This window comes from Balaenoptera musculus, chromosome 4 (genome assembly GCF_009873245.2).
Source record: "Balaenoptera musculus isolate JJ_BM4_2016_0621 chromosome 4, mBalMus1.pri.v3, whole genome shotgun sequence".
NCBI classification, from domain to species: Eukaryota; Metazoa; Chordata; class Mammalia; order Artiodactyla; family Balaenopteridae; genus Balaenoptera; species Balaenoptera musculus.
The window spans coordinates 129,427,717-129,571,895 of record NC_045788.1 but is presented as its reverse complement, the minus strand read 5'-3'; the positions used below and the strand labels follow the sequence as shown (position 1 = coordinate 129,571,895).

At 39.3% G+C, this 144,179-nt stretch overlaps 1 protein-coding gene, 1 long non-coding RNA gene, 1 other non-coding gene and 1 pseudogene across 8 annotated transcripts; 2 read left to right on the top strand and 2 right to left on the bottom strand.

Moving 5' to 3' along the window:
- The first annotated feature begins 29,383 nt into the window (after positions 1 to 29,383).
- LOC118894965 lies at positions 29,384 to 29,791 on the top strand (annotated as a pseudogene).
- Positions 29,792 to 38,042: 8,251 nt separating this feature from the next.
- Positions 38,043 to 38,149, bottom strand: LOC118895083. The gene has a single exon (XR_005019856.1). It is a non-coding gene; the product is annotated as a U6 spliceosomal RNA (small nuclear RNA).
- Positions 38,150 to 66,950: 28,801 nt separating this feature from the next.
- BACH1 (BTB domain and CNC homolog 1) lies at positions 66,951 to 112,994 on the bottom strand. Of its 6 annotated transcripts, none has more exons than XM_036850139.1 (6): positions 112,850 to 112,994; positions 92,240 to 92,300; positions 88,658 to 88,951; positions 84,017 to 85,354; positions 81,516 to 81,722; positions 66,951 to 70,810 (listed from the first exon to the last, which is right to left on the bottom strand). In XM_036850139.1, the coding sequence occupies exons 3-6, from the start codon at positions 88,889 to 88,891 to the stop codon at positions 70,355 to 70,357; spliced, it is 2,235 nt and encodes a 744-aa protein (XP_036706034.1). In that variant the 5' UTR covers positions 88,892 to 88,951; positions 92,240 to 92,300; positions 112,850 to 112,994; the 3' UTR covers positions 66,951 to 70,354. The 6 variants fall into 6 exon arrangements, with proteins under 6 accessions (XP_036706034.1, XP_036706033.1, XP_036706035.1 ...); XM_036850138.1 differs by having other exon boundaries at positions 92,244 to 92,300; XM_036850140.1 differs by lacking the exon at positions 92,240 to 92,300 and having other exon boundaries at positions 66,951 to 70,177; positions 70,603 to 70,810.
- LOC118894204 lies at positions 112,836 to 114,487 on the top strand. The gene is made up of 2 exons (XR_005019666.1): positions 112,836 to 112,921; positions 113,190 to 114,487. It is a non-coding gene; the product is annotated as an uncharacterized LOC118894204 (long non-coding RNA).
- The last annotated feature ends 29,692 nt before the right edge of the window (positions 114,488 to 144,179 follow it).

Below are 144,179 nucleotides of genomic sequence, written 5' to 3'. Positions count from 1 at the left end.
TATTCACTTTACTGCAGTGGTCCGGAACTAAACATGCAATATCTCCAAAGTATGATGGTACCACCAAGTCCAAGGGTTTAATAGCCAATCCCAGGAATATAGAGAACAGGAGCTCCAACAGCTTTCAGCCCAGTGTTTGTGAAACTTCCTTCTAAAGCATAGCCACAGGCAATGCAGTTCCCATCTTTTGCATTTATCGTGTCTTAGTTCAAACTATGAAATTCCAGGTATTCAGGACCAGGAAAGCACAGCCTCAGTCAGGGTTTCACCCTGTAGCCAGGCAGGATCACAGAGTAGGAACACTATCCTGAAAGCCTTTCATCCCTGGGTCACAACCTTCATGTGAGAGAAAGGAGAAAGGCTGTGAGCTGAGAGTCATCCTAAGCTACTCCTGCTACAAGCCGTCCTTAAGTTACCTTGATTCTCATTCTATATGGGCTACAGGTATAGTTAACCTCCCTCAGCATGACACCAGATTATAATACTCTGAGTCATCCTCTACAGCTCATTTCAAAGGTCCCCTCTAGGAAGCCCTCCATGGCCCCTTGAGTTGGAATTAGTGCTCATATCACTGGTCCTGAGTTCACATCAGCTCTTTTTCCTCCACACTCTGCCTCTGCCTCCAATCTCTTGCCATACCATTCCACTGGATGCTGTTTCGGAGTTTCTAACAGAGATAAATGCATTTAGAATATGGGGTTGAAGGTCAGGAAAAGGAGATTGTGTCAATATATTCCAATTGAAAGTTGAATATATCAGTAAACACAATAGGTAAAGGAATTATATAAGCTTCCACTCTCTGGACAAAATTGAAATGGGCAAAGTATTTGGAAAACAGTGTGAAGTTCAGCGTTGAATACATTTACCATTTTATTTGGATATTAAGTCCAATGTATATATGCTGGGATGTACTGTGAAGTATTAACTCATATTCTCCCTACCTCTATCACGCTGCACCCCTCTTATTCAGGCTGCTGAACAGGATGATTATAGGGACCATGTTCCATGTATGTGTGTCATTGCAGCTCCCTCAGAGAACTAAGTGGCCATATTTTACCTTTTGATTTTCAAAAAGTTCCTTTTCCATGTTACCATCACCCACACTCCACCATTTCCCATTTCCAGAGTCAGTAAAAACCTCTCTGTCTGGAAGGGAGGGAGAAAAGATGCAAAGCCATTTAAAACATCAGTAAACAAAATAATGTCTTTGTCATAGGAGACAATTTGGAGGGATGTAGACAATCTTAATCTACAGTTAAAAGACAAGGAAAGAGAGAAAGAGGAACAGAGAGGGGAAAGAAGAGGGAGAAGAGAAGGAAAAGGAGAAAAAGAACAGATCTTAACCCCCTCCCACGGGATACTAACAGGCCCAGCAACAGCAGATAAGCTTTCCAGCAACTCTCCCATCAACATGCAAGTTGCTTTTATGTCCAAACACTCTAGAACAACATGGAAAAGAAACATGGAAAATTGGAGAAACAAGGACCAAGTTGAGAAAATCTGTGAGAGTGAGTTGACCTCAGAATAATGACCTCGTGCTTGAGATTTTCTAACAGGATGACAAGAATTTGATTTCCCTCCTTGAATCAGTTATTTCTAGACACCCTCGGGCTGTCTGGAGATTCCAGGTTGCCCAGAACTCAGTTTTTTGACCCCATAAACGTGGTAACATTCTCTTTAAAATGAAGGATCAAACACCATGAGTGTTCATTCGATCTTTCTCTTCTTCCCTCCCCACTGCTCCTTTCTTATCTGGTTTCCATTCCTTTCTTCTCTTCTCACTTCAACTATTATCTTCCTCTTTTATTCATAGTTCTTTATTTCAGCCATATCTGGAATATTAGAACTGTCGAGACTCATCTCTTATTTGCGTAAGAAACAGTTTCACCTGTCACTCTTCTTTGTACCAATGTTTTAGAACCTGCTATTGAACAGATTTATTCCTATCTTTCCATGCCTTTAGAAAGAATGGGGGTTAGGACCTTTAGAATCAGAATTAGGACACCTATTTTCTAGCCCCATGCTTCCATCCCCTAAATAACTTGGAAAATCACTTAATTTTTAGCCATTAGTCTCCTCATTTGCAAAATGAAAGAGTTCGGCTAAATTTCCATCAAAGTTCCTTCCAGTTTTAAAATGCTACAATTTTCAGCGGAAAAAGACCCATATCTAAATTCAGGTTATTCAGGGGAAAGGAATTAATTTTGTTCCAGGCACCAGAAATATTATTCCATGTTATGAGAAGAAATAATATAAAATGCTCATACAACTATTCATTCAGAACCACTACATCTAAAAATAAATTCTTCTTTATTGTCTTCTGTTTCACTTTCTCACTCTAATGCATTAATTTCTCCACTGATGGGTTTTTTCCCATACTTTCTTTCCCCTTTCTGGCTTACAAAATGGGAAGCTGGTCCAGCTTATGTTCAAACCTTGTCTCCTTGACTACACTCCTAGGGGATCCTGTTCTCTTCTCTTAAACATCACCTGATGTCACTCACTGTTTTCAACTTCTACCTCACTTCTTCCTATCTTCCTGGCAGTGCCACTGTCCAGTGATCTGTCTCTCTGCCAGTTTCCATGTAAACTTCATATGACCACAGCTGTTTCTTATTTGTGCTTGTGTTTCTGGTCCCAGCTGGTACCAGACTCAAGTATGCATCTAATAACGAGTGGTCAAATTAATTAATCATAAAAATTGAGGTATCAAGCTACAAAAAGACACAGGGGAATATTATATGTGTTTTGCTAAATAAAAGAACCAGTCTGAAAAGGCTTTATATTATATGATTTCAACTATAGGATATTCTGGAAAAGGCAAAACTATGAAGATAGTAAAAAGTTCAGTAGTTGCCAGGGGATGGGAAGAAGGAGGGAAAAAGAAAGTAGGTGGAGCACCGGGAATTTTCAGGTCAATGAAAACAATTCTATATGCTATTGTATGATGGAGACATGTCATTATTCACTTGACCAAACCCTCAAAACTACACAACACAGAATGAACTCTAATGTACACTATAGGTCCTCAATTAATAATAATGCGTCGGGCTTCCCCAGTGGCGCAGTGGTTGAGAGTCCGCCTGCCAATGCAGGGGACACGGGTTCGAGCCCTGGTCTGGGAAGATCCCACATGCCGCAGAGCAACTAGGCCCGTGAGCCACAACTACTGAGCCTGCGCGTCTGGAGCCTGTGCTCCTCAACAAGAGAGGCCGCGATAGTGAGAGGCCCGCGCACCGCGATGAATAGTGGCCCCCGCTTGCCTCAACTAGAGAAAGTCCTCGCACAGAAACGAAGACCGAACACAGCCAAAAATAAATAATAAATAAATAATAAATAAATTTTAAAAAATAAAAAAAATAAAAAAATAATGTGTCAATGTTGATTCATCAGTTGTAACAAAGGTACCACATACTTACAAGATGTTAATAATAGGGAAAATTGAGACAGAGAGAGGAAGTATATGGGAACTCTGTACTATATGCTCAATTTTTAAATTTAAAACCGCTCTAAAAGATAAAGACTATTAATTGTTTAAAGGATGAACCAACTTCCAATTCTCGGCCCAGCACATAAGGGCCCTGGAAATCGTCCCTCTGTCCTAACAAGTAAAAAGCTGAACAAACTGAAAAATCAACAAGCCTTCTCAGATCTGTGGGAGAAGTGAGGTCACAGGGCAAACTATTGTCCCTACAACTGGAGAAAATAATAGATGAGTGCAGAAAATTGCTACTTACTGGAGCAGCAATCCATGAGCAGACACCTTCGCAGGAACCAGGGCCAGGGTAGGAAAACATAAACTGTATTGATGAATTGCTGGAAGCTCAGTGTGGACAAGTCTGAGTTAAAAACTCCAGGAGGACCCAGTCAGAGGGAGCTCCCACACTTTTATGAGTTTTACCTCCAGGAGCTCTGTGAGAATCTTCTGGTTCTCACAGAGAATATAGAATAAAAAGAGTGAACAGAGCGAATACAGGAGAATAATGAATATAGGAGAAAAATCTCCTCCTGCTTTCACTGGGGGGAGGAGAAAAGTAACAGTTTTGAAATATGCTAGAGCAACTCTGTTCTTCTTAATAAGACCTGCCATCAAGAGAAACTACCTGACCAGAACCTAAACTCCTGGGATATTTTGAAAACCTAATCAACCTGAGGAAGAGAAATACCCAACTGCATCCTGCTCCAGCCTTTCAGATGGGGGAGGAAGGAAAACACCCAACTGCAGCCATTTGATCCCACCTAAGTGGGAGACAGAGAACCCTTATGAAGTTCACAGTCCAGAAGCACAAGCTCATAAAAAGACTAGATCATAGCACAATAGAACATTTCCCAGCCCACACACACACCTTCCCACCGTATTACTAAAGGTCTATTTACACCAGTTTATTTAACTCGGACCGTGGTGTCTGGCTATCAAGAAAAAATTATAAGAATAAACACACAGTATGAAGAGAAAAAGCAAGCATCAGAACCAGACTCAGATATGACAGGGATATTGGAATTATCCAACCAGAAATGTAAAACAACTATGGTTAATATGCTAAGAGTTCTAAACTGACAGCCTACCAGAAGAGATGGGCAATGTAAGCAGAGAGATGGAAATTCTAAGAAAGAATTAAAAATAAATGCTAAAGGTCAAAAAACATTGTAACAGAAATCAAGAATGCCTTCGATGGGCCTATTAGTAGACTGTACACAGCTGAGGAAGGAATCTCTGAGCTTAAGGATACGTCAGTAGAAACTTTCAAAACAAAAAAGCAAAGAAGTAAAAGATGGGAAAAAAATGAAACAGAATATTTAAGAACTGTGGGACCACTACAAAATGTATATCATACCCTTAATGGGAATACTAGAAGGAGAAGAGAATGAGGAACAGAAGAAATATTTGAAGCAATGATGACTGAGAATTTCCCCAAATTAAGATCTGCTGTGGTCTGAATGTTTGTGGCCCCCAAATTCATATGTTGAAAACTAATCCCCAATGTGATGGTGTTTGGAGGTGCTTAGATCATGAGGGCAGAGCCCTTATGAATGATATCAGTGCCCTTATATGGGCCTGTGAAAGCTCCCTTACCCACTTCTGCCATGTGAAGTTTCAGCTAAAACATGGTCATCTGGGAAGCAGGCTCTCACCACACACTAACTCCACTGGCACCATGATTGCATTCCTTGGTATTTACCCCGATGAGTTGAAAACTTACGTTCACACAGAAACCTGCACGTAGATGTTTGGAGCAGGTTTATTCATAATTGCCAAAACCTGGACGCAACCAAGATGTACTTCAATAGGTGAATGGATAAACTGTGGTACATCCAGACAATGGAATATTATTCAACAGTAAATAGAGCCATGAATAGACACGCAGGAAAATTAAATGCATATTTCAAAGTGAAAAAGCTACATACTGTTTAACTGCATGACATTCTAGAAAGTGAAAACTATGGAGCCGGTAAAAGGATCATTGTTTACTAGGGGTTGGGGGAAAGGAGGGATGAAGAGGTGGAGCACAGAAGTTTTTCAGAGCAGTGAAACTAGTCTGTATATTAGAAAGGTGGATGTATATCAGTTATACTTTGTCAAAACCCATAGAATGTACTAAAACAAGAGTGAACCCTAATGTAAACCATGGACTTAGGATTGCAATGACATATCAATGTGGTTCATCCATTGTGAAAAATACACCATTCCGGTTTGGGATTTTGACAGTAGGGGAGGCTGTGCATATGTGGAGGCTGGGAATATATGGAAAATCTCTGTATCTCTCACTCAATTTTGCGGTGAGCACAGAACTGCTCTAAAAAATAAAGTCTACCTTAAAAAAAGAAGAATGAACCCACATCAGACTCTCCAGGTCACTTGGTTTTGTCCACGTAACAAACATGAAGAAGACAAAAACAGCTGGATAGGCTCTCACATTTCATGCTGACATTAGAACTAGTTGCTAGGCCTCCTATTTTCAAGCCTAAGGAGTTTTTCTATAGCTGGCTTGCTTTTCATTCAGGTCTTGTTTGCCTTTCAGTTGTTCTTTTATCCACCCAGCTTTTACCTTTTTTCATAGCTTTTTCTGCCACCTGGGCATTGCCTATATCATTTTCTTGTCTGTGTCACTAATTAGCAATTGATTTCTAAAAATTCAGCTCATCATCAATAAATGTTGTTACTAAGTAGTCAATTAGAGAAAAAACATCTCCCAGAGATTTATGGAGTTATTAAGTCTCAAATCTACCTTTGGTGAACTTATACATTAAGACCTCATGTCCCAGGAGGATTATCTGTGGCGACAGCAACAAGAGGTGAACCTGCTCAACTCAGCTGAAAAGTTCAGCATCAGGCTGGTGAATCCATCTTCCCTGGACCCCGTGCTGTCACAGCCGGCTGACTAATGCTCTAATTATGTGCTCCACTTTTGCAACCTGTATAGTTTAATGGGCATCACATTTGCTTCGGGTCTAATGTCCATTTTTAAATTGACTGCCATGCCATTAGCTTTTGGGTTTGGGGGACTTGCTTCTTCCTAGGAAGGGAGTTTGGCAATTATAGCCATCGACCTGCTCCTGCCTAATGCATTAAGGAGAACTCCTCAATCTTGTCTTCCCATGAATGCAGTGGCACTTTGTTCCCTTAGCAAAACGCTTTTTTTATGAAACTGCATTAATCACCTACGTAAACCTACCTCCTCATGTATCCCTGCCCTCGTATTCCTCCTCTCTGAAGCCCTCCCCAGTTGGCAATGAAAGGAAGTTCAGACAATGAGCTGTGGTCTCTGGAAGGGCAAAGGCGACTCCTCAGCCATGTTCTGATAAATGAATACAAGAATTAATTGTGCACGGCAGTGAAGAACGTTTATGTTGATCGGATAAGTGTGACTTAAAATGCCCCCAGATGATATACACCAGGCAAAAATCAACACAATTAAACACACAGCCAGGATCCGAGCAGCAGCCTCAGATGTATTCATTTCAAACCAGGATACACTCTGATTCTCTCATCTCTCTCTCTCTCTCTCTCTCTCTCTCTCTCTCTCTCTCTCCCTGAAAGCCTATGACAGAGTAGGTAACACAAAGGCAAAATATGAATACTTTATGTAAAGAAAGAGACAACCTGTAGATTATTTTCTCTGTCCAGGTAATAACTCAATAGTACAGAGAGAATAGAATTGTTGAGGGAAAATCGTTCAACAGGCAACAATGGTTATTGGTTACAACGGTACAGAAAAACATTTATCTCAAATATATGCTGGTGGAAGATAAACCCAACTATTAAAAATCATATTTTAAAAGAATGTTTATAAGATTTTAAAGAGATATCATTACCCCCTTATCAGAAGAGCTCAAATAAAAAATAGTGACATTACCAAATGCTTATGAGGATGTGGAAAAACTGTATCTCTAATACCTTGCTGGTGGAAGTACAAATTGGTACATCCACTCTTACACCAAATGATTTGGCAGTTTCTTAGACTCATCAGTTTCTTAAAAATAACCTGGTAGTTTCTTTAAAAATCAAAACTAAACTAAACGTATATTTATCATATGACCCAACAATCACACTCCTGAGAATTTATCCCAGAGAAATGAAAATTAGGACCACAGAAAAACCTAGACATGATTGTTTGTAGCAGCTTTATTTGTAATAGCAAACAGCCAGAAACTACTCAGATGTACGTCAACAGGTGAATGGTTAAACAAACAGTGATACATCCACACCATGGAATACCACTCAGCATTAAAAAGACTGAACTTGAAACATGCAACAATTTGAATGGATCTCAAGGGAATTCTGCCCAGTAGGAAAAAAAGCCAATCTCAAAAGGTCACATACTAGATGATTGCATTCATATAGCATTCTCAAAATGACAATATAATAGAGATGAAGAAAAACTAGTGTTTAGCAGGGGTAAGGAATGGTGAGGGACGGAGAGACAGGTGTAACTATAAAGGGGTAGCATGCATGAGATAGTTATTGTGATGGAATAGTTTTGTATCTTAATTGTGATGGTGGTTACACAAATCTGTAGCATGGGATAAAATGACATACACACATTGTACGGATGTCAATTTCCTGATATTGCCATTGCACTATAGTTATGGAAGATGTAACCATTGGCAGAAACTGGATGCAGTGTACATGGAATTCTCTTTTTCTCTGTGGATAAATAATTACTTCAAAATAAAATGTTTAAAATAATATTTAATAACAAGAAAATTCTCATTATAAACAGGATACCTAATACGTATACAGAAAATCCATGCATACTTATACCACCTCCAAAAAAGTGGTTTAAAAGAAAAACACCTCTACTGGTATAGTAGTGATTGTGCTTGGGTATCAGAATTTACGTTTGATGTTTCTTTTCTTTACATAGTTTCTCCTTGAACTCATATGAATTATATAATTTGTTCCCCAAATTCTATTTTCCTGTGCTCCACCAAAAGGGCAGACCTTTAAAAAACAATGTTATACATACACTACTAAAATGAATGAACCAGAAGCTGTTCCTGGAAGAAAATTGCAGAAATAAAAGTCCTCCCCCAAGAGGATCAAATAGTTCCTCCAAATAAAAATCAAGCAGAATCTCATAAGAACTCTATTTGTATGAGATATATTTTTTAAGCTAATACAGACCCAAAATTAATAAGACAGCCAGATATCATGCATACTTATAACACTTTAACCAAATACACTAATTTTATAACTACTAAAACAATGGTGATGATTTGATTGCAGTGTATTTCCCTACCTCAACAAGGTAACAATCAGAAAGGATGTGTTACTCATTATGCTTAATATAAATCATCCATTATGACCACTGGAAGAACACTGACCATGTGGTAACTGGTAAATCAATCTGAGATGCACATAAATACTAAAGTCTTTATTGAAGTGTCTGATATTTGGTAATTACTATATGCTGTACTCTATTTCATGCTTCCCTTGTGAGCTTCTTTGGTATTCATATAGAACAAATAAATTATTCAAGGTCTCTATATTTAATGCTTAATGTTTTCTCTTGGGTAATCTACATTTATGAACTTATTTTTGTAAGTATTTCTAAAGTAGACTCCACACATCTCCAGGATGAGTTTAATGACAGGAGATAACTGGGGTTTATGCTTTTCCCCAGCTATTTATGAAAACAAAGAACAGTCTATTTATTATTCAGATGTAAAACCTCTATTCATCAAAGAGCCATTGATTTCACATTTTCAGCTAAAAGAATCCTGAATTATTTTAAGTCATGAAACAAATGCCATCCAAATTGGAATTTCAAGATAGGCTCACAATCAAAAGGAACATAACCTGAAGTTGAAATTCAAATAAATGCTTAGTTTCATCTCATTTTTTTCAACTTGAATAACAGGAATGTGAAAGAGAAAAATACACACATAAGTACAAACAAAGAAAACTTATCTTAGAGCAATCAACATTCAAAAGAAAATCCTGCCCACTGTTGTGTCAGAAATAGAAACAGACATAAATGTGAGTATCTGAGTTGAAAGAATAAAACAAATATACACATAGATATAGGCAGTGTGGTGTAAAGATAAAGGACAGATGAGCACAGACTGGGGAGCCCTATTCCCAGGATGCTCAGAGCTGAACAATGACCAAGCTCAGGGCCAGACCAGAGAGCCTCTCAATTGCAGGTTACAGCCTCTGTTTGGAGTTGTCGTCCTCCAGTCAGCTCCGCCATACCCCAGTACAGAGATGCACAAGTTCTTGGTGCCGTTCACACAAGTGCTACACTCTTGCCTTCAGACTTCAACAGAATATTGTGGATTTTTCAAAACTCCTGACTCATATCTGTGCCTTCACCTGATACCTCCCTGCAACTGTGAAGTAAAGTAAGGGGCAGACCCTGGGGCTGGCGGTCATCCTAAGTGTCTTCTCTTTCCACTCCTTCCTTGAAACCTTTCTAATATCCTGGCTAAGAGAGATAACTTATCACCCAGCCTCTGCTAGGGGTCACCACATAGGAAATACTCCATCCTCAGGTGGGTCTATTCAGGCCAAGTACAAGTCCTGTCTCTGCCTTCTGGGACAACACAGAAAAAGCTACATTTCTTTGCTGCAGCAGTATCATCTCCGTTATTACTAATATTTCTTGGGCCATCATTCATGTTCTAGGCATCCTACTAACAACTTTAAATGTATTGCCTCATTTGGTCCATTTAACACCTTTAATCAGCAGGTGCTAATATTTTGTTCTATTTCACAGAAGAGGAAGTGGAAGTGGAAGGCAGTTAAGTAACCAGCCCACTAACACCAAACTAGTGGGTGGCAGGATCAGAATTTGAACGCTTTACTCTTAATCATCGACCACCCTCAACATATTAGCCAACAACTTTGTACTCTCCCTGAGATGGCTCTCATGCAGATGAAACAGTCTCATTTTCAAAGCAAAGAAATCATAAGGTTCTCTCCAATGCAGTGACCATTAAATGGACATTGCCTCAGAGATCCTAGCTGGAATGCAAATAGTTCATTAGACTAGCTGGTCAAATTCAGAATATGGTGAAAATAGCGTAAGGAATGCAACTGAAAGGTGTTACATGTTTGCAGTGTCAGAAGTGCCATGGAGATGGTTATGTCGAATTACCTACAATTCCGCTGCTAACAATACCCCATGGTGCCCTCGTCATTCTTCCTTCTTCCTAAGATTTCAAGAGTTATGGAAGCATCTCAAAGAACATTGCAGTATATCTGTGACAATAAACTTCTATGGATTATATAATCTTCTCAGTTTATAAAAGCTTTGAATGTAGTGGCAGCATCTTACTTAACTTTGTGTCATATACACATATGTTTTTTTGTTTTTTAATTTTTTTTGTTTTAATTTTATATGGGAGTATAGTTAATTAACAGTGTTGTGTTAGTTTCAGGTGTACAGCAAAGTGATTCAGTTATACATATACATGTATCTATTCTTTTTCAAATTCTTTTCCCTTTGATGAAGAGAAAAATCAATAAGCAACAGTCTACACAGAACCAGGAAAACCTCAGAAGTAGACACTAATTCAATCTCACAGCCCAAGGCACAACTTGTCATAATTTGGTCTCCCCAAGAAGCAAACCCTAAGACAAGGACTTGGTGCACAGTCAGGAGTTAATCCCCAAAAACAGAAGTGAGGGGAAAGTAGATGGCAATGGAGAAAAGTCAGTACATGGTGTGTTAATGAACTGGATAACATGGTGCGCAGCTATGGCTCAGTCTCTCTGGGAAACTGTGCAGAACATTCTTCAGAGTTGTCACACCAGGTAATGGGAAGCAGAGGTATTATTCACCTTGAAGGTAAAGACTGCCTCCATGGGTGCTTACTCTCCTGAAAGTCTGAATTGCCCCTGGCCAAGTTTAAGCAGTCTTCTGTAGCTTTGGAGAAAACAACTCAGAGAAAACCCTTAACACAATCTTGGTGAAGGACCCTAGCAGTGGTACATGGGGCAGCTACCCTGAAATCAGGTGGGCTGAGAGCATATGCAGAGTACATCACAGCATCTGTTCTACCATCTTCATCCAGACCTTCTAAAGTAAGCTTGGAGGAGAATGTCTCCTGTGGTCTCAGATCTTCAAGTGAAGGCCCAAAGTTTAAGACAAGAGGCATCTGTAGGAGATAACCAAGAAATGGCCTGACACATCCCAATTTATAGAAGTGGGGGACAAAATGAAAATGGTACCTATATCAGTGTGCTAGGATTGCCATAACAAATATCACAGACCGGGTGGCTCATACAACAGAAATTTATTTTCTCACATCATCAGTTCTCACAATCAAGGTGTCAGTAGGGTTGGTTCTTTCTGAGGCCTCTCTCCTTGGCCTTTTTCTCCATGTATCTTCACGTGGTCTTCCCTCTGTGTGTCTGTGTCCTAATCTTCCCTTCTTTCAAGAACACCAGTCATATTGGATTAGATCCCACCTCAATGACTTTGTTTTATCTTAATTACCTCATTAAAAATTCTATCTCTAAGTACAGTCACATTCTGAAGTATAGGGCTAAGACTTCAACATATGAATTCAGCCCATAACAATATCTCACTCCGCAGCTGGAGGTTTGCTAAGTTGCAGGAATTCTTACTTCCCTGGAGAAGAATACGGTGTAATTGTTCTCTGGAGTGTTTGACATGGATGCACTAGAGTTTAGGGGTATTTGTGAACATAGAGTCTGGTGCCTGCTTCCCACTGGAGAATATAAAAGATAGAGATGCTGACAGGAGAGAGGAAAAGAACATCAGAAGCAGCCTGAGTCTGGAATGGCAAGGACCCCTGCCTTTCCCATGGGTTCAGTGAACACTTGAAGGTAGCCAGGCTTGCACCATCTTGATGCGGAAGGATATGCAGTATAATGCAGGGCAGAAGATGGTAGAGGGAGGGTTGGAAGAAGACGACTGTAGAATGAATTTCTTGCCACACAATTCAGAGTCCACATGGAACACACAACAGACCACACAGCACCCCACAGATGAGCCAGAATTTGGAGGTCTGCCACACAAGTCATTAACAGCCAGAAGAAACCTCCAAATAACATGAAGTAGGTAAAAATCTCTTTCTCCCTTTCATTCTAACCCCTTCTTTCCCATGCTCTAATCCAGGAGGAGCCAGTAGCAGGAGGTAGGAAGAAGAGAAAAAAAGAAAGGAATAGAAAAAGGAAAGACTGCACCCCTACCTTAGATGATAGGTCAAACCTGAGCTGGGGGAAGGAGAGAAGCTCAGAACTGGATATGAAGCTGAAGTTTTTGTTAAGACTGGACTGAACTGTTTAAGACTGGACAGTAGAATGGGACTGTCCAATGAGGCAAAAGGACAAGAAAGCTGTGAGATCTTGCCCAAGGGTAAGGGGAGAGGATTGGGCAGAGCATGCTTAAATACAATAGATGAAGAAAAATAAAGTCTCTTATTTCTCTCCTTGTTGAGCTCATCCGACAAACCAATAGTATTTCATGTTCTCAGACACAGATTACTGAAAAAATATTCTGAACTAGCCTCTTTCCCAGATATCCTTCAAGTTATATTGTACTCAAATCCATATTTTTTAGACACCACTTCTATCCCATTATTCCTCTGTCCAAAATTCTCCATTGACAGGTGGTTTAAAAGATAAAGCCCAGTATTTTCTACTTGTCCATAAAAGTCTTCTCCACTAATCCCCATTCCCAGATGCCTGATGATTCTTCTTTCTACATTCCAAACTTAGAGGTTGGAAGGGCTATGTCATTAGTTTCTCAGGGATCCTCCCATCATGCCCTGCAGACATTTTGAAATGAAAATGGTATCTCAATGATTTGAGGTCAGGCAAACCAAAGCATCCATTCCTTCATTCAGTTATAAACAGCCAGTGTTGGCTGCCACATGTCAGAGTCTCTGGCTCTCCCTTATCCCAGGTTCCCTAAAGAGTTCACGTTAGCACTAAATGGAGTCCCATTGTCTTTATATCTGACATTTTCCATTTTGTGAGCTTGTACATCAGGACCCGATCATGAGTTCTCTTTTGTGTTTTTGAACCTTATGTAAGAACCTAAGGTCTGACTCTTTACATTTCTCCTCATCTTCTTTGGTACTAAGTAAGGCAGAAAAAGGGGGGAAGGATAACATAGGCCTTTTTAAATGACCCTGATTCTCTGAACTCATGGTCCCCTCCCGCAGAGGGGAAAGGAAAACTTACATGATTAAGCATGATCATCTTACCCCTTGAAGAGATGGGACCATATCAAATATGGACCGCCAAGGGTTCAATGTGCTTAGGAAATTTGGGGGCAGGTTTTGAGCCATAAGTAGCAAAGTCTCTATAGAATTTCCTTGGACCTTTTTTCTTGCAACCAATGACACATTTAAAGGGCAATGGCTCTTATTGTTCATCAGTCAAGAAAATATATTTGCAAAATCTAGAATCCAGTCACAGTTAAAATCCACATTTTTCTTTCTGGTCCTTTTATTTATTTCTTTAAAATTGTTTTATTGTTACCATGCAAGCTTGTGCCTGAGTTACAGCCTTTAATAAAGCAATGGTGGTTTTATTTCTTGGATGCCTCATGACCACATTAACCTCTTCTCAGTGGAGTTATTAATTGTGCATTCTGCCCACACTCTTTTGGTGTGGCTTCCAAGGAGAGAGTCAGAAGTCTTCGCGGGAAGGGAAAGACATGTTTATAGCCAGCCCCATGGGAGTGTTTGCATAATTACTGGAATGATTAAGGAGGTGTTTTTGGACACAGACAAGTGTACTAAGTTTTAATATGTTTCGTGACAATGCATAAGACGAGTGCATGATACAGGACACTGCAGGTCGCCAAAATAAATAAATATGTGCAGAGGCACTAGAATGAATTCAGGCCTGGGTATAAACAGAAACTTCAAGGGGAAATGAGCTTTGATTCTTGACAAGAGAATTGTTTGTGATCTGAATGAGGACAGCTGTACAGAAGAGGTAACAGAGAGCCCGGGGACGCGAAGTCTTAGATGGTTTTCTCTAATCCCATGTTGTAAAGACAGCTTAATGTGAGTGAGGGGGTGGCAGGGGGAGCTTTGATTAATTCTGAGATTGAAGTTAAACCTTTTCTAATTTGACTCGCCGATTAATCTTGTAACTATGCATCCTTAATCAAAACTCAGAAGGAATCTTTAATCTTGTGTATATAAAACACAAGACGATTAGAGGCCTTTGACCCGCCCATGCTTCCCAGCTGCTGCCTTCTTTTCTATTTTCTAGGTACTTCCTACTGTTCTTCATATCTCCCAGTAGCTGTAGTTATAGAATACAGGACTGGTATTCTGTAATGTTAGAAGAATGAATATGAAGAACATAACAGTTAAAGTCCCATAGTCAATCTGTCATCTATTCATTCATTCATTCTTCTCTTCTTTCAATGGGTAAAGAGCGTGTATTATGTGGCAGGCATTGTTTTATATATTAATAAAGAGTGTGAACAAGACTGTCACATCTACTTTTACAGACTGCACCTAACAAGGACTTTTTCATTCATTCTTTGCTAAGTAACCAAATGCACGTGATCTAGGAAAATAAATATGCTTCTAAGGATTAAATAATACTATAAGAAAGCTCTTCTCATTCAGATGCCTGCAAAGTACAGATTGTTTACTGGAGAAATCCAGTCATATGTCTGGCAAAATGTTTTTGGATGCTGTTAGAAGATGGATAACCAGGTGATAAAATTCACCATTCCAGCATCACAAGATTTTAATAACCGGACAAAGGCTTTAAATGGTGTCTAAGGCATCTTTTATGCACAATAAACAGGGTTCCAGAGGAAAGTCCTCCCACCCATGCCCATCCTAATCACAACTTTTATAGAGGAATATTCTTGCAGACAAGGAGAGTATTCAGATCACACCTGTCCCTTGAGCCAAATACTACCATATCCAGGCAATACTTCCCTCCTATTACCACTTTAGAAAGCCATGTACTTTAAGAATGTTATTAAAATCTTTCAATTCTTCAGCTCCAGATTCAATTTCAGTAGGGGGACCAAGTTTAAATGAACAGCAATTGACAAAACCAAACAAAAAAATCCCTACAACAATAAAAAATACTAAATTCTCTGGAAGACAATTCCCTGCCACTGTGACCAAAATAATGATTATTATGAAATATAAGTTTTCAGTGGAGAGAAAACATTGTTTTTGTTTTTCCAGTTTTTGAAAGAGTTTTCTAGGTTGGATCCTTCTGAATTCATGTAAACAAAGGGCTTGACTGACTGCATTTTATTCCTCCCCATTGGCCCTTTGCAAATAAGAAAGCACCCACGGTGCTGGTAAGGGAACAACATCACTGAAATAATACAAAAAGAGTAATACCTGCACTCAGATTTGTTCTACCCGTTATACTAAAATACTTGGGCAAAACTCACTGTGGCAAAGTGTTAAGTGACAACACCCACAACCAAAATGATATTTTCTGTTGACATTGCTGAATAGAAGAGCATAGGAAATGCCAAGACTGTTTATTAACGTGTGAAATACACCTCCCTCTTTTCAGCTTTTCCTCTTGGTTGAGACCAAATGGATTCCCAGAGATATGCTAGAAGGCCCTCCAGAGGCACCAGACACCAAGCTCTTCGATTCTTATTTATTGCTTGTCTAGAAGACACTTTGGTGGTGTGGAGGAGGAATATTAGCTGTACGTCAGTCACACTTTATTTGTGAGAGACTTTGCTCACTTAGAGCATGTTAATCAAAGGCACACTAGAAAATATTAAATCAAAAAGAGCTTGTCAAACACAAAAGACTAGAAACCACAGCGACTCTGCAAAAAAGAAGTACTCACTCCAAAAAGAATGCTCTTTACCCAAACAGTGCCCTATCCAACCAAGAGGAAGGGACCAAAATATGAAGAGCCTGGATCTCAGAAAGAAGAAAAAAGACATTTTCCCAGCATTTCTCTTTTCTGCCCATCATTCTGCAATAAGAGAGGAGGAGTGAGGGCGAGTCAGAGGAAGCAAAGGCTGTGGCCACTTCCTGCCTCTTCTGACTTGTAGCCCCAGCATTTGACATTCAGATGACTTGCTTGCTTCTTACAGCTCTCAATAGCTGCCAGATATTTCTTTTTAAAAAATTTATTTTTGCAATATTTAAGACATAGAAAAGGAAATAACAAATAAGTCCCTATGCACGCACCCCTACTTTAAGAGATAAAATAGTACTAATCCATTATATTTAATGCCCTTTGTTTGCTCATTACAAATATATCCTCTCCTTCATTCTAAAGGTAAACACTGTCCTGAATTTAAGGTTTGTCTTTTCCAATCTTTTTTTTGTGTGTGTATTTTTATTCTGTCTCTATGTAGCCCTTAACAGCTTTTGTATTGCACTGTATGTTTTTAACCTTTATATACACTTTTTTTAATTTGTTAACCTTTATATATTCTTTTTTATTTTTAACATTTATAAGTTTTGCTTATGCTTTTAACTTTTACACATTCTGCGATTTTCTTTTCTCAAGCATCATTATGTTTATAAAGTTCTCCTATAAATATATTTGGCTCTAGTTTATTAATTTTCAGTGCTGCATAGCAGTCCATTATATAAATACACCACCATGAGTTAATTCACTTTTCTGTTGACAACTTAGGTTGTTTCTAAGCATTTGCTATTACAAACCATTTTGCTGTGAACATGTCTCTGTCTCCTTGACTATATGGGCAAGTTGCCCTGGGGTATATTCCTGTGGACTGCTGAGTTATAAGGCAAGGGAATCTTCAACTTTACTAAATATTGTAAAACTGACCTCCAAAGTGGCTACACCAATCTACATTCCTCCTGCTGTGTATAGGAATTGCCATTGCTTTATATCCTTATCACAATATAGTGTTGGCAGGTTTTTTTAATTTCTGCAAATATGATAGATGTGAAATTATAATCATCTTTTCAAGTGATTATTAGTCATTTATGTTTCCTCATCTGTGAGGTTCCATGTTGCTGTGTGTGTTTTTTATGAACCACTTTTTTTATTGTGTTGTTTGTCCTTTTCTTATTGATGTGCACAATTTCTTATATGCATGGCATTTTAATCCTCTGATGATTATACGTGCTGCAAATACCTCTTTTTCACTCTTATTATGATGTCTTTTGATGAACAAAGTTTTTATTGTAGTATGTTCCATCCATATTTTGTATAATTTGTATTTTTCCTGTTTTATTTATTTCATGCTAGAAGCCTTAAAGACATTCTTTGTTTTCTTCTAAATTTTTTGGTTTTATTTGCACTGTCAAATTTTTAATATACCTTAACTCGATTTCTTTATGAAGAGTGAACTAGTATGGCATAGTGATTAAAAGCATGAAGTCTGAAGCCAGACTGCCTGAGTTCACATCTCACCTCCATCACATTTTAGCTTGTCACTTAACCTCTACATGCCCTAGTTTCTTAATCTGTAAAATGGGTATAAAACTAGTAGCGCTTATTGATAGATAAGTGTGAAGTTGCAACTAGGATATGCAAAAACCTCTTAGAACAGTACCTACTAAATGCATTTAAGTGATTACTATTACTATTATTATTGTTGTTGTTATTATATGAAGTAGGGATCTAATTTTATTTTTGTATATGGATAGCCAAATTTCCTACTCCTATATACTAACTAGCTGACCTCTTTCTCACTTTCTAACAATGCCATTTCTGTCATACATCAGCTTTCATGTAGGTGCGAACATTTTTCTAGCTTCCTTATTCTTCCATTGGACTGTCTATCCTCTAGAAAAATTTCTAGCCTACATTTAAAATTCCCTGAGTTCTAGAAGTCCCTGAAGTTGTCACTCTGGCCTCTTCTTCTTTTATCTATAATCCCACCTCAATAATATATTTTTAGTTGTTTGATAAATAACTGAAGGACAAGGGCAATGTTGGTTCCCTAGGGCTGCCAAAACAATGTACCACAAACTGGGAGACTGAAAACAAAAGAAACTTATTGTCGCTCATTTCTGGAGGCTGGAAATCCAAAATCAAGGTGTTGGCAGGGTCATGGTCCTTCTGAAACCTGTAGAGGAATCCATCCTTGACTTTCCCTAGCTTCTCGTGGTTTGCTGACAATCTTTGGTGTCCCTTGGCTTGTAGATGCAACATCTAATCCTTCATCTTCACATGGCATTTTTCCTGTGTCCCTGTCTTTACATGGAGTTCTTTTTGTAAGGATATCAATCAAATTGGATTAGGGATCCAACCTATCCCAGTAGGACCTCATCTTAACTAATTATATCTGCAACAACTATATTTTCAAACCAGGTAACATTCTGAGGTACTGGGAGTTGGGACTTTATTTTGGGGGGGGTGGGTACCATTCAACCCATAACAAGGGCACAACTAAAACTACTAACCTTTGGCTTCGATCAAATCTTCCAACCCTCACCTGAACATCTCAATCCACCTGCTGAGGATCCTTGCCATACTGCCTTCAATTACAGTGGTTCAATCCTCCTAGACCCAGTTGTCCTAACTCAGACAAATTTTAAAACAAATAATTGCAAACTTCAAATAGCCAACTACATCAGGAGTTTGTAAAGAATGAAGATTTCAGAATCCTACCCTTAGAGATCCTGATTCAGTGGTTTGAGTTGATCAGTGCTAATGCAGGTGGTCAAGGGAACAGACTTTGGGAAACATTAATCCAGACAACGTGTTAAAAGGCACATTTCTAAAGAAGGGGAAATCTGCAGAATAGCCCACCTCATTGCTCAACACTCAGGCAGCTGCTCATCAATCCAAAAGTCTTGGAAGAGGCTGTCTGCAGAGAAATGGAGTTTTCTTGATAAGCAGTCTAGAAAATTAGATTAATACTACTTCAGAGTTTAAAACCCACTCTTAGAGGATTACAGAATTGAACTAGTTCCATTTTTTAATTAGCAATTCAATTGTGTCTTCAATTTTCACAGGCTGCAGATTCCCTCAAAGTCCAAAGTAGGACACTGCAGTAATCTATTCTACATTAATAAAGCTTGGACCAGAGTTTGCTTTTTTATTTGGAAAAAAATGAAATTAAAAGACAACAGCTGGTATTTGTTGAAATCCTACTGTTTGCCAGCATTTTTCTGGGCAGTAATGAGACAGCATTAAACAAAACGGACATAATCCCTGTTATCACAGAGCTTTTATTCTTGTGGATGGGAGATGATTGAGAAGCAAGATAAATTAATAAAATATTTGAAAACTCCAGGATGGTAGAGATTTTTGACTGTTTCGTTTAACACTGCCTCTCAAGTGCCTAGAATAGTCATTGGCACATAGATGAGGGTCAACAAATGTATATTGACTACCAAATGGTGATAAGCGCAATGGCAAAAATAAGGTAGGAACAGGGACTAAGGGGTGGGATGGGTGCAATTTTAAATGGGAGAATCAAGGAAAGCCTCATAGAGAAAGGGTTTTTGGAGTAAAGATCTGAAGGAAGTGAAGATGTGAGTCATATATGTATCTGAGAAAGAAAGAGACCAGAAAACATCCTGTGCAAAGGCCCTGAGATGGGGGCAAACTTGGTGTATTCAAGGTAGCATTGAGAGAAGGAAAAGAGAGAAAGAGAAGTAGGAGCATGGAAAGTTAAGGGCGTTAGGAATGGACAGATCAGGAAGAGTCAAATGGGTCACTATAATACCCTTGGCATTTGCTCTGAGAAGGGAAGCCACCAAGGGTTTAAACAGTGGAGTGATAGAAACTGCTTATACTTAACAAGTGTATTTCAACCGCTGTGTTTTGAATACACTGAATGGCATAAGCAGGAAGCCATTGCAAAAACCCAGTGAGACTGTCTTCTACCAAAATGGTAGCAGTAGTAGTATGAGAAGGAATAGGATTCTAGGTGTATTTTGAAGATTTGGGCAACAGGATTTGCTAATAGATGGAATTTCAGATTGGATGTGAGAAAAAGAGAGCAGTTGAAGATGTAGCCAGGCAAGGATGTGGAGGAACTCACACTTTAATACACTGCTGGTGGGAATATGAAATGGCACAACTACCTTGGAACACTGTTTGACAGTTTCTTTAAAAGTTACCCAATACACCTACCATACTACCTGGACATTCTGTACCTAAGTGATTTACTCAAGAAAACTGAAATCAAATGTCTGAACAAAGACCTCTACTGAATGTACATAGCAGCTTTATTCAGAATAGCCAAAAACTGGACACAACCCAAATGTCCGTCACTTGGAGAAGGCATAAACAATTATCCATATAAGGGAATATTAATCACAACAAAAAGAAGTGAACTACTAACACACATGACAGGAATGGATCTCAAAATGTTTATTCTAAGTAAAAGGCACAGACACCAAAGAGTACACCCTGTAGAGTTCTATTTATATAAAATTCTAGAAAATGTAAAGTAACCCCACAGTGACAGAAAGCAGATCAGTGCTCTTTAGGGGACAAGGGAAAAGAGATGAATGGGTGACAAAGAGAGATAGAAATGTCCTGTATATTGATTGTGGCAGTGGTTTCCTGGTATATACATCAGTCAAAATTCATTGAATTGTATACTTGAAATAGACAAAGTTTACTGGGCATAAATTATGTTCAAAAAGTTGATTAAAAAAATTTGTAAAGAGGATAAAGCTAAGGTTTTTAGCCTGAGTGACTGAAAGAATGGAATTGCAGTTTACGTAAATGAGAAAGACTAGAAGAGAAGGCTATTTTGTTGATGGGGAATATCAGGAGCTCAAACTCATGGTGAGTTTGAGACACCAATTAGATATCAAAGTAGAGATGTTAAATGGACAGTCAGATATAAAAACCTGGAGTTCAGGAAATGGCCTAGGGTGGAAATATACATACTGAAGTCATAACATATAGATAAAGCTATAAGGCTATATAAGATTATTACAAGACAGAATGTAGACAGAAAATAGGAGAGATCTAAGGACTCATCCCTGAGATAAAGATGAACCGCAAAGAATCTGAGAAGAAGCAGCAGTGATTAAAGAGGAAAAGAAGTAGTGTCTAGTACCCAACAAGGCACATGAAGGAGGGTTTCAGGAAGAAAGGAATGATCCTGTGGCAAACGCTGCTGATAAATCAGACTAGATGAGGATTGAGAACTGCTCATTCATGTAAACAACCTGGAGTTCATTACCGATGGGGTGATAGTGAAGAAAGAATGGGAAAAGAGAAATTAGAGTTAGCCTAGATAGCTAATTCATTCATGGAGTTTTACTGCAAGAAATGGGGAATGAGCGGTAAGTGCAGGAGGAAGTGGGGTCGAGGGAGAGTTTTCTTAAGATGGGAAAAATCACAGCATGTTTGCTCACTGATGGGAATGATTCAATGGAGGAAGAAATGTTAGTGCTTTGAAGGAGCTAGGGGAGAATTGTTAGAGCAATGTTCCTGAGAGTAGGAGACAATGGAATTAAGTGCACAAGCAGAAGGGCTAGATTGTGTCAGGAGCCCAGAGAGACCCTTAGCTATAGGGACAAGGAGGAGAATTCAGGCACAATAAATAAGGCAAGGGGAACTGCTGCAACATCTTTTCTGATTGCTTCTATTTTCTCAATGAAAGAAGAAGCAATGTAATCATTGAGAGTGAGCATGAGTTAGAAGCTGCTGGAGACTTGAGAAGAGAGAATAAACTACATAATAGTCAGCTAGTGTAGGGGCTGGCAAACTCCAGCCCCTTGACCTACCTGTTTTGGTATGGCCTGTGAGCTAAGAATAGCTTTTACATTTTTCAAAGTGGTCAGATAACTATAGCCTTTTAGTGAGAACAGGTAGTTGAAGAGCTGAGGATATTTCCTCTTGGCTAACAAAGCCTGCAATATTTACTATTGGCCTTTTAGGAAGAAGTTAGCTGTCGCCTGATGTAGGAGAATGAGAAAGTGAGTGGGCTGAGACTGTACAGCACAATATGCCAGGCAACAGGAAGGTATTGGGTGGGAGCTTGATAGAACGTCAACTCACTGGATCCTCATACAAGCACTGCAAGTTAAATATTAATAACCCAATTTTAGAGATACACTAATTGGGTTTCCGGGAGGTTCGGTAACTTTCTCAAGGCCACACAAATAGTAAGTGGTGGAATACACGTATTTAGCAAATATACAACTATCTCAAATGTTTCCTTTCCACTCTGCCATGCTGCATTACAAAAGACTGCGGCCTCTTTGTCTTTACCTTGAATCCTCCATCTGCAATGGCAAGGTGATACATAAAGAAGCAGCACATGCAGCAAATGAGCCACCTCTGGAGCTGGACTGATGTAGGGGTAGACCTCACCCTGCTCTTGGCTTTGTGGCCTTGAACAAGATATATCACATGTCCAAGGCTCTGTTTTTCTCATCTATAAAATCAGATTAATAATAAATGCACCATTTGAAGTTGCTGATATTCAACAATTTTTAAACTATAAATATGACAATTTCATATGTTTCAAACTAGTACCTACCATCCAAGGATATTGTGTGGATTAAAGTTAGTATACATATAGCACAAGTACTATGCTGACATTTAAAGAACAGGTATTCTATGGACAATAATAATAGGAGCAGCCTTATGCCTAAAGAAGTAATTATTTAGAGAGAAAGGGCTGTAAAATGATCTCAACTATGTACACTTGGCCCAGCGGCACAGGGAATAATGAAGAGAGGAAGTCTGCAGGAATCCTGGTTGTGGCCAATCAGCCTCAAGTCACACTAAGTCCAAACCCAATTGATAACATTTGGCCTGGAGGAGCCCTGAGGGCAACTTGATGACCAACTTCTAATACCTGGAAGACTCATGGGGTGGACTGAGACATCTCACTCTGTTTGGCTGCAGGGGATGGGAACAGGAATAGTGAGTGGAAGTTACATGGAGACAGATTTATATGCCATTAAGCTAAAACTTTCTGGTAATTAGAATTATTAACCATGGAATGAGCTACAGTGGGAAGTAGAGAGTTCAAGGGGAGACTGGGAAAGCACTAGATCACATATTACTAGAGGAATCTCATAATGGGTACGTTCATTACATAATAAATGATCTGTGAGATTCTTTCCAATTCTAAAATGTTATGAGTTAGTAGTCCCTGGCTTTGGCCTAGCAGTGTCCTAAAGTCAGAACAGCTAGTTAAGTATCTAGTATAGTGCCTAATACAGAGAGAGCGTTTAAGGAATGTTTGCCCCTCTCCTTCATGATTCTTCTGCCCTTAAATGCAAGAAGTCTTAAGAGGCTGTCTTATCATTCAGTAACTGTACTATATCTTCCCTTTATTTCATTCTTTTTGATTTATCATCTATCTGCTAATTAAGAAACAGAAGAGGAAAGAGCTGATTTTAAAAGTAACAAGTCCAAATTCAAATTTGAATCCAAGTCTATTGTCATGCAACTGTTATCATATCACAGTCAGTATTTCATATTTAAATTGGCTTTTCCAAGAATAGATCACTGGGATTTATATCACTAATAGGGGAAGAAATTGTTTTCTGAGGAAAGATTAAAAATTGGCATTTGAGAGATATTCAGATCACTTCACTCACAGATGGATGGAATAGAAATTCTACCTACTTTAGTTAGACTGGCCAGAAAAGGCATCTGCAGAAAAGACAATATTTAAGCTGATTTCCAACAGACAAGAAGTCACACTAGGCAACAGTAGAGAGAAAAGAACAGAGGGAACAGCATGTATGAATATCCTGAGGTAGGAAAGATTTGGATGTGTTTGAAAAAGAGTGGCTTTGATGTAGTGATGTAGTAGTGCAGCCTGAGGATGGAGAGATCAGCAGAGACAAATGAGCTAGATCTATAGAGCCATCCAGCTCTTGTAAAGAGTTTGAATTTGTTACAAGTATAATGAAAAGCCACTTACAGTTTTTAAGGAATGTTTAATTTATGTTCTAGAAGATGATCACTCTTGCTTGTGATGTGGAAATGGATTGTAGAGGAGCAAATGTGGAACCAAAGAGACCAGCAAAGAGATGTCAACATAGTCTGTGAAGGATGGGCTATGACCAGGAGCCAAGAAGATGGAGAAAAGACAGAATCAAGATATTTTGGGGAGTAGAATCAAATGAAGTTACCAATGCTTTGGATAAGGGTTACGGGAAAAGAAAATCAGGACTGACTCAGGTTTCTAAATTGAGCAACTAAAGGATAATGGTGCCATTTATTGGGATAGAACAGATAGGGGAGGGATTCACTTGCAGAAGAGAAATGAGAAGTTTTATCTTAGATGTATATGATTTAAGTGTCTATAAGACATACAGGTTGAGCTATCAGGTAAGCAAAATTGTATATGGTGCTCAGAAAAAAAATTATCTAGGTTGGAGATATAAACTTTGGAGTCTTGCGTCATACTGATTTTTTAAAGACTGGGAATTAATAGGATCACTCAGGGAGAAAAAGCAAAAGAAGAGAAGAGGATCCACAACTTAAACCAGAGGACTGCCAATACTTCAGAGGAGGCGTAGGAGCCAGCTGGAAAAGGAAACTGATGGAATAAGCCAGTGCATTTGGAAAACTAGGAAACAATAGTGTAATGATAGCCAAGAGAAGAGAGTGTTTCAGGAAGTAAATGGCCAATCCCATCAAATGCTCAAAGGGTGGATAAGAGGACAGAGATATGTAGATTGCAAATAGCTGTGTGACGATTGTCAGTGATCCTGAGACAAGAAGTTTCAGTATAGTCGTGGGGCAATGTAGAAGCCATATTAGAATGGATTAAAGAAAAGTAAAGGAGGTGGAACCAATACATTTAACAACTCTTGAGAAGTTGGTTATGCAGGATAATGGAGAAATGAGTGAAACCAACCTTCAGGGAGCTATGGAACTAAGGTTTGATTGTTTGTTTTTGGTGTTGTTTCTAAGAGAAAGTTGGAAAATTAGAACATGGTTACAAAACTGATCTGATAAAGAATGGAAAATTTGATAAAAGGAGAGTGGATAACCAAAGTGAAGTGTTTTTAAAGGTCAAAGAGCACTGGATCCATAGGATAAGGGGAGGGCCTGGAATTGGCTAAGATGAAGAAAGGGCTCTCCATAATGACAGAAGGGAAAAAGTGAAGATAACTGCTGATGAGGGTAGTCTTTGTTAAGTTTGCATTAGGAATTTTAGAGTTATCATCTGAAGGCTTTTATTTCACTTAAGTATGAGGCAAGGTCAATAGCTGAGTGAGGGTAAAATAGGGAGGAGTTGTGGGTGGTTTGAGGAGAACATATAAAATCATTCTGGGAAATATAAGTGGGTTTCTGGGTCATAGTATGTGCAAGTTGTGATTTTAGATAATCAAATTAAGGAAACATCAATTCAGTTATATATTCTCCGGTAACATTCAGCTGCTCAGACACAAGTGCAGAGAAGATGGAGGGTTGAGGTTTTACTAGACATGTGTGATGAAGGTGAGAGTAGTAGAGGGGTTGAGACTACATGTGAGGGGGTGATTATAATGGCAGACCATGGAAGTTTAATGATGTACCTAAGAGAAAAAATATAGAAGGAAATTCAATAAAATGTTTAAAGGGTATTTCTGAGTGGGGAGAATACAGGTGATTTTCATTTTCATCTTTACATGAGTCTTTATTCTCTAAATTTTCTATAAGAAACATATTTTAGTTCTAAGGATATTATTTTAAAAATAACCAAAATGATATGAAAGCAGTTATATACTGAGCTTAAGAACAATCCTCTTAAAATTGAGATGGGAATCAGAAAACAAGTAGCAAAATGGCAATAAGTACATACCTACCAATAATTACTTTAAATGCTAGTGGACTAAATGATCCAATCAAAGGCATAGGCTGGCTAATTGGATAAAAACAAAAACAAAAACAAGACCTACCTATATGCTGTTTACATAAGACCCTCTCCAGAGCTAAAGACACATACAGACTGAAAATGAAGGGATGGAAAAAGATATTTCATGCAAATGGAAATGACAAGAAAGCCAGGGTCACAATACCATATCAGGCAAAACAGACTTTAAAATGAATTCTGTAACAAAAGACAAAGAAGGGCATTATATAATGATAAAGGGATCAATAAAGGAAGAGGATATAACACTCATTAACAAATATACACATAATACAGAAGTATGTAAATATATAAAGCAAATATTAACAGACATAAAGGGAGAAATTGACAATATTACAATATTAGTAGGGGACTTTAACACCTCACTTACATCAATGGACAAATCATCCAACAGAAAATCAACAAAGAAATAGTAGTTTTAAATGACACATTAGTTCAGTTGAACTTAATATATATCTATAGGACATTCCATCCAAAAAAAGCAGAATACACATTCTTTTCAAGTGCATGTGGGGTGTTCTCTAGGATAGATCACATGTTAGGTCACGAAACAAGTCTCAACAAATTTAAGAGGATAGAAATTATATCAAGCATTTTTTCCAATCACAGCAGTATGAAACTAGAAATCAATTACAAGAAGAAGAATGGGAAAAACACAAAATGAAGAGACTAAACAAGTTACTAAAAACCCCTCAATGAAGAAATCAAAGATAAAATCAGAAAATACCTTGAGGTAAATAAAAATGGAAACACAACTTTCCAAAACCTATGAAACATAGCAAAAGCATTCTAAGAGGGAAGTTTACAGGGATAGAGGCCTGCCCCTAAGAAACAAGAAAAATGTCAAACAACCTAACTTAGTATCTAAAGGAATTAGAAAAAGAAGAACAAATAAAGCACAAAGTAAGCATAAAGAAGGAAATAATAACAATCAGAGAGGAAATAAATTATAGACTAAAAAAAAAATCAAAAAGATAAAGCCAGGAGCTGTTTTTTTGAAAAGATAAACAAAATTAATAAATTTTTAGCTAAAGTCATCAAGAAAAAAAGAGAGGACACAGATAAACAAAATGAGAAATGAAAGAGGAGAAATAACAACTGGTATCACAGAGATACACCAAAAAAATCATAAAAGAATTCTACAAACAGTTATATGCCAACGAACTGGTCAACCTAGAAGAAATGGACAAATTTTTAGAAATATACAACCTTCCAAGAATGAATCAGGAAGAAATAGACAACTTGAACAAACCAAAAACTAGCAGTGAAATTGAATTTATAACAATAATAATAATAATAAAAACTCCCAGCAAACAAAAGTCCGGGAGTGGACAGATTCACAGGGGAATTCTAACAAACATGTAGAGAAGGGCTAATACCTATCCTTCTCAAAATATTGCAAAAAATTGAAGAAGAGGTAACACTCCCAAATTCATTCTACAAGGCCACCATTAGCATAATAACAAAATCAAACAAAGACACTACACAAAAAGAAAATTACTGGCCAATATCTCTGACAAATATAGATGCAAAAATCTTCAACAAAACATTAGCAAACCAAATTCAACAATATATAAAAAGAATTATACACCATGATCAAGTGGGATTCATTCTAGGGATACAAGAATGGATCAACAGTCACAAATCAATCAGTGTGACACACCACATTAACAAGAGGAAGGATAAAAATCACATGATCTTCTCAATAGATGCAGAAAAATTCAACATCCATTCATGATAAAAACTCTTATCAAAGTTGATATAGAGGGAACATATATCAAAATAATAAAGGCCATTTATGACAAATGCACAGCTAACATCATACTCAACAATGAAAAGCTGAAAGCTTTTTATCCAAAGTCAAGAACAAAACACACATGCCCACTCTCACCAGTTCTATTTAACATAGTATTGGAAGTCTTAGTCACAGCAATCAGACTAGAAAAAGAAGTAAAAGGTATCCAAATTGGAAGGGAAGAAGTAAAACTATCACTATTTACAGATGACATGATACTATATGTAGAAAACCCTAAAATTTACACCAAAGGACTATTAGAACTAATAAATGAATTCAGTAAAGTTTTAGGATACAAGATTAATGCATAGAAAGCTATTGCTTTTCTATACACTAATAATGAACAATCATAAAGAGAAAGCAAGAAACAATCCCATTTAAAATCACATCAAAAAGAATAAAATACCTGGGAATAAATGTACCAAGGAGATGGAAGACCTTAACTCTGAAAACTATAAAACATTGATGAAGGAAATTGAAGATGATCCAGAGAAATGGAAAAATAGCCCATGTTCATGGATTGGAATAATTGATATTGTTAGTGTCCACACTAACCAAAGCAATCTACAAAAATAACACAATACCTATCAAAATACCCATGACATTTTTCACAGAACTAGGACAAATAATCCTAAAATATATATGGAAACACAAAAGACCCTGAATTGCCAAAGCAATCTTGAGAAAAAAGAACACAACTGGAGGTATCATGATCCCTGACTTCAGACTATACTACAAAGCTACAGTAATCAAAACAGCATGTTACTGTCACAAAAACAGACACATAGATCAATGGAACAGCATAGAGATCCCAGAAATAAACGTATGCTCTTATTGTCAAATAATCTGCAGCAAAGGAGACAAGAATATAAAATAAAGACAGACTCTTTAAGGAATGGTGCGGAGAAAACCAGACAGATACATGTAAAAGAATGAAATTAGAACATTTCCTCACACCATATACAAAAATAGACTCAAAATGGTTTAAAGACCTAAATATAAGACCTGAAACCATAAAATTCCTAGAAGAGAACATAGGCAGAACACTTTTTGACATAAATCATAGCAATATTTTTTTGGATCTCTCTCCTAAGGCAAAGGAAACAAAAGTGAAAATAAATAAATTGGACCTAATTAAACTTAAAAGTTCTTTCACAGAAAAGGAAATCATCAACAAAGCGAAAAGACAGCCTACTAAATGGGAGAAAATACTTGCAAATGATATGACCAGTAAGAGGTTAATATCCAAAATATAAAAATAGCTCATACAACTCAATATCAAAAAAAACCAAACAACCTGATTTAAAAATGGACAGAACCTGGAGGCCACCACCGCCATTGCTGTGCAGTTGAAGCACCGGGCTGCACCATGACCTACTGCCAGCAGGAAGGGAAGGATTGAATCATATTTGTCACCAAAGAAGACCATGAAACTCCAAGCAAATTGGAGCTGGCGGTCAATGACCCCAATGATCTGTACGAGGAGAAGAGACTGATCCTGCCAAATGGAGACATCAACTGGAACTGCCCGTGCCTTGGGCGGATGGCCAGTGGTCAGTGTGGGAAACTTTTCAAGGTGGCCTTTTCTTGCTTCCGCTACAGCATGGAGGATGTCAAGGGGTCAGACTGTGTAGACCAGTTCCGGGCCATGCAGGGGTGCATGCAGAAGTATCCGGACCTCTATTTCCAGAAGGAGGAGGAGAAGCCAGGGGATCGTTTAGAGGAAACAGCTGCCTCTGAGGCCACTGCAACCATAGAAGAGGAGGGGTCCAGCTAATGATGGCTCTGGGGTGCTGGGCTCCAGCCTCCTTCAGAGCAATATGAACCTCTCTGAGAAAGTGTCTTTCCTTCTGTTTTTCTGTGCACTGTAATGTACAAAATAACTTATCATGCTGATCGGGGTCTTGGCCCCTTGACATATACCCTGAAAAATGGGGTTGTGTGTACGTGGGTCTCACATGGACATATCAGTGAATGTAGCTGCCACTTTTGAATTCTTTTCTCAGATTGTCCTGAATTTTGCCACTTTGAAATAATATGCTGAATAATCTCAGCAACCAAAAATCATTATCTGGGAGTGTCTCTTGTGAGTAAGCTGATTTATTTTGATTCATTGTATCCCTTTTAGTAGATTTTACACCCAGTTGGGAAGTGAAACAGAAACAAAACATCTTTCTTTAAAAATGTTGGAGTGGGACTATTTCTTGTAGAAGAGGTGGGATGATCAGACCTTGAGTATTTGAGGAAGCACTATGCTTCATTTCTGATACATTTTGGTTTCCAGTTCTGCATTGAGCTCCAGGTTTTCTAGTTTGGAAAGCAGAGCTTTGGACCCTCTGAGTGACTCCCTTTGTAAGTGAAGAGAAAGGCTGGTTTTTGCTCTTCTTGTTATTCCAAAAGCCCTGGTTGGGGGCCTGTGTTCACACTGGCTCTGTCTCAGCCTGTTCAGATGCAATGTTCTTGAGAGGTGGGGACCTAATCATTACCAAAGTAGCACTGAGAGAGGAAACTGTGTCAATTAAAAGGAAAACATAATTTTTACCTGAAAAAAAAAAATGGACAGAACCCTAAATAGACATTTTTCCCAGGAAGATATACAAATGGCCAACAAGCAAATGAAAAGATGCTCAACATCGTTAATCATCAGGGGAATAGAAATCAAAACCACAATGAGATATCACCTCACACTGTCAGAATGGCTATCATCAAAAAGAACACAAAAAACAAATGTTGGCAAGAATGTGGAAAAAAGGGAACTCTCATACATTGTTGGTGAGAATGTAAACTGGTGCAGCCACTGTGGAAAACAGTATGGAGGTTTCTCAAAAAAGTAGAAATAGAACTACCATATGCCCCAGCAATTCCACTCCTGGGTATATATCCAAAAAAACAAAAACAAACTGAAAACACTAATTCAAAGATACATGCACCCCAATGTTCATAGCAGCATTATTTACAATTGCCAAGATGTGGAAGTAACCTAAGTGTCCATCAACAGAGGAATGGATTAAGAAGATGTGGTACACATATACAGTGGAATACTACTCAGCCACAAAAAAGAATAAAATTTTGCCATGTGCAACAATATGGATGAGTTGGAAGGTATTATGCTAAATGAAATTAGTCAGATAAAGACAAATACTGTATGATATCACTTTAAGTTGAAACTAAAAAATAAACTAGTGATATAACAAAAAAGAAGCAGACTCACAGATATAGAGAACAAACTAGTGGTTACCAGTGAGGAGAAGGAAGGACTATATAAGAGTATGGGATTAAGAGGTACAAACTACTATGTATAAAATAAGCTACAAGGATATATTGTACAATACATGGACTATAGCCAATACTTTATAATAACTATAAATATGATATATTTATAATTTATAACTATAAATATAATAACTATATAAATGAAGTATAACCTTTAAAATTGTGAATTATTGTATTGTATACCTATAACTTATATAATATTTCACATCAACTATACTTCAATTAAATAAATAAAAATATATGTGTGTATATATATATACTGCTGGGCTCATTATTCTGAAATTAGATTAAGGTACAGAATCAAGCATTTACCTTGCCTCTCCTTTATAAACTGTTTTCCATATTAACCAGATAAAGAAGTCCAACTAATTCAGAAAGAACGACTGACTTAGAAAAATGTCATTTTGCAACCCCAGTAAAATAATGCATCTGTACAATAATCATCAACAGCTGCTAAGACCATTAGGAAAAGGTTGACACCTAAATCCCACTGATCAATCTTAACATCACTAAAAGTAGGACAAACAGGTATTACACCCCTCTTGATGTGATACAACAGCAAGTACCCACACTGCCTGTGAAATATTCTTGCCTCCCCCAGCATAATTAAGCCTAAATTTCATGTTTTAGACTCAGCTACCAGTTAACAAGAAACATAGGGCTGTAGAAACAAGTTAAACAATACCACAGAGATATAACCAAAACAGTCCAGGATGCAGGGAATCAACAGGAAAAATGACTCATCTCTTCAATAAATAAATGGCTTGGGGGAAAAAAAAAAAAGAAGGAGAGGAAACTGTTAAATGATAATAGAGACATAAGAGATAAATCAACCAAATTCTATAAAGGACCTTGTTTGGGTCCTGATTGAACTAATAGGACAATTAACAAATTTTGAGACAATTGAAGAAATTTGAACACGGATTGGAATAATATTTCAAATAATAATTTTGTTAGGTGTGATAATACTATTGTGGTTATATTGTTCTAAAGCCTTTATGTGTTAGAAATGAGGTATTTATAAGTAAAATTACTGTGGCCCAGGAGTGCAGACTGGTTAAACACAATTGGCAAAATATTGATAATTATTGGGGCTGGGTGATAGTACTATCAAGATATGCTTCCCTCTAATTCTGGACATGTTTGAAATTTTCCGTAATAAAATATTTTAAACAAAGTTGAAATGAAAAAGACAATGTGCCATTAAAATCTGAGTGTTGAGACCTGAGGCTTATAAAGTCCTTTCAGAACCTGAAATCACTTGCAATTTTATACTACACAAGAATGATCCAAATATCAATGTGTATTGTTATTCTGCTGAACTAACATTTGCCTGTTTGCCGTGTCTTTACAAGAATTCATAGTAACTGGAGCCATCCAGCAATCTGTGAAGAGCTTCTTGTCTTTACCATTTGGGAGAGAATAAACAGATTACTAGACTCGCTAAATCATCCATACACCCCCATCTTTAAGCAGGTGAATGACTATGATGATGGGATTAAGTTTCACAACCAATTATACCATCTGACTCAGATTTCTTGAGACAAAACAGAAGAATAAGGAAACACAAGTAGTGTCTGTGTGCAGTCAAGTGTACAAATATTTATCTAGCTACTCCACCACCGCACAGAGTTTTAATATGTAGTCTGAGGCAATAAACTGCAGATACCAATATTGTATGTGTGTCTGAGACATGACAATTTAGCAGGCCCTCTGGTGCTTAAACCATTTAGGAGTTTCATTCCAGTGAACTCCAAATGGGAGAAGCATCCAGCGGTCAAGAATACATCAGGCTTTCTCTTTCTCAATTCCCCTCTCATACCTTTGAGACCTGGGCTCATTCCAGAACACCCTGCAGCTTCCTCACAATGATCTACACCTGCAAGATTTCCTATGCCCATACTCTGCCCCGGTCAAACTGTACCCCTACTACCACCACCACCACCATTGCCACCACCTCCGACACACACACAGCGGAATTCTTACTTCTTGCACATGGTATAATAGCAGTAGATCTCAACGTGTGGTCCTGAGATGGGCAGCAGCAGCATGACCTGGGAACTAAACATGCAAGTTCTTGGGCCCCATCCCAGACCTATGGAATCAGAAGCTCTAGGGTGGGGACTGCACTCCAAGTTTTAATAAGTCCTCCAGGCGACCCCTATGCGCAGGAAAGTTTGTGAAAAGTAGAGGAGTGTCATGCCCACAAACGAAGGGTAAATTTGGGGGAACACTGCAGGTTCTTCTAATTCTTAAAAACCTAGGGCTGAGTGAGTACGAGACATTCTCATTTTACACAAGAAGGAAAGTGAATAATTAAGAAATCAAAAGACACACAGTCAATGTGAATTCATTACAGAAAACATGGAGGTGGGGTGAAACAGGCCAGATAATACAAAACAAGTGTTAACAAAACGAGTGTTAAATGACTGTTATTGTTTCAGCACATCTTCCAAATTGAGGTTAATTTAACGTTGGTTTGCGTTGAGTCAATTTGTCAACACATGCTAATTGAACACCTTTGATGTCCTTTTCTTCAAAGCACACCAACCAATGCAGACACCCAGAAAGACAGTGTTTGGGGAATTCTCTAAAGGATTTAGGATTTAAATCATAATATGAATAATGTGTATGTATATAAGTGATACTATAGTTAACTTTAAAGGGGTTACTAGAAAGTGAAAAAATTACAAGGGTATTCTCTTCTCTGCCTCTGTCTAGAGTATAGAAGAAAAATCTATATTTTTAAAGGAACAAACATAAGGGAAACAATGTCCAAAGACTGAATTTCTACTCTGCATCTCAGTTTAAATGTGAAATATATTGTTGCTAAACTTGGACTCAAAATCAGGTATGCCTCTTACTGAACTGTTTACTGAGTTCTGCAGAGAAGCCAGATCATGGAATCCAGTTCTTTGGAAAATCTCCAGGGAAAGAATTTCTAGAATGAGGATTCTGAAGTACGAATATGTGGGTTATGTTTCTAATTTCCCAGAATACATGTGATTTCTCATAATTAAAATGCCCAGGATTTTTCTTCTACTTTGATTTTTATTAGGTTATAAAACTGGTGGGATAATTATTCATGTTAAAAAGAATTATTTTCAGTTTTAAGCTATCACCATATTTCAAACTCTTTTCAATTTCTCTTAATTGTGGTGAGACTGTATTTATAAATGTAGAATAAAGTCCCCCAGATGATAATATTTCAAATACTCCCTGCCTTCTTTTTAATTAATAAACCCAAAAGTCATCTTTTGCAGAAATAACTGCCTTAAGCTTCAAAAAAATTTTCAGCTTAAAAGTAACAAAGTTCAACATTTTATAGTTGGCTGTTTTATTAAAAATTTATATGGTAGTAGGAAAAATCAGAAAATTGAACCCAAGAGATTCAAAAGATGCTAAAGGGAACATTCTCCTGCCTCCACCCCGCCCACCTTAAACTTTTACAGAATACAAAAAATGCTTATTTTCCCTCTCTACCGTAACTTACTTAAATTTTATTGAAGGCCTTTATTATTATTATCATATCTAAATAGTTAGAATTGACTTTATTTCTGTGGAAATAAACAAAGACCAACCAAATGAGAAAAATCAAAGGCTATTTATTCAGAACCCGCATAAGAAGTGAGTCAGCCACTGTCACTTGCATCTTGGCAAAGATGCAAAGGCAGGCAGAGGAGTAGGAAAGCTTGATTGTACAAAAAGGGGAGGCTTCACGTGTACCCTGATTGGAGGCTGTGGGCTTGGGGAAGCTGGAGGAGTGATACCTCATAGCAAGGTATCTTATGTGATTGGTTAGGGGTACATATTTGTTTTTCTCTAGTTGGTCCTAAGTTGGAAGTGGGGGCAAAAATTTGGGAAGCTGTCAGCTTTTAATCAAATCCTGCCCATTTGGGGCCGACTGTTACAGAAGCTACTGTTTAGCTTCTTAGATTGTTATTAGAGATAGTAGTCTGAATTCTAACAAGTCTGACTTATGGCAGGCTGGATTCCTGGACTGTTTATTGTCAATGAAAGGGTTGGTTTCCTTGGCAGGTTGCTGTAGGTTGTGGGTCAGAGTTCTATTTTTATATAGGGTCTGGCCATTGTCTGTTTCTATGTTTAGTCTCTCATTTCCAAGTCAATTATAATTTAATGAGTAGCTGCAATATTGATGTAGTTCAGATCCAGAATGGGGCGCCCACCTCTGTGGAAATTTAGGCCCAGCAACCAGAGGAGGTATCGTACAGTTCCCACATGTATGAGGGCCTATCCAAGCAATAACAATCTGGGATCTTTTAAGAGACAAATTGGAGTGAATAGCCCCTGGACAGAGACGGGACCACAAAGAAAGGTTTGAAAAGAGTATGGCACAGGCAGATGCTTTCCAGGAAGCAACAGTAAGATAAATCAACAAAGCCAGTGATCTTACTATATTTTTTTATACTGCACAGTTTTCATTATTTTATTTTTTTAATTACTTTTTATTGGAGGATAGTTGATTTACAATGCTGTGTTAGTTTCTGCTGTACAGCAAAGTGAATCAGTTATACATATACATATACGTCTTCCCCTCTTTCCAAAGATCTGAGGAAGAAGTACAGTGTTCGATTCATGCCCATCCGAAACAATGAAGTTCAAGTTGTGTGAGGGTGCTACAAAGGGCAGCAAATTGGCAAAGTAGTCCAGGTTTCCAGGAAGAAATATGTCATCTACACCATACGAGTGCAGCGGGAGAAGGCTGATGGCACAACTGAGCATGCGAGCATTCACCCCAGGAAGGAGTTTATCACTAAACTAAACTGGACAAAGACCAAATAAAGATCCTTGAGCGTAAAGTCAAACCTTGCCAAGTAGGAAAGGAAAAGGGCAAATATAAGGAAGAAACAATTGAGAAGATGCAGAAATAATCTTACATATAACGTTCATTAAAAACTGTTAAAATGAAAAAAATTTTAATTAAAAATATAGTAAGACATTTTAAAAAACAAAACAAACAAAGCAAACAAACAAAAAAAACAAAGCCAGCAAGCTCTAAGACATGAGACAAGATAGCAGACTGAAAATGGGAGAGTGCGTGCCTAGATCAGAAACAGTGCCTAGTGCATGCCTAGGCTCAGAAACAGATTTCAAAACCACTCAGCATACCCAACAAAACTAATCTACCAGCAACATGGCCCAGAGGCCTGCCTGTTTGGGACCCCTGTTCAATCTGATATTCAGCCTGTATGCACTGGTTTGACCATACCAATTGGTCAGTTCCCCATTCCATCATGGCACCCAAGACAACTGGTCATTAAATATGTATTTTGAATATTACCCACACTTGAAAGTGCGAGAGTCAGGAGGTACCCCCAACTAGTGGTTACGAAGAATAAACGACTTCAGATGTAGTTTTGCAGGTATGCTGTTTCCTTTCAGTTTAGGTGCTGGGTAACTTGTCTCAAGCTTGATCTGAGCTGGGAAGGCATGAAAACCTGAAAAAAGAAATCAAAGAAAAGTACCCCTGGTGAGAAGAGAGTACTCTTCTCTTCATGAGTGAGGGCCATGAGGAAGCTATAAAATCACACATATATGTCAACTGCACAGGTTGGAGGGCAAATCACTGGGGTCTGTGGCCATGGAAGGGAATATGTCAACACTGCAATTGAAGCCACTGCAGGAGCTTCAGAAATGGGAGCCCAGGACAGAGCAGAGAATAAAGAGGATAAAGAAGGGCATTAATTTTTTTTTAACATCTTTATTGGAGTATAATTGCTTTACAATGGTGTATTAGCTTCTGCTGTACAACAAAGTGAATCAGCTATATGTATACATATATCCCCAAATCCCCTCTCTCTTAAGCGTCACTCCCACCGTCCCTATCCCACAGCTCTAGGTGGTCACAAAGCACCGAGCTGATCTCCCTGTGCTATGCGGCTGCTTCCCACTAGCTGTCTATTTTACATTTGGTAGTGTATATATGTCCATGCCACTCTCTCACTTTGTCCCAGCTTACCCTGCCCCAACCCCGTGTCCTCAAGTCCATTCTCTACATCTGCATCTGTAAGGAAGGGCATTAATTCTGATAGCTTCAGCAAGAGAACTGCCACCCCCACTGATAATGTGAGTTACCCCCTTGACTCGGCCAAGAGGCCATGGTGATGGACATTCCAGGGGTATTTCTGGGTGTGCGGTCAGAGTAGAGACACCATCCTTACCACTTCATATGTTAATTTGCCCCTGCACCCTTCCAGGGTAACATCTACTTTAGGTTAAAAAAAGAGGGGTGGACATTTAATGCACCTTTTTTACCATTTGAATTTTTCACAATAGTTAAGCCTATTTTTATGGTGGCAAATTAACACATGCTATTTGGGGAAAAAATATGTAAAATTCACATATGACATACCACAAGTATGGTAAATTGTTTACTAAAATGGCTAAATAATATAAAGGCAGTTTTTTTTTTAAATAGAGCAGGTTTTTATTAGTTATCTATTTTATACATATTAGTGTATATATGTCAATCCCAATCTCCCAATTCATCCCAAGTGCCCCCCTTCCCCCCCCTTGGTAACCAGAAGTTTGTGCTCTACATCTGTGACTCTATTTCTGCTTTGCCAATAAGGTCATCTGTACCATTTTTCTAGATTCCACATATAAGCGATATTATACAATATTTGTTTTTCTCTGACTTACTTCACTCTGTATGACGGACTCTAGGTCCATCCACGTCTCTACAAATGGTACTATTTTGTTCCTTTCTATGGCTGAGTAATATTCCATTGTAAAAAAATGTGGAATGCTTCACGAATTTGTGGGTCATCCTTGCGCAGGGGCCATGCTAATCTTCTCTGTATCGTTCCAATTTTAGTATATGTGCTGCCGAAGCAAGCATCCAACTTAACTCTTTAAAGTATGGATAGGGTAGATGATGTGGATCTCTCGTCCCACGCGCAGTGGGGTGTTGATGATACTAATTCTGTTGTCTCAAAATTGGCGACCAAGACCTGGAGCAGAAAGCAAAGATACATCAAGCACCTCCCATTCTAAAAAGAGCTGCCAACAGCTGGAGGCATGAACCCCTCCAGGACGTTTTAACAGACCAGACTTAACCAACTGTACTACTTTCAACCATTCCCCCCACCCCAAACAAGCAGAAAACCAGGAAGAGGAGAAGGAGGAGAGATTCCTTATTGTGAGTCATCGGTAGAGAGTTGAGAGCCTCGGTGTTTTCCATGGAGGAAGAAAAAATGGGGAGCTCTCATAGACAGTAGGGGTGTCAGAAACAAGAGGAGACGGGCATCTTGAACCACAGGGAGACATCAGCTTATGGAGAAGACACACTGATCTGCCCACTCTCCGAACATCTCTGAGCAGGGGAGAGGAGAACCAAGAGGGCAGAGAGAGAGACCAGCAGTGGGGAAACCAGCCCTCCTACCACTTGGTATTTGAAGGAAACCTGAGTCTTCAGTGACTCAGATGGACACTGCAGAAGGTAGCTGGGCTTAAGCTGTCTTAATGTACCCCAAACAAGAGGGCCACATACAGGGTGGATGTCCCAAGCAATGGGAAACAGCAGGGTGTATTGCTGGTGGTGAAAGCTGCGGTGGGATTCAAAGAGGTCGAGCTAGAGTTAATCTCCCTTGTTAAGGCACTGGATGGAAACAAGATGTGGAGCCCTGTCCTGATCCTGAAGGGTCCATGAAGAACTCACACATGTACCTCAAGAAGGAAGCAGCCTGGGATGCCTGCCCTCAGTGGGCATCTGTACTTGGTCCATTTCAACCTAAGAAGCAATAGCCAAGAGATGGCCAATGCACACCAGGAATGACAGATTTGTCCCTTTCCATCTCCCCTCTGCAATCAAGGAGAAAGGTGCCCCAAGAAATCGGGGATAAGGAGTAAAAAAGCAGACCAAGCTTTCTCCCTCCTCTAAGTCTCCTTGAAAGAGCATGGCCAGTGCTGGGAGGAGGGGAGGGGATAGATGGATCTGAAATGGATATTTTAAACTTGACCTGCTTTTTTTAAATATTCAGAAGTAAATAGAAAATGTATGGAACTCTGTGAGTACAAGGCAGCATTTTCCTCCCAAAATGAATAAATATTTGCAGGTTTTAAATTGCAAGAAGAGCCCTCCTGCAGAGGGATGTGGCCCTGAGGTCAGGGAATCACAGTGATAAACCAGGAGCATCTAGGAAGTGACCCCTGCACAGGATTTCAATTCCAGGACACTCTTTCCTTGGACTTCAGGAAAAGTAAAGTTAAGCAGCAATGTTTAAATTATTTCTCTCATAGTTTCCCCAACACTTTATTAAAAAGTTTGAAATAAGTGAGGGACTGAGTCATAAAAACAAAAACAGAGGGGAACATATCCCCATCATGCTCACCATCATCTCCGGGATTTTGCAGAGGTGGGAAGATTGCATTAGAAGGTGTCCTGAGCCCCCGGCCCACACTAGAAGGGCAACAAGTAGGTATCTGCTTTGGCTCAGAAAAGGCTGGGGAGAAAAAAGCAGCCTGGAGAACAGGTAAAAAGGACCCTGCAAGAGCAGAGAAAACTCCCTACCCCAGTGAATACACTAGAGCAGTGACTTTCAAACTCCTCGTACCAAAAGCCACAGTAAAAAATACATTGTACATCATGACCCTATACACATGTATATGCATAACTGAGTAAAGTTTTATAAAACAATATTACTCACCATGTGCAATGAATGGACACAGCTCGTTTATATTCTGTTCTGTTTTGTTTTTTTTTAATGCTGGTCACAGATCATATAAATTGATTTCTGTGGTTCTGAAGAACCTAGTGACAGGAATAAAGGCACAGACGTAGAGAATGGACTTGAGGACACGGAGAAGGGGAAGGGGAAGCTGGGACGAAGTGAGAGAGTGGCATGGGCTATATACACTACCAAACGTAAAATAGATAGCTAGCTGGAAGCAGCCTCATAGCACAGGGAGATCAGCTCGGTGCTTTGTGACCGCCTAGAGGGATAGGATAGGGAGGGTGGGAGGGAGGGAGATGCAAGAGGGAGGAGATATGGGGATATATGTATATGCATAGCTGACTCACTTTGTTATACAGCAGAAACTAACACACCATTGCAAAACAATTATACTCCAGTAAAGATGTTAAAAAAAAAATTGATTTCTGGATCCTAGAAGTCTACAGGCAGCAGTATAAACAACTCTCATTAGAAGGAGTTGACCCTTAAAAAGGACGGGAGAGTTTAGGTAATACAAGCATGAACAACATTTGTTTTTTCTCTCCCAAATATGCCTCCCACATCCACAGCTCCTTCTATATCATCAGATTGGAATCATATATATTCCTGATAACCTACTTTCCAGATGAGCTCTCTCCTCTGGAGTTCACATCTCTCTACTGGTTCTCTTATCTAACTATCCTCCATGCCTTTCTAGCTCTACCCATTGTAGATGTGGATTGGACTCCTCAATACTATCTCCACTAATTAAATACTTTACAATCCCTTAAATATCCAACATGTACAAATCATTCACAGGGCATTCTTAACAAGCATGTCTGAATAATAACAGTAGCGAGTAATATTTATAGAACGCAAGGATGTGTCAATCGCTGCTCTCAGCTTTATCAATCTATATCTCTCTATCTGTAAGCCTTATAATCATCCCACAAATAAGGAAACAAAGGCCCAGGAAGGTTAAGTAAGGACACAAAGCTGTTAAGTGGTATACCTATGCTTTGAATACAGGGGTTCTTGGAAAACTTGCAGGTCATAGAAAAGCATGGACACAAAGGATAAGTCTGACCTTTCAATGGGGGGAAGAGGGTCATGAGACATGGAGCATTGGTGGGTCTCATGCAGAGCCTCCTCCGGGTTTTATGCTCGTGGTAGAATAACCCTTCTGTACCAAAGTGTTCCAACCAAGAGACTTCTTGCTCTCTCATGAAGACAAACATTTGTTTCAGTTTCAGTCACAATTCCTACTTTGTAAGTCAAATCTTGAAATAATTTTATCCCCACAAAACAGAGAAGCAAGATACACATCCTGATAGCGTTTGGATTTGTTAACGACCTTCTCCTACCATTTTCACTTGTTTCAAGAATTTTAGGTCCTGGGTTACTTGGAATATTGACTAGGAAAATCTTTCTCAAGGGCAGGCCTCTCTGAGAGAGTATTCTCATAGGTCCCTGGGACTGGTCCTCAGTTTTGCTAGTTTAATGTGAAAGGAGTAGACTCCAGGGGCACATAAATCATGTTTAACCAACAATGCTAGATCCTTCACTTAGGATGATATTCTTTTCCGCTCCTCCAGGGGGCACCATTTGCATAGAATTCAATATGAATGGCACCCGCAGGGATTAAGCAAAGCGGTGGTCCTGAAAAACAGTCCTGCTCGAAACCATCCTTCAGATATCAGACACCTGGAAAAACAAAATAAGTTAATCAAATAAGCTAATTGAATTAACGTTCACGAGGTTGCTTGGTGTCCAGAGAATCAGAAGGAAAGGTAGAAACTGACCCTTTCATCACTTCTTCCTTTCAGAGGGAAACTGTCAGATATATTTTCTGCCCCATTAATCAATGCCTCTCTTCTGACCATCCGCCTATGATAGGCATATTCTCTCTAGAATGTGTTCGTTTTACTATTAGTCAGGACTTATTCTGAGCCATTCTCTCTAAGGTGAGTTTGTAGATATCTGATTTCATTCTCATTATGCTGATTTTCACAACAAATTCTCTGAGTTGCCCAGTGTAGTGGTGGTTCTCACAGTGTGGTCCCTGGGTACCAGCAGCAGCATCACTTGGGAACTTGTTTAGAAGTGCAAATACTTGGGCCCAAACCCAGACCCAAATCAGACTCTCCAGGTGTGGTACCAGACATCTGTGTGTTTACAAGTCTTACAGGTGATTCTAACACATGCTAAACTTTGAGAACCATCGCCTTAACATACAGTTTCCAGTCCCACTGACACCAGAAACAACCATGAGCTTTTTAAAAATATAGGTGCCCTGGATTCTCCCGGAGTCACTGGTAGAGTAAAAAGAAATTTGGAATCAAAAGGATCTGGGTGGAAATTCTAGTTTTGTTTTGTTTTTTTTTAATAAATTTATTTATTTAATCATTTATTTTTGGCTGTGTTGGGTCTTCATTGTTGCACATGGGCTTTCTCTAGTTGCGGTGAGAGAGGGCTACTCTTCGTTGTGGTGCGCGGGCTTCTCTTTGCAGTGGCTTCTCTTGTTGCGGAGCATGGGCTCTAGGCGCATGGGCTTCAGTAGTTGTTGCACGCAGGCTCAGTAGTTGTGGCGCATGGGCTCAGTTGCTCTGCGGCATGTGGGATCTTCCTGGACCAGGGATCGAACCCGTGTCCCCTGCATTGGCAGGCGGATTCTTAACCACAGCGCCACCAGGGAAGTCCCGGAAATTCTAGTTTTGTCACTCACCAGTGTGTGCCTGGTTGACGCCCCATTTTCTCATCTCTAAAGTGAGAGTAGTAGGACCTGCCTCATAGGAAGGTGTTGGAGGTAAGATGCAACAAATACCTCATACAGAGACTGACAGCAAATCTTCCTTGGCCTCCATCACAACTGGAGTTTCCTTTGCCCAGCCTGTGAGGTTGCAGGTCTCATCTTACCCAGAATCACAAAACAAGAGTTGCCAGAAGCTGATATCCAAAGTTTCACAAATAGCCTAACATTTTCACAGCAGTTATTGGGGGTTTTGCCATGACTCAGTGGGAACAACACAGCCCTGAGATTCCCATGGAGCTATTTCAAATTCTAGATTGATGAGTGCAGGAGGAGTTCCTATGAAGCAATATTTACCAACTGAGAGCATTATAATTGTTAAAGTAGCTCTTGTGAGCCAGATCACATTCCTGCTGACAACAGGGAGGCAAAAAATTTCAATGATTGCCTAGAAAATTGAGTGGAAGTTCCCCAAGTTACCTGCCACACACAGGTTTGTTTTTCCTTAATTATCTAGGTAATTGCTTTGGTTCCTCTACTTGCCTTTACCAAGAGACACCCGGGCAGAAGAGTGAGCAAGAAGAGTGAGTATCTATGGGGCTGCCTGCTGAGTGAAGGTTCAGGCAGCTTATCCCAGTGCAGAGAACTCCTCCACTGTCAGTGCGAGTGCCTATGAACTCCCCCCTCCACTGGAACTAATGAGGCCTTTCTCATCAATCTGGGTCCCTGCTCTTGTGGAATTGCATGGATTGTTTTTTTTTAATGTACATGAAATTATCAGCCTAAAATCAAATCATTTCACTGGAAAACATAATACTCAGATCGACTTCCTAATATTCATACAAATTTGGAAAATAGTTAAGATAGAAACTCTCAGGTTTTGTCAAGGGCGAAGTTGTTTTCTCAAATATCGTTTTCGACAATTCTGTACAAATCAAACCAAAGTTCATCAAACACTCTCTCTGAATTAGTTTGACAGCTATCACTAGAGTTCCTGAACATAAAATAAGGGGGAAAAATTAGAAGCAAAAGTTGAGATTGAAGCTGCTGAGAGAGTTAACAAATACACCACTTATGTGGAGGAAAAGACATTTCAAAGGAGCCAAAATATACTTTTTGGCCTGAACATGATAGTCCAAGTACAAGTACAAGTCAAAGAGTAACTCAAAGGCGCATGGGTCTTCAACTGCAGATACCGAATAATACAGATCAACGCCCCCTACTGGATGACACAGGAGGTTCCGTCTTGCATATTCTACTTCCTTTGTGTCTGTGAAAAATACCACTGCATTAGTTAGGGTTTTCCAGAGAAACAGAACAAATTGTAGATAGATAGATAGATAGATAGATAGATAGATAGATAGATAGATAGATAGATAGATAGATAGATAGATAGATAGATAGTTAATGAGAATTGGTTCATATGATTATGGAGTCTAAGACATCCCAAAATATGCAAGCTGGAGACCCAGGAAAACTAGTTGTGGAGTTCAGTTAGAATCTGACGTCCTGAGAAGCAGGAGAGCTTGTGGTATAAATCCCAGTTCAAGGGCAAGAGAAGTTGAGATGAGATGTCCTAGCTCAAGAACTGAAACAGAGAAAATGGGAGAATTCTTCCTTCCTCCTCTTGTTCTATTCAGGTTCTATTCAGGTTGGATGATACCCACCCATGGTGAGGAGGGCAATTTACTGAGTCCCATCATTCAAATGCTAATATCATCTGGAAACCCTCTTATAGACACACCCAGAAATGTTTAGTCAAATATCTGGGCACCCTGTGATCTACTCAACTTGACACATAAAATTAACCATCACACTAACATAACATGTCACCGAAAGTTGGCTGTGGCTTTGACCCACTCACCTTCATTCCAGGACCCAGGGTAATGGAGCAGCAACATTCCAGGACCAACTGATTCTTAATGCTTCTGCCCAGAAATGATACATGTTCCTTGTGCCCACATTTCATTGGCTACAGCAAGTTAAATGGCCTCTCCTGAGTTCAGCACAGTAGGAAAGTAAAATCCTTCCAAGGCAAAAGATGGAGGAAAAATAAGATATTTGGCAAACAGAAATACAGTCTACCATACCAATGGAATTCTTATGGGGTCCACAAGTAAACTGATTCTAGACCATGCTCCAGGGACTTCCCCTCAGGTCTCCACTGCACTTCTTATCACTTTTCCACGCAAGCCAGGCTCTTGCTATACTCAAGGAGAGTTGCAACCCCCTCCCTTAATTCCTAAAGGTACAGCAAATACCTAATGAGCATTTAAGACAATTTATTGAAGGGTTGAAAATAACAAGGAAATTATAATGTAGTAAAAGAAAAGAAAACAATAGTACTGGATAGGAAATATCACTGCTCCTTGAATGAAGTCCATCACCCATACCCCTTCCATAGGCTTTCTTCCTACCACCTACCTACCTACTACCATGAGCCCTCAGTCCCCATAGTACACTCCCTGACCCTCCTTTTCCTCACTGAAAGAAGGACATAATCCACCACATCCTCACTCACAACAACACCATCATAACCCCACAGAGATTCAATTCTGCTCACAATGAATTCAGCTCTGATAATTTTATTCAGAGTTGTTTGGTATGTATAGTTCCAGTTGCTTGATTGTAAGACAGAATTTTGACCTTGCATAAATAATGAGCCCACTGAAGAGTAATTTTACTCAAAGATGATGAGTATCTTCTATCTGGGCAAAAGAAAATTACAGGTAGATTCAAAATACAATTTGTCTCCATTGTACTCCAAAAGATAATGACTGTATGTGTGTGTGTATGTGTGTATGTGTGTGTGTGTGTTGTGCTTATTGTGGATGTGAATATATATGTGTAAAGTGGGTACTTCTTGGGTGATCATATATACATAGTTTGAATATTCATGTAAATACTATTTTATGTTCTGCTTTTTCACTTAGGTCATAAAGATATTTCAATATTTTATATAATTGTCTTAACATGGTTAAAAACTATATAATATTCCATCTTGATAAAGTGACATAATTTATTAAAGCATTCTCTTAATCTAGATAGTTTGCTTTACCTAGTACTATGAATGAAGTTGTCATAAACTGCTTCATGCTTATGGATCTTTGCTTCTGATAGATTATTTTACTGAGGTAAATTTCCAGGGATAAAATTCAATATTTTATACACTTGTCTTAATTAACACGGTTAAAAACTGTACAACTATATAACTCAGGATAAAATTCCTGAGTTAAAAATATAAATATTATTACTTTGTACTAGCTGTTTTTATATGCCTTTCTCAATTTACACTGATTAGGAATAATTTTTACTGCAATATTAGATAACATTTTTCTTTGAAACTTCTGTAGTCCAGTTTAATTTGATCAACTAATAAACTCCATGAAATACAGATATTAATGCTTGCTTCTAATTTGAAGAGATTTTAACCCTCCAAAAATAAACCTAAAAAACTTTGCATTGGGATAAAGAAAGCTTCTTTTTATATAAAGGCCCTCTGATATAGACAAATAGTATATGGATGATAAACATTTGATTGCAAGTAACAGAAACCGAACTTACACTAATTTATGCAAGAAAAGGGAGTTTGAAGAGCTATGGGTATAGCCCACACCATAATAAAAAAAAGCTCAGAAGTGTAACATCTGAGCATCATCAGAGACCTTGTTAAGAATGGGAATATTATTAGAACTCTCTCCCATCTCTTCTGTCTAGACTTTGGCTTTGTCTTCTCCTACTGTAGACAGATGTCTGCACATGGAGCTCATTCCCAACAGCTCTACACCCAAAGAGGAAAGGAGCTGTGGTATATTGGAGGACTGGTCCCAATTCTTTACCCCTCTATGTATCCACACACTAGCCATGGTCTGATCACAGGCTGTATATACTTCTGCCCTGGCTTTGGGCTTGTCCACGTGACTTGCTTTGGCCAATAACATATGGGCAGAAATGCCAGTGTGCCACTTCTGAGACTAGGTCTCTGAGACTTGCATGTTCTCACCTGGTCTCTTGTGGAATATTCCCCAGCTAGTCTGCTGGAAGGTGAGAGACACACGCAGTAGACATGCAAACCTGAAGTATGGACTAGAGACACCCCAGCTGCTGTAGCCTAAATCAGTCCACCCAGGTCCAGCCTGAAGACTCATGGGTGAGCCCAGCTGCGATCAGCAGAGCCTGCCCAGCAGACCTGCAAATGTGTGAGCTAAATAAATGCTCACTGTTTCAAGTCACTTAGATTTTATGTTTTTTTTTGTTATGCAGCAGTAGCTGACTCATACAGGTAGCTCCTCTCTCTGAACCCTAGTTTGAAAAGTCCCAGGGAAGAATACTCTTGTCCACCTTGTTTCAAAGGCCCACATCTGTCACTAAGTAGTTATGTATTTTAAGAACAGGGTGCTGGTGCTGGTTTCAGGCAAAAATGATAAATTTTGTATCTTAAAATGTGAATTTGGTAATAAACATATTTTAAAATCCAAGTAAGAAAGAAATAGAGTTTTTTAAAATATCATTTACCACAACTGAGAGAAACAAGAACTGTTTTCCCAGGGAAGTAAAGAGAGCTGTCTCTCAAGTCACAGGTTTAAAGGATGACTTTAACATCTTATTGCCATCTGGCCACCAGCATCAGCTCCCGGCAAGGGATTAGAATAAATTACTTGGTACCAAAGGCAGGTGAACTGAGCTAGTGGGAGAAGCTATAGAAGGAAACTAGCCAGAAAAGTGAGGCAAAGGAGAAAGAAACAGTACAAGGATTAAACAGAACAAGGATTAGGACTCACAGCAGAGTACAAAGAGGAGAATTTCACATACATTCTGGTTCCAAGGGTCTAGGAACAACCACAGCCATAATCTTTGGTGAGCAAGGCAGAGCACAACAGAGCAGAGAACCCTGGAATGTCAGATGGCTGCTTCTAAAGAAATCCATCCAAAATCGAAGCAGGATCAACAAGAACAGGATCCATAGGAATGAAGTTCACAAGAGGGGAGGCAATGCCAGCTTTCGTCAAGGGAAAGCACACAACAGCATTTGAAACCCAAACATCTAAGGAGCCAAGTGGAAAGAGGCTGGGTAAGCAGCCTGGTCTCCCTGGGAAGGGCATTCAGAGGATCAGTAGCTTTCAGTTACGAAGCAGACAAAAATTATTTCCAAATTTCGTTATTTCCAAGCACAGTTCTACTGATATACTGCTTCTGTGGCCTCTCTTTGGACCCATGATGAGTTGAAAACAGCCTGCAGATAATTGAGTACTTAGTAAAAACAGCTGGGATAAGGCTAGAGCAAAGCAAAGACTGAAATTTGGGGGGCCTTCAGGATTTTTCTGCTAAAGACTTTAAAGATCATATAACATCTTTATAACTATGGGCATATGTTGATCCAACTCTTGATATTTGCAGTAGGAAATCGGGTTAAGTGCTAGAGGTCTCCTCCCTTGCCTTTCATCTTTTTAAGCACTATGACCCCTTGCCATGAATTAATAAGAACAATGGGTGTAGTCAGGGTTCTTCAGAGAAACAGAAACAGACTAATAGAATATGTGTGTGTCTACATATATATACACACAGGTTGGGGCCCATTTCTAGAGATGGAGTGGGATCCATGTCACCCACAGCACCTGGTTTGTGAATGGGGGAGGAGGGAGCTTCTGCAGTGTCTGGAGAAAGGTACATTATGTGCTGGAGAGACAACCAATAGAAGCGCACTACTGCCTGATGGCAAGAAAGTGTCAGGGCCTTTTCCCCTTTGATTCATTTCCTTCTGTGAAGTGGGGAGCCCAGATAATTAAAGGGAGAAGAAATGAAAATAATTTGAGAAACACTTCATCCCACCTACAAAACACTCATTCTCATCTATGCAGTTATTTACGGTTTTCAAAGCACTTTCTCAAACAGCACTGGACCTGCATTATAGCAGCTCTAGGGAGACAGCCTAGTGGGTAACATTATCCCCGCTAGAGACCTGAAGCAAATCAGCCTTTTTTCTCACTGCTCAGGATGTGCCCTTCTCATGCTCACTGAAGGGGAAACTCCCAGCCTGTCTGCATGGGAGGGAAATACTAGGAGATTCCATGAGAGGATGCTGGGAGGCTGAGTGGTGAGAACAGAGGAGAAAGTGCAGAAAGAGGAGAAGAGGTTCAAGGTAGGAAAAGAAAAGCTGCAGAGTGATGGAACAAAGTGCCCACTACCAACAGCAGGAACTGTATTTGTTTCCACGAAGTGGGTGACTTAAGCAACAGAAATTTCTTGCCTCACAGTTCTGGAGGCTAGAAGTCCACGATCAAGGTGACAGCAGGGTCGGCTCCTTCTGAGGGCTGAGAGGCAGAGGCTGTTCCACGCCTCCCCTCTAGCTTCTGGTAGCTTGCCAGCAATCTTCGGTGCTCCTTGGCTGGTAGGCACATCACCCCCTTCTCTGTCTTCATCTTCACATGGCGCTCTCCCTGTGAGTCTGTCTCCAAATTTCCCCATTTTATAAGGACGTCAGTCATATTGGATTAGGACACATCCTAATGGTCTCATTTTAACTTGATTATCTCTGTAAAGATCTCATCTCCAAATAAGGTCACCTCCTGAGGTACTGGGGGTTAGGTCTTCAAGATCTGAATTTTGAGGGGACACAATTCAATCCAGAACAGGTACTAAATCTTTAGAGCTGAGCTGGATATCACGGTGCCCACTGGCCACATGTGGATATCGAGCACTTGACATGTGGCTAGTCTGAATAGAGATGAGCTATGAGTGTAGAATAGACACCAGGGTTCAAATACTTAGAGTGAAAAAAATAATGTAGGATACCTCAATTATCTTTATATTGATTACCCGCTAAATACTTTTGATATATTGGGTTAAAGAAACTATAATACAGAATTAAGATTAATTTCCTCTCTTCTTACATTTTTCAATGTGGCTTCTAGAAAATTTACAATTACACATACAGCTTATATTTGTGGCTTGCCTTATATTTCTATTGTACATCACTGTTCTAGAAAGAGAAATTCACCAGATCCCTGACACCTGATCACCTTGTGAGAAGATTTTCTGAACTTCTCACATAGTTCTCTGACAATGATGGCAAAATTAAGCATTTGAATCACTTGAAATATGACATACAGTAGACGGTAAACATCAAACTTTATACCTGTACAACATACTCTAAATGTGAAATAAGTTTTTGTCTAACCTAAGTGACAAAAGATATATTTGATCAATAAGGATCGCACTTTATTTTTTATTACTAAGAACTCAATTTGGAACAGGCCACCCAATATCATCTTATAATAGTGGCTCCTGTTTAAGGTATTCACTTTTTCATTTACCTTGTATGAGAAAAATGAGGCTGCATAGCAAGGGTGCCTTTTATTAATGATTACATCAGAATGGTACCAGTCCTTATTAAAGATGGTTTTCCAAGCGAGGTTTTGCATATGCTCCATGAAGATAAATCATGGGTACCTTAGTGAAGTCACATCAGTGTAGATGGATTTTGCTTTATGAAATGCACTGGGTTATAAATACTCTGACCTTGTTTATAAAGGAAGCCGGTTAGTTCACTTAATGAAGACATTAATTTGCCATTCAGCTTGGACTGATTATTCATTAGCTGCTCTTTCCTGACCAACAGCTCTGACTTACAAACGCAGCCCATTTATTTGATTGTAGGCAGTGGTGTGCTGCCACCTATGGCTGGAAAGAAAAAAGGATAAGGTGCAGAGAGTTCTGACAAAGCCACAACTATTGAAAAGAGTCAGAGTATGAATAAAAAAAGGCTAGAACAAAATACGTTTGAAAGTATACTACTGTGGACCTTTCCCCATGTTAAAATCATTGTAAGACATTGACTTATTTGCAAGCAAAATAAAACCTAGATGAAGTAAGCCATAAATGTCACAACTGCAAAGTCTTAACCCAATTATTCTTGGTGGGGCTGGTGTCATAAGATCAACAGTACTGATAAGTCAAACAGTGTAAGATCTACTATAATCACTTTCCAAGTAGGCCACTGCTTGTATTTCCCAGAACTCACCTTGGGATCTTTCTTTTTTTCACTCTTCAGGTCTTTTCTCTACTCTAGGACAGCACCTTTGGCAACACTCAGCAAACATTTTTGGATTCCAGGCATTGTCCTGGATATTTGAGATGCAACATGGACAAGGATTTGTGTGTAAATCTCCTGCCCTTGAGATGCTTACATTCTAGTAGAGTGAGACAGGTAATAAACACGAAGCAAAAGAAATAAGCCAATTCTCTAGTATGTTGGAAGGTGACAGGTGATATGGAAAGAGAAAATGAAGGACAAGATACAGAGGTTGGAGGTGGGATGGTAAGATGGGGGTAGGGTGCAATCTTAACTAGGGGAGCCTCACTGAGAAGGTGACACTGGGTAAGTGTCACCTGGAAAGGTGTTAGAGGTAGCTGCAAGAAGAGCATTCTGGGAAGAGGGACCCCTTGGACCAAGCCCCATGGAGTGACAGTGTCTGGTGTGCTGAGAAAGAAGAGGCCTGTGGAGCTGGGGACACAAAAGAGGAGGAGAGCTGGGAGATGAAGCCAGAGAGGAGGGGAGGGAGCCCATCACAGCAGGCCTTGGGGACCACCATCAAGATCTCAGCTTTTAGCTGAGTGAAATATGACTTCCTGACTTTTTTACATTTCTGGCTGACCTACCCTTAAATTTTTCTCCTTCTGGTTTTTGTTTTTAAAATCATGTTTGATAGTTTTATAGTTGTGGTGGTAGTTATTGTCTCAAGATTCATGTATACCCATGAAAGCAAATTGGAATAAATAAGAATGTGTTCACCTTTCACGGACTTCTTTTCAATATTTTCTATTCTATTCATTATTTTTCTATTCACATTATTTTTCTATTCATATTTCATATGCATGGTTATAATCATTCTCGATACATGTGTCTTGCTTTTATGTTTAGTATGTCACAAGCACTTTTCATGTTATTCTATGTTTATTATAAACAGCTTATTAGCTTAGTAAAACTCCTAAAAGAGGATAATATCTACCTTTTGAAGTTATTGTGAAGATTAAGTGAAAAAATCATGAAAAGAGCTGAATGTAGTGTCTGGCACAGAATAAACCCTCAATAAACTTAGCTTTGAGTAGATGTACAGGGATTCACTTTTTTTCCATTTCTAAAGGTTTATTCACTACTATTTACTAGGTTAAATAATGCTTTGATGAACTACTTGGTACACAGAGGAATTTGTAGGATTAGTTTATGGCTCAAGTCTATTAGATCGCAAACTGCTTTCCCAAGCCTTCAGAACTTTGAGAAAATAAATTTCTGTTATGTAAACCACCTACTCTGTGGTCTTTTGTTATGGTAGCCCAAGCTGACTAATACACACTTCTTCCCATTCAGGAATGTGGTACGGTGCTCCATTTATTTATATTTTCCTTTACAACTCTCAAAAACAGGTTTTCAATTTATTTTGAATAAGTTCCAGCCATTTCTCACCAGAATTTTATTTCTAGAAATGGCTATTTTGCTTTTATCGTTATGTATTGGAAATCCTTTTTATCAGGATATTTTCTAGCCAATTATTGGAGATAAATAGAAAACCTTCTCATTTTATATATCTCATATCTAGCCAGCCACCTTATTGAACTATTATATGTAATAAATTCCTGTAAAAGCTAACAAGGAATTGGAGAATAAATTATTTAACAGGAATTATATTAAAAGCACATTGCTCTCTACAGTTCTATGTAGTCAGAAGTAGGCCTCAAATTTCCTCTTACAAGCAAAAAAAATTAAAGGAGGAAACAAAATCCATTCTAAGTTAGTATAACTAGTTGTAGTTAATTCTTCCTACTTCTAAAATCTTCCTTACTACTGAAAAGCAATTTCTCTAATAGAGCCTCAATAAGAGGACACAGCTTTTTCATAAAAGAAACTGTTTTGTTTGTTTGTTTCGTTGGTTGGTTTTTTTAGGTGTTCACTGTGGCATTGTTTAAAATAGAGAAAAAACTGGACACAATTTATATATCCATCCACACAACCACATAATTTAAATACAAAATACAATGTTATATTATGAAGCAGTTGTTTAAATTAGATCTCTCTATGTAATATGTATATATCTTTAAAATACACTGTAGGGACTTCCCCGGTGGCACAGTGGTCAAGAACCCGCCTGCCAATGCAAGGGACACGGATTCGATCCCTGATCCGGGAAGATCCCACATGCCGCAGAGCAACCAAGCCCATGAGCCACAACAACTGAGCCTGCGCTCTAGAGCCCATGAGCCACAACCACTGAGCCCAAGCATCACAACTACTGAAGCCCGCATGCCTAGAGCCCATGCTCCACAACAAGAGGAGCCACCGCAATGAGAAGCCGGTGCACTGCGATGAAGAGTAGCCCCCGCTCGCCACAACTAGAGAAAAGCCTGCACGCAGCAACGAAGACCCAACGCAGCCAAAAATAAATAAACAAATTAATTAATTAATTCAAATATATATATATATATATATATATATATATACATAATGTAGAATGAAAAAAGTAACAAGCAGAACAATAAGAAAGAAACTGTTTTTTAAGAGCCCATGACCTAACCCCTTCAAACCAAAGGACTGCAGTATTTCTTTTTGAAGTTTCTAGTTATCTTGGAGTTTCCGGCGAAAAGCTAAATTCAGAATCTGAATTCAAAACAAAGTTATGGTATACGTATACACCACCCAATTTTTCTGTCATAGGAGGTTTCTCTGTAACTTGGGCTCAAAATATTCAACTTACTCAGCTCCTACGTAAAGAAATGCCTAGAAATTTTAGCTAGTTCCTCTACCAAACCAACTAGCCCATATTTCAGTTGCTTTCTCCTGTGATGATGCAGTTAGTAGACATTCCACCAGCTCCCTAAAACTACACCCACACTCCCTCATTCCCCCAGAATGGAAAGCCCAGTCTTACAAACATCGTGGTGGTTTCCTGGAGTCATTCAGCTGTCTTCCTCCTTCCAATGTCATGAGTCCATGGGATGGAGAAGCACATCCATACAGGAGTCTTCCTACAGAGACTTGTCTATGTTTGCAGCAGTTGCACTGCCTAAAAGTGGACACAAATCCCCTCTCCTGAAAGGATGCAGGAGTTAGTGGATAAGAATACATAGCAATACAGAAGTCAATGGAGAAACACACATAACTGCTTTTCTCCTTATTTTAAACCCAATAACTCACTCTGTATATTCATTAAATTTACTCATCTGCATCCCACATCCCCCCCTAAAAACTATATTAATTTGGATTTTATTTATAATTCCCTATGAAAGACATACTGATGTTTTTGTTTTGTTATCTATACTTGTAACAGTAAATATATCATAATTTTTTAAGTAATTAATACTAGAACCACCCTTATTTTAAAACCCTATTGAAATAGGAGAGAAATAGGTGAGGGAGATTAAGAGGTGCACACTTCCAGCTACAAAATAAATGAGTCATGAGTATGAAATGTACAGTGTGGGAAATACAGTCAATAATAATGTAATACCTTTGTGTGATGACAGATGGTAACTAGACTTTTCATGGTGATCATTTTGTAGTGTAGGGGAGTATTGAATCACTGCTGTACACCAGGAACTGTGTAGTGTTGTAGGTCAATTATACTTCAAAAACAAACAAACTCATAGAAAAAGAGATCAGATTTATGGTTACCAGAGGCAGGGGGCTGGGGGTGGGGGAATTGAATGAAGGTAGTCAAAGGTATAAATTTCCAGTTATAAGATAAATAAGTACTAGGTATGTAACGTACATCATGATAAATGTAATTAACACTGCTGTATGTTATATATGAAAGTTGTTAAGAAAGTAAACTCTAAAAGTTCTCATCACAAGGAAATTTTTTTCTTTTTCTTTTATTTTCTATCTCTATGAGATGATGGATGTTCACTCGACTTATTGTGGTGATCATCCCATGGTGTATGTGGGTCAGGTCATTATGCTGTGTACCTTAAACTTACATGGTGCTGTATGTCAATTATATCTCAATGAAACTGGAAGGAGAAAGAAGGAAAGAAGGAAAGAAAAGAAAGAAAGAAGGAAAGAAAGAAAGAAAGAGAGAGAGAGAGAGAGAGAGAGAGAAGAAAGAAAGAAAGAAAGAAAGAAAGAAAGAAAGAAAGAAAGAAAGAAAGAAAGAAAGAAAGAAAGAAAGAAAGAAAAAGAAAGGAAGGAAGAAAGAAAGAGAAAGAAAGAAAGAAGAGAGAAAAGAAGAAGGAAGGAAGGAAGGAAGGAAGGGAGAAGGAAGGAAGGAAGGAAGGAAAGAGGGAGGAAGGAAGGAAGGAAGGAAAGAGGGAGGAAGGAAGGAAGGAAGGAAAGAAGGAAGAGAGAAACAAAGAAAGAAGGAAAGAAAGAGAGAGAGAGGAAGGAAGGAAGGAAAGGAAAAACTCCTTCACTGAAACAAATGAATGGATAAACAAAATGTAATATATACATACAGTGGAATATTATTCAGTCTTAAAAAAGGAATGAAGTTCTGAGACATGCTACAGCATGGATGAACCTTGAAAACTTTGTGCTAAGTGAAATAAGCCAGATACAAAAGGACAATTACATGATTCCACTTATATGAGGTACCTAGAGTAGGTAGTCAAATTCATAGACAGAAAGTAGTCAAATTCATAGACGGAAAGTAGAATGATGGTTACCAGGGCCTGGGAGGAGGGGAGATTGGGGAGTTACTGTTTAATGAGAAGAGGGTTTTAGTTTGGATGATGAAAAATTCTGGAAATGGATAGTGATAATGGTTATACAACATTGTAAATGTACTTAATGCCACTGAGTTGTACACCTGAAAATTGTTAAAATGGTAAATGTTATGTATATTTTACCACAATAAGAAAAATGAATTTAAAAAGTGAACTCATTGTAATATACAGGGAGTCCCCTATGCTAAGCCCTTTGGCATCCTACCATGATACCACCATCAAGTACATTTTTAGCCAAGTGTTTCTAACTAGACCATAACATCTTGAAAAATGTTGTGAATAAATCTTTAGATATTATCGAAACACCCCTAGGAAGTTTGTACCAATTTACCTCTCAACTGGTAGTGTTCATTTCTTCACTTACTTGTTGACATTCAGCTTTGATTGGCAGTCATTTAAATCTTTGGCTGTAAGACTATAGTTTTATTTCAACTTCCCGTGTTATTAGTTGAGTTGGAAGATGTTTTCACAGGTTTGTTGGCCATGGCAGAACAAGCATTCTCTACACAAGCTGTTTTTGCTTTTCCACCTCTCACTTACCAGGTCACCTAGTCTCCCTAGACTTGGTCATGGTCAGACTCACCCTGAGCACCTCATCACCAGTGGAGATGTTCGGTCCTTATCTGACAGAAGGAGTGCATCTCCTTCCCAACACCACTCTTCCATGTTATTCTTGTCTTTTGATTTTCCTTCTCTGGTGTTCCTTCTTGTCCTCTTGGTAGATTCTTCTTTCTTAAACATCATTATTCCTTTGGGGTCTGTCCAGGATTATCTTCTCTGCTCACTGTACACACTCCACTCACATGGCTTCAAAAGTAGATCATATGTTAATGCATAAATGTAAAACTTGGGTGCAAATCTTCCTCCTGGGCACAAGTCTTATATATCAAGTACCAAATCGACCTCTCCACACAGAAGCACACGTTGTGTCTCACATGCTGTACATTCATCACAGAAATCAGCATCTGTTCCTCAAACCTGCTTTGATCTTGTGTTCACCACCTCATTGAATAGCAACGTCTTCTACTCTGTTATTCAAGAAAGAAATCTGGGAATGGTCCATGATTCTTCTGCCCTTTTTTTTACCAATCCTTCTCCCCACCTCAAGTCAGTCACCTTTTTCCTACCTGTTTCATGAATCTGGCTACTGTCTTGTTTTCCCACTAGCACGTCCTTAGTCCAGCCTACCATGATCCCTTGTCTGACTACAGCCATGGTCTTTTATTTAGCTCCCCAATTCCACTCTTTGACTCCACCATCTACTCTCTTCACTACAGCCAAAGCAAACTTCCTAAAACACAAGACTGATCATTTCACATCTTTCAGAAGGTTCCCATTGTCTTTAAGATAAATTCCAAATCCCATAATATACCTAAGGAGGGCTGGACTCTTCTCACCCATCTCCATCTCATGCCACTCCTCCAAACTGCAGTCATCATCACCCTGACCACGCACACAGAGCATTCAGTCATGCTAGACACACTTCAGGTCTACAAATAAATCAGGCCCTCTCTTATCCCTCAGCTTTTGCACATGCAATCATTTAGACTCAGGACACTCCTCCCCAACCCTTTTTACCCAACTTCCTGCTCATCTTTCAGATGTTTGTTGGTTGGCTACTTGCAATCCCTCATCAGCTCCTGTACCTGAGGGTAAATCTCAGTTTCTTCCTTTTAAAGCTGCCTCACCACCTGGCAGAAGCCCTGTTGCATAGGATCCCTTTGGAAATGACCCCAGACAAATAGCCCTCCCTTGGATTCCACATCTAGCGGCTAGAACCCTACAACTCTGACCCATACCAAAGCAAATCCCACTTCTTCCCAAATGCAGCCCTCTAATCTGCCGCCACAGGTGTTCCATCCATCTCCCACCCCAAGGTTATTTTTGCTTTTTGTTTTCATGAGTCAGGTACCAGTCCTTTGCATCCCCCAAACTCCAGGTGACTTATGTCAAGGTTTACCTAGGGGGTTCCTCATAGCCCCTCTCACTAAGCTAAAGAGGGTTAGATTCCCAACACAATAATAACATTTTCTAAAGAAATTCTCTATCTTCTCCAACAAATTCCTGTCAGTCTTCTGAACCACATTTTTAGGCTGGAGGTGGGTGGTCAGCTAAGGATACTTAAACCAGTTCTTGGCCAGCTCCTTTCAGATGCTGCAGAGGAGAAGGAGGAAAACTTTGGCAAGTTGAAAAAACAGAGAGAGGACCTCTCACTGAAAGGTAATGACAAGAGAGGGGAGTGATATGAAAGGTAATCAGTGGGATAGAAAGGATGCAAGACCATGGTAGAGAGTTTTATATATATATATATATATTTTTTTTTTTTTAAAGGGAAACCACTGAAGCGTTTTGAGCAGAGGAGAGACATGACCTGCTCACATGTCACATAAAAGCCACTCTCTTTCCTTTGTGTAGAATGGAATGTAAAGGAACAAGAGGGAAACTAGGAGACCAGTTAGAAGGGATCTCAGTGCTCAGTGGCTCAGTGGAGAGATGGGAATGGCTCAGGTGAGATTGTTGACATCAGGTAAGAAGATCGCTCAATCAGATTAAAGCTACGTTTTGTGGGAGAATCAACAGGTATTGCTGGTGGATTGGATATGAGAAATGAAGTAAAAGGAGAAAAGAAAGATGGTTCTAAGGATTTTGCCTCAAGCAAATGGGATAATTTACTGAGGTGGAAATGACTGAAAAGGGAGCAGGATGCCGGTCACAAAAGAGTATGTATTCAAAAGTCTATCTTGGTTATGTTAAGTTTGAGATGATGATTAGATATCCAAGTGGTGAGGTCAGGAGGGCAGCTGGAGTCTAGAGTCCAGATGTTCTACCATTCCAGTAATCTATTGCTATGTAACCACCCGCAAAACTTCGTGGCATAACTGTTATTTTTCTTTATGCTCATGGAATCTGTGAGTCATGGACCAAGATGGTTTGTCTCTATTCCTTGATATCTGAGACCTCAGCTGGGGAGACTCAGACAGCTGGACATGGCTTGAATGACTGGGGATTAGGATCATCTGGAGGCTTCTTTACTCACATATCTGGCACCGAGCCTGGCATGACTTGAGGGCTGGGCTCAGCTGGTACCGTCAATGGGCGTGCCTACACAGGGCCTTTCCATGTGACTTGGGCCTCCAAAAGCAACGGTTCCAAAAAGCAAGTATTCTGGTAAAAGACAAACAAGCAAAAAACCAAAACCAAACAAACAAACAAAAAACAGCCACAAGGCCTTTTGAGACCTAGGTTCAGAAATCTCAGAGAAGGAGTTCTACAGTGTTGTTCTATTGGTGGTGAATGCAGTCACAAGTCCACCCAGATTCAAGAAGAGAGGACATAACATAGATCACACTTTTCAATGGAGGAGTGTCAAAGAATTTGTGGCCATCCCCAGGATACTCTCAGAGTCCCTGTTCGATGGTGGAGACCTTGAAGAACAGGGAAGAACAGATAATTGTAGCGTGAATCTGAGAAACCAGTTTCATGAGAGGGAGATGGAGAGAAAAGTCAGACCACAAGGGCTTCCCTGGTGGCACAGTGGTTAAGAATCCACCTGCCAATGCAGGGGACACGGGTTCGAGCCCTGGTCCAGGAAGATCCCACATGCCTCTGAACAACTAAGCCCATGTGCCACAACTACTGAACCTGTGCTCTAGAGCCCGCAAGCCACAACTACTGAGCCCGCATGCCACAATTACTGAAGCCCGCGTGCCTAGAGCCCGTGTTCCGCAACAAGAGAAGCCACCGCAATGAGAAGCCCGCACACCACAAGGAAGAGTAGCCCCCGCTCGCCGCAACTAGAGAAAGCCCGCGCGCAGCAAAGACCCAACACAGCCAAAAATAAATAAATTTTTTTAAAAAGTCAGACCACAAGACTATAATTAGGGAAGAGAGAAAAACAATCTGCACATTTTACTAGCAAATGCCTCTGTGCAACAGTATATACTGGACCTTGAAATCGAAACTAAACCTTTCAGTTATATATTGTACATACCTAGTGTATTAAATGGGCCAAATCCCATAATGGTTTGGTTTTTCTTCCATCGCTTCTGATATTCTGTGATGTCTCTTCCCTACCCTCTGGTGGTAGCTCGGGCAAATCTCAAAACTTTACCATTGTTTTTGACTAACAGAATAGTTTTATTTTCAGGTGTTCAAAAACCCAGAACAGAATCTGTTCAAAATATGTACTATATTTTGAAAATCGCATAGTTGCACACAAAAATCCAGCAGTCTGGCTTCTTTTGAAAACCTGAAGATCTGGTAACACCGGACCTGCACTGCAACAAATGGTAGAAGCTGAGTAGCACCTGTCCCTTTTTGGATAAGCTGAGTGCCTCTGGCCCACAGCCCTGCTCGTCCTGTTTGTGAATTGCATTAACCTCACCTGCTTGGTCTCACGGCTCTGGAACCCGCCCCAAGGACTGGTCATGTGGTCTGCTCTTTCACTCCCTGGCTCTGCTTCCTCCTCATTGGCCCCTGATTTAATTTTCTCTTTACTGTTGATCCCTTTCAAGGCAGGCAACCAGATGTCAGCCTTCCCTTGGGAGGCATCTCTGTGGTCGCCTCAGAGATCTTCCACAGCGACATGGGTGAGGCACCTTCCAACTGACATCTGACAGCTACTGCTGCACCCAGCCAGACGCCTGCCTTCACCACACAAACAAAGACTTTGCCCCTTGTTATGAAGGCAGGTCCTTACGTGGCTTTAGCCGACCTACCCACTGTGGCACATACTCGGCACAAATGTGGGCTCCTCTGCTTGTGGTGACCACAAGCAGCGGGGCAGGCTGTTCCTGCTATCTCTCCCCAACCCATTCTCACAGGCAACTCAGCCAGCCTCCCCATCATTAGACCTCTCCACTGGGGAGCAGTTACCTCTCTGTTCACACAGACCCCCTCAAATTCTCAAGAACACAAACGAGGTTCACCCAAGAACCCTTTCCTACTTGCCTCTGAGAGCAGCCAAGGGGGGGTCACACAAGTTTCTGCAGCTCAGACACATCCAGCCGGGAGTGGATGTCAGACTCCCCTTCCACCAGACACCATATCTCTGTGTGAGGTTCTCCTGGCAGCCCCTTCACTTGACTTGTAGGATCAGAAGCTCCCCTTCCACACTCCACAGCACTCTCTACTCTGATGAATTCACTGGAAAGAATCTAGTCTCTCAGTGAACCCTGAGGCTTCTCTTATCCAGGCTGGAGACCAGAGATTTTCTGGCCAAAAGCCTCATTTGGCCTCCACTAGTAAGCCCTGCACAAATATGTCTATGCTAATATCTCTCTTTAATATGTGGGAGCACTTGTCTCCCACTGTCCTCAGCTATGAGGCTTGAGCTGAAATTCTAAGACAGCAGAGTCTCATGACACTCCTGTTATATATAAAACTGTATTTTCTTTGATTTATCAACGTTAGATAGTCTCTTTAGCACTTCGCCATAGAGCTTTCTACAATGATAGAAATGTGCCACGTCCGCACTGTGCAAAACGTCAGCCACCAGCCACATGTGGCTATTGAGAATTTGAAATGTGACTAGTGAGACTGAGAAATTGAATTTTTAATACTACTTAATTTGAATTAATGTAAGTTAAAATAGCCCCTTGTGGCTAGCAGGTACTGTATTGGAGGGCACCAGTCTATATAATAAGAAGACTGAAACTTATTACATGCTAGCTACGTACTAACTGGCCTTCTGAAAGGAATTATTCCATACATTGTTTCATTGGATTTTTACTATAGCCATACTAGATTGGTATTTTCTCTATTTTTTCTTTATAACTTAAGCCACAAATAATCTTCAATGTATAACCAACTAAAACTCACTTAATGCCCTTCAGTTCTTTTTTCGAATGTCATCTTCTCGGATGACTTTCCGTCGTCACCCTGTGCACATCTGCCACCCCGCTCTTCCTTCTGTGCTTATTTTTCTCAGGCCCTTTTCATCATCTAATACACTCTGTGCTTTATAATGCTGTTTACTGTCCATTTATCTGGACTAGAATGTAAACTCAGTGAGGACAGAGGCTTTCATCTCTTTCTCTAATGGATCCCTGGAGCCCAGAACAGTGTTCAGTCGTTCCTCCTGGAGCTTACTAGGTTTTTGTCGAATGAATTAATGAGCTGCCTTCTAGACAAGACTGCTCCACAAAATGCCCTCTGTTCTGCTGAGCCCTTGTGTGGCTTTGTAAGTGGAGATGGTCCAAAGCCATCCTCAGAGGCTGAGACTGGAGAGAGCTGAATGGGGGCTCCCCAGGGCAATCAGGAGGAGAAGGAAAGAGAGGGGAGCCAGGGGTGGCATGAGGCTGAGACCCAACATGAGGCTGGGCAGGCTGTGAAAATCCCCCAGTGGCGGGGAAGACCTCAAGACAGAGCTATCTCACAGCGTTCACATTGAAGCTGTCTGTATTGTTGTGAAATAAATATATTTCCCACATTTTCAATAAAGCCTACTCTACCCATACAAGTCTAGTGCTAGAGGTAATTTTTTTATTGAAGTATAGTTGGTGTGCAATATTATATGCTACAGGTGTACAAGAGTGATTCACAATTTTTAAAGGTTATACTCCATTTACAGTTATTATAAAATATTGGCCATAGTCCCTGTATTGTACAATATATCCTTGTAGCTTATTTGATACATAATAGTTTGTACCTCTTAATCCCCTAGCCAAGAGGTATTTTATTTGTTTGTTTGCTTACTTACTTTACTTACCTGCTTACTTATTCATTTGGGTGAAATTAAAGGACGTTATTGAGTTTAATGGCTCCATCAACAATGTGTAAAATGCAGCACAAGAAAAGATAAGCTGGGCTTCCCTGTGGCGCGGTGGTTAAGAACCCGCCTGCCAATGCAGGGGACACAGGTTCGAGCCCTGGTCCGGGAGGATCCCACATGCCGCGGAGCAACTAAGCCCGTGCGCCACAACTACTGAGCCTGTGCTCTAGAGCCTGCGAGCCACAACTACTGAGCCTGCGTGGTACACCTACTGAAGCCTGTGCGTCTAGAGCCTGCAACAAGAGAAGCCACCACAATGAGAACCCCGCGCACTGCAATGAAGAGTAGCCCCTGCTCGCCGCAACTAGAGAAAGCCCGCGCAGCAGTGAAGACCCAACGAAGTCAAAGATAAATTAAAAAAAAAAAAAAAGAAAAGATAAGCTGAACTATTTGGATGGAAGCAGGTGCCTAAGACAGGGTGACCATGAGACTCTAAGCCAATTCAACCACAAATACCCACACTCACTCTCCAGAAATCCACCCCTCCTTCCCAATTTAGGGAGAGCAATTAATAAATATGTGTTGAATAGCTGATTAGGACTTCCATAGGGTGTGAATGAGTTGGAGTCAATTTGACTTTGATCTCAAGGGCCAGAAGACGCACAGATAAGGAAACTATGGGAGAAATCAAACGCAATTTCCTATGGCTGTTCAGTGATGAAGTGTCAAAACCAGGCTTCAAAACTATGTGTCTTAACTCCAGGTCCATAATCTTTCTATTCGTCCCCATTGTCCTCTTTCTGAAAAGGCCTGGATTTGTGCCTGAGTCATTGCCTAAACTTGTGCAATTCCTTTAGTCCTTAAGTGCATACTTCATTTTTTAGCCTATTTAAAGTATGTTTGCAGCTGTCGGCTCTCCCAGACCCTAGTGAACACAAGGCCAGTCTATGAAGTGCTTGGACTAGGCAAATTCTCTTGCTTATCTTAGCAGCTTGATGTCCTTAACTTATATGTGCTCCACTCCTCATTCTTGTAAGTTTCAAACCCCATCCTTGATTCCACATCAAGCTTCCCTCCCAGAGGTCACTCATTTATCTGGTTGGCTGAAACAGGGCTGTCTGAGCAGATACCCAGATTTCTAGGAGGTATGGAAGACTTCTTGGCCGGTTAAGTTTTCCACAATTTCCCACAACAGACACCTCAAATATCAGGTGTTGAGCACAGTAGGTGAGGTCTTCTAAAAACACAGATAAAAATCTCTGACAAGCCCAAAACACGGTGTTTAAAAAGTTATTTTTTTTTAGAAAAATTTATTTTAAAGGTACTCGTAGTGGTCCTGTTCATTTAAGGTGCCATTTAAATCAAAGCAAGCAAAACAGAGTATACCTATTTCACAGAGGAAAATTCTTTGAAATTAATCGTCCAAAGCAAAAAGACTCTAAGTTTCTGAGATGGATCAAAGAGGTATTACTTTAGGAAGATTAAATTATAGTGGATATTTCCATATTTAATAGTGCTCTGGGTATTATTCACAGGATTTCCTTGCAAGAGATTAATATCACACCAGAAAACTGCTTAACAAGATGGTATCTAGAAAATTATTTAGGTCTAGTTTCCTGAAAGAAGGAAATTAACTGTTTAGAAGACAGCTGGCTTTCCGGACAGTGAGTAAATGTAAACTAAGTGGGGAGAAGGAAACAGTGTCTGCTGAAAAGACAGTTATTTTTAAATGAAAAAGAAATATGCGATCATCAATTTTTTAAATCTTTTCCATTCTCTTTTCTTTTAAACTTCTAGAACTGTGCAAATAACAGCAGTGAAGGAGAGGAAAAAGAAGTGTTTGGGCTTAAGCACAAGGTAATACTTTGTTTTTATTTTTTAACATCTTTATTGGAGTATAACTGCTTTACAATGGTGTGTTAGTTTCTGCTGTATAACAGAGTGAATCAGCTATACATATACATATATCCCCATATAATACTTTGTTTTTAAACCTGAACCTATGTTCCCACTAGGGGCGGAGTGGGAGGCTGAGGAGGCTGGGAGGCTGGGAGGCTGGGAGGGTGAGTTCATGACCTTCATCGCGGCCTGCTTCTCTTTTGAATACCTTGCTGTTTCTCTTCTTGTAAGCTTTCCAAAGCCCAGACTCACTGCCTCCATGTAATTCCTCTCCACATTTTCCCCTTAACCTCCTACGCTCTGGCTTCTGGAAGATCCTCCCTTAACCTCTTTACTCACTCTGTCCCTGGAGAGGTGGGAGCTGATTGATGAATTTGGGGAAAAATAACTGGCTGTTCTCCACTCGGCATGGCCCTTCTCCCTCTTGGGATACACCTGTAGCACCACTTGTACTCATTCCTGCCGCCATGCTGATAAGAGTAGAGGCAGTATAGGTGGTGTGGTGCTGCTTAGAGGAAAATCTCTCTTCACAGAAACCAGGAGTAGGGAAACGTTAATTCCCTCCAACAGGAAACAGATAACATAAACGTGCCTCATTCTGGAGTTCACATCAGGCTCTCTAAGCTACTCCTTCGACTACTCTTTACTGAGGTTTTATTTTGGTTTTCCACCCACCATTCCTTCATTTTATTTCTCTAATTGCTCATAACCCAGGAAGGGAATATGAAATGCTCCTCTGGAAACTCAGAGGCGCAGGGGCAGGGGGTTGGAGGGGGGGCAGTGTTTAGAGATACTGAGAAATCAAAATCAGAAGAACAGAATTTGGTAGTGAGGTATACATGTGATCTGGAACCTCGGGGCCCCATGGTACACAGTGGAAGCCAGGGAATTTTAACTTCGGTGTTGCCTGGAGGCTTGGACTAGGCCCAGTGGGTTTTCACAGTAGCACAGGTGGCCTGGGCGAGAGGTTTTAAACCAGCCCGTGAGCCTTTTGAATCTGGAGGGTCATTGTGGCTTATGGTATTTTACTCATAAAATGTGACTTTCTGTGGAGTCCCAACTGCCCTTCTTGGGCTTTTGAAAAGGCTGAGTGGGTATCTTTAAGCCACAGGCGCTAAGGCCTCAGCAGAGGTGTGGGTTGCCCCTCACAGGGTCAACGTCATTCCTTCAGGGACTCAGAAGTTGTAATAAGGATACACACAATATTATCACAGTACTTGTGCCACCTGGTTTGAAAACGAGCCAACATCCAACCATCAGAGCAGTTATCCCAGGAGAAGTCACATGCCCAGAACACAGAACCCAGTGTACCCAAAGGCCGTGGTAGACGCTCAGTGCCCCGCAGAGATTCCTTGCATCAGTTTTCCCGATTCCAGTCAATGCCCACTTGCCAGAATCTACTGCCTACGAACTTAAATTCAGTTGGCAGAAACACCCTCGCACACACACTCCGGTGGACTGCAAGAGGCCTTGGGAAATGGGTGCAATGTGGCATAAATGAACTTGCAGGCAGCAGGCCTGTGGGTTCCTCTCCAAACAGCAGCAGCACTGCAGCCTTACAAGCAGAAGCCCAGCAGCAGCCAGCCTTCAGCCCAGGCAGGTAGCCTCAAGGCACCACTGCTGAGTTTCCAGGAAAAAGGACTTCACAGCGCTGTTAGGCAGAACTGGGAAGAATATGTGTTGCTTTCCTGCTTTTTTCAAGGCATCTGGGTCCCAGTGCCCTAGAGAGTACTGGTAAGGTTCTAACTTTTTTTTTTTTTTTTAAAGATTTATTGATTGATTGATTGATTACTATGTTGGGTCTTCGTTTCTGTGCTAGGGCTTCCTGTAGTTGTGGCAAGCGGGGGCTACTCTTCATCGCGGTGCGCGGGCCTCTCACTGTTGTGGCCTCTCTTGTTGCAGAGCACAGGCTCCAGACGCACAGGCTCAGTAGTTGTGGCTCACGGGCCTAGTTGCTCCGTGGCATGTGGGATCTTCCCAGGCCAGGGCGCGAACCCGTGTCCCCTGCGTTAGCAGGCAGACTCTCAACCACTGCGCCACCAAGGAAGCCCAAGGTTCTAACTTTTAACTGGTAGTGCCAGGCCAGTGTCACCAACACTGCACTTACTGACCCAAATTCCATTCTGCATGCAGGCCCAAGGAGGGAACGCAGAGGGACCAGCTTTGGATCCACGTGGCTTGTCTTTAGTTGCCTCTGGATTGCTTAAGTCCACGTAAAGGAAAAAATATCCCTGGGAGGCGGCTTTCTTAGGTCTGAACATTGCTTTGCAAGGGGCAGCCGACACATCACTGAGGCTCAGGCCTGAAAATGCTTGTTCACACAGGAGTGCGGCCCTGAGCCCCTAGAGGGAGCCCTCACTCAATCCGTCCTGGGTGCCAGAAACACCACTGGAAGGGGAAATGTAAATGAAGGCATTATGCAATGGTTAAGGCTCTCCCCCAGAAACGATCAATGCATAAAGCCAAAATTAAGCCTCCACACAGGATGCAGTATCACCCCCAGTTGAGACTCACAATTATTGGATCAGAAGACCCTGATCTGGATGCAGATAGCTCTGGGCGGCTGCTCGAAGCTTGATTACAAGGGCCTGGTTAGAAGTTGAATGTAACATGGTAGAATTGACTCCACAGATAAATTTTTTAAAACTGAGGACTGAAAGAGATACTACCCCTTAAAGAACCCTACAGCTCTAGCCAAAGACTAAAATTAAATCAGAAGCAAGGCTAAAATCTGTGCTTCCTTGAACACCCGGCTGCTGGGAACTTTCTTTTCAGGCATGATAATCAACTAATGAAAGACTCTCTCATACAAATGCCAGAGTCATACTGTTTATTGATCAAAAGACCAAAATTAGTAAACTCATATGAGAGATGAAAAAATGGAAATGGAATGTACAACTCTAGTCAATCAGAAGCAATTTTAGAGAATTTTATTGAACTGTCATTTTATTACCAACATCTAACATTTCTAGCTTTGCTACATTTGGATAAGCACATTAGGAAGAAAATGTCAATTAAATACTATGAAAGTTCACTTTTAATGAAACATGATCTTAACAGATATGGATATATTAATTTAGTGGTTTTATTGCATTGTTAGAAAATTATATTATGAAAGATACAAAAAAATCAATAGCCGTTATTATTTCTGTTTATTTTACAATCAGTATGCCATCTTTACCATTACGGCTTTAAAATTTCATTCTGCCCAACAAGTTTCAAAGAATAGTTTATTACATGCCTTAATAAAACAGTTAAAATATTTACAAATTCAAAATAGATGTTTCATAACTGAAAAAAGTTCACCTGAGAATTCATTGTAACATTGCCATTTTTTGATTTTTTTTCCAAGTTGTTAACGTGGCTGAGTGTCCACATGCAACCTGTATCGTCTACTGCACCAAATATATTTGATTCCTTATTTTAAATTAGTTAAGCATTAAGCTATAGTAAATTATGTTATGAAATGTACAGACGGAGAACTTAGATTTATATCCATATTTGTTTTGAATTTAACAATTTAATGACAAATTATTTGCTATAGCTGCAGGATTCAAATAATAAAAAAAATTTTAAGGTATGGTTATTTTATCAAGTTAGACCTAACAGCTTTTTAAAAATCATCAAGCAGTGAGAAGGCTAACTCATAAAATAAGGAACAATGATCATGTAAATATGCAATATACAAACTGAAAAACACCTTGCCAAAATTCTGCATGAAGGAAAAGATATACACTGTATACACATAATCCTGTCATTTGTCTTCGGCAGCCTCAAAAAAAAAAAACAATCAACTTAAAACAAATTTTCTTAGAAAAACTTCTTTAGAAGTTAATGTTAAAATAGGCATAAATGTGTAATGCTATGCAATATATAAAAACTTCCCCACTTTATGGCCAAAAGACAAAGATAAAAAAATTTTTTATCTATCTGTCCCTCTGGATTACAACTTGAAAATCATATAGGTATGAGGTAGTGTAGTTACTTGTATTACATGCTGGCTATTAAAAGTAATGCTATATTTTACGAAACATTACACTTGGCCAATAATCAGAATATCATTAAAATAAACCCTTAATGCTAAACTGTTTATATGTAGAGAGAAATTTAAACCAAGTGCCTTAAAGATCGTATTTAAACTCTGGAGACAACTAGGTTTATCATAAAATAGAAAGTAATCTTTCAAAGCAGTTATTTACAGTAGCAATTAAAGCAAAAGATTGACATTTGCACATACACAAACTGATGTGACAAACAGTTGAGTGTACACTGAGGTAGGAAATCAAGGAGTCCATTGGCTTGTGTAAGATTTTGCATTTTGTAAACCAGAAAAGGTTTTATATTATTGTATATTTTGAAGTTAAAATTTAAAATTACAAGTATCAAAGAAATAGCTACATGGGGGTATATATATATATATATATATATATATACACACAAACACGTACACATATCATTCTTTTGTAGTACGGGATACATTACCATTGAATTATCATTCTCCCTGACAAACTGAGTGTACTTATAAAAGCCTCTAGAAAAGAAACAAGCCCAACCAGTTTTCTCTTACAACTAAGCTGATAACAGAGATAACACACAAACCAATGAAGATACTAGCAGTATCTTCCCAACGCCACCCGCCCCCATGAAAAAGGGTAACATTTGACAAATTGCTCTGAAATATGAAGTCTGGTCCCCACATCCCCTCACAGCAGAGGCCTACTGGCTTGCGACCCATTCCTACATGGCACATGGCCGTCTCCCACATCAGCTACACAAGCCCTTCACTAGACTCAGGATGCAATCTACAAAAGTCTCCTCTCAGGTGTCTGATCTTGGTGAAATGAAGTACTTTCTAATCCAAACACTAAAAATCACTCTCTGTACCCTTTCAAACTGGATTCTGCAAATGTTTCTGTGACTGTGAATATGAAATTTTGTTTCCGTCATTGAGAGGTCCATAGCTTTCGTTTGACTCCCAAACAAGCCTACAACAGCAGAATGGCTAAGAACCACAGTAAAATGTTATGGGGTAGGGGCTCAGATTATGAAAACACTATTGTAAAACAGGATTGAATAAACACAAAGACTGATTTTAAAATGCCCAAGTCCAAAATGATTTGTGTGCCCTTATATACTAGATTTGGGGAAGAGAACAAGATTAAATCTGGCTTCCAAATTCAAACCCACCATGGAACAAGATCAAGTTTCATCCTATTTCACAAACCTGCACGGCTGTTGCAGATACATTTTTATCTACCATAATGCTTTTTACAAAGAAACCACAGGGCTTCAAAAAATAGGATGGAAAATGAACTGCCACTCCGGATCAATGTAGGCCATCTTCTTACCCCACGATATCTGGTTTCCTTGCATGGGTGACTTATGGTGGGCAGGCCGACAGCCTTGTATCTGGGGAGCTCTCCAAGATTCTAGGGAGGCTAAGACAATGCTCCCAACACGTGAGCTCATGCCACTGTATCCTGAGTTTCATTTCTTCTTCCAAAGTGACAAGAACGTCAGGAAACAGAAAGATCATGATGGACTCAGGTGTGGAAGAGACTGAAGAGAAAAAAGAAAAGAGGGAAATGACGCTTATCTACCGCTGACGCAGCCAGAACTCTTTGAGAGTCGACACCGAGGAGGAGCAGAAGCCTCTGCCTTAGCCCACCGCTTGCCCGCTTCCTAACTATTCAGGACTCACAGTGCAGGCCAGCCAATCCCCGGTTTTACCAGGAGCTGAAGAGCAAAGTGCCAGGATTCAGGCAAGACGATTACGTCATGTTTTCACACTGCAGTTCTACATCAATATTCCCAAGGAGCTGACACCCTACTTCTCAGTAGAACTGAACCCTATCAGCATACTTGGGGAGAAATTTTCTTTTAAACCAGTATGTTGTTAAGAAGGTCAGATTATTAAACTTTTGCAGGCTACTTCTTGATAGTAAGAACTATCTGCCGACGTTTCAAGGTGTTTAAATGTTGTTTGATATGCTACAGTTTTCATTTTCTTATTCATTTTTAATACTGGGAAGAGTCATTACTAATAGTTATTATTCTTTAAAACATGTGAGTTTTCAAAGCCTTACTACATTTCCACATATGATTTTTCGGTATCCAGGAGGCAAGTCATTTCTGCATTTCCTGTGGAAATCAAGGAAAAGTCAAGGGTTGACTTCAGAGGAATTCCCTTAACGGCAAACTACAAGGGGAGAAAAACGATATTATTAAGAGACAGATGGCTACGGCTATGTCAGGCTTTCAAGACAATGTCAGAACTTCAGTAGAAAATGAGACGGTCTGAAGGAAGTGGAAGCAAGTTTACTCATCAGTAGTACATTTGTCGGTCATCTGCTGACAGAAATCCGAGATGCCACCACTCTGGCGACACTGCTCCCCGGGCCCGGCCTGCTCCGAGGGGGCGCTGGCAGCTGCCCGGGACTCCGGGCCCCAGGCACCACCCGCCTCACCACCCTCGGCACTGGGATATCGCGGGCTCTGCTCCCCAGCAGGCGGCCCAGCTGCAGGCCCTTCAGGCAAACTCAAAATCGATGGTAACGTGAGCTCACCATCAGCAGTACTCTTTCCTTTCTCAGAAATTAAAAAGGAAAGTGGGCAATCGGAGGCCGAGTACTTGGCGAGTATCTGTATTTGTTCTTGACTTAGAGCTGCTTCTTTACAGACTTGCTGGCAAAGTCCAGTTAGGTTCTGCTTTGTCTCGCCCAGAGTGGACAAAATGTGATCCCTTTCCTTCAACAAGCTCTCCTTTTCGTTTTGCTGTGAGGGTGAGAAAGAGAATACAGTGAATTGTGTTTATGAGCTCAATCAACATTCCTAAGGTGAGCAAACATTCATACCCACAGTGTCTTCTCATTATATAAGGTCATGTGGAATTTTTCCTGTCAATTCAATTCAAAAATATATTTAATACCTCAGGTCCATAAGCCCCCATCCCAAACTCTTAGGCCTACATGTATCTTGGGATTCAGAATTTTTCAGATTTTAGAAAGAAAATACTACAGATGCACACATAATTCCTCCAGCAGGGTCTGAGGTAGCACCCCACTATCAAACGTCTTCACATTTCTAAATAAAACACATGAAAGTATCCATGCGCAAAGTAGGTTAAATAAAGACTCTACCTACCCTGTCAGCTTGTGTCAGTTTTGTGGCCAAAATAGTTTGTGACGAACTTACATGATTTTCAGAGCTTTTTGGATTTGTGGATTGCAAGTAAATGAGTGTGAACTTTCTGGATGGAATGCAACCAAAAAAAAGTACAAGCACAGTGATCAGAACTCCTGCAAGATTCTAGTCATGACTGACATCAGTTGGGCATTTACTTTGTGCCAGATATTGTGCTAAATGTTTTGAAATATGTAACCTCAGCTACGTAATCCTCACAATGACTCTGTTGATTTCAGTAATATCAAACCCATTTTACAGATGGGATTCAGAGTTTAATATGCCCAGAGTCAGAAAGCTAGTGGGTGAGTTACTAAAGTGTGAAGAAGGGAGAAGGGGAGGGGGACTTGTGTTTGTTAATTATTATTACTACTGGTGCTATTATTATTTTCATTTAAATGTTTATTCCTACAGGAAAGTCTACCATGGAATTCTGTTCAAGTTTTCCTGGTTCCGGCCTTTCTGTCCGCCATCACTAGCTGCTGCTGACAGTGTGTCTTTTTTCTATCATTGCCCCACCTCATCCTTCCTACTCTACCACTGCATTGCTCCTAATCTAGTATGAGCTAGAAAACCAAATAATCAAGCTGTTTATAGGGTAAGAGTAAATAAATATTGATAGAGGGTCAAAGAGTTCTCTTGTGAAATTTATGACAACTCTCTTGGCCTCCTGCTCATTGGCAGCTTCAAGAGAGCTGAGCTGTTAAATGTTGCCAGTTAACATTTAGACAGGTTATTTCATAGTAATCATCCACAATGGCCAACCTTTAAATAGATGCTTTTCTGGGACAAAAATGGCTAAAAGGCTTGCACAAAAGTACTGTTGCGGTTTTATGTAAAAGTTTTTCTACAAAACTGTGTGTGACTCCAACTATTGGTAGTTAGCTTTTAAATATTTCAAGGCCATCTAATCTTTTGAGAAAATCTGCAATGAATACAAAACACTAAATTTTTATATTACAAGGTATTCTCCAGTTTGTTGTGGTTTGAAAAAATAGGTAGACGCCAAGAATTTAAAAAAATATATATATATAAAATAATTAAAAGCAAGATCAATGTTCAGGAAGTACATTTTTTCTTACAGAAGGTTCGTCAGTTGTAGCCTTCTGATAAAACGAGTCTGCTGGTGCCTACAGGGAGAGAACAGTGCCTACCACCTGACCAGAGAAAGAAAGCAATCAGCACCCACTTCTCTTTATGGCCCTTCAGAAGCCAATCCAAATGAGGATGGAAACAAAGCTTCCAGAAGAAAATAAGAAACCTTTTTACTTAGTCATAACAATATCAGCCATTGACTCCTCTCTCAAAGTTAAGATAAATCTCTGTTCTAAATAACAACAGACAAAATTTCAACTGTTCGCTGGTTTTTTAAATTAAATATAGTTAAGGAAAATAATGAATATTTGACCTTCCTCCCAGAAATTAGAACTACTACTTGACCTACAGATACTATGAAGATGACAAATATTTTATAACTTCCATATCTTTTGATAAATATCAATACAACCTTAAATATTCTCACTACTACCTCACTAAATAAAGGATGACAGGACTATAAGTATGTCCCATACAAGATGGCTTGCTTCTTTACAACAATTAAAACCAATAGGTACAACCCTGAAACTCTACGATGATTATTTCTAGAAATTAAATGTTCCCTTTCTGTTCCTCTATACTTTAAGCTAACTCCTACATGGGTAAGTTTCCAGACAGCTGATTTTTCCATTCCACTCTCATTTTAAAACACAAATTTACTTCAACAGCACTCAGTTTAACTAAAGCAATTCAACTTAAGAACTTCATGATATCATTACTAAAGATACCTCCCAAACATACTACCAGTGTCCTGCTACCTACTTCTACAATATACTTTAATTTTCTTATAATGTAACTCTATAAATCATAGTGTGAAGTGCTATGGCTTTAATCACAGATCTATTTTTTAAAAATGAATCCTGGTATTATTCTGCATTTTATGGGAAGAAAACAAATTTACATCCAAATCCACATTTTCAACAGCTAGTGTACGATATTCATTCAATATAAGAAGTTTTAAAAAAATCAAAATATAACTCACCCAGTAAAGATAAGGAGTGGAAGAATTTGGCACCAAAAGAGCCAGGTGACAGTGACAATTTACTTTAGATTAAAGGGTACTCACTGCTAGAAAATGGTGACTAATAGTCCCTTATGATGCAAAACCTCTGAATAGACAGTTCATAGAAATATAAAAATGAGCCTTAAAAATATGAATACAAGTGCTCAGTTTCACTCATAAGAGAGAGAAAAATAAAAGCTACCGTGAGATATCAATTCTCACAATCAGATTGGGAAAAAAACAAAAGCTGACAACAAACTCTCCGCTGAGGTTGTGGGCAGACAGACACACACATTACTGCTGGTGGGAAAGCAAAATGCCATAACCGCTACTGAAGGGAATTCAATAATATCTAACAAAATTACATATGTATTTACTCTTGATCTAACAATCCTACTTCTAGGAATCTATCCTGAAGACACATCTTCTCAAACATGAGAGAAAACAATGTTCAAAGTTCTTAACTATGGCATCCCAAATGTCCACTAATAAGAAACTGGTTTGGATTAACTGTGTGTGCTACAGACAGCCACAACTGAGTACTATGGAGCTATAAAGCAGAATGACAATCACTGTGAACTAAGAAAAATATTTCCTGGAAATCACTTCTTGAGCGAAAACAGAATACAGAATGGTATATATAGAATACTTCTCTGTAGCAGAAAGGGTAATAAAAATACATACAAAACATTAACCCGTTTTTAGAAAAGAAACACAAAGGAAAAAATCTAGAGATTAATGATAACAGTTACCTACAGGAAATAGCTATGAATAGGGTATAAGGGAGAAAATGGGATCAAGACTTTGGAGTAGCTTTTTTAAAACATAGTTTTAACTTTTAAACCATACAGATGTTTTACATATTCAAAAATTAAACTTAAAAAATGTGAAGAGTAAATCCTAGAAACAGAAATAGAAACAAATTAATTGTATATCAAATTGCTAACATAAAGAACTACTTTCAATAATTTTTAAATTTTAAACTTCAGTACTATGGTATATATTTACGGGCAAAGAAAAAGCAAAGAAATTTTAAATTTTACTCAATCTCTTTATTATTGATAGTAATATTGACATTATAATTTTATGACATATATTTTATATGTATGTATTTATCAAATAGTAAATATATTAATATAATTGGAAGCCAAGATTTTCCCTATAATGAAAAGAGATAAAATATAAATACAGGGACTGCCCTGGTGGTGCAGTGGTGCATTGGCCTGCCAATGCAGGGGACACAGGTTCGAGCCCTGGTCCGTGAAGATCCCACACGCCGTGGAGCAACTAAGCCCATGTGCCACAACCACTGAGCCTGCGCTCTAGAGCCCGCAAGCCACAACTACTGAGCCTGTGTGCCACAACTACTGAAGCCCGCATGCCTAGAGCCCGTGCTCCACAACAAGAGAAGCCACTGAAATGAGAAGCCCACGCACCGCAACTAGAGAAAGACCACGTGCGGCAATGAAGACCCAGCGCAGCCAAAAATAAATAAATAAATATTTTTTAAAAAAAATATATATATACATATAATCGAAGCAAAAAGACAAAAGTTCTAAACTACTAAATTTTGACTAGAAATATCTGCATGAACTCATGATTTCTAACATACTTTTATTTATTGAAGCATAATATACATCCTGAATGCACTCATGATTTTACATACCCGCGCGCACACACACACACACACACACACACACATATTTCCCAGAAGAAGCAACACTCCAGCAGCAAGCATGCTTTCTACAGTCTAATACCTGCTATAAGAAACCAGGGATTTTTAAAGAAAGGGGTGATTCCCAAATGTTCAAACAAGAGAGGTACAAGGTGAGCCTATGACATGCTGTTCTAAATGGCACAGAAGCACTAATGGGGTCACGTCAAAAGCACACAGCACCTGGCAGAGGAGGCTGGCTCTCCCCGGGAAAGTCTGAAAAAATGTCAACATCAAGAAGATCGATGACTACTATGGGTTCTAAGAAATTAAATTAGAAAAAAATTAATCCATGAGTCCACAGTGATACTAAAGAGGTGTGGTGGGAGGGAGGGAAACAGGAGGGAAGGAAAGTTCTTTTTATAGAGGAATACCAATAAATGTAAGTGGAATGACAGAATTAGAAAAATCATGATTTTGCAACCCCCATTGTAAAGGCCATCAAAGTATGCTTAAAACCAAAGGACATAGGAGTGTTGGGGAACTGGATATTCGTAAAGTGCCTAATAAATACTCCACAGGTTACTAAACAATTACAAAGGCAAAAAAAATAATTTTGGAAATGATCTGGCAATTCCCATGCACTCAGGTGGGACACCCTGACGTTGTGCCTCCCCAAGTGACGCAGTATGAAGGACACAAGGATGGACGCTTAATCTCAACCTAAGAACTCACACTTCCACAGTTTACGTGAAATACAAGGAGTGAAGGAAGGTGTTAAATAGAACCAAGGGGAAACAATCAGACAAACTTTAAGAGTGGGACACTTTATGAGAACACTGGCGTAGACTCTTCAAAAAGTTACTGTCATTAAAAAAATAAAGGAGGGGGTGAGAAAGAGTATTTGTTCTAGATGAAGAGACTAAAAAGACAGAACCAAACGCATCATGTGAGGATAGGATCCTAGTTTGAAAAGGGAAAAAAAAGCATATAGATGAAATATGTTTTGGGAACAATTAGGGTAATCTGAATAGGAACTATATATATTATTTAAGATTTATGAATTTTCTCAGGTGTGACAAAGATATTGGTAAATATATGTGATAAAGATATATAAAAATGTCTATTTCTAGAAGATTCATGTTTAAGCATTTATGGGTGAAATGTCATAATGCAGCAGGTTTCAAATGGTTCAGAAAATAAAAGTAGAGCAATAGAGACAGAAAGACACTGAGACCAAGATCACCCAACTGCGGTTAGAAAGAGTCCAAAACTGACTAAGAGGGACAGAGAGAGAGAAAGACCCATAGACCAACCAAGCGGAGCAGGGGGACACACACCTGGCCAGAGAGACAGAGACTAAGACCCACAGAAACAAGGAGACAGCAAAGGTGGCAAAATGTCAGTAACTGTTGAATCTACCCAGGGAGCATATGGTTGCTGATTGTACCATTCATTTAACTTTTCTGAAAGCTTGAAATTTTTAGAATGGGGAGGAGGAAAGTGAATCTCAAGAAAAAAATGAAAACACATGAACCTGGCTCCCTATGACACTACAAGCATTTTACTGACAAGGACTATGTCTCATTGATCTTTGATTTCCTGGTTTTCCACATTTAATATGGAGTGATCAGCAGATGCTTATAGAAAACACAACTACTAATATTTCTGGAGCCCTGAACACATGCTGGGCAGTACAAAGAGCTTTCCATCCTTGAAGGTATCAGATCCTCGCACCACACCTGAGGGAGGTACTATTCTTACCTCCATGTTATCAATGAGGGAATTCGGTATTGGAGGTGAAATTATTTCTCCAGGCCACAAAGCTACCAGTGGCCAGGCAGAGTTTCCAGCTGTTTGACTCCAAAGCCTCCAACTGACTTTTGTGTGCTAGTGCAGTAGGTTCTCAAAATTTAATGTGCATAATAAATATTTACCCGGGAAACTTTTATAAAATGCATGTTCCTGGGCCCCTCCCACAGGTCTGGGAGGGAGCTAAGGCAGGTGCATTTTGAGGAGGCACCCCCGGGTAACTCTGATGCCAATGGTAAACAGACCACATTTCAAGACAGGCTGCTAAAGGGCCTCACAGAATGGCAGAGGGCAGGTTCCAGAAACCCATGGGAGGGTTTGGAGACAACAGTGCACACGTGACTAGAGCAGCCAGTAAAATGTGACTAGAAAAGGTTTATTTTTAATAAAATAATACAATCTTCACAACAAAATTCAAAACACTAAAGACAGATGAGGTCATTTTACTCCTACACCATCATAATGGACAACGGCAATGAAACAAAATGGTGTGTGAACACCTCAACCCTGAGTTACAGAGTTTTGTGAATATTGTGATTTCTGATCACTTATAAGTTGATATCAATCAATATTTGATATCTTCTAAGAGAAATTACATTTTGGTGATTTAATTTTTTTTCTTTAAAAAGCAAGTTTCATTTCAAGGTTACCTTTGTTTCAGGCCAAAATGGTATCAGAGACACACATTTTCTAACTTCTGAATTAATCGTACAGAAAAGAATAAACATGGACCTTGTAAAGAATCCTATAGAGACAAGAGACTTGTAAGTCAAACACATAACAGAAGTTGAATGATTCCTGAGCTTTGTTTCAAGATCTTATATTTATTGGTAAAAAGAAAAGTTATGTTTTTGGTTTATAGATTATGCATATTCAATTCTTATAGTCAAAGCAATACTGAATTAATGCCTAACCTCTAACATATTATCAAATTTAAAATAAACATTAAAAGTCAATGCCATCGATTTATCAACCAAATAAATACACACCTTTCCTTTTCTTCAAAGGTTTTGTTTGACTCTGACAGAACCTCTTGTTGAGAAATACAACTCGTTAATTTATTGAATTCGAACTAACGTCTCCCTTTGGCTTTCCCAGCACATAGAGACTATAAAAGCACCCTTTACACATGATAATTATCCTACTGACCCACCCTAAAGACATTTATTTTCGAATCCCTATTCTTATTGTAATCAAGTACTTTTTTTCATGTGCTGATCCATCCACAGTCTATTAGGCTATTACTTTTAGGACCAACTACAAAAAGTTCACAGTCAATAGCCAAAGACCAAAGCTTACAAAAATAGGGGACCCTTCACCTGAATATTAATACCAAATGGGCATACTGTGAATTTATTAATATTTAATTCAATCAATCATTGGCTATATTAAAATGGATGTTTCATTATGAAACATGTAATTTCCCTTAAATAGGTCTGCTACTTCCACCCAGACCATAAAGACTGGGAAACACTGCTTGTCTACTGCTTCCAAAAAGTGACATCCCGATAAAAAAAAAAAGAAATCTGTCCCACTCTTCCATATTCTTAACTCTCCATACTACTAAACAGGAACGTGTGATGGACGCGTGGGGGTAACTTCTCTCTCTACAAAAGACAACAAGGTCCACAGCATCACCCAAAAACCAGGGTCTAAGTTCTAAGTAAACTTCTTAATGTAATAAGTATCTTAAGCATCAAACTCTTTTACTTCTGGAAAAGGGCCAGCCAGCTTGTAATTCTAATTAGCTAAGAAGTAGCATACTTTCTGCTTATTTTCATCTGAGACAAACATCTGCGGCAGGACAGAAATTTATAACATGCCTCTTATAATTTGCAACTGGAGTTTGCCTGTATAAATCACTAGAACCAAGAGCAGTATGAAGGACGGAGCAGAATTCAAGGAAGCCGAAACACAACGTAAATCATTCAGATTAAAAAAAAAAAAATTTACCGTATCTCCCCTGGGGATATTCTAGAAGAGGAAAGAGACCGAGTTCAGCCTGGCGCACATCTGGGTAATGAGACCCCTGTCGGGCTGTCTGCTCTACCTGCCCAGATGTGAGCTCTTGGCAGCCACGTTTTCTGTTTCTGCTGTTTGTCCCTGCTCTCTAGTCACAGAAGAGGACACCCGAACCCGAAACAGGCCAACAGGCTAACTCCTTGGGAATTGAGAACTGACTAGAACTGTAGTCTCTGCCTGGACTGGTCTCTGGAGGAGAGGGAAACTATTCCTGAGCTGTGCTGTGGCCACTCTTCCCATACACACTTGGTGGCACACACAGCCAGAGAGAAGGTTCTCTGGGTTCCTGGCAATTTTCTACTTTCTTGTTCTACACTATTTACGAGGCCTGGCTCCATTCTTTGGCTTCTAATTGAGACACACGTAAATTCTTACAACAAATTCAGTAATTCGTGTTTCAGATGGTTTCTGTCTCTTGCAACCAAACAGTCCAAATTAATACAATAGGTAAACAGGGTACTGACCACTCTGGTTTCTTATTTCACAAGAACTGCAGGAAAACCAAATATTCCCTTCTATTGGAAATTAACCAAGAGTTATTCCACTGACCATATGAAAGGAACCTTTCTATAATGAGAGAGGCAATATAAAGGTGAGGTCCAAACCCAGAATTTACAGTTTAGGCAGAGACATTAGGAAAGGAGCAGTTAAGGGAGAGAAAACTGAAAATTGATAAATAATAGTATAGCAATAAGAAGAAGAAGAAAAAGGTAATATTTATTGAGTGCTTACTATGTCCAGGCACTCTTCTAAGTGCTTAGATGTATTAACTCATTTAATCTTCAAAAATGAATAACCACTCTATAAAGTAAGAATTAGTATTATCCCATCGTAAAGAGGAGAAACCTGAGGGACAGAGAAATTGAACGGCCTGCCCAGAGTTACAAAGTGCCACAGACAGGCACAGAATCCCACACTTTCAACCACTGTATCTCCCACTGCTCTCTGTTGAAGCAAAGGCAGAGGGAGCAGAAAGTCCAAAGAAAGTCGCAAGACCTCTTCATCCTAGATACCTGAAATTCAGTAAAAACATCAACTGTCCAGCAATCCAACGTCTGACTGCAATGAAAAAATATAAATATGACCTATGAGTCATGAAATAGACTAGTTCTAAAGGGTAATAGTTACTCTCCAACATATTTGCATAGTACATGTCTAAAATAAAGTTACTGATGAAACAAACTCAATCGATATGAAGGGTTTTTTTGTTTTGTTTTCATTTTTGTTTGTTTTTAGAAGGAAGAAAACCAGATAAATTCTACTGGCAGCTAAAAATCACCACTAGCTGAGGGGGAAGACAGAACTAAAAGAAGCAGGTATAGTAGTACTCCAGTAGTGCAAGTTTATTCAACATTGATTTCAAATAGCACTATACAACCCAACAGTCTAGGAAGCATCTCTGTATTACAGTAGAGGATAAAAACTAAGGCTAAAATGCTGTACTCTGTCTAAAGGCAGGTAAGTGTTTAATCCAAAGCTGGATAATAAGAAAGGACACTAGTGCTTACAGGTATGGACGGATACACACCCTAAGGGTACTGGGTAAATGTTACTGAATTTGTCACTTTTCTTCTTTGGTCTTAACAACTCTAATCATTCAGCAATATCATATAGGTTTTTTAATATCTCTCATGCCTCTATGTGTAAAACATATGGTTTCTTTTTCATCTTCTTATACAGTTTGCTTCATCTTTTTATACAGTTAAACATCTTCATCTTTTTGCCGAAAGTGTATCACAATACTATATAAATAACAAATTTTTATTTTTCCACTTTTCTGAAGGCATATAAATGCAGTGTCTTTTTTCTAAATTGTTGCTGTTTACTTACTATTCACAGCTAGGAACATTCATGTTTAAAGATTTGCTACAATCGCAATTTTAAACTTTTACCAATAATTAACAAAGACCCAAAACCGAACATTCAATGAATGTTTTTACTACTTCTAGGCACTTTTTTTCCCTGATGTCTCTAACCTTATTTTTAGCTTTAGCTGGCCTGCACTATCAGTTATCTTTTTTCATACAATGTTTCCTTCTATCAACCACTAGGGTGTAGAAAAACATGGGTGGAAGTTAATCTACTTTTTGGGTTAATTTGTGTTTTGATGCTGGAATAGAAAATAAGATTCAATAAAGTAAGCATTCTTCTCACTTAGGATCTCATTAGATCTTAAAATTTTCTATTTATACCAGCACGTGAATTCTTTCCCTTAGATGAAAGATCCAAGTTGGCTGGTTTGTTTTGGTATCAACCAAAACAAGTTACTAGTTATTAAAACTAACAACTGGAACATCAGCTTTTATAGATACCAAACACAGCACAAAGAGATTAAAGTGCTTTATTAATATCTTTAACCCTTACTCAACCACCAAGAATTCGGTAGACAGTAGAATTATCCTTAATCTATAAATCATTTTTTTAAAAGCACACAGAAATAGTCCTCAACTTACATATGGTTGTATATCATGCTAAATATGTAGAACACTTACTCAAGTAAAATAGTCTATGAAAACACTCATTGTTTTTTATTTCCTAAGCTTTCTGAAAATGTCATATAATTTTCTTAAAATGATCATTGGTAAATTTTAAAATTAATGTATAATTGAGCATTATATCTGACTTAGGAATTGAAATAGCTATTTCCCGTCTGAAAAAAAAAGAAAGAATGAACTGTTGGAATTAGAATAAGAAGAAACTTGCATACTTACCAGCTTCTCAATTTCTGACTCAAGATTCTGTATACAATCAAGTTTTCTCTTGCGACAGCGCTGTGCAGCAATTCTGTTTTTACTTCTTCTCCGAATATCATGGATGCAATCCAGTTGTTCTGGAGTCAACTTGTGCATTTTCAACAAGGATTGAAAATCATTTCGAGAGAGCGAAATTATTCGTTGTGCATTAAATGGTAGTTTTACCTAGAAGGTGAAATAAACGTTAGTAGTTGCTGTATTTTGTAGTTTCTACTTAAATCTAGGAAGAGAAAGATATGCACCTATGTTTTCCAGAGAACTTCATTTAGACGTTAAAAAAAAAAAAAAAGACCCCTATTTCCAATTTCTATACAATTCTTTAAAGACTGATAATTTAATTGATATTCCGATTCTATTTTAGAGAGGGTTCAGAAGACAAGTAAATTGAGAAGCAAATTTTTTTCAGCAAATCAAACATTATCAACACAAATATTAATGTATTTAAGATGAAAAAACAGAATTTAAATTACTTTACTAGGGCATGTTAATAACCCATAGTGGGCTTCCCTGGTGGCGCAGCGGTTGAGAATCTGCCTGCCAATGCAGGGGACACGGGTTCGAGCCCTGGTCTGGGAAGATCCCACATGCCACGGAGCAACTGGGCCCGTGAGCCACAATTACTGAGCCTGCGTGTCTGGAGCCTGTGCTCCACAGCAAGAGAGGCCGCGATAGTGAGAGGCCCGCGCACCGCGATGAGGAGAGGCCCCCGCTTGCCCCAACTAGAGAAAGCCCTCGCACAGAAACGAAGACCCAACACAGCAAAAAAAATAAATAAATAAATAAATAAAAAATTAAGAAGTGTTGTAAGAAACGTTTAAAAAAAAAAAAAATAACCCATAGATATCTTTAAGGCTCTTTCTAAAGTATTTTTAATGTATTTTTACCCAAACCAAAAAAAAAAAAATCTATTTTATTCTTTGATTTATATTACTGTGTAGCACTGATTTAATACTGGTATATTAACACTAGTAATTTCTAAAGCATTTCAGAAAATTTATTTTTCTGTCAGGAAAATGGCAGTTTCACATAACTCATTTCACTTGCCAATGTAGAAATGGTTAGAAAAACCTTATGAATATTTTAAAGTCATTTTCAACATACTTAAATTTGAAAAAAATAAGAAGATAATTTAAAAACATAACAAAACTGTGGGACAGTTTAATTGTATTAATTATCAAAAACACAAATGAAACATTGGTCAGTTTCTGTGGTAACTTAGTCTTTCAAGCTGACAGAAATTAGTTACACAAAATACTCTAAAATTTCTTAAAAGTTTTATTTTTAGCATTCTTTTCACAGTTCCAAACACTGGATTTATAAATATCATATAAAAATCTATAGATGTAACTCACGCATACATATTACTTCTTAAAATTAAACCACCAATCACCTCCTTCCACAGCCAAGGGGAAAAAAAACCTCTTTCAAACTATGTCATCCAACAGCTATCAAACCAAAGAACATGATAAAGAACTAACATGCCCTTATTATTACTGGAACTATAGTAATGTTTTACAAAAAAGCATCTATCAAATACAAACATTTGTACACAAAGTATACAGATCAAGCTTAGTATGATTAATACCATACCATCTACACGTAATTCATGGTAAATTATTAAGACATTCTTTAAATTAATAGATGAAATAACTAAGGGAAAATAAGAAAAAAATTCATAGCTCTGAGAAAATAGTGTAAAGAAAACTCTGTGGGGGGAGAAAGACTGCGATTGACATATACACACTACTATATAAAAAATAGATAACTAATAAGAACCTATTGTACAGCACAGGGAACTCTACTCAATACTCTGTAATGACCTATATGGGAAAAGAATCTAAAACAGAGTGGATATATGTATACGTATAACTGATTCACTTTGCTGTACAGAAACTAACACATCATTGTAAATCAACTATACTACAATAAAAATTAATTTAAAAATTATTAACTAGTTCTGTACTCAAATAAAAAAGAGGGGTGATAAAAAAAGAAAGAAAGAAAGAAAACTCTGGATCAGAAGCCACATTCTTACAACCAGTCACTGCTAAGTCATTGCCAAGTGACTAGTCCCACGTCTAGACATCCACGTGGCAGTGAGTAAGACTGAATATATGCTGTATTTAACCAAAAGTTATCACATAATGCTATAGAGTCATTTTTCTTTTTCCTCTCGGGACCTGGCATTTGATTTAAACAGTTAAACAGCCAATGTGTGAATCCATAACCTGGTTAACAAAATAAATACACCTACTTGAAATAAATGAACACAGAAGTCCTTCAAACGTCATCACACACTCCTGGTATTTATCATATGGTTGTATAATTAACTGTGTATGGGTTTCCTCCTCCCTCTCTGAGCCGGCTCACATCCCCAGTGATGCGACAGGAGCTGACACATTAATCCCAATTAACAGTGGTAAAACAATGACTTAACAACACACTCATTTTCCGCTCACCTCACATTCTTGTTCTCTGGCTGAACAGGGTTCACTGTCTCCTTCGGTATCCGTCTCAGAGTCGTCTCCCAAGCTAATCACACAAGCGTAGGGACAAGGTTCCTGTTGGGGCTCTGAAACGTAGTCATCGTTTCCAATTTCCAAATTGCTAGAACAGCCTTCGGTACTCAGAGTACTTATGAAAGGGCAGTTGACAGAACTCAGTGTTGTGAAAGTCCTCTGACCCGGTTCTGGGCTGTCACTAATCCTGATACCTAACCAGGGACATTCAGACCGTTTCTGGGAGTAGATCTGTTCTGAGCCATCTTTGGCCACGGCAGGTGATAACTGCATTTGGCAAGGAGAGTCCGTGCTGCAAATGTCACTCCAGAAGCCTTTCGCTAGGTGTTCTGCCACTTCTCGTTCCACGCTACTCAGATCACTCGAGGCGAGGTTACTATCTTCCCTGGGGCCAGAGTCAGATTTCAAATCTTGACTCTCACTGAAAGTTTTCTCTTCTCGAACATCTGAAGCTGACAAAGGCTTTTCTGTTAACACTGTCGTGTTTTGCATACCAGCAAAATTCAAGTCACCATACTGGTCATACGTGTGTAAAAGAGACAGAGAATAGAGCCCATGGGGATCTGTAGAACTGGGGGGAAAAGGAGTCGCTTCTGTTTTTCCTGATGGGCACTGAGAAGCAGGATCTTTCTTCTTGGTTTCTTCATGTTCCATTGCTAATTTTCTTTCTTCACATTTTAAAATCACCTGCAAATCTGCACAGTCCTGGATTCCTCCTAGACACTCATTTTCGGACGTCTCATTTGGCTGAACAGAAGAAGTGTGAATGTCTTTGACACTGGATTCCACAGTACGGACTCTGTCAGTTCCAAACGCTTTTTGGAATTTTCGGTATTTGGGGCATAAAGATGGCAGAGCCAGAGCAGCACCCTTTTCTAAGCACATGGATTCACATGTTTGACTAGCACTGTCTTGTAGAGGAGGAGATACTTTGGCACTGCCTTGATACCTACGGAGTTTACAGTGAGGAGTCTGAACATTTTTATTTTCCAAAATTTCCTCCACCTCATCAATTTCTAAATCCCTCTGGTCCAAAAGTGAAAATTTAAAATCTGGTTTCTGACAGGGTGATGAGAAGCATTTTTTTCTTGGACATTCTTGCTGGTCTGCAGTGGAGTCCAAAAACTTGTATTTGAGAAACTGAAAGCAGGATTCCTCAATATCAGGTACACCTAAAAATTCCACACACTTGTACACTTCATCCACATTGTCCTTACTTAGTATCAGTTTAGCAGTGTAGGCAAACTGAATTAAAGGTTCAAATCCTTTAACTGTCACCTGTTAATATACAAAACAAAAACAAATGCATCACATGAAAGCTGTCTAGTAGATAAGTACAAGAAAAGTAGGAGGGTGGCAAGAGAGTAACCTCTGCAATATTTACAAAACGGGTATTTTAATTTGGTAAGAAAACATATTCTTCTAGGAAATGTAAAGCTAAGGGAATCTTGAAAAGCATGCTTCTCACATCTTGTTCATTGGGACCACACCCTTCACTTTATAGACTCCACCCTTTTTATGACCCATGGAGTATGATTTACTCATATGAGGTAAAGATATAAACATTACCACAATTTTCCACATAGCTGAAAGAAATCATCTATGGAATAAAGCAACATGGATACAATTTGCAACACATAGTCAAGTGCCAGGTGTCTGTTGCCATCCCAGCCCCATGTGGTCACTATAATCCAAACAACTATAAACTACAACTGCTATAAACTACAAAAGCGAAATTTTCAAGGATGGAAAACAATATATCCAAGGCACTTAAAGTAGTCCTGGTCCACGGTGAATGCACAGTAAATGCTAATTATTATCTTTATTTCATGCCAAAAATTTCTAATAAAATTTTTAAAGACTCAGATTTTAAAAATGATCTAAGTGAAGGTCTAAAACTCGTGCCCAGTACTGTTTTAGCAAAGACTCATGGACTCTAGGTAATAAAACTTTTCAGCAGAAACTTGCACATTTACACTGAACCTGCCTCTGCAAAGTGCGGGGCAAATGAAACCTACTGTAGGGCAGGGAAAGCCTCATTCTGGGCTCAAAATACAAAATTAATTTTAAAACACTGAATTCCTATAAGAGTGATCAATATATAATTTTTTTGTGATCTTCTTAAAATACTGCTAAACTGGGAGTACTTAATTAGCTTTTACATGGCTAAAATAAAAAATAGCAACAATACTGGTGAAGATGTGGAGAAATTGGATCACTCATGTATTGCTGGTGGGAATGTAAAATGGTGCAGCCACTTTGAAAACCAGTTTGGTAGTTTCTTAAAAAACTAAACATGCAACCATCCTACGTCCCAGCAACTGCACTCCTGTTCTTTTATGTCAGAAAAATGAAAACCCATGTTTGTACAAGTGCTCACAGCAACTTTATTTGTAACAGCCAAAAACTGGAATCAGCCTGATTTCCTCCAGTAAGTGTATAGCTAAATAAAAACTGGTACAGCCACCCTATGGAATACAGTAAAAAGGAACACACTACCTGATGCATACAACTTTGATAAATCTCAAAGGAATTATGCTAAGCGGAAAAAGGCCAATCCCAAAAGGCCACATACTATTATGATTCCATTTATATAACATGTTTTAAATGACAAGACTTTAGAAAAGGACAGATTAGTGGTTGCCAGGGATTAGGAATGGAGCAAGGGGGTAAGGGAGTGCAGACAGAGGGCAGGAAGGAAGTGGGTGTGATTATAAGAGGGCAACACAAGGGATCCTCGGGTGGGTGCTGAAACTGTTCAGACTGTGGTGGTGGATACATGGACCCACCCAGAAAATTAAACTGTATAGAACTTCATACACACAATTTAGTACAAGTAAAACCAGGGAGGTCTGAATAAGATGGGTGAACTGTATTACTGTCAGAATCCTGGTTGTGATATTGTACTATAATTTTGCAAGATGTTACTAATTAGAAGAAACTGGACAAAGTGCAACAAGGGATCTCTCTGCATTGTCTTACAGCTACGTGTGAATTTATAATTATCTCAATAAATATTTCAATTAAAAATTTTTCAAATAAGTTAAAATAATCAAAAGAGGCTTTTAAGACAGTTACACAATGACCTTTTCAATCTGCAACTATGATGAAACACTTCAAATATTTGAAAATTTATGATTTACACTCAAATTAGAAGGAATGAATGCATATACACACACATGCATGCATATACCTTCCCTTCCATGCACATGAATCAAATTTTTCTCTACTTGGAAAGTCATATTAAGTAATTTGAAACTACAGACCATAATAAGGATATCTCCATTATGATACGTGATGCTACTTTTTAAAAAACAATGGCTAACCTATAGTTGGCCCTTCCTGTCGTTGTCTTGGTTACCATATTATTTGCTCTGACCTCTGCCACAGAACTGACCTTTTTATTCCCCAAACTGTAGCTACAATTTCCTGTATGTTCGCACGGCCAGCGATAAGCTCAACTGTAGACTTAGTGTCATCACAGAGCAGCCCACACACACCTGTCGTACACAGAGAAGTTCTACATACTTTGTCCAAATTCCTTTTAACAACTTCTAATGTGTGTCCCAATGCCACAAGGCTCAGCATTCTTCTAGCTGTAGTTACTAATGAAATCAAGCAAGCTGTTATAAGAGTCAGTGTATACCCAGCACTCCTGCCCAGAGAGAGGTCTCTTGGAGGCAGGATGGTAACAAGGGCTTAAATATCTAGGTGTGTGAGCTCCACAACAGGCTGGTGGGCGAAAGGTGTGTAAGAACAAGGCTCTATAAGTATGACACAAAATCACCTTTCTTCTACCAACGCATAGCCACAATCTCAAGAAGAAAGGGAGAGAAAGAACACTTCTAGAGTACCTAACAGCCACATGTAGACAAAACGAGGAGGCTGGAATGCATAATCTTCTGGTTTCCTCCAAATTCTAAAATCCTTAGCTAACAGCTGCTTGAAAAACTAATAGATCTGACAACTCTGACTCATAGTGAAAACAATAACACTGAACATCACAGGCAGGCTGTCACGTGCAACTCACTCCCAACCCATATCCATGAGGGCGGGTCCTAGAGAAATGGATGTTTTAGAGAACCCTAATCCCTGTCAGTTTCCCATCACAGGAGAAGGTCCGAAGGGAGAGAAGAGCACACGGTATGGCCTCTCCCAGCATGACCTCTCTGAATGTCTGTAATCCACTGGCTGGGTCCTTTCATTAAAAATAACAATGGCTTGGGAATTCCCTGGCAGTCCAGTGGTTAGGACTCTGTGCTCTGCCGAGGGCCTGGGTTCTTTCCCTGGTAGGGGAACTAACATCCCACAAGCAGCACAGCACAGCCAAACAAACAAACAAACAAAATTACAGGGGGTCAAGTTATTCAACTGCTCAACAAACATTCACGCACATCCAAAGTTAATCATTTTACGTGTAAAACAGCATCATTTCTATGAAGAAAGTTAAAGCCATGTGCTGTGGCACAAGCCGGGAACTGCTCCTCGGCCTGAGGACGGGGGAGACTGGGTCTTCTTTTAACTTTATAAACCAGGAGAGATTTAATTAAGTTAAACTGCAATCAGGACGACCTCTCCTACCTCTTCGGGCAGAGTGATGCGCAGCTCGGCGTCGGCCTGGCCCGCGAGCCTGGAGCGGAAGTAGGCGCTGCAGGCGGCCAGCACGGCGCGGTGGGCGCGGAAGGGCCGGCCCTCCACCAGCACCGTGACGTCGCACAGCACGTCCTTCCGGCGCTGCTCGTCCAGGCTGCGCAGCACGTGGCCGCTGTGCACCGACGACTCGTAGGCGAACACCGCGTTCTCACCCAGCGACATTCTGCGTCACAGGTGGCGTCGGGAGGGTCCGAGAGAGCATGCTTCTGACGGTCATTAATCCTGCCAAGACACAGGCCAGGTGTCACTCGCAGAAAACCTTGGTGAAGAGGTTTGTTAAAGTGACACTAGCAAATAACGATTAAAATACTCATCACTAAAACCCAACTGAAAACAACAGCCTCTCGAGAGCCTGGAAGCATTTATTCACTTTACCTCACTTAAAATTGGTTCTTGATAAGCAGTTTTTCTAACTAATTTTAGGAAAAATGTTCTTAGGGTGAGGGAGGGAAGACCTTTTTGAAGCAAGGATTTCAGGGCTCTCTGAAAATGAGACATTTTGTACGGAGAAAACAGCTCCAAAGAGCACACAGGGCGGCCGAGAAATTTCTGGGTGGCATCCCAATCCTGTTGCTTTAAGACATTAATGGGCGTGTGTACAGATCACCTGAGGTCACACTTTGGGCTGGGACTGAACAGTGGAACAAGCATATGGCACTCCACATTCTCCATGCCCCATTCCCCAACATCTGACAGCAGGTAGGAGGGCTTGGTGCTTCAGAACAAGGGGCACATCCTACGAAAGGTAAAGTCCCTCCAACATGAAGAAGAAAAGGACTTCCCTTGATTGAAAGCCTCAAATCTGTCAGGCCAGATCTTAGTAATGAGTCTTTTTCACATAACAAGCCTTACTTGACACGACAAAATGTAGGCAACAAATAGGACTACTCCACCGTTAAGAACATGGTTTACCACACACAGAAACTCTTGGTTTTCTCAAAAATGCTAAAACATAAGAGAAAGTTATCAAAAATGTATATTTTAAAAAATACATAATAACATACAGTAGCCTCCAAACTTTTTTTGATCCATACATACTACTGGCAAAAAAAAAAAGGGCAGCCCCAATATATGTATGTTTGTCCATATATTTCAGACGTGTACCATTCTTATATATTACATATGTTATAAAACACACAGAGGCGGAACGTAAGAGGTTGAAAGAGAAGCTCTAATATTTTCTTCCGGCCCCCAATGGCCAGCAGAGAGCACCCCGAGGTGTGTGTACACACCCCACCACGGCATGGCAACCCCAGTGGAGGCTGAAAAGCTCCTCACGGGTCATCCCTGTGTCGTTCGCTTTTGCTCTTCTGACACCTTATTCACTGCCTGAAACGTGAAGGTCCACAAATGTTCAGTGACTGAATAAATGTTACTGTTTTCAGTTCCTATACTCCAAACAAAAATGAAAGGAGAAGTACGAACTACTAAAGTTCATACAGACCAGGCCCAAATCATGGGTGAATTCCACCTCAAAGACAGGGTGTCTTAGTAACAAACACATGAAGTGCATCCATGAATTCCACTTATGTGTTTATTTTTAAGGTGCTCATTATAGCTGAAATGTTAGGTTCCTCAGAAATAGTCAACTACAGTAAAATCTCTCACTATGTGGTTAAACTCTACCGAAGGTCAAGGAATCACAACCTATCATTTACTGATTCAGCATACCACATGAAATCATAGCAACTCCAAAATCATGTCCTAGGACTAACTCGACTTTTGGGTTGTGCCCATAGGAAAGGGTAGTAAATTCCCTTTAGCAATGGGTCTTAATATTTCATCTATCAACACAAGGAATTAGTGTTAAGAGTAGGGGGGAGGAACCATCATTCAAAGAAATTATGTATTTTGTGTGTGTGGTACCACACAGACCACTGCCCTCCACTTTATCTGAAACTGTATACCCTCCCCAGCCAAGCCCGATTCAACAGCTGACCACATGCCTTGCTATGTCTCTGCACAAGTCTCCAGCCTCCTTATTTTTTCCTAGCCTCTGCCTTGCAAACCCTTAAAACTATACAAATCTTACCCTCCTACTCTGTTGGTGGTAATGTAAATTGGTGAAGCCACTATGGAAAACAGTGGGGAAATTACTCAGAAAATTAAGAATAGAAGTACCATATAATCCAACCATTCCACTTCTGGGTATTTATCCAAAAAATATGAAAACACTAATTGGAAAACATATACACACCCCCATGTTCAATGCAGCATTATTTACAATAGCCAACATACGGAAACAACATAAATGTCCATCAATGGATGAATGGATAAAGATGTGGTATATATATACAATGGAATACTACTCGGCCATAAAAAAATGAAATCTTGCCATTTGCAACAATACAAATGGACCCTGAGGGTATAACGTTAAGTGTAAATAGTCAGATGGAGAAAGATAAATACTGTATGATCCCACTCATATATGGAGTCTAAAAGAAAACATAACAAACAAAAACAAAATAAAATTTGTATATACAGAGAATAGACTGCTGGTTACCAGAAGGGAACAGGGTTAGGGGTGAGCAAAATAGATGAAGTGGTCAGCTGTATGGCTGGTGATGGATGGTAACTACAGATTTGGTGGTAAGCACTTTGTAATGTACATAGATGTGGAATTATAATGGTAAACACCTGAAGGTTATATAATGTTTATATACCAATTTTACCTCAGTTAAAAAAAGCTATATTGAAAGACACTGAGGAGCACCTAAATAAATGGAGAGATGTGTTCACATAAAACAGAGACCAATGCCTATACCTTCACTCTAGAGCTGCAGTTAGCCCACATGTGTTTGTGTGGCCCACTGCCACCAGTTTGCTCACTACTCGCCTCAAATTCAAGAGAGAATTTACTCTTGGCTCAACCCCCCTGTTGAGCCGTTTTGTGTGACGGGTTACCTCTTAAGTTCATGGTCAGCTTGCAGATTTGGGCCATATGCCAACACCAAGTTCCATCAGCTGCAGCTGAGAATCAGGCAGTAAAAGCCACCCGGGACGACCCCTCTAAGAAGGGTCAGTCTCCCTTAAAGCGGACTGATCTTGCTCCCACCAGAAACCTGGGACTCATCGCTGACACCTCCCACACTCGGCCCCAGTGTCCAATCTCTTACCGAGACCTGGTGCCTCGGCCTCTTACAGCTGAGACCCATTTGTCTCCGTCTACACCGCCACAACTCCAGTCCAAGCCATCACACTGGCTCTTGCCTAGACAAACGCTGTTTATCCTCTTGCAATGTCTTACAAGCTCACACATGTACAAATATAGTTACATAAAATGAAAAGTGGCACAAAGTTTCATATATCAATATTTTATCCTTACTAGTGCAAAGTAGTCTAATTTCTACTCTGTTCTATTAAAAAAAAATTCCAGTTGTGATCCACTCAAATTTCAAGAACCAATAATGGACCATGACCTCATACACTGAAAACACAAGCCCACTGGCTAACAGAACAGGGTCTAGAATCATACGCTGTCTGGGTTCAAATCCCAGCTCTGCCACTTACTCACTATATGGCCTTGGACAACCTGCTTTAACCTTGCTGGGTTGGGTCTTGTTTTCCTCACCTGTAAAACAAGGATAACAGCAGCACTTCACTGGGTTGTTGTGAGGTTTACATGAAGAAAATGAGGGTAAAGGGTTGAACACAGTGTCTGGCCCAAAGCAAACAAATCATAAATATTAGCTATTAATTATGATGATAATACAAATAACAAAAGCCTCAGCCCCCTCAAGCCCCTCTTGATCCTCTCCAATTTATTCCCCTATATCAATGTCTCCCTTGCTGAAAACCCCACGTCTTCCAAATTTCTTATGATCAATTCTAAATCCTTAGCATGTCCTCCAGACCTGCCTGGTCGGGTTTTCTATTAATCCAGCCTTGCCTCAAAGCCTTTGTCTCCCTCTCTCGCTATTCTCCAGCCTGACCTTCCTTCCTTCTCACACAAAGGCATCAAGCTCCTGCTGACCTCAGGACCTCTGCACGTGCTCTCCCCACTCCCTGGACTTCTACTCTTCTGCTGGCTAACTCCTCACCTTTAGGTCTCAGCGTAAATGTCAAAACCTTGCCTGACTTGTTCTCTACCACAACTCAAGCATATAACAGAGTACCTGTCCCAATGCAGGTCCTTGCTTCTGAACAAATGACTTGGCATTTTTAGTATAAACCCAGAACCCCAATCATCTACATCTTCTTCCAAACACAGCGCAGTCAGCTATTCCAATACATAAGGGAATGATGCCGCTGAGCCAAGTACTCAGAGAAGATTCCTTGGATAGGTTTTCCAGAGTCAGGAGGAGCAAAAGGGAGGCCCAGCTCTGGGAGCAACTTGCCAAAGGAGAGCAAAGGTTGGCAACTATAAACACAGCCAATACAACTACCCAAACTTGGCTTCATTAGCATGGAGCACTACAAAAAGTTGTTCTGAAAGTCCATTTTCCTAATTCTGAAAGCCATCAAGTGGTCAATAATCCAATTTTACCAAATAACAATAACTAAGTAATGACTAAACCAGGTAAGAATGGCACACATCCTTCTAACGTCTGTCACCTTCTATCATTTTTCAAACCTAAACAGTAAGATGTAATACCCCCCCAGAGCCTGCCAGACCTAAAATTCTGTTAATTTCTTAACACCAAATTCAGATTCCTGTTACACGTGAATTTTTCTATATTCTTGGAAATAGAAACTATTGTTACAGTTCAAAATAAGGTTCACTGACCTGAGCAAACTGCTGATTCATTCAGTAATGCTGATAAAGGATGAACAGGCATTTTAAAGCTTCCTGCATCTCAATTTGGAAATAACTTCTACTCTCTGCTCAATATACACAATATAAATTTAAGTTTTAATAGTTACTTCTTAATGTTTTTGCTTTCAAAAGCATTTTTTAAAAGAAACAAGATGATGTTGCTTTATCACATTTCAATAACTTTAAAGATAATATACTTAAAAAAAACTTTTAAAATCCTGAGGTGAATATTGGATCATGGAGCCAGATCTACAATACTTCACAACAAAAATTCAGAATGAAGATGAAGTTCCACGTGTACAGAAGAGCTGGACACAGGGCACAGGGAGTAACCTAGTAGGGCACAGGGAGTAACCTAACACCAAGGATTCATATAAAAAAGACTATCATCCGAACATCCTTCATCTTCACTGAACAATGACAAACGTTCTTTCTACAAGTGCCTACCTGTGCCACATAATAAACTAGGTGCCATAAAAACACAAACAAAAGACAGTCCCTACGTTCAAGAAGAACACAACCTGGAGATGTTCAAAATGAAAATGGTACTTTGGGGTGAAAGAGATGACAATGATCTCTATAAACAACTTCCACAGGAATGTGGGCATTCCTAAAGGTATTTGCAGTAAGCCTTCAAACAAAAACTACTTTCTGGTTAATTCTCATTTAACCATAATATTCAGTTACTAAGAACGACTATTTTCAAAATAGTTGTTAGCCAAGGGGGTGCGTGTGTATGGCTGGGCATGAGAGACTGGTGACCCTGGACATCAGAAATGGCACAACAGGCAAATGTCTTGGCCTTTATATAAAGGCAGTGTCCTTCATCTGCAGCCTGGGTGAGTTCCTCCCAACTCTCCTTCTCCTTCTTTCTTGCGGCCATTTGGAATTTCTGCCTTTTTCTCCTTACTGCTTCTGCCTGCCACCACCCATCATCCTGTCAATTACTTTTGCCTCACTCAATTTCAGGGCAGGGTCTTTGGAAGACAGGCAAATTCTTCCTACCACGCCACCCTTCTTGGTTCCCTCTTTAGCTTCAAAATCTGCTAAGCCGGTACCTGTTACAATATACCCAAGATACCAACAGTTTAAGTGTTCTTAAATTAGGTGAGTCTTATCTTCTATTTTTCAAGAGGATGGCAAAGACCAAACAGTATCGTGTGTTTGCACCTTCAGTCCTTTATCTTTTCTTTAAAGGCCTTTAAAAAACATTTTTTTTTTTTTAATTTAAGGTGGAGATGCTCATAGGAAAGAATCTTTTTAAAGATAAGGGATCTCCTTGTTATCATCCCCAAGTTTGAAAGAACCTTAACATCAAAAGTTCTATGGGAGCTGAAATCACAGACAATAACTTAAATCTGCATTCTTCCAATGTTCTAAGACCTGACTTACCAGCCAGAAAGAGCCAGTAGGAATAAATCAGAACCAAGATTTGCTATTTTCTTTAATCATCTGCAGATCCTAAATATCACGCTTGTTTAAACACTGTATCTGATAATCACATTTTCTAAATCCACTTCTCTCAGCCTTATGAAAAAAAATGTTAAATATGACTGGATAAGGTACATGGATGCATATACCAAAAAAAGCTAAAGGAAAACAGAAAACATAAGTTTGAATTAAGGTAAGTAGCACAGGTGCTTATAGCAGCACCAAAAACAATGACATTGTGTTTTAAGGACTTCTACGGTGACATATGGGAAAACAACCTGACAATCTATGTTAAAATTATGTAACAAAAGATGCTATAGCTTTTTAAAAATGGAGGTGGTGGGGTGAGGGAATCACTACAATTTTTGCAGCTCATGGTTATTACAACAAATGTGAGGTTCCATAGAGAGAAAGTTGGATTTTTTTCCATTTAGTTTTCCTATTATTGAGAATTATATATTTAATCATGGACCTTGTTATACTTACTTGGTCTAATTCCGTATGTGAAATTAAGCTAAAATTATACTTAGAAGGGAGAAGTCTGAATGGTTACAGAAGTTTACAGTTGTTTATGGACTCACCTGGTAACAGATCAGAAACAAAAGGTTTTTTTCCTTCCCAAATCAACAAATTCAAATTTGTTAAATTCTGGGTAAAAGTTTAAAATAGCTTGGAAGGGAATAAAGGAAGAAAAAAGGAACACAGGAAATCCAAGTACCAGAACTAAAACAAGAGTAACAGATTCTTCTGTTATACCTTCTTACTACAAAATATTTAAGAAACAATGAAGTCTTTTATTTGTTTAACAGATCCGGCAGCTATGTGATCCTTAATAGGACTGTTACACCTCAATGGAATACGACTGTGTTGAAAACATGGAACTAGCAACTAGAATTGGCTTATCCCGGTACAGCTTATTTACTGAATTATATATTTTCTAACATGCACTTGTCAGTCACTATTTTATTTATCAACTTAGAGGTATGATTTTCCTTGAATGAACTGCACTGTTTAAAGCAGAGCATTTAATGAGTTTTGAGACTTGTATATGTGAATGAAACCACCACCACAATCAAGATAAATTTCCATCACTTCTCAAAATTCCACATGCCTCTCTGAGGTCTCTCCCTCCCTGTTCCCCTGGCTCCAGGTAACCAATGATTTGCTTTATGTCACTGTCGACCAGCGTGCATTTTCTATGATTTTTATATAAATGGAATCACACATTATGTACTTTGGCTTCAGGTTTCTTTCACTCGGCTTAATGACGATCAGGTTGCGGACATTAGATGTTTGGGTTTTTTATTGCTGAATACTGTTCCATTATATGTATGTACCACCATTTGTTTATCCATTTAATGGTAAATGGACTTTTTATTGTAATAAAGATGGACAACTACATTGTTTCCAGTTTGGGATTATTGTAATAAAGCTTCAGTGAACATCTGCATGGACATTACTTCATTTCTCTTGGGTAACTGAATACCTAGAAGCGGAGAAGCTGAGTGATATGGTGGGTTTCCGTTTAACTTCTTAGAAACTGCTAAACACTTTTCCAAAGTAACTGTATCATTTTCATTGCTACCAGCAGTGTATGACCACTCCAGCTGCTCCACCAACCTTGGTATTCTCACCAACCTTGGTATTGTCAGTCTTTTTAATCTCAGCTATCCTAATAAATATACAGTGGTACAGAGCTGTGGTTTTAGTTTGCATTTCTTGACGGCTAATGATGTGCGGCATCCCTATAAATGCTTACTGGCCATTTGTGTATCTTCTTTTGTGAAATGTCTGTTCAATTCTTCTGCCCATTTTTAACTGGGCTGTCTTCTTCTCGAGTTGTAAGAGCCAGTGTAATTTTGATTAGAACTGCAGTGAATCTACACAGCAATTTTAGGAGAACCAACATCTAACAAACTGAGTCTTCTGATGCATGAACATGGCATATCTCCCCATTTACTTAGGTCTTCTTTAATTTCTCTCAGCATTATTCTGATGCTTTTTAGTAAAGAGGGCTTGCGTATCTTTTGTTAGATTTATTCCTAAGTATTTTACGGTATTTTGTAGATACTATAAATAGATTTGTTTGTTAAACTTCATTTTCTGGTTTTCTGCTGCTACTATGTAAACATAAAATTGGTTTTTTTAATATTAACCTTAAATTCTCTGCAACCTTACTTAATTCTTATTAGTTCTGACAGTTTCTTTGTAGATTCCTTAGGATTTCTATGTACACAATCATGTCATCTGCAAATAGAGACAGTTTTACTTCTTTCCCATCTTTACACTTACTTCTTTTTTCCCCTTATTGCAACGACTGAATAGTGAGAGTGGTGAGAAAGGGCATCCTTGCCTTCCTGTAAGGAAAGTGTTCAATGTTTCACCATGAAATATGATGTTAACTGTAGGTTTTCTAAGCTGAGCAACTGATGGGCAGAAAGGGGGGTGTACTAGTTACTATCCCAGTTAACTTAGAACTCCTATAAGAAACTCAAAGGGGAAAAAAAAGCAGAGTGAAAACTTCCAACAATCCCCCTGAAGAGTAAAATTCCCCAACTCACTCAGCACCCTCATTCCCACACCACTTTCAAAGTATTCACCCCAGACATCTATAAGATCCCACAATCAGGGGCTAGAGATAAGAAGGACAGAGATTAATCATCAGAGAGCACACCTAAGACTGACTCTTTCAGAACCTCACAAACATGGCAGCTGGCTGCTCTAGAGAGCACCAGAGGTGGACAGCGCAGAATATTATTTTATAGCTTGATGGCAACCCTGCCAGTTGGGCAAATTACTTTACATCTCTCTGACAATTCCCTTTTTTTGCGGGGTGGGGAGAAGTAAGGGACAAGAATAGTACTTTTTGTTGGGAGGATCAAATGAAAGAATATACATAATGTCCTTAAGACAGTGCCTGACACATACAAGTGCTCTGTAATTGTTAACTATTATTTGAATTTGATGTTAGAAATGTTTCTGGAAACACAAAAGATCCCAAATAGCCAAAGCAATCTTGAGAAAGAAAAACAGAGCTACAGGAATCAGGCTCCCTGACTTCAGACTATACTACAAAGCTACAGTAATCAATACAGTATGGTACTGGCACAAAAACAGAAATATAGATCAATGGAACAGGATAGAAACCCAGAAACAAACCCACGCACCTATGGTCAATTAATCTATGACAAAGGAGAAAAAAATATACAATGGAGAAAAGACAGCCTCTTCAACAAGTGGTGCTGGGAAAATTGGACAGCTATATGTAAAAGAATGAAATTACAACATTCTCTTACACCACACACAAAAATAAACTCAAAATGGATTCAAGACTTAAGTGTAAGAACAGATACTATAAAACTAGAGGAAAACACAGGCAGAACACTCTTAGATATAAACTGCAGCAATATCTTTTTGGATCCATCTCCTAAAGTAATGGAAATAAAAACAAAAACAAACAAACAGAACCTAATAAAACTTAAAAGCTTTTGCACAGCAAAGGAAACCATAAATAAAACAAAACAAAATGACAACCTACAGAATGGGAGAAAATATTTGCAAATAATGCAACCAACAAGGGATTAATCTCCAAAACATACAAATAGTTCATACAGCTCAATATCAAAAACACAAATAACCCAATCAAAGAATGGACAGAAGATCTAAACAGACATTTCTCCAAAGACACACTGATGGCCAAAAGGCACATGAAAAGATGCTCAACATCGCTAATAATTAGGGAAATGCAAATCAGAATTATAACGAGGTATCACCTCACACCGGTCAGAATGGCCATCATCAAAAACTCTACAAATAATAAATGCTGGAGAGAGTGTAGAGAAAAAGGAACCTTCCTTCACTGTTGGTGAGAATGTAAACTGGTACAGCCACTATGGAGAACAGTATGGAGGTTCCTTAAAAAACTAAAAATAGAGCTACCATATGACCCTGCAATCCCACTCCTGGGCATATATCCAGAGAAAACCACAATTTGAAAAGATAAATACACCCCAATGCTCACGGCAGCACTATTCACAATAGCCAAGACATGGAAGCAACCGAAATGTCCACTGACAGAGGAATGGATAAAGAAGATGTGATACATACATACACACACACACACACACACACACACACACACACCCCATGGAGTATTATTCAGCCATAAAAAAAGAATGAAATAATGCCATTTGCAGCAACAAGGATGAACCTAGAGATTATCATACTAAGTGAAGTAAGCCAGAGAAAGACAAACATTATATATCACTTATATGTGGAATCTAAAAAAAAGAAAAGATACAAATTAATTTATATACAAAACAGAAAGAGACCCACAGACATAGAAAACAAACTTATGGTTACCAAAGGGGAAAGTTGGGGGGGGGGGAGGGATAAATTAGGAGTTTGGGATTAATAGTGTGTAGATACACACTATTACATATAAAACAGATAACCGACAAGGACCTACTGTATAGCACAGGGAACTATATTCAATATTCTCTAATAACCTATATGGAAAAAGAATCTGAAAAAGAATAGATACATAGATATAGATGTATAACTGAATCACTGTGCTGTACACCTAAAACTAACACAACATTGTAAATCAACTACACTTCAATTTAAAAAAAAAGAAAATGTTTTTTGAGTGGCACAGGGTGACAGTGAAACCATAAAGAAAAAAGTGTAATAGCACGTTACTTAGCTTTCCAGTGCCCAATATGGACACAGATATAATAACATGAACACTGTTAACTGGTTTTCAACTTTCAGAACAAATAATGGAAGACTTAACTATGGTTATTAAATGAAATGTAATTATTAACCTTAGTAAAATAAAAGTGGCCAGCTGAGAGATGGAATCAGACAGAACTGAAAGGAAAGGTAGTATTTCTATATAACTTATAATGTACAGAGTCAAAAGATACTGCCTTAGATTAATGAGACCAAATTTTAAAAAAGGTGGAGGGGGGATTGTAGAGGTGACTAAGAACAGAAATAGAATGATTATAAATACAGCTGATGGGATGGCAGAAGCAAACAAAATCAACATCTATGGTAACAGAAAGTAAACAGATAACATCTTAGGTTCATAAATAAAATGAGGTACAAACATCTTAGAGACACAGAGGTCTGTGTCTCTAAAAAATTAAATAGCAGAAATGGGTAAAGATGAATATTATCTTTGAAGCAGAATTAGGTGTATAACAGATGAAGTTGCTTTATGATAAATTTATTGTTTTTAAATCAAAAATATGTAATACTTTGTAAAAACATAAACTTAAAAGATGCTTAAATATACAGTAGACAAAAAATAGTCAAACTCAGTTTAAGTCTAAACTGTTGATAACTTGGTGTAAGTCTTAATGCAACTTTTCAAAGATTCTTCAAATAGAAAAGGAATTTGATAAAGAAAAAAATCAATCTTTAACCAAAATCTTAGATTATTTTAACAAAACTAGGCGATAGGAAGGGTAGAAAAATATAGTAAGATTTCTTCTTGTTTGGGAACAATGTTATACATACTGTTTAACATTTCATATTGACAAAGATATCAATTCAGATAGAATCTTTAAAAATGTAAGGGTATCTTTTAGGGAAACAAGCTGTTAAAACTTCCAAACTGGAGCGCTGGTTCTCCGACTTACAGAATCTAATGAAATCTACTGTATTTCCACCAAGAAAACCACTCACATAATAAAATTTTGCAGCTACTTTTGATAGAACTGATGACTTAAACCATGAGCTGATTTTTTTTTAATTAATTTTTATTGGAGTATAGTTGCTGTACAATGTTGTGTTACTTTCTGCTGTACAGCAAAGTGAATCAGCTATATATATATACATATATCCCCTCTTTCTTGGATTTCCTTCCCATTTAGGTCACCGCAGAGCACTCAGTAGAGTTCCCTGTGCTATACAGTAGGTTCTCATTAGTTAGTTATTTTATACATAGTTTCTATAGTGTATATATGTCAATCCCAATCCCTTCCATCCCCCTTTTCCCCCCAGGAGCTGATTCTTTAAGGAAACCAATAAAATTGACAAACTTCTGCAAAGTCTCACCAAGCAAAATATGAGGAAAAAATGAATACAATACATTCCCACTGGCATACAAAAATACTGTAATGGCTCTTTTCTTAAAATAAAATTTCTTGACCCTCCCCACATCCTTCTAACTACAGTAAAATTCACTGCTCTTCTTTATAGTAGAACTCCCCCAAAAAGCCGTTTATATTCACACCATCTCCACTTCCCTCTCTCCCAATTTCATTTGAGCCCACTAAAATCAGACCTTTTCCCCTCAACTCCATGGGAATTACTTTGTGAGGATCAGCGGCCTTCACATTGCCAAATGGCAAATTTTGAGTCTTCTTAGACAGCATCTCAGCAACATTCAACAGGCTGATCATTCCCTCCCTGAAATCCTTTCTTCACTTGGCTTCTGATTCACCACCTCACTAGCAGCCCCTTGTCAATTCGGTGGATCCTCCTTCTCCTCCAAACCCCTAAATGCTGGAGAGCCAGGGCTTGGTGCTCAGATCTCTCCTCCTCTTTGTAACACTCCCTACGAGAACTCATCCAGACTCACAGCGTGGACACGATCACTCATGGACTTACTGTACACTCTCATATTTATATTTGGTCTAATCTCGACTATTCTCTTGAACTTCGTACTCATGTATCCAACTGCATACTCAAATTACTACTTGTATGTCTAACAGGCATCTCACATTTAACATGTCCAGAAACCTTGGTTCCTCCACCTCTAGTTAGGGTATGTATCAAAATATTAACAATGGTTACATCCAGGTAATTTTTGTTTGCTTGTTTCTGCATTCAAATTCTTAACCATAAACATATTACTTTATAATCAGAAAAATGTTCAAAGAGACAACAAACCATAAACAAAAACATATGCCTTCGGAAAAAATGCAATTCACATTTCTTTCGGCTGTCTTGAAGGCTCCCAAAGGATATCAATTACTTTTTTCCCCCTTGATAATAGATTATTTCCTCCACTCATCAGGATATTGGTTTGTCACTATCTAGAAAATTCACGGGCAACTCTAAAACACAGCAGCCTCCACTGGTATCTTCACAGTAAACACAAAAGAATAAATTAAATTTTATAGAAATTTAAAATAAAAAGATGCTTTGATGTGGAAAAAGAGAACCCTGTTACAGGAAAATAAGGAGAAAAAACCCATCAGGTCAGGTCTAGCTCTGTGAACACGGGCAAATGTGTACCCTTGAGACTTAAGGAGGGAGCCCCTGCCCTACTTATGTCACAAAGCCCTTTGAAAAGGATAAAGTGCTAAACACCAAATATACAGAATTATGAAAAGCAAAAGAAAATCAATTTTAGGTATTTTAAAACAACCAGCAGCATGATATTGGAAAGAACGGGAAGTACTGGGATATAATTAAGGTTCTGCAGACATTACCAACGGTGTGATCTATAAGATACCTGACCTCACCCTTTAGGTTCCCCATAAGGAAAATAACATCAACACTTACTCTAAGGATTGAATGGTTGGGCGCATTTAATAGCACAGTGCCTGGCATGAGATCATTAACATTTTATTATTATTATTGTCATCTTTATCCAAAAGACCAAAAGAATACTGCATTTTCAAAGGTTCCACAAACCCAAGAGTTAAACTACAAAATACAGAGATTCCTGAACCTTTAAGAATGAAATGTCAATAAGCCTAATAAAGATCTCAACAAGATAAAAAGAAAATATTAAAATTATACAAGTCTGCTCAAGAAAATTGATAATTTCACAGACCCAAAGAATCCCCAACTGAAAGAGCACATTCACCCAATACAACCCACTTCCACACTTCGGTTACAGATGAGGAAACTGAAGCCCTTAGAGGGTCAGTCACTTAGAGGTTAAAAAGTTCTTCTGCCCCAGGTCCAAATATTACATTTCAATTCATATGACATGGCCTGAAGAGCAAAGTTGTTTTGAGGGTGGGGGTAAAAGTGAGGAGGATAAAAAAAACAAGACTAGAGGGAAATGTCTCAAGTATCCTGTGTGTGTGATGAGAACAATGTTAGACAAACAGATTAAAAGGGCATTTATGGAATAGAAATTTTTCCTTATTATTCAATATTTAGTTTATTAATTTCTGATTAACACTTCTTGGATTACATAATCTATCGTTAAAAAGAATCTGACACCAAACTATGCTGAACTTAAATCAAAGTTTGTAGTTATACCCAACTACATATGGAAAATTAAACGAAGGACACAGTGCTGGAGATATTTCACCAAAAGTCACTTTCCATTTGGAATAATAAGTGTTCATGTCCCACATTCATAATGAAATATTCATATGTTATTTTGTTTTCAAACTGTAAAAATTATAACCGTGATTCACATTATTTACTTCTGATTGCCTAGAGGAAGTGAAAGCCCTAAAACTAGATCTAGGTCAGAATGACCCTCTGTAGGTCTAAGACTTGACAAATATAGCATGCAAAGTAACTGAAAAAACAAGCAAACCACCAAAAAGGTGCCCTTCAAATTCCCAACCATTCCTTAAACACCTTCTCACCCCAACTCATAATAAATTTGAGTCAAAAAAAAGGATTAAGAGGAAAAAATGTTAAGTAACAATGTTAATTAAATAAAGCAGCAGTTACAGTAGAGCAATTAGAATATGAATCACAGATATGAAACTTTTTAATTTTGGTAGAGGTACTAAATTGAAATGCTTTATTTAAAGATAACCTAATCCACTCATCCCTGGTAGGCACTATAGTGCTAGGTATCTCAATATACATAGCTAAAACTAAATTTTTAAAATCTATTTCTTGTTATTGATGTTAACTTGGAAGTCAAAATTACGGAAGTCAAAATTACCATCTCTAAAATGGAGATTAACGAGCTGTAGACTTTCCACCTGAGCCCTCAGATAGCTACTTTCCAATATACAGTCACAAGATTTAGTCAAATAAGTAATAATTTGAGGCCTGTAAAAAAAAAAAAAAAAAAAAAAAAGTTGAAATATTTCTCAGTTCAAATATCATTCGAGGAACAACTGAGTAGGTAAATACTATTTTTTTTTACCGGAGATGAAAATTATTTTGGCAGTATTGTCTTTCTAAATTCTATCCAAAAAAGTAACACTATTTCAGAAGCCTACCCTAACCATCTATCATAGCTATTCGTTATTCTCAAATAGAAAAAAAACTATTAGTAATTATTTTCTATTTTATGAATTTACAGCACTAAGTATTTATGTATTTACATTATCTGTTTGCCTTTCCCATCCATACAAAGCACCAAAACTTAGGATTGAGAAGAAGGAACAAGAATTAAACACAAGTCCTTTGAACATATCAAAGTGCAGTAAACAGTTTAGGAGTGCTACAGGAACACTGTATAAAATTAACGTGGAATTATTCTTGAAGTCTGAAAGGAATGGCAAATAAACTAACCACAGGACAGTTTTCCCTCCTAGAAGAAGAATGAGTGTGTAAAGAGGGAGTGATGTTCCCGTTAGTATCCCAGATTCAAGAATGTGGGTTCCAAAGAATGCTGGCCTATCCAGGCAATGAATCAACCATTCCATTCAAACCAGACTAGCCTCACCACTCACTGAGAGCCACAGACATCACAGATGGGCATGCCCTACAGAGTAAGAGAGAGAGAGTGGTCCTCTTGGTATAGACACAATCAGAAGCTACAAGATATTATTATATATTCTTCTTTCCCTGAAAGTATTAGGAGAATAACAGAGAACCTCAGAACTATTTAGAGCAGCAGTCCCCAACCTTTTTGGCACCAGGGACTGGTCTCATGGAAGACAATTTTTCCACGGATGTCAGGGGGGATGGTTCAGGCAGTAATGCGAGCGATGGGGAGCAGCCGATGAAGCTTTGCTCACTTGCCCACTGCTCACCTCCTGCTGTGCAGCCCAGTTCCTAACAGGGCCCAGTACCAGTCTGCGGCCCAGGGGTTGGGGACCCCTGGTTTACAGTACTGAAAGAAATGTATTCCTACTACATGTAATTTTTTGGATAGAATGGGCAAATTTTCAATTTTAAAATCATTTTAAAATAAAACATTTGATCTGACTGTAAAAATAATACTTGATCATAGTAGGATATATAAGAGGAAAAAAGTCACCAAAAACTCCAAATCCGAAGACAACCACATTTTCTTTTTCTACTCAAAAGTATGTGTCTGTGCGTAGCGTTGATACAAGTAGCAGGCAAGGATGACACTGTTTGCCATCCAGTTCCATTTGCCCCCTCATTTTCTAACCACATCCTGATTGTGCCCACAAATCTACTCTCTACCTGAGGCCATGAGTTTCGGGGGTAGCAAACCCTAGTCCCAACCCAAGATGAATCGCAATCCATTTAAGCCAATCACAGTGGTCTGACTTCTCTTGACATTGACTGATTTAGGCATAAACTTATGCAATGCTGGCCCCAAAAAGGAGAGGCTGGGGTGGTATTTACTATGAGGTCTTTGGGAAAGGCTTTTATCACTAATAAAGAGATATCACAGAAAAAAAAAAAAAAGTCTTCTTCCAAGAAACTCAGTTATATTTACTGGTACACTTGAACTTGTGCCAGTCATCTTGCAACCATAAGAGGAACTAGCCATGGATAAAAGAAAGACATATCCTGCATTTTCAACCTTTTCCCACTGACCTTATTTTTAAATACATACAGACGCAGACACACAACCTTCCTGACCCAACCTCCCCCAACTAAAATCTCTCTTCTCTACTCTTCATTGCTATGCTTCTCAAAAGAGCGGTCAAAACAAGCTGCCTCCTCCACTAAATTATGCATTCATCACTGACATTCCTAAGGCTTTCTTAATTTCCCAAAGCTTAAGCTTCTTCTCATACCCTATGGTTTCAAGCCACATCTTACATGTTGCTATTTTAGCAATTACCACATGCTACAGTAATGGTCTGCCTGTCAGACTGTAACCTCTGAAAAATTCTGTATTGCCAACATCTAGAAAAGTTCCTGGCATATCAAGGCACAAATATGTTTCATTAACCAAATGTAAACCTAATACCTAACACGTAGGCATACCATGAACGGTGAAATGAGTTTAGCAACCCTACTATCTACACACACCAGAATATGTGTTTGAGTGTAAACTGGGGAGAAGAACAGCATGCACAGGAAGATAAGAGACCAAAGTGCCTTGAAACTTAAAAACACAATTATTCTTTACTCCCCAGGGATCAGAGAGCTGGTCAAAGTTAACTCAGTAGGAGAGAAGAGGATGTTTCCACACTGGTGTATGAGAAGCCATGGCAGGGAGGCGTGCGAGTACCTGAGCAGCTCTGCCACTGGTGAGCACTGCTGCCAACCTGCTCCCCAGAGGAAAAGGTGTCCCAGACCTCCTGGGGTCTGGAACAGGCAACAAACCAGGCCAGTGACAAAAGACATGTGCTTAAAGGCAAAACACATTTTTTTAAAAACCCAGAGAAATATATCTAGAGCTTGAACAGTACTTGCAACAGTCCAAGAGACAATGAAGCAGGCGAAGCTGGTCGTAGCTACAGACTCGTCCCTAACCAGCATTTCCTTTGCTATCTCTGGATGACAACTGGGAATGAAGGAATGAAGCAAAGATCCCTACTCAGCTGGGCAAAATTCTTTTCTACTTCAAAAGTCTCTTACTAATGTGGGAAAACTGATTAAAAGGGCAATGTCTTTTTTCTTACTTCCCCTTCTAATTTTAGTAGTAAATCCTATCTAGAGGAGCCCTGCTGGGGACACTCCTCAGAAAAACAGAGTAAATAAAGAGACATTAGGTACTTTAAAAATGTAAAGTGTCTTGGGCCAAGATTTGACAACCACTTTACATTTTATAAAATAACAGTTCAGTGCAAAATACACATTAATGAAATTACTGATCTTACCAAAACCCACAAATTGACAAACTAATAATTACAACCTAATAAGTTCATTGAAAGACTAATAAATCTTTTATAGCCACCTATTTTATAGCAAACTCTCTGATGGATAAGTACATCTCCTCACTGATTTAACTGACTTCCAAAAGACGTTGGCACATTTTAGAGAAGGAATAAGGCATTAAGGATATGAAGATACCAGGAAGTAGGGTCTTCCCATTTCTTCAATAAGACCCTAAGAGTTCATCTCCTTAGGCCAAAAACATCTCCCCTGGGAATCCTAGAGGCTGACCAGTCAGTAAAAAGAAGAGATTAATGACAGGGGAAAAAAAAAAAGGCAGAAGAGGGAGGTAAGACATTCCCCATACCACGTTTAGTCTATAACCTTAGAGGTAGGATATTGACAAGGTCCAGGCTACAAAGGAACTGAAAAAATGACCCCACTATATAAAACACTTTTTAATGTAATTCCACTTTAATGGGGGATGGGGAAGTGGAGTACAGCTAACCACTATGACTCTGATTCAATCTAAGAAATGACAAATTAAAAAAGTGAAAATGACTTTACCAGATAGAAGCTAGGAACAGTTATTTTCTTACAAAAATATCCTTTGATTACTAACTTTCCTAAGGCATTAAGAAAATGACTCAAATTTATTTTTAAAAGAATATGGGGCTTCCCTGGTGGCGCAGTGGTTGAGAGTCTGCCTGCCAATGCAGGGGACACGGGTTCGAGCCCTGGTCCGGGAGGATCCCACATGCCGCGGAGCAACTAGGCCCGTGAGCCACAACTACTGAGCCTGCGCGTCTGGAGCCTGTGCTCCGCAACAAGAGAGGCCGCGACAGTGAGAGGCCCGCGCACCGCGATGAAGAGTGGCCCCAGCTTGCGGCAACTGGAGAAAGCCCTCGCACAGAAACAAAGACCCAACACAGCCAAAAATAAATAAATAAATTTAAAAAAAAAAGAATATGATTTGCACACAGCTTCACCTGCACTGATGGAACATTTTCTAAACGGTGCCAGTACTGAGAAAGGAGCCAGCAGCCCGCCAACTCCACTGCATGCCCACAGTGCTCCTAGGACAGTCATTAACAACCAAGATCCTGGCAACCACTATTTCTTTGTTCCTTATATTTGCTTGGGGACAATTTTTATGATCCTATTAATATTCTCTAAACTGTCCCTGATCCTAAATAAAACAAAGGATCTGTTCCAGAGGAGTGATCATATTAAAGGAAAGTATTAGATGTATAAGAGGTTTATTTAGCATCTAGACAACCCAAATTATATTTTGCTCGATCCAATTCTAAGTCAATTACAAGGAAAAAGAAGTCAGAAGACACATTTTCTTTCTATCTCAGGAGATGAACTAAATGATTTAAATCCAGGTGCTTCCTCAATCCTCACACCAATGATGGAAACAGAAAGTAGAATTCTAAATGATCAAGGGTTTCAATTCAGTACATATTTAAAATAACTTACGAGGTACAACATATACTGTTTTCTCCTTCACTCTTTTAAAAATCCCCAAGTTTCAAAACCACAGAACCAAAAAGAATCCATGTTATACTACTAGTGCAGCGACTGACAGTTTACTGAACAAACAGCCAAAGCACGTTCACTGTTCCACGGAGATTAACAGAAGACATGCATCTTCATTAAGAAACTTACACTATAGTCAAAAGGATGGTCAAAATGTTTGACACAACCTTTCTGAATTACTAACCGGTGCAGGAAGCCACATGATAAACATATCTACTGTTCATCATGGATAATTTTTCTATATTAGCACAAACATGTCATTTAAAGAAAATACGATACTTAGAAATAACTGGCAGGTAAACTTACATTCCAAATGTTCACTACAAGTCAGGAATGAGAATCAAAAAATGAGTTCTGTCCTGATGTTAATAAGCAGGAAGGGGGTAGACAGGTTACTAACCCTGCTGGGCCACAGTGTCCTCAATTATAACATGAAGAATAGATGAGATGCAGGATGGCAGATGTTATTTCTTCAAAAGCCAATTCCAATTAACTGGTGAAAACTGCCTCTAGAGCATTTTGCTGAGACTGTTAGATTCCTTTACTAAAAAGCCACGTCCTATGTTACTTGCCCTCAGAAGTGGGGTGTTTGTTTGAGATGCTGCTACTGACTTGTCAGAATGTTCACTTGAGTTGTTTTCCCAGTAGCAGCCACGTGCTGCACACCCACGCTTCTCCTCACTCTCTCCTCTGATCAGTGAAATGCAGCTCAGGGAGGCTGCAAAATGTGGCTGTGTAACCAAGCACTTCCCTGATTCTGAAGAACAGACAATAACAACTAATGCGTACTGATGTTTAATACGGAGCCAGCACTGTTCTAACCGCTTAACACATATTAATGCATTTTGCAACAACCCCTATGATATAGATTCTATTATCATCATCCCATTTTACAGATGAGAAAAAGAGGCACAACTAAGTGAAGTAACTTGTCGAAGGCTTCACAGCAGGTAAGTAACAAAGCAAGAACTTGACCTTCAGCAGTCTGGCTCCAGATGGCCCACTTTTAACGACTTTGTTTACTGCTTCTCTGTCAACTGTACAGTGATCAAATCTACAACTTCAATTTTCTTAATGCTATGCACTAAGCCAGAAGCCCAGGTTTCATGGTGGTGTAAGTCTATATTTTACCTGCAGTCTTGAAATGTTTACTCTCTCCAAGGGGCCTGGATTCTGGCAAATAGTGCTCAAATTACCCATACCTTGAGCTCTGGCATATTACCTGGTTTGGTATATTTTTTAAAATCAAAATAGTTTCCTAAGTCACCCATTCAGCCACACAAAATACACCCTCCATTTAGTAGAATCCTCAGGAAATGTGAGTTTAGGGTTAAAGCAATTCTCCCATTAACAGAACATTAGTCAGAAAATTGGGAGGACGAGCTGATCCTTAAAACCTAAGTCTTGGAGAGGATCAGCACCAGTGAAGAGCAGTAACGGGGGGAATGCCACTTCCCAAGTGATTTGCTGGGTATGCAGTCTTATTAATCCTTGTGAAAGGGGCCCCTTGTAAACTTGGCCCCCAAAAATGCAGACTTCAAGGAGTAACAGTGATCTTTCAAAGAATTTGTTATATACAAATTATACTCCAATGTGCAGATTATCTTCTGGTGGTCCCATTATACCCTTTTTACCTATTACTACACTTCAAATCATACCCATGAAACAAACCAACCATCTGGCTTGTCTCCAAATTCAAAATACATGGTATTATATGTAATAGGCAACAATGTATTTTTTGTTATTTCCATTCTCCACATCAACAATGTAATAAGAAATTTACACTCAAGCTTCTAATCTTTAAAATACAGCATAAAAAGAATAGAACTACATGTGAAATAAAAATTAAAATGAATTAAGAACATCTGAAAAAATGACAGCTTTTAAGAGGAAATCACAAGTTTTAAAAAAAGTACCCCAATTGTTGAAAGAGTGTTACTGGCAGTGGTTAACAAACTCTTTATGTTCCCCAACAGAAAAGGGGGAGGCATAAACCCAAGTTATATAACATGCATGTACTACTGTTACCCTGTATCTTGAAGATGAATGTCTTTCTTATTTTATATAAAAGTGAGTTTTCAAAAAATCAAGGGTTTATTATTTTCTTCCAAATGAATCATCTTGCACTCACCTTAGAAACCCTAATCCCTAAAAAATTCATGATTTTTAATCTCTTCTAGTCCCAAAAGTAAGGCACCTTTTTCTACTACAAAATGTTTTAATGAGCTACCATCAATAAGAATCAGTCATTCTTCTGACCACAGATAAGGGTCAGATCCACCCCCACTCCACACTTCCCTTCCCTAAACTCTGTTAGCAATAGGGACTGTATGCTTGGGTCCTGTGCTCATTTTTAAAGCAAGAAGTAATGATCCGAGACGAAAAGACACCAGCGCCAACACTACGACAATGAGACAGATATCCATATGGTTTGCCTTTCACCCGACAGTGCTTTCAAGACTCGATCCAAAGAGACCTGTTAATTCCACCCACATTGTCCTTCCCCTCCTCTCTGCCACCAGAAACTACTAGTGTATGTATGAAAAGCCAGGGGCCATGAAAACCACGAGGAAGGCTCGTGGAGGAAGCCTCCTTCTGTGTTCTCCTAAAGAAATCTTTATGAAGAACAAATTAAGTTCACTTTCTGAAATGTATAAACCACAGAACAACAAAACCACAAACGGGAAACAAAAAACTAAGTACAATAAGAAGAGTGAATACTTTTGTTACAATACTATTAAAAGGTGACTCCTAGCTGCAAATTTCTTCCTCAGTTTTAGCTCTCTCCAGCACAAACTTCTCAGGCAGTAGGTCACGAGGCTGCTCTGTTTACCCACCACCTCAGCGCTCCTCTGCCACTTCCTAAGAGCGCTGGCACCTCACCCGCTGATTACCTGTATCAACACAAACAGCCCCAGCTTCAGGCCTCTGAAGCAACCCCTCTTGAGTGCTCCTTGGCCTTTTACAGTGGAGGCATGTGATGAGAGTATCTGCACCAGCTGTTCCTAATTACCTCTCAGGCTGGGGCGAATGACTCAGCAGCCCAACTTTTTTTAAGGAGTCATCTACCTTGTTAGCCAACCAATATATTGAACAATGGTAAACCACTTGACAGAGCCACAGGTTAAACAACAATAATGCACGATGCCATGCCATCACTTAAACCAAGGCCATCCTACTCCCAGCTGACTCACCAAGTGTTCTTTTTCCCCAGGCTTCTTTAATCCAAAGGCTGAAGTGGCAAGCGCCTTCAAGCCCAGCCCAGCCCTTGCACCACTACCCAAGACCAGGAAGAAGCAGCCGGCCTCTTCCCATTTCTCTGCTTGACCATGTGAAGCGCTCAAGCGCTCTGGCACTAACACGTCCGGTGTTTCCACCCTCTATCTTTCGGAACTGCTTGAAATGCAAACCCTGCTGGATATAAGCAGTGTTAAACTACATGAACAAAGACCTAGTCGCAGCACCCTCCAGACCCAATACTGATAGAATTCTCCCGAAAGATAGGCATCCCTACAAAACAGCCTTTGTTCCTTCAAGCGTGACACTGGAGTCTGTTTTTCCCACACACGTTCTTTCACAATCACTACTACGCTATACCTTGAATCAGCCCAAATTCAACGCAGAAGGCTCACTGCAAAAACCTTCTGTACCATTCTACTCGGTGACATAAAACTGCCGTGCAAGAACGAGAAAACCATGGCACTCGCGTTTCATTACACGAGCACAAAGCTGGTGACTCTACGATCAACACCCACTCTCACCCGACTGTGGGAGTCTTTAATTACAACGCGCGGGCAAAACTCCAACAAAGGGAGCCCTGGGATCTCCGGGCCCCCAAACCAATCTTCGCTAAACCCAGCCCCGCAGGGTGGTATTTTTGCTCCAGCCACGAACTCGGCCTTTCTTACGTGATTACACGCGCGACCTACACCCAGGCTGGGCAGACGGGAGGCAAACAGCTCGCCGGACGCGGCGGCTGCCGACGGTGGTGGGAGGGGGCGGAGGGACAATACGGAGCCGGGCCGGCCGCGCGGGCGGTGCTGATGTGTCACAGCCCCGCCGGGCCGCGCGCTGGCTGGGGGTTGGGGGAGTGCCGGGCTCGGACCCAGGTGCCCGAGAGGCGGGGAAGGGGGAGCGGGCGCCCAGGCCCCAGCACATCCTGGCCCCCCGCCCGCCGGCCCGGGGTAAAGTACAGCGCGGGCCCGTAAACAACGGCGCCGGCCGCGCGCGGGGCCACGGGGCGCCGACCCGTCGCCCCTTCCGGCGGACGCGGCCACTTCCAGGAACGGGAGCCGCAGCCGCCCCCCGCGGGCCCCGCTTAATGCCCCCCGCCCAGAAAGCAGCCGCCCCGGTCTCCCTCACCACCTCCCCAGGACCTGCCCGCGGACCGCCCCTCACAGGCCGGCGGCCCAGACCGCGCGCGCGACGCCGCCGCGCTTACCCTGCCGGGGAAGGGCGCCCGGGACAGGCGAGCCACTCACCAGAGCCGAGGCGCGACGCAGCCCGACTGACGGCAGCGAGCGAGCCTGGCGGGCCGCGCGGGCAGCTATCAGGTGACTCACTCCCTCTCCGTGGCCGGCCGCCCCCTCCCCTCTCCTTCCTTTCCCTTTCCTCCCTCGCCTCCCCTCCCTTCCCCTCTCGTTCCCTCCCCTTCCCTCCGCCGCCGCGGCCACCGCCCCCTCCTGGCGCCCAAGCCCCGCCCCCTAGCGAGGTCCCGCCCCCTAGCGAGGTCCCGCCCCGTAGGCCTGCCTCGCGAGACCCCGCCCTTCCCCGCTCTGTGGCGCCTAAACTCCGCCCTCACTAAAGGCCCCGCCTCGCCAGCCTGGAAGCCTCGGTACGCGGATCCCTGCGGCTCCCTGCGTGTAGGCAGAAGCCCACACGAGGGGATGCAGGGAGGCATCGCGCAAGCCCTGGGCAGGGCAGGCCTCGAGGAGGCGGCGGCGGGGTCCCGCAACCTCCGTGGGCAGCGCCCCTTTGCGAGCACAGCCCGCAGCCTGAACGAAAAAGCCACCCGAGGACCACCTCCTCCTTTCCTGCTGAAAGCAGAAAGGAAAAGCCTAACGGCCTGCTCGCTCTAAGTGTTGCCGGGATACCCGGAATCGAGTGCCAGCGGACACCAGCAGGGAGGACGAGCGCCGGCCACGTCCCTCCCCAGACCAGACCCCCTCAGGAGTAGCTTCTGGCAGCCCCTGCAGCAGAGCTTCTTCTCTGCCTTCTCCTGGGGGTGGCGGGAAGCCCAGGTTCGCAAGGTTTTTGAGCTTCCTGATAGGGATGCATCAAATGCATCCAGGATTTTGTAGAAAGCCTCTGGCAGCCCTACTTTTGTCTGACAGTGAAAACAGTGGCGTCGGCTAACAGGTGTTCCCTTTACGTGGTGGCCGCCAGGAAACTTGGAACCAGGTTGAGCGCCCAGTGGTGTCAGCCGGCTCATCTCAAGCCCAGGTCAGGCTTTCATCTTCTGCTGCTTATTCCAGTGTTCATCCAATTGTTGGTGTTAAAATTAAGTTCCCAAGCCATTTAGCATCTCTGGAGTTCAAAGCACTGACTGTGCGAAAAGATGTGCACCTGGCAAAGCCTACACTTATCAATCTAAAGGGAGACCCGAGCACTCTGGCACTGTGCCAGCCGACCTGATTGGAGTTGGGATCTTGTGAAGGGGTTTTGCCGTTGGCTTTTGAGTTCAGGTCGAAAGACAGAAAGAAGTCGATGGCTGGACAGCATCAGCACCAGGATGTGTGGGCTCATTCTTGCACACAGGAAGACAGCCCTGGACCTCTCAGGGCAAAAAAAGACTGCCAAGTTAATGAAGTCAGGTATTATCACTAACATGACTGCGTTTGTATTCACAGGCGGTGAGACTTAGGGACATTTGAGTTGCATCCAAAATACACGAGAAAATGATGAGCGAAATTGTGTGGGAGTCCAAGGGGTAAAGTGATTCGCTGTGACCTAGAATTTGGGCAGTAGGTAACATTTGCATTGGATCTTAACTGGGAAGAATGGGGCCCTGCAGTCCAGGGAGGGAAGAGCATATGCAATAGTCCAGACGTTGGAGGCAGATGGCATTTCAGGCTACCTGAGTTCATGGTGGGGTAAAAATATTTAGTTAGAAAGGAGGAAAGAACAGTTGGAAATAGACATGAAAGGACTGGGGTTCTTACATGCACCTGAGCATTTTTGAGGCTTCACTCACCTTCCACCCAAAGCCAGTGGAATTCTAGTCTTCCTTCCTCCCACGCCTTTGCAGTTTCTTCAAGAGGAAGAACAGACCCTCCTCTTTGCGAGGAACTCTTCCTTCTGTACTCTCGATAAATGGCAGTGAAAGTTTCTAGCATATGCTCTGATACGTTAAATTATTTGAAAAGTCTTACAAAGGTATATCAAGGTGTTGAGAATATCAAGGCTGTTAGGAGTTACTCTCAAACTTTAGTGTTCATGAGACTCTCTGGATAGCCAGGACATGGAAGCAACCCAAATGTCCATCAACAGAGGAATGGATAAAGAAGATGTGGTACATATACACAGTGGAATATTACTCAGCCATAAAAAGGAACAAAACAGTGCAATTTGCAGAGACGTGGATAGACCTAGAGACTGTCATACAGAGTGAAGTAAGTCAGAAAGAAAACAAATATATAATATCACTTATATGTGGAATCTAGAAAAATGGTACAGACGAACTTATTTGCAAAGCAGAAATAGAGACATAGATGTAGAGAACAAGCTTATGAATACCAAGGGGGGAAGGGGGGATGAATTGGGAGATTGGGATTGATATATATACACTACTATGTATGAAATAAATAACTAATGAGAACCTACTGTATAACACAGGGAACTCTACTCAGTGCTCTGTGGTGACCTAAATGGGAAGGAAATCTAAAAAAAGAGGTGATATATGTATATGTATAACTGATTCACTTTGCTGTACAACAGAAACTAACACAACATTGTAAAGCAACTATACTCCAGTAAAAATTAAAAAAAAAAAAAAAAAGAATCTCTGGGGTACTTGTTAAAAATGTAGATTCCTGGGCTCTGCCCCCAAAGATTCTGGTTTCATAAGTCTGAATGTGACCCAAGGATCTGCATTATTTTTAATAGTGATGCAAATGGTCTTCAAACCTCACTTGAGAAGTACTGAGTTAAAGCTTATGGTGTATATTAGGTGCAGGGCAAAAAAAAAAAAACTAGAGAATGATATAAAACCAAGTCAGAATGGGAAGGGCCTCATGCAGTGTGCCTACAGTTTGAACTTTATCCCATGGGCTGAAGGGAGTGTGTAGAGGTATTTAAGTCATGTGATTGTTTTTAGAAGCTAATTCTAGAGAACCTCATTCACTCCATTTCCATTGCCTTGGCTCCTTCTGTCTCTAAATATTCATTCACTAATTAAATCAACGATATTTGGAGGTTGAACAAATTGTTTTAAACTGTAAACGATTACCAAGATAAAACAAGAATAGGTCACCACAAGTTGAAAAACTGCCAGTTCACACTTCTTCCCTCAAAAATGATTATGAATTAAAGCCCTACCACCCCTACCCCTAGGTTGAAAGATTTTTGTAAAAAATGAACATATTTCATTAGAAGACAGGCTTCCTTGAGCAGGATGGGCAAACACACCCTAGTGTTTACCTGCTATCTGAAATGAAAGGTAAGGTGAAAGGAATGTAGCCTCTGACTTGGGATATTCACAGCGTCTAAGATTTAAAAAAGGCAGAAATTATAAAATAAGCTACAAGGATATATTGTACAACACAGGGAATATAGCCAATATTTTATAATAACAATAAATGGAGTATAACCTTTAAAAATTCTGAGTCACTATATTGTACACCTGTCACATATAATATTGTACATCAGCTATACTTCAATTTTTTTTTAAGGCAGTAAAAGAGAAAGAAAGAACACAATATTGGAGCAGAAGAACTTAACGTGACAGGGGCCAAATTGGTGAAAGAGGTGCTACTTGAATACCAGATGTAATGACAACCAAAGTGGCACAGTGTAGGGTCCAAGTAGGGAAAAATTCTTGTGCCTCCAACAAAACCAACTGGAGTAACTCTTTTGTCACTCTCCCCATCGAGAAGGGGAATCTGTTGTCCATCCACTCGAAGCGGGGTTGGCCCTGTAACTTCATAGCCAAGAGAACACTGCGGAAGTGACGCTCTGTTAGTTCTGGGTCTAGTCTTTGGATTGGCATCTCCCGCTTCCTCCTTCTTGGGACCATCCCTCACAGACAAGTCACCATGCTGTGACAAGCCCAGCTTGGGACCTGTGTAGCCTCTGCAGGCAACAGCCCTAGCAGGACAACCAGCCAATAGTTGGCATTAAATGTGTCATGTGAGCGAGCCACCTTGTTTGTTCTGTTCTAGTCAAGTTTATACATGACTCCAGCCCCAGCCAAAAGAAAAAAAAAAAAAAATCTCCGAACGGAGCCCAGTCAACTCATAGAATTATAAGATAATAAAATGATTGCTGTTTTAAACCACTAAGTCTTGGGGCGGTTTGGTTAAAGAAAATATCTGATGATGGAGTAGAGCATGAAAATGTAGTTAAATTTTGTGAGAAGACCCACAAGGCCGATGGTCAAGGCTTAGAGGAAAGTTCAGATAAATAAAACAGAAAATATGTAGAAGAGACCAGTTAATTTTAAACTGTGTTAAGCTCCTTGATCTGAGATGACACTTGAGATTTTCCTCAATTACAAATTAATTGTGCCCCCAATTTCTCTCACTCTGCTGTATATATTTATCTAATGAAGTAGAGAAATTGTTATTCTCTCAGAAGCTAATGCTAAAAATCATACTCAAGAAATATATATATGTATATGTATATATACATACACACATATAAATGCTTATGGGTAGAAGGTGAGACCCTCAGGATTCTGAATGTTGCCTGACTGCTCTGCACAACTGGGGAGATGAGAGAGAGTTGGAAGCAGCAGACTGCACAGAGTCTGATGTAACCAGTCCCTCAAGCCCAAAGTAAAGTCACTAAATGTTGGGTGCACGTGCCCTTCCTGTGGAGCCTGATATTTGTGCTTGGTGCTGAGTCAGAAACAGCAAGCAGAGCCTTCAGGCACAGTCACATGTCTGCAAAGGGCAGAAAGATCCAGCCTGATAGCTTTGTTACCTGTATTTGTTGAGGTTTACACTCAGAATTATACCTGCAGCTCTTGGTCTTTTATTTTCAAAATTCATGCAGGTGTTAAATTCTACTTCATAATATATTTGTCTTAATAAAATTTTTCTCAAAAAAAATTGTTTTTAAGTAAAACTGACACAACTAGCAGAGGTGCCGTATTTTAACTCATAGTTTCTTTAACCTCTGACACGCACTGTTTCATTCACCTAGAGCAGCGGGTCTCCACAGAGACCGGTTTTGCCCCCCAGGAGATATTGGTATTGATATGGGACAGGGGCGGCAGGTGGTGGGGGGGGAATGCTACTGGTATCTAGTGGGTAGAGGCCAGAGATGCTCCTAAACAACCTACAATGCACCGGGGAGTCCCCATGGATAAACTGCACTGTGAATATAGACTCCGTATTCTCCATTCATAACAAAGAATTCTCAGGCCCAACACATCAATAATGTCAAGGTTGAAAAACCCTCAATGAGATGTACTCATGCTCCAATATGAGAAGTGTATACATAAATTAAAAGAAGGAATAAAGGGAAATAAATAAGTGGAAGGAAAATACAATGAAACCAGGGAAGAAGCTAAATGTACATATCACAAAACAGATATCCTTGACAAAGATGACCTCCAGAATTCTCTGCCATCTCCTAGCAGCCAGGTAGAAAGGGAAACCTGTTAAGTCAATAATGAGCTACCTAGGGGTTGGATAGGAGTGATCACCGTGGGAGGAAGAAGTACTGAACTCTGAGAGAAGACGAAAAAAATGGGCACGGGCTATGACCCCCATCACAACAACACATTTCCTGGACTGGGGTGCCAGATGTAGGAAGTGCTTTGGAAATAGAGTAGAATGAGTAACCTCTGAGGTTTAAAAGTTATCAAATAAGATAGACCTATGGGGTCAGAGGAGAGATACGCATACTGCCATAAAGAGATAGAATCGTCACTTGGGGGTGCTGGATTTTCTCCACTGGACACTCCGGATTCCCTGTACAGTCTTCCCCACCCTGCTCTGTGCCCCGGGAAGCTGTTCTCTAGGCGCAGCATCCAGAGGGTCCCCTGCTTCCTCACTTCTGGTAGTACTTGGATAACCGGAGGTGTCAGCAGGAACGCAGCTGTCTCCCATCCCAGGCGGTAGGTTGGCTCTAGCTATGTTCCTCTAACAAAGGTCCAGCGGCTCTCAGGCAACCTCTACGTAGAGCTGCAGCCGAAGCAACATCTTTCTAGGGGTGGTGATAACTCCCCACCTTGGTTAGCCCCTGGGTGCGTCGCTGTCCCTTGGCAGGTTAGATGCCCAGTCCTATCTGTTTCCTGCCACTTCTGGGACTTATTCACCAGGTCAAGACTTGGGGATAACCAGAGTGAATATATTAACACATACAAGGAAAGAATGTGACTGTCAAGAAGAGGCGTTCCTCAAAATCTGAAGCCAACAAGAGGGGAGCCAGAGGTGCAAACACAGGCAACACATCCCTGGCACCGGGGTGTGAGGGTGAGGGTAGGTCAGCCAAGGACACAGTACAGGTGGCCCCTGCTTTTCAGAAGTTCATTTTACACCACTTCGATTTTACAGAATATCTACATTAGTACTTATTTTTGTTAACTAAAAGAAATCTAAAGAGGATTTTTATTTTTACAAAAAAGGAGCAAAATGAAAATAGCATTCAGCTTCTGTTTTGCAGTGAGCCTTTATAGAGGCAGTGCACATCCTGAATGTCAAGAGTGGCGCCACCCAGCTCCTTCCCCGGGAACTACACTCAGCCTCTCAGCATTAAGCCACCATAGCTTGGGACTATGTCTGAGCATCTGTGTTTTATCTCAGTTTATTTTGTGCATTCATTAGCAAGATGTGTCCTAAAGTAATTACCTCCTCACTTTATGCCATTTCAGCTTACGAAAGGTTTCATAGAAACACTCAACTTTCTCAGAAAGTGAGGAAACCTGTATTTCATTCCCAGGTAGGATGTGGGGAGGATGGAAGCTGAGGGCTACCCGTGTCTTGGTTCCATTAGATTAGGCACCTGGGTCACCCCATTTACATCATTCTTTGATTTCTTTCTAATGATTTGCTTTGCATATACATCTGCCTACAGGGAGAGATCATCTGATTAGTGAGTATCAACATTTGGTACATTTGCTGGCAATACTCTCCTCATAAACTAATAAATCATCTTTCCGGTTTTCTTCCTGCCTCTGTAGCTTTGGGTGAGTGTGTATCTGAAAGACAGATCACCACTGATATGTCCACAGTTCAGGTTTCTGATCTGCAAGTACAGAATCGTACTGAGTGTGACAAGGTAAAGCCCCAGGTGACCTGGTCTAGGTGGTACCTCCTTCACAGGAACTCTCTTGGTATTCATCACTAGTAACCTTTAGATCAGGGGCACTTTATTCCCCCATTTACTTCCCTTTCTCTAAATCCCTTTTAGGCAGACACTGCTAGTTGTCTACTCAATATCCATTCCCCCTTCCTCCTTTCTATTATGATTGCATGTGTGCTTAAAAACACTTGAAAACACCTCCCCAGACTCCCTTAGTCATGTGACCTAGTTCTGGCCAACCAGATATAGGTATATATGCACTCAATGGAACTTCCAAGAAAGCTTTTACTTTCCTGATAACAAAAGACCAAATCAGCCAGTATGCAATTTTGCCTTCTGCCCTCTCTGCCTTGTATGATTGAGGTGGGGCTCTTTTCTCTCATCCTTGAGTATGAGAACCACACTCTAAGGATAGCAGGCCAGGAAGCTAGAAAAAAGCTCAGGTCCTTGACAGCTTCCTTGAGCAGCTGACCAGCCCTGGTTGTGGGGTTCACGCCTCTTATCATACAGGAGAAAGAAAACCCTATTAGTTAAGGCTTGCAGAGTTGGGTGTCTATTACATGAAGCCAAATGCAGCCTTAAGTGATAAGTTTTCTTAATTTCAAGGCTTTGCCAAGTCCCCCATATCATTCTGTTTAAATGCATGAACTGAGAACCCTGAAGTCATGCATCCTAGGTTATGTGGGAATAAATGAGTTGTTATGATCATAGGCAAACTATGCATATGACCCCGGAAGCTAGCACAAATAGCAGTATAATCATGTTGAGAGTATTAGAAGGGCAAAGAATTGGTATTATTATGAAATTACAAAGAATATGATATGTTATTGACTTCTGGATTGCCATATCCTCTTAGATATAACTAGGTCACAAATAAGAAAACAGAGATGCAGTTAAGTCAGTAAAAATACTCTGATAAAATTCCAGGAAATTGCTCTTTTGAAACATGGGACAGCTGCCAAAGGGGGGAAAAAAAGGAAGTTAAAATCCTTCAAAACAATTTCATGGATTTTAGCTCTGCAGAAACATTGGAAAGCATAAGAAATTGTATGGAATTATTCTGATAATTTAAACTCTTCCTCTTTTATTATGCATTTTATAACTGGATGATCAAAGTCTGCACCATAGTTAGATTACACGAACTTAAAGAGACATATCCATTTACAGCAGCCAAAATAAAGAAGTCCAAGCACCGCAAGCAGCATGAGGGGTAGAGACTTGGGTGCTCCATGATCGTGATGACTTGCAGCGGGAATACGGGAGGATGGGGGCGACAGCTGCTTCTTCTAGACACTAGGGAGTGCAGCTGGACCTGGATCCAAAGCAGGCTCTCCATAATCGACCAGGCCCAGAGGACAATGCCCAGCTGTAGGACCAAGCAGAGCGCAGAAGGCTGGCCACCCTGTGCCTTTGGATTTGAGAATTTAACCCATTTATATGTAAGCCATATGGCTGAGATGGTCTTGGTGCTCCAGCCAGGTATCAGGCCTGAACCTCTGAGGTGGGAGAGCCGGGTTCAGGACATTGTACCAACAGAGACCTCCCAACCTCACATAATATCAATCGGTGAGAGCTCTCCCAGAGATCTTTGTCTCAACGCGAAGACCCAGCTCCACTCAACAACCAGCAAGGGCTTCCCTGGTGGCGCAGTGGTTAGGAGTCTGCTTGCCAATGCAGGGGACACGGGTTCGAGCCCTGGTCTGGGAAGATCCCACATGCCGCGGAGCAACTAAGCCCGTGAGCCACAACTACTGAGCCTGCGCGTCTGGAGCCTGTGCTCCGCAATGGGAGAGGCTGCGACGGTGAGAGGCCCGTGCACCACGATGAAGAGTGGCCCCCGCTCACCACAACTGGAGAAAGTCCTTGCACAGAAACAAAGACCCAACAGAGCCAAAAATAAATATATATAAAAAAAAAAGGTCCACATCAAAAAAATCTTAAAACAAACAAAAAAAAAACCCAGCAAGCTCCAGTGCTGGACACCCCATGCCAAACAACTAGCAAGACAGGAACACAACCCCACCCATTAGAAGAGAGGCTGCCTAAAATCATAATAAGTTCACAGACACCCCAAAACACACCACCAGATGCTGTCCTGCCCACCAGAAAGACAAGATCCAGCCTTACCCACCAGAACACAGGCACCAGTCCCCTCCACCAAGAACCCTACACAACGCACTGAAACAACCTTACCCACTGGGGGCAGACATCAAAAACAATGGGAACTATGAAACTGCAGCCTGTGAAAAGGAGACTCCAAACACAGTAAGTTAAGCAAAATGAGAAGACAGAGGAATACACAGCCGATGAAGGAGCAAGGTAAAAACCCACCAGACCAAACAAATGAAGAGGAAATAGGCAGTCTACCTGAAAAAGAATTCAGAGTAATGATAGTAAAGATGATCCAAAATCTTGGAAGTAGAATGGAGAAAATACAAGAAACGTTGAACAAGGACCTATAAGAACTAAAGAGCAAACAAACAATGATGAACAACACAATCAATGAAATTAAAAATTCTCTAGGGCTTCCCTGGTGGCACAGTGGTTGAGAGTCTGCCTGCCGGTGCAGGGGACATGGGTTCGAGCCCTGGTCTGGGAGGATCCCACGTGCCGTGGAGCGGCTGGGCCCGTGAGCCACAATTGCTGAGCCTGTGCGTCTGGAGCCTGTGCTCCGCAACAAGAGAGGCCGCGATGGTGAGAGGCCCGCGCACCGCGATGAAGAGTGGCCCCCGCTTGCCGAGGCTGTTGAAAGCCCTCACACAGAAACGAAGACCCAACGCAGCCATAAGTAAATAAATTAATTAATTAAAAATAATAATGTACCAATATTGATTCATTAATTGTAACAAATGTACCACTAATACAAGATGTTAATAACAGGAGAAACTAGGGGAAAGGAAGCATATGGAAACTCTCTGTAATTTCTGCTAAAAAAAAAAAATTCTCTAGAAGGAATCAATAGCAGAATAACTGAGGCAGCAGAACGGATAAGTGACCCGGAAGATAAAAGAGTAGAAATACTTACCTCAAAGCAGAATAAAGAAAAAAGAATGAAAAAAATTGAGGACAGTCTCAGAGACCTCTGGGACATTAAACATACCAACATTCGAACTATAGGGGTGCCAGAAGAAGAAGAGAAAAAGAAAGGGTCTGAGAAAATATTTGAAGAGATTATAGTTGAAAACTGCCCTAATATGGGAAAGAAAATAGTCAATGAAGTCCAGGAAAGGCAGAGAGTCCCATACAGAATAAATGCAAGGAGAAACATGCCAAGACACATATTAATCAAACTATCAAAAATTAAATACAAAGAAAAAATATTAAAAGCAGCAAGGGAAAAACAACAAATAACATACAAGGGAATCCCCATAGGTTAACAGCTGATCTTTCAGCAGAAACTCTGCAAGCCAGAAGGGAGTGGCAGGACATATTTGATGTGATGAAAGGGAAAAACCTATAACCAAGATTACTCTACCCAGCAAGGATCTCATTCAGATTTGACAAAGAAATTAAAACCTTTACAGACAAGCAAAAGCTAAGAGAATTCAGCACCACCAAACCAGCTTTACAACAAATGTTAAAGGAACTTCTCTAGGCAGGAAACACAAGAGAAGAAAAAGACCTACAATAACAAACCAGAAACAATTAAGAAAATGGTAATAGGAACATACATATTGATAATTACCTTAAATGTAAATGGATTAAACACTCCAAACAAAAAACATAGACTGGCTGAATGGATACAAAAACAAGACTCATATACATGCTGTCTACAAGAGACCCACTTCACACCTAGGGACACATACAGACTGAAAGTGAGGGAATGGAAAAAGATATTCCATGCAAATGGAAATCAAAAGAAAGCTGGAGTAGCAATTCTCATATCAGACAAAATGAACTTTAAAATAAAGACTATTACAAGAGACAAAGAAGGACACTACATAATGATCAAGGGATCATTCAAGAAGAAAATATAACAATTGTAAATATTTATGCACGCAACATAGGAGCACCTCAATACATAAGGAAAATGCTAACAACCATGAAAGGGGAAATTGACAGTAACACAATAATAGTAGGGGACTTTAACACCCCACTTTCACCAATGGACAGATCATCCAAAATGAAAATAAACAAGGAAACACAAGCTTTAAATGACACTTTAAACTAGATGGACTTAATTGATATTTATAGGACATTCCATCAAAAAACAAAAGAATACACTTTCTTCTCAAGTGCTCATGGAATATTCTCCAGGATAGATCATATCTTGGGTCATAAATCAAACCTTGATAAATTTAAGAAAATTGAAATCTTATCAAGTATCTTTTGCAACCACAACACTATGAGACTAGATATCAATTACAGGAAAAAATCTGTAGGAAATACACAAATGGAGGCTAAACAATACACTAATAAATAACCAAGAGATCACTGAAGAAATCAAAGAGTAAATCAAAAAATACCTAGAAACAAATGACAATGAAAACATGACGACCCAAAACCTGTGGGATGAAGCTAAAGCAGTTCTAAGAGGGAAGTTTATAGCAATACAATCCTCAAGAAACAAGAAACATCTCAAATAAACAACCTAATCTTACACCTAAAGCAATTAGAGAAAGAAGAACAAAAAAAAAAACCCAAAGTTAGCGAAAGGAAAGAAATCATAAAGATCAGATCAGAAAAAAAATGAAAAAATAATTAAGGAAACAATAGCGAGGATCAGTAAAACAGAAAACTGGTTCTTTGAGAAGATAAACAAAATTGATAAACCATTAGCCAGACTCATCTAGAAAAAAAGGGAGAAGACTCAAATCAACAGAATTAGAAATGAAAAAGAACTAACAACTGACACTGCAGAAATACAAAGGATCATGAGAGATTACTACAAGCAACTATATGCTAATAAAATGGACAACCTGGAAGAAATGGACAAATTCTTAGAAAAGCACAACCTTCCGAGACTGAATCAGGAAGAAATACAAAATGTAAATGGACCAATCACAAGCACTGAAATTGAAACTGTGATTAAAAATCTTCCAACAAACAAAAGCCCAGAACCAGATGGCTTCACAGGCAAATTCTATCAAACATTTAGAGAACAGCTAACACCTATCCTTCTCAAGCTCTTCCAAAATATATCAGAGGGAGGAACACCCCCAAACTCATCCTACAAGGCCACCATCACTCTGATACCAAAACCAGACAAAGATGTCACAAAAAAAAGAAAACTACAGGCCAATATCACTGATGAACATCGTTGCAAATATTCTCAACAAAATGCCAGCAAACAGAATCCAACAGCACATTAAAGGATCATACACCATGCAAGGAATGCAAGGATTCTTCAATGTACGCAAATCAATCAATGTGATACACCATATTAACAAACTGAAGGCGGAAAACCATACGATCATCTCAATAGATGCAGAAAAAGCTTTCGACAAAATTCAACACCCATTTATGATAAAAACCCTCTAGAAAGTAGGCATAGAGGGAACTTACCTCAACATAATAAAGGCCATAGATGACAAACCCACAGCCAACATTGTTCTCAATGGTGAAAAACTGAAACCATTTCCTCTAAGATCAGGAACAAGACAAGGTTGCCCACTCTCACCACTATTATTCAACATAGTTTTGGAAGTTTTAGTCACAGCAATCAGAGAAGAAAAAGAAATAAAAGGAATCCAAATTGGAAAAGAGCAAGTAAAACTGTCGCTGTTTGCCAATGACATGATACTATACATAGAGAATCCTAAAGATGCTACCAGAAAACTACTAGAGCTAATCACTGAATTTGGTAAAGTAGCAGGATACAAAATTAATGCACAGAAATCTCTTGCATTCCTATACACTAATGATGAAAAATCTGAAAGAGAAATTAAGGAAACACTCCCATTTACCATTGCAACAAAAAGACTAAAATACGTAAGAATAAACCTACCTAAGGAGACAAAAGGCCTGTATGCAGAAAACTATAAGACACTGATGAAAGAAATTTAAGGTGATACAAACAAGTGGAGAGATATACAATGTTCCTGGATTGAAGAATCAACTTTGTGAAAATGACTATACTACCCAAAGCAAGCTACAGATTCAATGTAATCCCTACAAAACTACCCATGACATTTTTCACAGAACTAGAACAAGAAATTTCACAATTTGTATGGAAACACAAAAGACCCCGAATAGCCAAAGCAATCTGGTGAAAGAAAAACAGAGCTGGAGGAAATATGCCCCCTGACTTCAGACTATACTACAAAGCTATAGTAATCAAGACAGTATGGTTTTGGCACAAAAACAGAAATATAGATCAATGGAACAGGATAGAAAGCCCAGAGATAAACCCACACACATATGGTCACCTTATCTTTGATGAAGGAGGCAAGAATATGCAATGGAGAAGTGACAGCCTCTTCAATAAGTGGTGCTGGGAAAACTGGGCAGCTACCTGTAAAAGAATGAAATTAGAACAGTTCCTAACACCATACACAAAAATAAACTCAAAGTAGATTAAAGGCCTAAATGTAAGGTCAGACACTATAAAACTCTTAGAGGAAAACATAGGCAGAACATTCTATGACATACATCACAGCAAGATCCTTTTTGACCCACCTCCTAGAGAAATGGAAATAAAAACAAAAATAAACAAATGGGACCTAATGAAACTTAAAAGCTTTTGCACAACAAAGGAAACCATCAGCAAGACGAAAAAACAACCCTCAGAATGGGAGAAAATATTTGCTGATGAAGCAACTGACAAAGGATTAATCTCCAAAATATACAAGCAGCTCATGTAGCTCAATATCAAAAAAACAAACAACCCAATCCAAAAATGAGCAATAGACATGTCTCCAAAGAAGATATACAGATTGCCAACAAACACATGAAAGGATGCTCAACATCACTAATCATTAGAGAAATGCAAATCAAAATTACAATGAGGTATCACCTCACACCAGTCAGAATGGCCATCATCAAAAAATCCGCAAACAATAAATGCTGGAGAGGGTGTGGAGCAAAGGGAACCCTCTTGCGCTGTTGGTAGGAATGTAAATTGATACAGCCACTATGGAGAACAGTATGGAGGTTCCTTAAAAAATTAAAAATAGAACTACCATACGACCAAGCAATCCCACTACTGGGCATATACCCTGAGAAAACCATAATTCTAAGAGTTATGTACTACATTGTTCATTGCAGCTCTATTTATAATAGCTAGGACGTGGAAGTACCCTAAGTGTCCATCAACAGATGAATGGATAAAGAAGATGTGGCACATATATACAATGGAATATTACTCAGCCATAAAAAGAAATGAAAGAGTTATTTGTAGTGAGGTGGGTTGACCTAGAGTCTGTCATACAGAGTGAAGTAAATCAGAGAAAAACAAATACTGTATGCTAACACATATATATGGAATCTAAAAAAAAAAAAATGGTTCTGAAGAACCTAGGAGCAGGACAGGAATAAAGATGCAGACGTAGAGAATGGACTTGAGGACACAGGGAGGGGGAAGGGTAAGCTGGGATGAAGTGAGAGAGTGGCATGGACATATATACACTACCAAATGTAAAATAGATAGCTAGTGGGAAGCAGCCACATAGCACAGGGAGATCAGCTTCGTGCTTTGTGACCACCTAGAGGGGTGGGACAGGGAGGGTGGGAGGGAGATGCAAGAGGGAGGAGATATGGGGATACATGTATACGTATAGCTGATTCACTTTGTTATACAGCAGAAACTAACAGAACATTGTAAAGCAATTATACTCCAATAAAGATTTGGAAAAAAAAGAAATCCACATCTATGCAATGAAGCTGTAGAAATTAGGAGATTCTGAATTCCATCCAGTAAAGGGAAATATCATTTTATACTAATAATTTGAGAAGTTTTTCCTAAGTAAAAGGAGGCTTTAGAATTAATATTAAGCTTAAAGTTCTAAAAGCATCAATTTAAATTGATGAGAACATTAAAAAAAAAACTGCCTCCTGAGTAAATAAGATTTCCAGAAGAAACTCTATTGGGATGTTTTTTTTTATATCCCTTAGGATAAACAAGGAAAGGAAACCTAGAGCACATGTCTAATTAACTACATGTGACCCTTTGGTTTCCAAAAACAGACTCTAACATAATTTGATGCTTTATCCTTAGCAATGAGAAGTCAAGCATAAAACCATTTGCAAGTACCACATGATGTGTCATAGAAAGGAACCAGAAATAATCATAGAGAGTTTTTGTCATTTTTAATAGACAAAAATCCATATTTCTGTTACCAGATCCAGAGAGATCAAGCTTTGCCTTTCGTACTTCTTTACTTGGTGCCTGAAATCCCTTGGAGATTAATTTTGGGAGATAAAGGTTTTGCATGTTCAGAAGTTCTCTGTTAAAATAAAAATTGTTTCAAAGGCAAGTACATTAAGCCACCTTCAAGGACAGTCACAATTACTCTAGTGAGGATAAGCTTATAAAAATACTCATAATGAATGAGGTTCAAATGCATTTTTATAGGAAAGTGGAAGTAAGTAGAAGAAAGTTGGAAGCTATACTTGGGATCCATGCCACTTAAAGAATTATGATGGGGCCAGGAAGGGTAGTAGAGGGCCTTGAATGCTAAATGGTAGGATACGGACAGAGACTTTTTCAGAATTATTGCAAAGAGCTGGCACAGCTTTTGGAAACAAGTGTTACCTATTCAGTAAAATTTTTATTATAAGTCCATCTTTAAGTATGATGCTGAAAATAACATCCTAAGAAGTTATAAATTCATCATGATTAGTAGAAAAACAAAGGACAACAAATGTCATAAAAGTATAAAAACAGGAAAGATTCAGCTATATCTATCAATCAATATACTAGTGTGTGTATTTAATACTAGATAACTTACAAAGCATTTCCATGGATTTTGTTTCATTTAATACACCATCCTCTAAGGTAGATAATACAGTAATTATGCCATTTTTGAAAGGAGGAAGCTGAGTTTTCAGGCCAAAAGCTAGCAAAGAATGCCCTGCAGCTCTTTGGGCTCCTTGACTAAGAGTCCTTCTCCTCTACCTGAAATAGTTTTCCTGAGGATCCCATAAATTAGTACAAGTAGATAAATTTGAATCCATGGATTTCAATATTGTCCTCTTACATTGATTTATATGCATGTTTAAAAGCTTTACATTGTACAATGTGCAGTTATAGCCTTTATTTTTTAAGTACGATTTGTGATCGTTTCTGTAAAAATTGTCTATCAACTCTGTTATAGAATGATTTGTAGGAGATCTGTAAATCAATTTTACCTATGATGGTCAAAAATGGCAAAATCCTGGCCTCTGTGGAGTCCTGCTGGAAGGGTGTATGGTGTAAGCCAGGGAAGGCCTAAAACAGAAGCTGGGAGGAAGCTAAATTGGGCTTCCCGCTACCTACTAAGCTGCTCTTCCTTGCTAATGACCAAGTTCAGGCACTAATTATTTATTAGTCTTGAGTCCTTATTAGTCCAACTCAGGTTGACAGAGAGTCATTGATGAGAAAGTGGATGGAAAACAAATCAATGTAGGCTGCTTTTGGAGGGAATCCTGTCCTCGTAGGAAGGCATTTCAGCATAGAGGTTACAAGCGTGGACTCTAGAGCCAGACTGTCTGAATCCCAGCTCTACTCCTTAACCATTTGTCTTTGTTTCTTCAACCATAAAGAAGGTAATGCTCTTAGGATAGTTGTAAATACTAGATGAGTTAATGTACAGAGAACATTTAGAACAACACATAGCGCAAACTGCATAAGTATTAACTATATTATTCTGGAAGCCAAGAATGTTTTAGACATACAGACAATTTGCTGTTTCTGAGACAAGAATAGATAGCATGATGAAGTAGGAAGATGATGACACAGAGGATTTTGTACTTGTGCAGTTATATGATGGGAATACTAATTTATTAGTGTGCAACTATCCAAGAGCTTTTTACCCTAACTTAAATTTAAATCTAAGTTACTAACTAGCTAGATTCTAGTGGTCAGAATAGGGAATATATGTGTACTTTGAGAGTAGCATCTTCTAAGGTAAAAACAAAACCACAGGAACAACTTCTCCAGGAGTGGGTTGGGGGTATAGTGGACAATGTTGGTGACCCACCCAGGCCCTTTGGACCCCTTTACCATCCTTGTGCATCTCTCCAGCTTCCATGTGCTTTTGCTCCCAATGCCCAGCACCTGCAGCCCTTCTTTAGAAGACTCCCCTCAGTCTGCTGAAGCTACTTCCCCGAACTCCATCACACATGCAGATCCAGAAATGCCTCAAATTGACCTCCCCTGGGTCGTAGTTAGCTGATGGGCACAGGAGTAGGAAAGCCCAGCTCCCTTGCCTCAGCTGGTACAACTCCACGGTCCAAACTGATCTCCACATTTCCTCAAGGAATCAGGCTGAGTCTACTTTCTGCAGGGCTTTTGCCTGAGATGCCACCCTTGCTTGTCTTCCTCCCCTTCCCTATTCTTCTTCCTTCACTTCCTTCCTGAATTTCCCTGGGAGGAAATAATAAATAAATTGCTTACACACAAATCCTTGTCCCAAGGTCTGCTTCTGGGAAACCTGACCTAAGACCTAAGTGAAGATGCTTTTTGTCTTATTTTATAATAAATGCTTGGTAATTGGGGCATGCTCCGAGTTTAACTCTTACCTTACCACTTAGCTGTGCTAACTTCTATGTGCCTGCTTCCCATCTGTGAATGTTTTCAGTTTAAGTAGTGTTTCAGTTCTTCTTAACACAACCAGAACTATCTTAGATTTTGAGTTGCTTAGGTAGAGGAACACACCAGCAGTTGCTGAATGCTGGGCACAGAGCTAGAGTACATTGATACATTACTGCATTTAATCTTCATGACAACCAAAACAGTGTAAGCATGTCCATCCCTGTTTTCATGATGAGGAATTTGAGGGTCAGAGAAGTAATTTATTTGTCCAGTATTACACTGAATGAGTATTTAAATTCAAGGAAGCTTATATAGAATGCAGAGTTATAAAAAGGAATCACAAAAAACATAAAATTCTATTATGCATAACTTTGTTATATTAAGGATATCTGCATGGAAATTCTCAAAAGTAGACTGTAATCAAAAGTGACTTCCCTCTCAAGGGTCTCTCTCCTACTCTCGCCTCCTTACCACCTGACATATCTACACACACAGTAGTTAAACAATGACAGTGTGTTGAATGAATGAGTACATGAGTGAATCAGCAAAGATCAAGGAGGTCACATATTCTATAGCTTTTATTGAATTTTAGAATTCATCAGACAGCCGTCTTGCTGCTGCAGAAAAGAAGTTCATTTATTAATTTTAAATATATATCTATATTTGGCGGCTATCAAAGAAAGGCATAATTGGGAAATTCAATCACAGTGTTTGAATTTTTTAAGGTAATTTTTCCCCCATGGGGATTTTTTATTTTGTCAGTTATGTGTCTGGTGTATTTTTTAGAAGACAAACCTCCTTCCTACAGTTTACAGCAAATGGTTAGCTTTAAGTGGAAACCAATTATATTAACATATGTGCATATGTATTAAATGTGTAAAAATAGTAAGGATGGAGAGATATCAGTGCCTGTGTTTTCATAAACCCTTTCAACTCTTCAAAACAGTGGAAAAGAAAAATGCTGAGAAATAAAATTCTTCAATCACAAATTTTTTAGAAAAGTTGAGAAAGCACAGAGGTATAGGAAGCAGACCCCACTGAACATTCTGCTAAAGGATGGCAATTAGAACATTCCGAGAGAAAAGGGAGCAAATGGAGAATGGTCTACTAAGTATAATGAGAAAGAAGGAAAATCAGGGAAGGCTGTGTTTGAGGGAGGGGGCTCTTAGTGTTAAAATATGGTGGGAAATTAAATGAATGAAGTCAAAGGAACCATTGCAGGAATGGAGAGAGACTTTTAAGGAGAACAGTAGTGATCATCTCCCTGAGATTGGGGCCAGGAAAAACTCTCTGCAAGTTATGATTAGCATAATTACCAGGGTAAACCAAACAAGAACTCAAGTGTGTTAGTACAGGCCCTCCAAAAAGCAGACTCCAAGATGAGATTAAACATGCAAGTATTTGATGGGGAGGAATGCCTATGTGAAAGGAAGTAAGGAGGGAGCCAGAAAAGACTGGCAGAGTCATAACACTCTAAAAGTCTGACCTCAAGCAAAGGAGAGCAAGGGAGAAGTTTGCATGGAAGTGTCCTAGGAATGGGGTGCAGCCTAATGAGGGTTCAGCAAAGGCATCAGGATGTCCTTGGGCCTAAACTGACCCTGGTAGGAGTGCAGGGGCTCCATGAATAGGTACGCCTTAATATTCCCCACCTCACTCCATCACTGGCTTTGAACAAATGTACTTTTGCATTCCGAAGCTTAGCAGGTGGGACCTTTGGTCCATTACAATTATGTCCAAGTTCAAGGTCTAGGAAGTACACTCTCATGGCCACTTCATTGAGTTTCTAAAATGTCTGTGAATATTATAAAGTAAGATCCCTTTTATTTTCAGAGTTTCACAGAAAAATAATGCAACTAGTCACCTTTTATTGAGCACTTGTGTGTACCAATCACTGTGCTAAATGCCTTATTTTTTTTTTTTCTCTTATAGTCCTCAGAGCAGCCCTATGAGGTTAAAGGACTTCCCCAATAATACAAAATTAGTAAGGGGTAATGCCAGGATTCAACTCAGGCATTTTGACTCTTGATGCTGATCACCATTTTGTAACTTACAATAATAATACCAACTTTGGTATTAGGTATTGTTGTCGTGAGAATTAAGCAAAATAATTCATGTTAAAGCCCTCAACATGGTGCCTGGCCAGGTATTAAGAGCTCAAGGAACGTTACTGTTATTAGGTAGTTGAGCCAGGACTCAGATCCATCTCTGATTGATGCCAGTGTCTGTACTCTTGGCCACTCCATCAGTGTAAATTCAGTATTTCAATCAGATAGTATCAGAAGCACCTGGAAAGGCATTACAAAGAAAAAGGAGGGCTAGAACTAAACCTTCTTTCAATAAATAGTATCAGTCACACAGATAGAATTCAGTGATAAGAGATACTAGAAATGTAAGGTATGCTTCCTTTGGTTCCCCAGGGAAGAAAGGCACATAGGTGTGGCCTGTTTACTACTTATTCATAAATGGAAATATGTAAGATCTATGAGACTGCCAATGGGAAAAGGATGAGACAAGTAACTCTCCACATTCTTTTAAAAGAAAGCAGAAAGGAAAAAAGTGTTTGCAAAAGAAGGCATCTGAATTTCTGCTATGATCGAGATGAGTAGTAGGGACAAGATTTACCCTCCTACCAGAAATAACCAAGAAATACGAAAACAATATGAAACAATGGTTTTTAGACATTGGATTCTGACGACATAGGACAGTGCTCCCTGAGAAAGGAGAAACACACAAGATGAGTCCTACGAGTGCCCCAGACTACTACCTAGAGAGAGTGAACCCAGGTGGAGCCTCATGGTCAACTTAGTTGAGGAGATGGAGCTGGAGGTAGGTAGGCTGGAGAAACCAAGGCAGCTGGAATTCATTCTTCAGCAGAATGCTGAAGAAAGGGAGCTACACAGAGGGAGAACTCCAGCAACCTATATATAATCCCCCTCAGGTCCTCAGTTTAGTAATGGTCAGTGCATGCCTGTGAGGAAAATGCTGGAGGATGGGGGAAAGCCACCTAAAAGGAGCGAAAGGAGCAAATACTGGAGCTCATGCAGGACTGAGAATAGTTCAGGTTTCTACAAGCCCAAGTAGAAAATCTCATAATTCATGGGGCCTTGAATAGAGCACTCAGGAAGTTATTGCCTCAATAGTGGGGCAAAACTAGTCATAAGCTAAAGACTGCTCTTGTCTCACTTAACAAAGCTTAAAAGCAATACTTGAAAAGATCAGACTGTTTTCATAACTTCATCTTAATAAAAATCAAGAATATTTATGAGAATAAAAAAAATATCCAGTACTCTAACATGGTAAAATTCACAATGAACAGCATCCAATCAAATATTACCAGGAATACAAAGAAGCAGGAAAATATGACTATCCATCATAAAAAGAAAAACCAATCAATAGAAACAGATCAAGAAATAATAGATATACAAATGATGGAATTAGTAGACAAGGACATTAAAACTGTTATTGTAACTATATTTCATATGTTCAAGAAGGTAGAGGAAAGACTAAACATTTTAAGTAGAGTTATTGGATATATTTAAAAAGACCCAAATCCCACTATTAGAAAAAAAATAGTGTTTTAAATGAAAATTCCATCAATTAGATGGGATTAACAGCAGATTAGACACTGTAGAGGAAAGGATTAGTTAATTTAAAGACATGGCAATAGAAACTGTCCAAAATAAAATAGAATAAACAACTGAAGAAAGAAAGGGAGGAAAGAAAAGAAAAGAAGACAAAAGAGCATCGGGTAACTGTGTGACAACCACAGCAGCATAACGTACATGTTATTGGAGTTCCCAAAGGAAGGGAGGAGACAGAAAAAAAATATTTAAAGATATAATGGCTGAAAACTTTTCCAAATTTGATGAAAACCATAGACATATATATCCAAGAAACTCAACAAACCTCAGGCACAGAAAAAGGCATTTTACCACACAATGCAAACAAATTTAGAATGGACTGGTTATACAACCATAAAAGTTGCCAAGATAAGGAAATAACACCCAAAATCATATTCAAAACAACCAATTAAGAGCTCTTATATAGGAAGTCAGGTGAAGTGGGAAACCTCCATCCAATCAATTCGAAAACAGATGAGGTTATATATAAGGAAGGAGCAATTGGAAGAGTCAAAAGAGATACATTTACACACCACGCCATAGTGTATAATAAAGTCAAGATGAAATTCAAAACAAGGGTAACCTAAATACCTCATATAATAAAGATGGAGAGATTTCCCTGGTGGCCCAGTGGTTAAGAATCCTCCTGCTAGTGCAGGGGACACAGGTCGATCACTGGTCCAGGAAGATCCCACATGTCACGGAGCAGCTAAGCCAGTGTGCCACAACTACTGAGCCTGCACTTTAGAGCCCACAAGCCACAACTATTGAGCCCACAAGCCACAACTATTGAGCCCGCACTCTGTAACTGCTGAAGCCCACACGCCTAGAGCCCGTGTTCTGCAACAAGAAAAGCCACCGCAACGAGAAGCCCGCACACTGCAACGAAGATTAGCCCCTGCTTACAACAACTAGAGGAAACCTGCATGCAGGAACAAAGACCCAACGTAGCCAAAAATAAATAAAATTTAAAATAATAATAATAATGATGATGGAAAAACTACCTATATGGTAATGATAATAGGAAAACCTCTCTATCCTTAACCTATTTCTAACCTTTAGATCTTTGTTTTCACTTACCCCTGGGCATATTCATGGTCCCAAAATTTCTTAACTCAGTACTTCCACCTTATTATCTTACTACACACATATCCCTCCTCAATTCAAACTCCTTGTTGTTTATATGTCAACTTCCATTAATAGTATCAACTGCCTTCTGCCAGTCTACCTTTTTCTCATCTATGATTCCTCTGGCTTCCGCAAAACAAATCACCAAATCACGTGGATTTTTCCTCTATAATATCCTTAATATCTAGTACTTTTCTCCCCTTCTCTCTATTCCCACTGCTTCAGGCCTTCATCATTTCTTTAATTTTAATAAACCTTTTATTGAAGTAAAGCATACATACAGAAAAATGAACAAATCATAAGTGTACAACTTAAATTTTTTAATTCACATGTATGTGAATACATGTATTTAACCACACCTAGATCAATATATCAAATTTCCCATTACCCCAGATGAATCCCTGGTGTTGCCTCCCAATAATTACCTGTGTCCCTAAAAGATATCCACTATTCTGAAACTAACACCATAAATTTTGCCTGTTTTTTTAAACTTCATATAAGTGAGACTGTATGGTATACGGTCTTGTGTCTGGCTTCTTTAGCGCTACATTATTTTTGCAGTATTCATCCCTGTTATTAGGAGTAGCCATAATATGTATATTTCATTGCTGTGTATGAATATACTACAATGTATGGATTCATTTTACTATTGGTGGGCATGTGGGTTGTTTCTACTTTGGGGCTATTATGAATAAAGTTACCATGAACATATAAATGTTTCTGGTGAATGAATATACATGTTTGTATTGGGTATAAAACTAGGAGTAGAATTGCTAGGTCAAAGGGTGTGCAGATGTTCAGCATTAGTAGATACTGCCCAACAATTTTCCAAAATGGTTGTTTAAAATACATTCCTACTAGTGATGTATGAGAGTTCCAATTGTTTCACATCCATCAAAACCTTGCGTTGTCCATTTTTAAGTTTCACCCATTCTGGTAGTCATGTAATGATATTTCATTGTGGTTTTAACTTACATTTCTAAGATGTTAATCCCATTTCGTAAATATAATCACCATTTCAAAATCCTATTATATAAAGTCTTACTTTAGTCTTTTGCCATTTTCTATTGGATTGTCTGTATTTTTCTTAATGAGTCCCAAGAAGATTTTTCAAGTATACATTCTGGACTTATGTCCTTTGTCAGTTTTTTTCTCATCCTGTGTCTTGACTTTCAATCTCTTAATTGCGTTTGGTTTTGTTTAATCAACTTTAAGGAGATAAAATTTATGCACCATTAGCTGCACAGATTTTAAGGTGCAGTCTGTGATTTTTGACAATGTAGACACATGTGTAATGCCAATCACAGTGTACAACATTCCAGCATGTCAGAAAAGTCCCTCATGACCCTTTGCCTATCTCCTTCTCCTCCTCCAGGCAACGCTGATCTGATTTCTATTACCATAGCTTAGCTTTGCCTGATCTTAAGGCTTATGTAAAGGAATCAGAAAATAGATTCAACCATGTTATTTATTGCATGTGTGAGTAGTTCATTCACTTTATTGCTGAGTATACATTTGTATGGCTGAAACAAAATTTGTTTATCCATTTGCCTGTTGAAAGACATTTGGGTTGTTTCAGCTTTGGACTGTTGTAGATAAAGCTACTATAAATATTCTTGTACATGTTTTTTGTAGATATATATTTTTAGCTCCCTTATTTCCCTAGAAATGGAATTGCTGGGGGTAGTATAGGTGTATGAATAACTTTATAAGAAGTTGCCAAACTGTTTTTCAAATTTTGTAACATTTTACACTTCCATCAGCAATGTGTAAGCATTCCACACATCTTCTCCAATACTTGATACTGTCAATCTTTTAAACATTGAGATGTATTTCTATTTCAGTGACAACTAATAATAATCTTTTCACCTTTTCAAGTGTCTATTTACCATCCCCATATTTTCTTTTGTGTAGTATCTATTCAAGTCTTTGCCCATTGTCTATTGATTATTTGTACTTTTATTACTGATGTCTAAGAGTTCTTTATGTGTTCTGGATACAAGAGGCGTATACACATATAGTGTAAGTGAGAGTGAGAGAGAGAGAAAGACAGAACATTTGATCCCAGTCTTTTCTGTGGCTTGCCTTTTAATTTTTTTATTTGTATATTATTCTGAAGTCCCCCCTATCAATTTTGCTTTTTATGATTAGTGTTTTTTGAGTCCCATCCTAGAAATCTATGCCAATAGCAAAATCTTGAAGTTACTCTCCTATGTCTCTTCTGGAAGTTTTATCATTTTAGCTTTTACGTTGAGGTCTATTTTCCATCTTAAATAGGTTTTTGTGGATGGCATGAGGTAGATATCAACGTTAATTTTTTTCCCCATATAGATATCCAAATTTTCCACACCATTTATTGAAATTATTTCCCCCATTGATTTGGCTTGACATTTTGTCAAAAATTGATTACCATGTAACTGTGGAACAATTTCTGGGCTATTCTTTCCTTTGGCTCTTTTGGTCTATCCTTACACAGATATTATACTATCTCAATTACGGTAATTTTAAAGTGTGTTTTAAAATGAGGCATGTAAATTATCCAATGTTTTTCTTGTTTTTTCAGAATTTTTTGGCTATTCTTGGTCCTTTGCAGTCCATAAAAATTTTAGAAACTAAAAAAATTCTTAACGCATTCTGAGATTTTATTCTGAATAGTGTTGTCTATAGATCATTTCTGGGGATAATTTATATCTTAATCTTGAATCTTCTAATACTTGAACATGTTATATTTTGTATTTATTTAAATATATTTCACTATTTCTCTGCAATGTTTCTGTCATTTACAATATGCTGGAGGTAATAGCCAGTTCCATAAGGCAAGAAAAATAAATAAAAGGAATAAAAAATGGATAGCAGTAAAATGTTATATTAACAGTTGATACGCTTTTTATGTAGAAAACTGTAAGAAAGAATTTTTAGCTCACCAGAACCTTAGTTAAAATCTAATGCTTATGAAGTACTACATAAGAAAATCATCAGTTTTAAAATTATATTAAATTTAACAAGCATTTTAAAAAATTTTTATCTGTATATATTTCTAAAACATGTATACTTTTGTTTTCACCTTTTTTAAAAATAGGTAGCAAGCTGTAGATAATCTCTTGGCACTTGGTATTTTCCACTTGATATTGAATTTGTAACATTTATCCTGTGGTAAGTGTTACAGTATTTTATTAGTTAAGAATGCTGTATAATATTCTACTGTGTGGTTATACAATAGTTCTTTAATCCACTCTCCAGTTGTTTAGCATTGGAGTTCTTTCCAGGTTTTTGCTATTGTGAACAATACTGCTATGAACATTCTTAAAGGGTGTTCTTACCTTGCCCATCATACATTGGCAAGAGTTTCTCTTGGATATATTCCTAAGGGTAGATTTGCCAGGTCACCTGATATATGAATATTCAGCATTAAGAGATAATGCCAGTCCATTTTCCAAAGTGATAACTTCTATTTATATGCCCACTAGTAACCCATAAAACATTCAACAGCTATTCAAGACTTTTCCTTTCTTTTTTTTAATTAAAAGCTACTATAACCGTAGTACTATCCTTAAATACAAATGAGAAATATAGCCCTGTCCTGGAGAAGAACACAATCTAAATGAGAAGAAAAATCATATCTAAAACAATTAGAAAGCAATTCCAAGATATCATATAAATGTCATGACAGCTCCTTATAGGGCGATAGTAAACGTCAGACTTTTTTGTGAATGTACCCCTGATGCTACAAGAACTGGAACTTGCAGTTAGTCCCCCTTACACTTCCTTCCCAACTCTCCTTATCAAGGCTGGGGACTTGCTACAAACTTCAAAATTCATTTGAAGTTTAATATTTCATTGTAATGTTTTGTCATTACTCTAAAATATAATCATTTTGTTACAATATAAAGTAATATTTTTATCACTGATCTTTGAGTACAATTGATAACCCAAAATTATGTGACACATTTATCTTGTGTTAATCTGCTCTTACTAGCATATTTATAAGTATAAATATATATATATAGATATAGATATATATATAGATATATCTATATATATCTCAGTTTAAGAAGCACAGTTATAAGTGGTGGGTATGTCTTGAATTTTCTTGCATGATCTCAATATCCATTTTTGGATTTCATATTGGAAATGTTTTCAAACCGTTTCAAAAGATTTTTTGCATACCACATGTTTCTTTTGAAAAATAAATACTTTCTTAATGTTGACATGTCATATTTACTTTGAAGAGACAGATTAACTGTGTTTATTTGTCAAAAATCTGTGCTATATAGCGTTATTCTAACTACCATTTATCTTTACAGGAAAAGTCAATGAAACTATATTGCTTCAATTATGCGTGCCATCTTTTAATACATCTTTTAATTACTTTGGCAAAAATTAAGACAGGAACTTCTGTGTTATTAATCTTTATATTACATATGAGTAAAGCTGAGTTTATATTTTTCAGTTTTAGGCAAATTAAATGAATAAAACTGGAATCTCTAATATTTTCTTACTTTACCTCTATTTTGGAGCCCAGTGTTCTGGTGAATAATGAAAGTAATGCTTATTCTTCTACTTTCTTTTCTTCTCTTTCTCTCAAACAGGCTACACCACAATATTGAGAAAGGGAAGATGAAGGGGATAGCAATTTCTATATTTTTTCCCAGATATCTCTTCTATTCATTTGATACTATTAAATTGACATTTGATACTATGTGATGTCGTTGAATTTTAACTATCTTTTGGAGTTTTCACTGAAAGTAGCAAAATAAAGTACACTATTGTGCTCACAATTCCGTGATTGTTGTGTTGAAATGCATTTTTAGTTTTTTTTTAATTGGTCTTTAGTGACCTAGAGTGACCAAGTGTTCCAGTTTTCCAGGGACTGAGAGGGTTCCTGGCATTTGGGACAGTCAGTGCTAAACAAGGGAAAGTCCTGGGTAAACTGGGATGAGGGGGTTCCCCTTCACTGATGACCATTCAGCTGACCTTCAAATGACATGAGTACGTTGTACTTCTTTCCGCCCAGTGGCTTTTGTCTTTTTCTATATGAAAGCTTGGAGGAAACTGAGGGCTGGGCAGTGCAAAGAAGAGGAATGTTGGGTAGTTTTCAGTTTTCTAAATGATTTTGGTAAGAAACGTGTCACAAACCTTTCCTGAAATAATGCTTCCATATTCTGAGTAGTCATTTCTTAAAACCCTAAGGTAATTGGTATGATTCTGAATGTTACTTGTTATAGGGAATTTCCTCAGGAAAAAAAAGGTTGTATAAGCATAAATAAAATTGGATTTTTTTTAAAGTGATCTGGAAAATTATGAATCTTCCCTTCAAAATGCAAACACAGTCATCTAACTAAATGTTTAAATAATGCTTAAAATTGGCATACTAATTTAGAGCAAATTTATATTGGAGTCATATTTTTATATACTGCATATTTTTGCAGCAAATTGAAGTTCTTCATATAATTAATGTTATGTTTTTATTCATTTAATTGGAGTTGAAGCATTAAATTGCCTATTTTAAAGGGGGATATAGAAATTTTACTTACAGCTTTTCTTTTATGATGTTTTTAGTCAGAGCTATGAATCGTTTCATGTTGAATCAGCAATATAACCCCCAATTATATCATTAGTCCTATGACAAAATATTGTTTTTAGATGATGAAGTTTCTGAGAATACATTGCAAATAGAGTAGGAATGTTTTTATATTATAATATGATATTTCAAAATGCAAAATCTATATTATTCACTTATATACACATAATCAGAGTGTGTGTGTGTGTGTGTGTGTGTGTGTGTGTGTGTGTGTGTGAGAATGGGAGGGGTGGGGGGAAAATGAATCCTGATCACTAAGCAACAGAAACCTGCTCTCTGTTTCTCAGTGCTCTCAAGCTTAACTGTGCACATGAGTCACCTGGGGAGCTTGTAGAAGTGCAGATTCTGATTCTGGGGTAGGTCTGGGTGGTTGCCAAGATTCTGTCTTTCCAACCAACTCTCAAGTGACACTGATGCTCCCAGCTGCTGACACCCTTTGAGCAGCGAGGTCTAGTAAGTCTGTATGAGGTAGAAAGTACCCTCCCCCCGGTCACTCTTACAGCTTTACCCTGCGGTACATTCTTAATAGCATCATTCCTACCCCAATCATCTTATTTCCTTATTTATTACAGATGTGTTGTCTGTCTTTCTACATGAGGTCCATGAGGGCAGGTACATTTTCTTTCTTATTCAGTGCTGTATCTCCAGTGTCTACAACATGATAAGCCATTACTTCTAAAGATCTATTGGTTAAGTAATGTATTTGCACAAAGATATAGTATATATGCCGTGTAGGTTACCGGATACACACCATGTATATATCAGGCAGGGGACTGGTGATTAAAAGCATGACTCTTATCTGCACTCCCTGGCTGTGTGACACCAGCAAGTGACGTAATGTCTCCTGCTTCTATGTCCTCAACCATAAAGTGAGTGTAGTAATAACCGCAATCACAATACTGTTGTGAAGACTAAGTAAGTTGCAACCTGTGACATACTTAGAAATGTGCCTGGCACATAATAAACATAATATAAATGTGAGCTCTTGAGCTATAATGTTTTACCACTGATAGGTATCTTTATTTACAAAACCTAGAAGCTTCCTGAAGGCAATAGGCATGCCCTGTGTTCTGTCTGAAAGGGATCAAGACTAGATGGGTGATTTTTAAACTGTGCTTCTCAGCGAGACAGAGGATCTGTATAAACCTCCAAGGGCTAGCTCTGAGGGGAAGGAGGCTGAAAAGGTGGGCAGGACACAGCAATCCGACACAGCTGTCCATCTGCCACCATCACCACGCAAACAAAGCAACTCCACCCTCTCTTTCATTATTGACATTTCAAATAAGCTTCCCAAATACAGGGATGTGTTGCTTTAAAAAAGAAGCAAACAACTAACTTGAGAACCAAAGGATAAGGTGGTGTCCAGAGCTTTATTCAGCTCTATAATCGTATCAATCCCTAAAAAGTAAGGCATTAAAATAGCACAGCTTTTGACCCATAGCAGTTTTCGGGTAGGTGTTCAATGTATATTGATATTATTATGTATTATGTTTTGATTATATCATGTTAGTATTATATTTTATTATTATATATAATGTACTGCTGACATATTAATATATATTAAATCAATTAGTGGTGGAAGCTCAGTTCAGGTTCAGGAGGGTGGAGATCGTGACTGCTGACTTGAGATGCATTTAAAAGTGAGGAAATAGGACGGGAGCAGCCTCTGCTGTTTAGAGACAAGTATCTGAGGGAAGGCAATAGCACCTGAAGAGGTTTCAAGATCAAAGGAAGATTCTTTAATGGATGCTGGACAGATGTGGGCATTGATTTTGGTTTTTAGCCCCATGTACTTAATTCATTTCATCAAATATTTATGGTCCTGTTCAATTATGTGCTCCTGCTTTTCCTTTAGACCAGAGTGTCAGCCCTGACTGCCCATTAGAATTACCTGGGGGAGCTTCTAAACAATGCCTATTCTCTGACAGTGAAAACATACACTATGGAGGAGGGTCTCCCGCGTGGTTTTGTTGCGATGTCCTGTCAAAGCTCCTCAAGACAATTCCAACGTTTGAATTGTTTTAGCCTTTGTTGGAAAACTGTTTTAGACTTTTAAGCTTTGTTTCAAATCAAAATGTCTAGGATTTACATCAATAAGTTTTTAACTTGTTAATCAAAATGTATTCAATTTGCCTCTTAAATAGTTGCTGTTTACAGTTTTGTCGCTGTTTCAATGTGATGTATATTAAATCATGTGGTCAGAATATTTACTGAACAGATTACCAATTTTATAATGAAATTCCAAGAAAGATATAATCTGATATATGAGAATTTACTTTAATGAAAGTATATACTTGCCTTTGGGCCAAATAGAAGTATTGATATATATATAATATGAATTCCAGCTTATTAATCAAGTTATTCAAATATAAAACCTGGAAACCGGAGGTTGAACAGAAGAATAGTTTTCCATGGCTCCCTCATACTAAAGTCCACTTAGCCTCCTTTGGAATTCCAGAAATCAGCACGAGAGTGACTAAGAGGTGTGGAGGAAAGGACTCCAGTATTGGACCAATCTGGCTTAAATGCTGGCTCTACCCCCTACCCTCAAGAACAAATTCCTGAACTTTTCTGAGCCCCCTGAGAAATGTCACCTATTTCTCATTGTTCTTTTGAGGTGTAGATGTGATAATAATTATAAATGACCCAGCAAAGCATCCAATATATTGCAAACATAAATATCTCTACCACTGATGGTAACAGTAAGAGCAAAAAAAATGTCCAGTGATCATTTTCTGTGTGCCAGGCTCCGGGTTATGTGCTTTTTATATACCACCTCATTTAATTAGAATTCAGCTTGGTCCCTCTTGTAAAACTTAGTCTTTTGGTAGGAGATGGAAAGAAGAATGAGATAATAAAGTGAGGAAAAGCTTTCAGACTCCTTGCCATGGCAATGTCTGGAGTCTACCTTACTGCCTGGTGTGAAACTACACAATACTTTTAACATATCACATGATTTTAAAATAAGCTCCATACCTAAATGGCCATATATGCTTCAAACTTCTATTAAATAGGAAGAGATCATCACAATTATGACATGTACAAAATTGTGTATACCTTACGCTTAGCTTTATAAATATATCATTAGTGAAGTTAGAAGTGTCCCTTTAACTCATTGCCTTGCAGTAGGACGTAGACCCAGGCCATTCGACTCAGGTGCATTTAACCATTGGCCAGCACTGCTTCAAGGCAAGTGCAAGATCTCTTACTTGTTTATTCATGGAGCTGTTCATTCCATTGAACACAGCCTTCCTATCCAAAAAGCTGTTTCCTATAGACAGACGTAACTAAACCCAAGAAAATGTAATAGAGTATTATTTTCATTTAGTTGATGTTTTTCC

Coding starts and splice junctions, on each gene's coding strand:
- BACH1 (XM_036850139.1), bottom strand. CDS start 88,891: ATGTCGCTGGGTGAGAACGCGGTGTTCGCCTACGAGTCGTCGGTGCAC. Junction 81,723..84,016: donor CCAGAGAACAAGAATGTGAG/GTGAGCGGAAAA, acceptor TTCACCTTCTAG/GTAAAACTACCATTTAATGC. Junction 70,811..81,515: donor AGTCAGAAATTGAGAAGCTG/GTAAGTATGCAA, acceptor TCACCCTCACAG/CAAAACGAAAAGGAGAGCTT.